Source organism: Temnothorax americanus, unplaced genomic scaffold (assembly GCF_048541705.1).
Source record: "Temnothorax americanus isolate GAGA-0224 unplaced genomic scaffold, ASM4854170v1 Scaffold86, whole genome shotgun sequence".
Lineage (NCBI taxonomy): Eukaryota > Metazoa > Arthropoda > Insecta > Hymenoptera > Formicidae > Temnothorax > Temnothorax americanus.
The window spans coordinates 225,396-346,724 of NW_027509809.1; the positions used below are offsets into that span (position 1 = coordinate 225,396).

General features: G+C 36.7%; 8 protein-coding genes, 5 long non-coding RNA genes and 1 pseudogene across 31 annotated transcripts; 8 read left to right on the plus strand and 6 right to left on the minus strand.

Annotated features, from left to right (window-relative positions):
* Positions 1-8,253: 8,253 nt before the first annotated feature.
* On the plus strand, positions 8,254-9,759 carry LOC143907679 (KRAB-A domain-containing protein 2-like). Of its 2 annotated transcripts, XM_077424564.1 has the most exons (3): positions 8,254-8,603; positions 8,767-8,949; positions 9,020-9,759. In XM_077424564.1, exons 1-3 carry the CDS (start codon positions 8,279-8,281, stop codon positions 9,061-9,063), a joined length of 552 nt encoding a protein of 183 aa, XP_077280690.1. In that variant the 5' UTR covers positions 8,254-8,278; the 3' UTR covers positions 9,064-9,759. The 2 variants fall into 2 exon arrangements, with proteins under 2 accessions (XP_077280690.1, XP_077280689.1); XM_077424563.1 differs by having other exon boundaries at positions 8,767-9,759.
* On the plus strand, positions 9,645-13,584 carry LOC143907680 (uncharacterized; annotated as a pseudogene).
* A 4,123-nt stretch (positions 13,585-17,707) lies between these two features.
* Positions 17,708-18,746, minus strand: LOC143907670 (uncharacterized). Its single transcript, XR_013259933.1, has 4 exons — positions 18,601-18,746; positions 18,329-18,397; positions 18,028-18,174; positions 17,708-17,878 (listed from the first exon to the last, which is right to left on the minus strand). It is a non-coding gene; the product is annotated as an uncharacterized LOC143907670 (long non-coding RNA).
* A 1,366-nt stretch (positions 18,747-20,112) lies between these two features.
* Rempa (intraflagellar transport protein rempA) lies at positions 20,113-55,752 on the plus strand. Of its 3 annotated transcripts, XM_077424536.1 has the most exons (13): positions 27,794-28,227; positions 34,576-34,823; positions 35,044-35,362; positions 35,829-36,048; positions 36,231-36,812; positions 36,891-37,179; positions 37,402-37,522; positions 39,300-39,791; positions 39,883-40,169; positions 40,253-40,529; positions 40,639-41,543; positions 48,194-48,249; positions 54,647-54,865. In XM_077424536.1, exons 1-13 carry the CDS (start codon positions 27,964-27,966, stop codon positions 54,721-54,723), a joined length of 4,137 nt encoding a protein of 1,378 aa, XP_077280662.1. In that variant the 5' UTR covers positions 27,794-27,963; the 3' UTR covers positions 54,724-54,865. The 3 variants fall into 3 exon arrangements, with proteins under 3 accessions (XP_077280663.1, XP_077280662.1, XP_077280661.1); XM_077424537.1 differs by lacking the exons at positions 27,794-28,227; positions 48,194-48,249 and adding an exon at positions 20,113-20,450 and having other exon boundaries at positions 54,647-55,752; XM_077424535.1 differs by lacking the exon at positions 48,194-48,249 and having other exon boundaries at positions 27,801-28,227; positions 54,647-54,988.
* LOC143907676 (uncharacterized) lies at positions 25,417-114,510 on the minus strand. The gene is made up of 2 exons (XR_013259947.1): positions 114,404-114,510; positions 25,417-27,697 (listed from the first exon to the last, which is right to left on the minus strand). It is a non-coding gene; the product is annotated as an uncharacterized LOC143907676 (long non-coding RNA).
* On the minus strand, positions 55,767-57,977 carry LOC143907658 (uncharacterized). Its single transcript, XM_077424544.1, has 2 exons — positions 57,210-57,977; positions 55,767-57,053 (listed from the first exon to the last, which is right to left on the minus strand). The coding sequence occupies exons 1-2, from the start codon at positions 57,247-57,249 to the stop codon at positions 56,077-56,079; spliced, it is 1,017 nt and encodes a 338-aa protein (XP_077280670.1). The 5' UTR covers positions 57,250-57,977; the 3' UTR covers positions 55,767-56,076.
* On the plus strand, positions 61,160-80,442 carry LOC143907666 (uncharacterized). 2 transcript variants are annotated; one of them, XM_077424554.1, is made up of 6 exons: positions 61,160-61,300; positions 71,441-71,769; positions 72,127-72,444; positions 79,400-79,483; positions 79,573-79,731; positions 79,821-80,442. In XM_077424554.1, exons 4-6 carry the CDS (start codon positions 79,424-79,426, stop codon positions 79,980-79,982), a joined length of 381 nt encoding a protein of 126 aa, XP_077280680.1. In that variant the 5' UTR covers positions 61,160-61,300; positions 71,441-71,769; positions 72,127-72,444; positions 79,400-79,423; the 3' UTR covers positions 79,983-80,442. The 2 variants fall into 2 exon arrangements, with proteins under 2 accessions (XP_077280680.1, XP_077280681.1); XM_077424555.1 differs by lacking the exons at positions 61,160-61,300; positions 71,441-71,769; positions 72,127-72,444 and adding an exon at positions 78,986-79,316.
* Positions 72,671-76,816, minus strand: LOC143907668 (uncharacterized). The gene is made up of 3 exons (XR_013259932.1): positions 76,678-76,816; positions 76,399-76,613; positions 72,671-72,806 (listed from the first exon to the last, which is right to left on the minus strand). It is a non-coding gene; the product is annotated as an uncharacterized LOC143907668 (long non-coding RNA).
* Positions 77,714-78,594, minus strand: LOC143907664 (uncharacterized). The gene is made up of 2 exons (XM_077424552.1): positions 78,460-78,594; positions 77,714-78,387 (listed from the first exon to the last, which is right to left on the minus strand). The coding sequence occupies exon 2, from the start codon at positions 78,172-78,174 to the stop codon at positions 77,716-77,718; it is 459 nt and encodes a 152-aa protein (XP_077280678.1). The 5' UTR covers positions 78,175-78,387; positions 78,460-78,594; the 3' UTR covers positions 77,714-77,715.
* Positions 81,273-113,994, minus strand: LOC143907662 (THAP domain-containing protein 5-like). 3 transcript variants are annotated; one of them, XR_013259930.1, is made up of 7 exons: positions 98,465-98,720; positions 97,868-98,031; positions 97,630-97,783; positions 96,101-97,289; positions 82,883-83,023; positions 82,641-82,709; positions 81,273-82,552 (listed from the first exon to the last, which is right to left on the minus strand). XR_013259930.1 is itself a non-coding variant. In XM_077424549.1 (5 exons), exons 1-5 carry the CDS (start codon positions 112,729-112,731, stop codon positions 82,529-82,531), a joined length of 534 nt encoding a protein of 177 aa, XP_077280675.1. In that variant the 5' UTR covers positions 112,732-113,994; the 3' UTR covers positions 81,273-82,528. The 3 variants fall into 3 exon arrangements, 1 of the variants encoding a protein (XP_077280675.1); XM_077424549.1 differs by lacking the exons at positions 96,101-97,289; positions 97,630-97,783; positions 97,868-98,031; positions 98,465-98,720 and adding exons at positions 83,104-83,221; positions 112,550-113,994; XR_013259931.1 differs by lacking the exons at positions 81,273-82,552; positions 82,641-82,709; positions 82,883-83,023 and adding an exon at positions 94,151-95,288.
* LOC143907656 (uncharacterized) lies at positions 83,853-87,951 on the plus strand. Of its 2 annotated transcripts, none has more exons than XM_077424539.1 (4): positions 83,853-84,282; positions 84,961-85,365; positions 85,611-85,898; positions 86,345-87,951. In XM_077424539.1, exons 1-4 carry the CDS (start codon positions 84,251-84,253, stop codon positions 86,409-86,411), a joined length of 792 nt encoding a protein of 263 aa, XP_077280665.1. In that variant the 5' UTR covers positions 83,853-84,250; the 3' UTR covers positions 86,412-87,951. The 2 variants fall into 2 exon arrangements, with proteins under 2 accessions (XP_077280665.1, XP_077280664.1); XM_077424538.1 differs by having other exon boundaries at positions 83,872-84,282; positions 84,957-85,365.
* On the plus strand, positions 88,594-90,857 carry LOC143907675 (uncharacterized). Its single transcript, XR_013259946.1, has 2 exons — positions 88,594-89,380; positions 89,873-90,857. It is a non-coding gene; the product is annotated as an uncharacterized LOC143907675 (long non-coding RNA).
* LOC143907671 (uncharacterized) lies at positions 101,075-104,804 on the plus strand. 9 transcript variants are annotated; one of them, XR_013259934.1, is made up of 5 exons: positions 101,075-101,518; positions 101,757-101,913; positions 102,135-102,197; positions 102,434-102,589; positions 102,926-103,444. It is a non-coding gene; the product is annotated as an uncharacterized LOC143907671 (long non-coding RNA). The 9 variants fall into 9 exon arrangements; XR_013259937.1 differs by having other exon boundaries at positions 103,373-103,444; XR_013259935.1 differs by having other exon boundaries at positions 102,143-102,197.
* Mocs2b (Molybdenum cofactor synthesis 2B) lies at positions 104,923-115,752 on the plus strand. Of its 4 annotated transcripts, XR_013259926.1 has the most exons (9): positions 104,923-105,064; positions 105,292-105,441; positions 106,146-106,449; positions 107,791-107,980; positions 108,141-108,223; positions 108,934-109,181; positions 109,608-109,661; positions 114,369-114,513; positions 114,849-115,752. XR_013259926.1 is itself a non-coding variant. In XM_077424540.1 (8 exons), the coding sequence occupies exons 2-8, from the start codon at positions 105,298-105,300 to the stop codon at positions 110,983-110,985; spliced, it is 1,101 nt and encodes a 366-aa protein (XP_077280666.1). In that variant the 5' UTR covers positions 104,923-105,064; positions 105,292-105,297; the 3' UTR covers positions 110,986-111,083. The 4 variants fall into 4 exon arrangements, 3 of the variants coding, with proteins under 3 accessions (XP_077280666.1, XP_077280667.1, XP_077280669.1); XM_077424540.1 differs by lacking the exons at positions 114,369-114,513; positions 114,849-115,752 and adding an exon at positions 110,908-111,083; XM_077424541.1 differs by lacking the exons at positions 114,369-114,513; positions 114,849-115,752 and adding an exon at positions 110,908-111,083 and having other exon boundaries at positions 106,146-106,434.
* The last annotated feature ends 5,577 nt before the right edge of the window (positions 115,753-121,329 follow it).

Genomic DNA, 121,329 nt, shown 5'->3' on the forward strand with positions numbered 1-121,329 from the left:
CCCCCGTTCCTCGGGGACGGATCCCAGTCCCTCGGGGACGGATCCTCGTTCCTCACGAACGGTTCGCTGATTTTCACGATCGGTTTCCTGATTTCAGGATTGAACGTTGGCTTACAAAGTTCCGCGTACTCGTCGCTCATACCGCATTAAAAAAAAAACAACTTATTCCCGTTCCGATCGGTTCGCACCGCTCTGTCACGATACATTTGTCAATCCGCGTCACCGTATGCCGCGCCGTCGCGAGCAAAACTCTTTTTATACGCGTTCGTTATCTCAACGTTTTGGTTTTCCATACCCAGAGATAAACTCTTTCCCGGAAAAAAAAAAACGACAATTGCTCGCCGCGTCGCTCGAGATGAGAAAAACAAAAGGAGGATGTGACGTCGACAGCGACCTTGAACGAGTTCGGACGCGCGATAAAAAATATTATTAGCGAAACGTAACGGTTCGGGGTGAACGAGGAGAGCGGTATCGTCTCTCTCTCTCGATCTCTCTCGATACGTCGGAAAACCGCGTCTGGCCCGTCGGAGCGAAGAAGCGCGCGATCGACGCTCCCCCTCGCGGGAGGACGCGACGTCGAAAGTGACCTTGAACAAGTTCGGACGCGCAATAAAAAAAAATATTATTAGCGAAACGTAACGGTTCGGGGTGAACGAAGAGAGCGGTATCGTCTCTCTCTCTCGATCTCTCTCGATACGTCGGAAAACCGCGTCCGGCCCGTCGGAGCGAAGAAGCGCGCGATCGACGCTCCCCCTCGCGGGAGGACGCGACGTCGAAAGTGACCTTGAACAAGTTCGGACGCGCAATAAAAAAAATATTATTAGCGAAACGTAACGGTTCGGGGTGAACGAAGAGAGCGGTATCGTCTCTCTCTCTCGATCTCTCTCAATACGTCGGAAAACCGCGTCCGGCCCGTCGGAGCGAAGAAGCGCGCGATCGACGCTCCCTCTCGCGGGAAGACGACTCGCGATTTTCGCCGTTTAAAAAAACGGGTGGCCGGAAACCGCGTCCGACCCGGGCGACAGTACGCGCCTCGCCGCGATCGACGACGCTCCCTCCTCGCGCACCGTCGGCTTCGCGGTACCCCCCTTCCCCGCTCCCCTCCAGAGTACCTGAGGCCAGAAGTAGAATTCTTCCCCCACTCCTCGTCCGTCCCCACTCCTTTTTTCCCCCACTCTTACCCCCACCACCTGCTCCTCCCGGACCCCCCTCGCCCATCTCTTATGGCGTTCCCCCCGCGGGGAACGTCCCCCCCCCCGACCCCCGCAATTCGCTCTGAGTGTAGAAGTATATATTACCTAGCTACTTATTATCAAGAAAACATTTTTTGTAAAAATCATCGTTACTTAAAAGAAGAGAAAACTGAGTAATTGGTTTTCTTAGCACTAGAATGATATTTTTTTACGTGTGCGTATACGGCACGCCATTTTACTATTTAATATCATCATAAAAATTCTATCAAATTGAATCGATACTTAAAGAAAAAAAATCATTATTATGTCTAGACATACTTATAATTGGATAACTTGTTAGATCCGCCAGTGCGTAGTTAAAAATAAGTGCGAAATTAAGCGACCCAACTGGCCAGTATCAATTTATTTATTGACTCACTACGTTTCGACCTTAATTAGGTCCTTTTCAAGTGAGAAATACATAGATTACGCAACAATATCATGCGTCGCCAAATGCTGCGTTCAAGCCACATTGTGCGAACGCCACGCTAGAACGAATATGTACATATAAATATGTCGATATAAAGATGGAAGCCATATCAGTGGTAAATCGTAAAAACTTACATGTAATGTGCGTCAAAAAAATAAAATAAAAGCATCCGAGAGTCGCAATGTAAGTTTTAGGAAAATAAGGCGGCTCATTTTCTCCACTAGCTCCGTACCGTGCCATATTCAAAGTCACAATGACATATAATACACAATAACTAAATACATAAGATGTGTTCCGAAAATAACCAAATCATAAACTAATTAACGTGTTCCAAAATACTACATACACAGACCGAACTCAATTACATGTTATACAGCCTCAATAATTCGATCATATATCGCAGGCAAATTCTCCGTATCCTTCTGAAGGTTGACAGTGTGCTTACTCTTTTTTATGAAAAACATCTCAGAAATCTCTTTTTTTCTGAAATGCTTCTCCTTATATAGAATTTTCGGGTTCTGCCAATCAAAATCGTGGTTTTGAGAGAGACGATGTTTAGTAACGACCGAATGATTATCAAAATGTTTCTTGACATCGCTCCGATGTTCCTTTATGCGTGTCTCTAAATGTCGCTTCGTTTGTCCGATGTAGCACGAATCACAATTCACACAATCTATCTCGTAAACAAGTTCGGTCTGTTTGTAAGGTTGTAATCTGTCTTTCTTTTTCCTAATTATCCAGCTTTTTCGGAATCGTCAAGAGAGTCTTATACTTATAATTTATCTTATACTTATAATTTATCGAATTATTATTAAGCTATAATTAAAAATGCAGAATTACAATTATGTCTAGACAAAATATTAATTCTAAATTTATTTTACGTTATGATATAAAAAATTTTTGGGAATTAAAATTATGTACATAATTGTAATTCCCGAATTTTACTTATGTACGCAATTTTAATCCTTGAATTTCTATTATGTACACACAATCGTAATTCTGGAATTACTTTTTTTCTTTTGGTAAGTAACGGGGTTCTTTAAGAAAGAATATTTTCTTGATAATAATCTTAAAATGTATTCATCACAAATTTTAGAAATAGTGTTTATCATGTACTGGAAAAAAGAATTTATACTCCTTCAAAAAACATTATACTATTTTATCAAAGAAAAGTCAAAGTAATAAGCAAATCAAATTTTTGTTTTAATTTTATATTTTTAATTGAATAGTTAAAACAATTAGAATTTAGAATATTGTAACGGCCTGCCTTTTGGCTGTTTTTATCGAACGCGGACTAGCTCGCCGGACCAGGAGTTCGATGGTAGGCCCAGAGACAGAAGGCAGTTTTTGATACGAAACGTGGTTTATTACAGTGGTTCAATTACAGAGTACGGAAACGCATTCGGTTTATGCGGCGGACGCGGGCGGATTATAGGCTATAAGACAGCCGCGATAAGTACAACGCATTCGGTGTATGCGGCGGACGCGGGCGGATTATATGCTATAAGACAGCCGCGATAAGTACAACGCATTCGGTGTATGCGGCGGACGCGAGCGGATTATATTCTATAAGACGGTCGCGATAATTACAAATTTCGGGAGCGCATCTGATTTATGCGGCGGACGCGGGCGGATTGTATTCTATAAGACGGTCGCGATAGTTACAAATGTCGGGAGCGCATTCGGTTTATGCGGCGGACGCGGGCGGATTATATTCTATAAGACGGTCGCGATAATTACAAATGTCGGGAACGCATTCGGTTTATGCGGCAAACGCGAATCAGGTGGTCCGCACCGGCGCGATGCGGTACGCGTGCGAACGGGCCTTGAGGCCGGCCAATGGCTGGTCGGCCCGCGGCGCGAGAATCGCGGCGCGGGCGCGTGTGTGTTATCCGGCGCGGTTTCTTTTCTCGCGATATGATCCGGTATTAATTATGCGGCGCGGAGGTAATGGAAACGAACGGCCAGGGGCTAGGCTGGTCGATCGGTTGACGAGGAGGTCCGACTGTTCCGGCGGCAAGAACTCTTGTCGAGAGGCCGAGCACGCTCGACCCCTGGTTACCGTGGCAGACGGGGTGTCCCGGGTAGGAAGGCGGTCAGCGCTCGAGAACTCTCGAGCGAGGCACAGAACGCTGTACCCCGTTTCGTGAGCTGGCCTAGGAAGCGGAAAGGTACTCGTCTCCGAGGGTAGCGGAGCACAGGTAGCTAAGCTCGGATTGCGAGTGTCGATCTGTCGCGGCGCCGGTATTTTATACTCGCCCGGGTGGTACGCTAGGGAGGGGAGGCCGATTCCCGCGTGAGCCGCGCCGCCGGCGGAGCGGAGCGGGATCGGCGCGGCGGCAAGCGCGCTCGCGCTCGGCGGCGCTCGGCTCCCCTCGGTGTCTGTCGGAGACCCGGGACGATGTCGGTGCGGCGGAGCGCCGCGCACACGATCGCGGCTCCTTCGTTCAAAAAATAAGGTGGGCGCACCGCGCCCTTTCCTCGCCCGACGGAGATCGTCAGGCGGCATCCGGCAGCTCCTCGCCGGGAACGATGCATGTGTGGGGGTGCATCGTTACAATATTATTTGTTTTAAGTAAAGAGAGTGATGAGTGTATTTTAAGATTATTATAAAAATGAAATATTCTTCGCAAAGATGACCGTTAAAAGTTCTCCCTACCGTATGTTGAGTTTCCTAAGGGATCTTTTTAATATCTCAACATTAATTGAACAAATTTACAGATATGGATCAATTGGTCTATGTTTCTGATACTTTGAATCAGTAAACTCACCATACGGTACGGAGAACGTGTAACTTAATTTCTGTAACTACCGTTGAAGATGGCTCAAAACTGAGCCGAAACGTACGGATCGATGTAATGTATCAAAACGACGAATAAATCACTTATTTCTGATATTACGCACTGTGATCTGCGTCTGACCCTCATAGCCTTCTCCTATTTTAATCTCGAGGGTCCTCATATTATTTTATTTATTATTTTGACTTTTCTTTGATAAAATTTCATTATGTTCTTTGAAGAAATATAAATTCTTCTTTCGAGTACATAATAAAGACTCTTTCTAAAATTTGTACATTTTAAGACTATTATCATGAAAATATTCTTGCTTAAAGACAACCGTTACTTACTAAAAAAAAAATGGTAAATTGAGTAATCGCTTTTTTAAGCAGTAGAATTGATATTTTCTTGTGTATGCATGTGCACACATATGTGTACATACGTACGCACAAAAAAATTTTCTATGTTGTTAAAAAATTTTATTTCTATTTAAAAAAGGCGAGAAACTATATCATCGCTTAGGACAGGGGCCCGGCGTTACGCGCCGCTCGTGCGTAATCATCGCCGCTTGTAGTAAACAACTGCCCGCGCGCCGACCGCGGGGCGGCCGCATCTCGCCGCGCGCTTGGATTTGGCGGAGGGCGGGCTAATACGTCGATTTTTAATTATTAACAACTCGTCAACTATTGCGAAAATTGCAAAATGGTACATGACTTTTCGACTCAGTTTGGCTCGCTCTATCTAAATATGAAAAAAGTACCAAGAATTCTGGGGCACCCTGTATATGTATAGTACAATAACGATTGTCGCTGAGCAAATACTAAATAATGAAATTGTGTAATATAATGACGATGTAAGTAATATACATAACACGGACACGGTGTGTGCTGAAGAAACGCAGTAGGTCAATTTTAAAGTAGACTAATACTTAACACATATGGCAAATATGCATACATATTCTTTGCAAGACAAGTATAAATTGTACAAAAAGCAATAAAATAAATAATTGTTGATACATACGAGTCTGACCTTTAATTATATTTGTAAAATAAATAACATGTTATGTAAAAGAGATATTACACAATCATTAAAATTGCACCAAATACATAAAAAAAAGCTTTAATTAATTTTTTACTTAAAATAAAAAAATTATTTTGTAAAATGTGCTCAACATAAATATACATTGTAAAAATTGAAAAAAAAATCCCTTAGTGGCTCTATGGTAAAGTCGCTGTCGATGTCCCTGTCGCTGCCGCCGTTCCCTTTCTGGGGAATATACATCGCCATTTTTGGCGTGTATTTTTCAGGGGTAATTGGGGGGGGGGGTGTGGTACAGTCGTTGCCGGCACATTATCCTTGCGGTGCAGTCATTGCCAGCACATATCCCTTGCGATACAGGCGGTGTGAACACATATATATATATATACAACTTATTGAGTTATTAAAAATCATTTTGTAAATATGATTGATTTATTTATTATCGTTTTTTTGTGAAAAAAAATAATGCTTGATATTTCATAATTTTTTTTTCAAAACATGTAACGTTATATGATATGTTCCGCATATTTAATGTGTAATAATATATATTACTAGTCGAACTCGGTATCAGTGAAAACCATATGCTGCGAAACAGTAATGCTGATTACATTTATTATGTTCTCTTCTCTATGTCTATTTTAAATATTAATAATTACTTAGAATTTCAATGATAAACATTATAACATTATTACATATTACTGTTACGTAATATATAATAACGAACCATGTATGAAACAACAATAACTTTTATGACATGTATTTCACAGTAATTTTTAAAGGGAAAAGAAGGTAAATAAATCGATCCTATTTTTAAAATGTTTTTAATAATTCAATGTTCAAATAATTCTAAGAAATATAAAAAAATACTGTCACACAAATACAAGTCGTGCTCGCTGTCATCGCATCTGTGTTAGCGTCGTGTGTGTGGGTGTGTGTTGTTCTCGCATTTACTAACAAAGCGCGCAATTTCTCTCTCTCTCTCTCTCTCTCTCTCTCTCTCTCTCTCTCTTTCTCTCTCTCTCTCTCTCTCTCTCTCTATTCTTCTTCTCTTTTCTGTCACTTCTACGCTCGCTTTATTTCTTTCTGATTGTTCATTCGTTTATGTCCCGGTGAAAATAATATCTTGTAAAATTTGTGGTATTAAATATGTATAAATATGTCCATGACTGACGTCTTTGTCTTGGTGAAATAAAAATAACAATAAATGAAAAATAACTTTTGCCATGTTTTTCAATGAAAAATAAAATTGATATTGCATTGTACAATATATTCTATGTATAACATTTACACATGTATGATCATGGCTGCGGTCCACTTGACGTTACAAATGCTGTTCGAAAGCGAGTTTTCGCAAACGACCGCGTGAATAATCGCGAAGAAAATTATAATTACTTATTTCGGGAATAACCGACGTTATTCTCGGAAACTTCGAGAGGCCGAAAAAACGGTCTCCCTTTATTCTGTGTTTGCTAGCTCTATTCCTTTGTCTCGGATACGCGACGTAAACATTCGGGACGGAGCGAAAGACCACGGCGTAAACAGCTGATCGGTTGCCGACTCCGAAATCCGCTGTTCAACTCAAACGAAAATTCGGTGGGTCGGCGGCCGATTGGCTCAACTAATTTTTTGGATCGTTACTGGGGATGTGTGACGCGCTGGTATAAAAGGCCCTGCCCTCCGCGCACTGAGTCGTTATCACTGAGTCATTATTATTTGCCATTTTTTAACCGTGGTTATTCTACATATAAACAGCCAGTCATTTGCCGGTGGATAGCCCAGCACTGTCTGACAGAATGTAGGGCGACGTAAGGCTGCCAACCATTGGCCAAGCGTTGGTCTTCGTTGTAATGCCGGATTATTCTATCAAGAGACACGGTAGTGTCTCGCGCCAAGTACACGCGGAGCGAGACCGACCGTGACTCTTTTACGCGACGCGACGGGTTGCGAGTACCCGAGATGTTGAGATCTCGATAACGAGTGAACGGATCAAGTTCTAAGTAGGCTTGATCGATAGCTTGGGGTCCAATTAGGGGGGGGTTTCTCTCATAATATTCCGCTACGTGCCTTACGAGCGGAGATATTGCGACGCAAAGTCCAAATGTGAAAATTTATTTTTAAGATATTCCTAACGCCGACGTCTGATATGATGACGTCATAATCAGAAACGTTACTTTCACTTTTTCGACGCTGGCGGCGCAGGTATCGCCAGTTTCGATATCGCGCGCGTATTTCGAAATTAGGTCGATAGACTTATCGGTCAGGAGGAAGATTTCTATTTAGGTAAATTAGGTATCTATGTTACGCCCAAACACCGAAATCGCTCAGTGAGCGAAAAAAACACCCATAACGCGTTGTGGACGGTGCTGATCATCCAAATACCGAAATGAGATATTTTTCCGGTGTGTGGACGTTTTTATTATCCACAACGCGATATGTGCATTTGAAAAACGTCCACGACGCGTTCTGGATAACTTGAAATGCTCACAAAGCGATTAGTCATCTAACCTTGTCAGTCATTTAAAATTGTCAGCAGTGCTGCAAACAATCGGCCTTTGGTCGCATGGTCGCATAGGGAGGGGATGACGCACACAAGCGAGCGATCGTGCCGAGCGCACACGGACACGGTCGCTCGCTTGTGTGCGTCATCCCCTCCCTATGCGACCGTGCGACCAAAGGCCGATTGTTTGCAGCACTGCTTGTCAGTTTGTTATCACTCTGCTTGAGGGAAATTAACTGTGTCTTTTTTAAATGTTATTAAACAAATTCAATTGTTTGAACAGTTTTATTGAAGAAAATAAAATATGAAGAAGTTATTCAATGAAAAGTTAAAAGAAATTGTAGACAACAGCAATGATCGTAGTGATTATTTCACGAGTGAGCAATATAATCAGATAATTTTTGAGGTTAGAGAAGCAAAACTTTTGAAAGACACTAAGAACCCTTTGTCATCCAAACAATATAGAAGATTGAAAAGGTTTGATATCATTACCGTTGGAGAAAATGATAAATTAATAGAAAAAACTGGAAAAACACCGACCGAAACTTTTCGATACTACTGCAAAACAGAAGATTTGTTTGATATACTTGAAACTGCTCACATAGCCACTGGACATAAAAGAATAAGAGGTAAATATCTAAAAATAGTTAGTTCAGTATTATTGTTAATTTTGTTTGTTTTAGATCTATAAATTGAGGACTCCCACTAATTATTCTTCATTTATTTTTTGGTTTTGGAAACTTATGCAACTTTACTATGTTTAAGATAAAATTTTGTTTCTTCTGTATTTAGTTATGGAAGCTGAAATTAACAAAAAGTACTGCAATGTCACTAGAACCGCTATTCAAATCTATCTGTCACTATGTGAACAATGTCAAGGAAAGAAAAAAATTAAAACAAAAGGATTAGTCGTGGCGCCAATTCTTTCCAACCATATGAATTCAAGATGTCAAGTGGACCTAATCGACATGCAGAGTGAGCCAGATAGAGACTATCGTTTCATTTTTAACTATCAAGACCATCTAACTAAATTCACGATTCTCAGGCCACTTAAAACTAAAACAGCAAATGAAGTCGCATATAATTTAATGGACATTTTTTGTATTTTTGGAGCTCCTTTTATCCTCCAAAGCGACAACGGACGAGAATTTGTTAACCACGTAATTCAAAACTTAGTAGATATGTGGCCAGGCTTGAAACTTGTGCACGGAAAGCCTCGTCATTCCCAAAGTCAAGGATCTGTGGAAAGATCTAATCAAGATGTGCGAGACATGTTGGTAGCATGGATGTTAGATAATAATACGAAACAATGGTCAGAGGGTCTAAGGTTTATTCAAAGCAAAAAAAATCGCTCACTACATGAAGGAATAAAGAAAAGTCCTTACGAAGCCATGTTTGGCATGAAACAAAGAATCGGATTAGCAGATTCTTCACTGGAAAGGAAACATATGAATTATTGGAAACAGAAGAAGATTTGGAAAGAATATTGGATGGGATAACAACTGGACCAGATAATGAAACAGAAGACAATTTGTACAATACAGATTTATGTGCTATTTGTGAAGAATGTGGGATTCTCGTAACATGCCAAAAATGTAGTCTTAAGGTACATGTAAAATGTGGAATTGAAACTGAAGATCAAGTCGTATGTAGCCGTTGCAACAGAACTGATGCAATCAGAGATCAACGTGAAGATGCTAAATCCGGATTGGAGAAACAAGCTGCAAAAATGTTATCTTTGTCTTGCCAAAAACTTCCTCCTGCTGAGGTAGGTCAAAACGTCGTAGTTAAAGTTCCAGATGTTGACAGGGAAGACTTGCTCCCAGAAATGTACTGGCTGCGGTTTTAAGCGTTAATGAATGTGGTTTGTATAAGTTGGGAACAAAAAATGGAGAGCTAGAAAGACTTTATAGTAGAAATGAATTCACGTTTGCCGATTCCAATTTTATCAAACTATCAGAAGTCCCTAGCACGTTATTAAATTTGAGACAAGCTTCAGTTCTCGCGTCGGGGTCAAAACAAGGATTTGTTATGTGCAATTGCAAGCGTTATTGTATTTCTAAAAAGTGCAATTGTCGGTCCAAAGAAGTTCTCTGCAATTCAAAATGTCATAACAACAGCGAGTGCAAGAACAAATAATTCTATTCAATGATTTCTTTTAATTTTTGTACTATTTTCAAAATTTTTTTGTTTGATTTTATATCATTTTGTTATATTTTATATTCATAGACAACAATGTTCCTAAACAGTAATGTTATCAGATTGCTGTAATAACTATGTTCCTGGAGTCTAATAATTAATATAGTTTGTATTTTATTTTATATTCATAGACAACAATGTTCCTAAACAGTAATGTTATCAGATTGCTGTAATAATTATGTTCCTGGAGTCTAATAATTAATATAGTTTGTATTTTATTTTATATTCATAGACAACAATGTTCCTAAACAGTAATGTTATCAGATTGCTGTAATAATTATGTTCCTGGAGTCTAATAATTAATATAGTTTGTATTTTATTTTATATTCATAGACAACAATGTTCCTAAACAGTAATGTTATCAGATTGTTGTAATAATTATGTTCCTGGAGTCTAATAATAATTAATATAGTTTGATTTATTACTAATAAATACGTTTTATTTGAGTAATTCATCTCTGTGTTTTCTAATTTTATATTATTCCTATAAATTCTCAAGTAAATTTGCTTTGTGAGCATATCAAGTTATGCAGAACGCGTCGTGGACGTTTCTCAAATGCACATATCGCGTTGTGGATAATAAAGACGTCCACACACCGGAAAAATATCTTATTTCGGTATTTGGATGATCAGCACCGTCCACAACGCGTTATGGATGTTTTTTTCGCTCACTGAGCGATTTCGGTATTTGGGCGTAACATATATATAATAAATATTGAGTCAACGGAAAAGAAGGTTCTCTACGCTTGGCAGAAAGTGCCGCTAAGGAATTTTTAGGTCGATTCTTATGAATCAAGCTTGAATTTGATGTCTATGTATCCCAGGTTGCCGATGACGAGGTCCAGATAGTGCGCTTTATAGTTTTCGGTGTCCAGGTGTAATAATACGTTGAATTCGATGTCTACGTGTCCCAGGTTGCCGATGACGAGGTCCACATAGTGCGCTCCGTAGTTTTTGGTGTCTACGTGTATTAATATCTTGAATTCGATGTCCACGTGTCCCAGGTTGCCGATGACGGGATCCAGATAATGCGCTTCATAGTTTTCGGTGTCCAGGTGTAATAATACGTTGAATTCGATGTCTACGTGTCCCAGGTTGCCGATGACGAGGTCCACATAGTGCGCTCCGTAGTTTTTGGTGTCTACGTGTATTAATATCTTGAATTCGATGTCCACGTGTTCCAGGTTGCCGATGACGGGATCCAGATAATGCGCTTCATAGTTTTCGGTGTCCAGGTGTAATCGTACGTTGAATGCGATGTCTAGGTGTCCCAGGTTGCCGATGACAAGGTCCACATAGTGCGCTCCGTAGTTTTCGGTGTCTACGTGTATTAATACCTTGAATTCGATGTTCACGTGTCCCAGGTTGCCGATGACGGGATCCAGATAGTGCGCTTCATAGTTTTCGGTGTCCAGGTGTAATCGTACGTTGAATTCGATGTCTAGGTGTCCCAGGTTGCCGATGACAAAGTCCACATAGTGCGCTCCGTAGTTTTCGGTGTTCACGTGTATTAATACCTTGAAATTGATGTCTAGGTGTCCCAGGTTGCTGATGACGAGGTCCACATAGTGCGCTTCATAGTTTTTGGTGTCTAGGTGTATTAATAACTTTAAATCTGAATGCGTGCGTTTAGCCAATACTCCACTAGCCTAGCCATCGTGAGCAGTTGCTCGTTTTTGCTCGTTTTCTCTTTTTTAATCCAGTAAGTCAAAAAAGAGGAAACGAGCGAAAACGAGCGACTGCTCACGATTGCTAGGCTAGCAAAGTATCGGATAAACGCACCCAATGTAGGACACGTAGATATCGAATTCGAAGTATTAATACATGTAGACACCGAAAACTACGAAGCGCACTATGTGGACCTCGTCATCGGCAATTTGGAACACGTGGCCATCGAATTCAAGGTATTAATACACCTGGACACTGAAAACTATAGAGCGCGCTATGTGGACCTCGTCATCGGCAACCTGGGACACCTAAACATTGAATTCAAGTTTGATTCATAAAAATCGACTTAAAATTTCCCTAGCGGCAGAATCAAGAGACACGGTAGTGTCTCGCGCCAAGTACACGCGGAGCGAGACCGACCGTGACTCTTTTACGCGACGCGACGAGTTGCGAGTACCCGAGATGTTGAGATCTCGATAACGAGTGAACGGATCAAGTTCTAAGTAGGCTTGATCGATAGCTTGGGGTCCAATTAGGGGGGGGTTTCTCTCATAATATTCCGCTACGTGCCCTACGAGCGGAGATATTGCGACGCAAAGTCCAAATGTGAAAATTTTTTATTAAGATACTCCTCCTAACGCCGATATATTCTTATGATGACGTCATAATCAGAAACGTTACTTTCACTTTTTCGACACTGGCGGCTAGCGGCGTTAGTATCGCAGTGCAGTGCAGTGCAGACAGTGCGTTCGTTTAGCGCGATGTCAGTCAGTTCATCATCACTTAACCTATCTCGATCGATCGAGATATCGCAGTGCAGTGCAGTGCAGACAGTGCGTTCGTTTAGCGCGCTGTCAGTCAGTTCATCATCATTTAACCTATCTCGATCGATCGAGAGACACGGTAATACGCGCGGAGCAAGACCGACCGTGTGACTCTTTATTACGCGACGCGACGATTAATTCAACAAGGTAATATTATAGGTAATAATTACATTTATCTGTTGTACTTCGAAATCACTTATCTCTCTTATCTTCCTTCTTTTTACGTCTCCCTTTCCTTTGATGTTACTTAAAATTTGTAACTTTTCCATTTTTACTGTTAGTAGAAAAAACATTGAACATTTAATTAAATTTTATAACTTATTTTTTAAGAGAGTTAACTAATTATTATCTGTATTACTTAGGCGGAGTTGTTGGATGCAATGAGCTCTCAATCGCAGTCGGATACTGAAGAGACTGAAAATACAGGATCTAATTCTACCTACCGGATTGTGGAGGCAATAGAGATTGTGAAGCAGGAATTTGACAGGAAGGAAGGCGAAGACTGCAGAGGATATATTCAGTAATGATATTATGATACCTCGCCAACCCAGTCAGTACGAAAGAAAGGCGGGAGAGTAAGGAGAAGAGCAGAAGAGAGATAGAAGAGGAGGAGAAAGAAAAGATGCAGTACGTATTTGACGTCTTACAAGTTTATGTGCACGTATAACAAGTTTATTGCTTGACTATTGAGAATATATTTTTGAAAACTTTTCTTTTACAGAGTACTAGTATCCAACTTCACTGAAGATCACGTGGACAGATACGAGATGTACAGACGATCTGCATTTCCAAAAGCAGCTATAAAGAGGGTACGCACCTTATTTTTAGTCGTTATTTACAAAAGAAATAGCCATTCCATTAAAGAAGTATTATACTAAATATGTTTCACAGATTATATATATATGCAAACCATAACAGGCTGTTCAGTGTTTCAGAACGTTGTCGGGTAGCTATGTCGGGAATTGCTGAGGTATTTGTTGGCGAGATTGTTGAAAAAGGTACGAGCTCTTTTTTATAAGTACGGTTAGAATATTGGAATTTAATTCTAGATTATATTGTGCTTGTTGTATAGCTTTAGATGTTATGGAGGCCCAGAATGAAACCGGTCCATTACCACCAAAGCACTTGAGAGAAGCTGTCCGCAGATTAAGACTGCAGGGTCAAATACCGAATGGTCGAGGGCACAAAGCTTTTTTCAGGTATACACACACACACACACAGTTACATAAGATAATATATAAATAAAGGAGTATACAGTTACATAAGATAATATACAAAGGAGTACTCTAATGGGCAGTACATTAGGTAGTGCAATAAACAATACAATAAAAGTATTTCTTACTGATTTTATTTTATTAATTACAGCTAATCTCTCACTCTCTTTCTCACGTTCTCGCACGCACCGTTACGTACAATACGTACGTACAATATATATTTATGTTGTGTTTGTATATGTCTATATATTAAATTTTACGAACCTTTATTGGAGATTAAAATAAAAGGAACCTATCTTCTGAATATTATTTCAATAAATCATCTTTTTTTTACAGACACTGTAAATGTTCGACTGGCTATTATGACAGACCATCAACGTCTGTAGCTATACAATAATATCCCAGATTCACACTGTAATATTTTATCCTCCATCACTAAAATAGAGTCTAAAACCTGAAAAGGAGACAATCCATTAGCAGACATTTTTTGGAAGGTCTCATTATAAATGACAAATTTTCGTGGCTAAACAGGAAAGGTTATTAAAATATAATGCTATTATTTATGCTAAATTATGTTAGTGTCATGTACCACATGTTTAAGAGAACAAATAGATGATATAATTAATGTTCAATAAATATATTCCTTTACAGAAAACTAGATTTTAGCGGGCTGTTGACAGACATCGACAATTAAAGTCTGTATCGAGGCAAGTTAACGCATTCACTGTAAAATATTTCCTTCAAGGTAAATTCAAAATGTAATTCATATTGTTCCTTATCACTTGGATGTATCAAAAACCACAATAAATTATTTACATTCTATTACATGTCTATTGAAATTGTTGCTGAACATAAGGATCATACAAGGATGGATATATTTCTTTTATGGAATGTTTTTTTTAATAACGATGAGGACAATGAAGCTAATTGGCAAATGCACCACGTTAGAGAACCGCATTTAAAAATTAGTAATTATTTTGAGAACATTGTTCTTTTTTATTCTGTCACAGGTGATGACAAGTTTGTATTATTTATCGTTTGAATTTCATACAGAATGCTATTTATGCCGGACCAGACGGAATAGTCATTACACACACACACACACGCACACGCGCACACACACACACACACACACACACACACACACACACACACACACACACACTCACACACACACACACACACACACTTTAAGAATAAATTCAATTTAAAAATCTTTAAAAAATTATATATAAGATAAACATATGTTTTATTTGATCAATGTCTATATGTAGCTGTGATAAAGTTGCGCTATTGTGTGTGTGTGTGTTGTGTGGTGTGTGTGTGTGTGTGGTGTGCGTGTGCGTGTGGCTGTGCGATGTTGCGTGTGGTGTTGAGTGTGTGTGCGGTGGTGCGTGTGCGTGTGCGTGTGCGTGTGCGTGGGCGTGTGCGTGTGCGTGTGCGATGGAGTGTGCGTGTGCGTGTGCGTTGCGTGTGCGGGTGCGTGTGCGTGTGCGTGTGGGTGAGCTTGTGCGTGTGCGTGTGCGTGGTGCGGTGCGTGTGAGTGCGTGTGCGTGTGCGTGTGCGTGTGCGTGTGCGTGTGTCGGGGTTGCGTGTGCGTCTCCTTGTGCGTGTGCGTGTGCGTGTGCGTGTGCGTTGTGCGTGTGCGTCGTGCGGTGTGCGTGTGCGTGTGCGTGGTGCGTGTGCGTGTTGCGTGTTGCGTGTGCGTGTGCGGTGTGAGTGTGCGTGTGCGTGTGCGTGTGACGATGTGCGGGTGCGTGTGCGATGTGGCGGTGCGTGTGCGTGTGGTGTGCGTGTGCGTGTGCGTGTGCGTGTGCGTGTGCGTGTGCGTGTGCGTGTGCGTTTGCGTGTGCGTGTGCGTGTGCGTGTGCGTGTGTGTGTGCGTGTGAGTGTGCGAGTACGTGTGCGCGTGCGTGTGCGGTGTGCGTGTGCGTGGGCCGTGTCGTGTGCGTGTGCGGTGTGCGTGTGCGTGTGCGTGTGCGTGTGCGTGTGCGTGTGCTGTGCGTGTGCGTGTGTGTGTGTGTGTGTGTGTGTGTGTGTGTGTGTGTGTGTGTGTGAGGACTATTGCGTGTGTTTGTGCATATATAGCTTTCTGTATGAAATTCAAACGATAAATAATACAAATTTGTCATCACCTGTGACAGAATAGAAAAGAACAATGTTCTCAAAATAATTACTAATTTTCAAATGCGGTTCTCTAACGTGGTGCATTTGCCAATTAGCTTCATTGTCCTCATCGTTATTAAAAAAAACATTCCATAAAAGAAATATATCCATCCTTGTATGATCCTTATTAGTCCAGTCACTATGTACATTTAAAAAAGACATAATTCTGACCCAGGATTTTTCTTTTGGGGGGTGTTGGGGGATCAAAAAAAGCTTAATCTCAAGTTTTCGACCTTTGTTTCCCGCTTGCTTTTTTTACGGGAGTAAAAAATGTGAAAAATGGTTTTTCCGCGATAATTCGGTTTCTAATAAAGTTACAAGGTCGAATCGGAGCTCATTTTAAAGTTTTTTTTACGCTCTACAAATTATGTCGTATGACATTTTTACGTATAATCGATTGTTTTCGAGACATGGAACGAGAAAGGGAAATAAAAAAGTATGAGAGATATTTAGTTTTTTCTCTTTACTCATTATTGTCGTCCGAAATTGCAAAAATGCTTCAAATGAAACTTGTAGAGCGTAAAAAACCTACAATTTTTATTTGTTATTCATTTCATTTCGTTGAAAATTACGCCTTGTAGAGCACCTCAAAGTGGAGAGTCGTCGCCATCGCGTCAGCGATAAAGTATTTCTTTCTTATAAACTTACTTCACAAATATTGTCACTTAGATATAAAACTGCACGCTTTCATGTATTCTTCAATGAAACGGTAAGTGTAATTAAGAAAACTTGACGGTTTCAAAATAGCTACAATAATTTCAGGCTTTGCAAGATTTATTTGCAACTTTGAGGCGTAGTGCGATATGGAATTTTCAACGAAATTAAAGTAATAAATAAAAACATTTTACGAATTTTATTGCTGTGCAAGTTTTATTTGAAGCGTTTATACAGATTCGTGTGCGAAAAACGATAAAATAGAAAAAAACGAACAAAAATGCTCAATTTTTCCTTTTCTCTTTCGATATCTCGAAAACTATCGATCGTACGCCAAAATATCACTGAACGTAACTTGTAGAGCGGGAAAAATCCTATAAAAACACCTATTATGTTACTTATTTGCGTCAATGAAGTCGGAAATCTTAGCGAAAGCGTTCGGTGCCGCGTATCGACGTAACCAACGCGCCGCTAACGCGATGACGACGACTCTCCACTTTGAGGCGTTCTACAAGGCGTAATTTTCAACGAAATAAAATAAATAACAAATAAAAATTGTAGGTTTTTTTACGCTCTACAAGTTTTATTTGAAGCATTTTTGCAAGTACGGACGACAATAATGAGTAAAAAGAAAAAACTAAATATATCTCTCTCATACTTTTTTATTTCCCTTTCTCGTTCGATGTCTCGAAAACAATCGATCATACGTAAAAATGTCATACGACATAATTTGTAGAGCGTAAAAAAAGCTTTAAAATGAGCTCAGATTCGACCTTGTAACTTTATTAAAAACCGAGTTATCGCGGAAAAACCATTTTTTCACATTTTTTACTCCCGTAAAAAAAGCAAGCGGGAAACAGAGGTCGAAAACTTGAGATTAAGCTTTTCTTGAGCCCCCCAACACCCCCCAAAAGAAAAATCCTGGGTCAGAATTATGTCTTTTATAATCCGTTTTTTTGTACATAGTGACTGGACTATATGTTCAGCAACAATTTCAATAGACATGTAATAGAATGTAAATAATTTATTGCGGTTTTTGATACATCCAAGTGATAAGGAACAATATGAATTACATTTTGAATTTACCTTGAAGGAGATATTTTACAGTGAATGCGTTAACTTGCCTCGATACAGACTTTAATTGTCGATGTCTGTCAACAGCCCGCTAAAATCTAGTTTTCTGTAAAGGAATATATTTATTGAAATAATATAATAATATATATTCTTCATTCTAAACATGTGTACATACAATAACATAATAGCAAAAAAATATATATATTTAATTAACCTTCCTAGCACGAAAATTTTTCAATTTTATAATATACCTACCAAAAATGTCCTGCTCAATGGATCTGTCCTCACTTGCAGGTTTTTGATACATCCAAGTGATGATGAACAATATTTACAGTGAATGCGTTAACTTGTCTCGATACAGACGTTGATGTCTGTCAACAGCCAGCTAACATTTACAGTTTTCTGTAAAAAAAATATATTTATTGAAATAATATAATAAGATATGTTCCTTTAATTCTAAACATGTGTACAATATAATATATAACAGCAAAAAATATATATTTAATAAACCTTCCCAGACACACACAAAAATTTTTCAATTTTATAATATACCTACCAAAAAGTACTGCTCACAATGGATCTGTCCTCACTCGCATCCATTTCAAAAGACTTGTAAGTCTTCAAGCTGCTTAAAAAAAATATTGCTTTAATTAAATTACACATTAACAATCAATGTAATGAGGTTAAGTGAAGTTAGAGGTTAGTGAGGTTAACAATTCGTTTTTCGGGATTTCTGTCAGTGAAACGTGTATGTACATATACACTTCTATTATTTAATGTATATTTCAAAGAAAATAAAGTGTTAATCATTAGAACAATAATACGTACCTATTTCTCTGCTTTGATTAAAACTCAACGAACTCAACTTTCAGAGAGAACAATTGCGACTTGCTCCTCACTACGCAACGCAGTAATCCGTAATCCGAGTACTGAGACAGCAAAGATTAGTCTAGGGGATTTTTCGAAATGAACTGATTGAGTACCACTGCTCGAGCCGATTAGAAATCCGACTAGTCGGAAACACCCCGTGCTCTAAACAGTGGCATAAATCATAAAATACATAAAGTTCCTAGAGAACAAGCTCCTTCTGGGCTGCGTTCCAAAATTCACCTCTATGAAGTTGGCCAGACAACGTCAACGTATCGAACTTTCATTAATTGGAATCGATTGGTGGTCGTTTGGTGGTCTTTGGTAGTCTAGTCCGATCGTTTGGTGGTTAGTCGTTTTCCTGTAAAAAAAAATTGAAATTTCCGGTGTGAAGTTAGCCGGACAATTTTTATTTTTCAACCAATTTAACTTTTTTATAGCTCATTCGACGCGGAATCGTTTGGTGGTCACGAATATCATTATAAAAACGTTTGGTAGTCAACCGTTTTCCCAGAAAATTTATTCATCAGATAATATTTATTCATCAAATTACCGAGCCAACGCCACGGAGTCATGCGACCAATGGCGTGAGAGTACGGTTTTTTCTATTTCTTAGGAAAACCATTGACCACCAAACGTTTTAATTACGATAATCGTGACCACCGCGTCGATTGAGCCCTATCAAAGTCAATTTGGGTGATAAATACAATTGTTCCGACTAGTGGCACAGAGGTGATATGTCCGGCATCATGCGCATACGGTTTTTTCTATTTTCTGGGAAAACGGTTGACCACCAAACGTTTTTATGATGATATTCGTGACTACCAAACGATTCCGCGTCGAATGAGCTATAAAAAAATTAAATTGGTTGAAAAATAAAAATTGTCCGGTTAACTTTACACCGGAAATTTCATTTTTTTTTTTTTTACAGGAAAACGACTAACCACCAAACGATCGGACTAGACTACTAAAGACCACCAAACGACCACCAATCGATTCCAATTAATGAAAGTTCGATACGTTGAAGTTGTCCGGCCAACTTCATAGATGTCCAAAATTCACTCTAGTTAACTAAAATGCTACAGTGTACGTGACGTAAACTATAGATTTTAGTTACCCAGAGTGAATTTTTGGGTTGCGTTCCAAAATTTACTCTGGGTAACTAAAATCCTAGAGTGAATTTTGGAACGCAGCCTGGAAGGAGACATGAAGGCTTTATTATGAAACAAGGAGGTCTTGATAATAAGGAATCCTCCAATAAGGCTTTCTCAGTCCTTAAGATAAGAACCATCTATGAATATGCTTAAGGGGATGCTAAAGCCGTCCAAATTACCGACAATTCATTTCAAAGCTCTCATTTTGAAACGGCTTTACAGATCGCAAAATCCTTTTACAGGAGTAAAGTAGAGGTACTAATGAAGGGTGGGATTGTCAAATAATTAGTAATAATTGAAAAAAATTTTTAAATGCTGTCACCTCAAAACCTTATTTTCTGATATAAACAGTTGTATACGTAATATGTACGAAATTAAACTTTCCCACCCTTCAGAAGACGTGCACAAACAATAACGTACCTTTGAAATTGAGATTGAAAGCCTGGAATAAAAATGAGAGCTTTGAAACGATCGTGTATATTTTTCACAAAAATATTCACGCAGAGCAGCAATTATGTCACAGCAGTAGTTCACGGATCTTGCGAGAGATAGCGAGATGGCGCACGCAGCTGTGGGTAGTTTCGGGGTTGGCTACATTGTCTGGTTTCTACACAGCAATCGAACCAGGACAGATATATGATACAGATATCTCGATAGGTATTTTTACATTTTTTTCAATTATTACTAATTATTTTACAATCCCACCCTTCATTAGTACCTAAACTTTACTCCTGTAAAAGGATTTTGCGATCTATGAAGCCGTTTCAAAGAACGAGCTTTGAAAGATATGTGGTACAGATATCGCGTCAGACATTTTTACATTTTTTTCAATTATTACTAATTATTTTACAATCCCACCCTTCATTAGTACCTAAACTTCACTCCTGTAAAAGGATTTTGCGATCTATGAAGCCGTTTCAGAGAACGAGCTTTGAAAGATATGTGGTACAGATATCGCGTTAGGCATTTTTACATTTTTTTCAATTATTACTAATTATTTTACAATCCCACCCTTCATTAGTACCTAAACTTTACTCCTGTAAAAGGATTTTGCGATCTATGAAGCCGTTTCAAAGAATCGAGCTTTGAAAGATATGGGGCCCGATTTTCTATCTACAAACGTATGCGTAAACTCTGCTCTAACAGAAAAGCTGCAAGCTTATTGGCTAAAAACTGTGCGACAGAGCAAATCAGTTTGCAGCCTTTCTGTTAGAGCAGTGTTTGCGCATATGTTTCTCGTTAGAGAATCGGGCCCATGTGGTACAGATATCTCGTTAGGCAATTTTACATTTTTTTCAATTATTACAAATTATTTTACAATCCCACCCTTCATTAGTACCTAAACTTTACTCCTGTAAAAGGATTTTGCGATCTATGGAGCCGTTTCAGAGAACGAGCTTTGAAAGATATGTGGTACAGATATCGGGTTAGGCATTTTTACATTTTTTTCAATTATTATTAATTATTTTACAATCCCACCCTTCATTAGTACCTAAACTTTACTCCTGTAAAAGGATTTTGCGATCTATGAAGCCGTTTCAAAGAACGAGCTTTGAAAGATATGTGGTACAGATATCGCGTTAGACATTTTTACATTTTTTTCAATTATTACTAATTATTTTACAATCCCACCCTTCATTAGTACCTAAACTTTACTCCTGTAAAAAGATTTTGCGATCTATGAAGCCGTTTCAAAGAACGAGCTTTGACAGATATGGGGCCCGATTTTCTATCTACAAACGTATGCGTAAACTCTGCTCTAACAGAAAAGCTGCAAGCTTATTGGCTAAAAACTGTGCGACAGAGCAAATCAGTTTGCAGCCTTTCTGTTAGAGCAGTGTTTGCGCATATGTTTCTCGTTAGAGAATCGGGCCCATGTGGTACAGATATCTCGTTAGGCAATTTTACATTTTTTTCAATTATTACAAATTATTTTACAATCCCACCCTTCATTAGTACCTAAACTTTACTCCTGTAAAAGGATTTTGCGATCTATGAAGCCGTTTCAAAGAACGAGCTTTGACAGTTATGTCGTACAGATGCTTCGTTAGACAAGGACAGATATCTCTCGTATTATTATTCCTTTCTCTATGTATGTAATTTGCATGCACCCATTTATTCCTCTCTCTCTCTGTCTCTGTCTCTCTCTCTCTCTCTCTCTCTCTCTCTCTCTCTCTCTCTCTCTCTCGCTCTCCCTCTTTCCCTCTCTCATTGCTGTCCCTCTCTCTCTTAATACACTGGGTAGCGTACACTTAGTATGGTAAAATCAGGATTTTTTGAATTCTAGGGTATATTTGAAGAAAAAAAAACGGTAATGTTATTTAGGACAAAAAACTCTGTTTAATATTTCGTTGATAAAATGTTGAGAAATGTAAACGAAAATACATATATAAATGAAATATATGTTATTTTTTTTATTGTTACTGTCGAAAGTAAATAATATTACATATAAAACCGTAATGCAATTGAACATACATATTCATACACACGCACACGCAATCGCACGAGCACGAGATACGCATACGCACATAAATATATTATTTTTATTTTTTTTGTGGGCCCCAGGCCCCGTCCACGATGACGATGTCACGGACATGGGACTTCTCCAGGATCATGCTCCTATTACTTTGTACTAACAATAAGAATAATTCTGCATAAATTTTTATTTTGTGCCTTTATATCATATGTATTTTTCAAGCAAAGTGCATTTGCAGAATTTATGCGATGGAAGATGTATACACACACACACACACACTACGTTAACGCGAGCGTTACTTCTGTAGTAACTTACGATATATCACTCGTTTACGCGGAGTAAATTATCGTAAGTTACTACAAAATCCCGTTTACGCGAAGGAATTATCGTAAATTACTACAGTAGAAGTAACGCTCGCGTAAACGTAGTAACAGACTCACACACTACACCATGTGTTTATATGGGGCGTTCCACGCCAAATCGGACACCATTTGGGTTTTGCATCTTCGATTTTTTTGAAAATTTTTTATGTTATAGTATTGGTTGAAAGAGGCCTCCATGATTTTTTTCAAATTTTTTTGTCGAACCGTTTTCAAAATATCGATATTTGAAAAATTACGTTATTTTTTTTAAACGTTCATAAATTTACGAAACATGGGCCAAATGGAACGTTTTTTTTTTTTTTCAAAAAAATTTTTTTTAATTTTTTTTAACTGTATTTCTATAAGATTTTGAAATTTTTGACACAAATTTTTGATTTACAAAAAACACGTACTGATCGATTTTCTCCAAAAATTTTTGTAAAAAACTATCATCGATTTCACAACTTTTAAGCCTAAATTTATAATGAGATAATAAATTCTTCTCTAACAAAGATTATATTCAGAGCAAAGAATCATTAGACAAGCGATATATTAGAGCTAAGACAATAACAGGAACGCAGAAATATCATTGTGTAATTCCAGACGGAGAAGGCACTTTGAGATTTAAACAATTTTCATCATCTGTTGAATCTCGAACTTTTAAAATATTTAAACGTGTAGAAAAATAAACGCTACTTAATAAAAAAAAATTTATCAAGCATAAATAATAAACGCTTTAATTTCACTGTATTTTTTTCTGAAATCAATTTGTAAACTATTTAGTAAGTAATCACTATGTCTTAGATAATTATTAATAGTAGTTCCTGTGTAAATTATTTTTTCTTTTCAGATATTTTTCAGCACAAATAAATAAAAGATGGAAATTAAAAAATCGAAAAAAGAAATAGATCCCGTTATTATCTCATTATAAATTTAGGCTTAAAAGTTGTGAAATCAATCGATGAGTTTTTTACAAAAAATTTTGGAGAAAATCGATCAATACGTGTTTTTTGTAAATCAAAAATTTTTGTCAAAAAGAACCCCGCACAAAAACCTATGGAAATGGGTTCTCGGCGAATTTGTCTGAAACTTTGGGAAAATGTTGTTCATGTCATCTTGATCAAAAGTTCTCATGGCAACAACTTTCTTTAAAACAGAATTTTTGCTCCAGGAGACCTCAAAGATGGATATTTTATCACGCGATCACAGATGATTTTACCCATTCAGCTTTTAGAATAATGATTGTGTGTGTGTATTGCATAACCCATGAAACCTGAGAACAAAATCGGTCCTTTTCAGGGCCATAATAATGTGCAAAATCCGATCGCGCAACCTTCTTGCGGTGCACATTGGATAACGCTAATCCCGACGGTTCATACTGTTATTACTGTTATTCATCAATACATTAGGTTATTAGGTTTTATGGGTTATGCAATATACACCCAAACACACACAATCATTATTCTGAAAGCTGAATGGGTGAAATCATCTGTGATCGCGTGATAAAATATCCATCTTTGAGGTCTTTTGGAGCAAAAATTCTGCTTTAAAGAGAGTTGTTGCCTTGAGAACTTTTGATCAAGATGACATGAACAACATTTTCCCAAAGTTTCAGACAAATTCGCCGAGAACCTATTTCCATAGGTTTTTGTGCGGGGTCCTTTGAAAATCTTATAGAAACACAGTTTGAAAATATTTTTTGATATTTTTTATTAAGTGTGTTTAAAAAAAAATTTGAAAAAAAACGTCCCATTTTTTTGGCCCATTTTTCGTAAAATTATGGGCGTTTAAAAAAATGTAACGTAATTTTTCAGAAATCGATATTTTGAAAACAATTCGACAAAAAATTTGAAAAAAATCATGGAGGTATTTTTCAACTAATACTATAACATAAAAAATTTTTTTAAAAATTGGAGATGCAAAACCCAAATGGTGTCCGATTTGGCGCGGTACGTCTTATATATATCTTCCATCGCGTAAATTCTATAAATGAACTTTGCTGGAAAAATACATGTGATATAAAAAGCACAAAAAAAATTTATGCAAAATTATTCTTAGTACAAAGTAATCGGAGCACAATCCTGGAGACATCCCGTGTCCGCGATATCGTCATCGTGGACGAGGCTCCGGGCCCAGAGAAAAAATAATCGTAATACAAACGATAGACCCTCGATATTGTCGTACAAAATGTATGTGTATCTATCCCTATAGCTTCTTCTCCTCTCTATATTATAATGAAAGAAACGTATCCTACTGAAAAAGGCCCGTTTAGCGAAATAGGAAGCCGATGCCAGCTAGTCTCACGCGAAAAGCGAACGTCGAATTTATAACACAATGGCTGTGTTCGGGAAGCGCGCTATTAGCGCTATTGCATCATTCTATCTTTATCGCTTCATCAGGTGTAAAACAAGGATAAAATAAGCAAATAGCACTAATAGCGTCTTCCCGAACGCACCTAATAAATTAATATTTAGCATCTCTATCGAATTTCTATCAAAAAACGAGACAGGTCATTTTTTTGTTTTCTAAGAGAATTCAATCACTCTCTCTAGCCGAATTTCACTAATATTTAAACGTCAGAAACGCACGTGGTCCGAGTTAGCACAGGTCCGACAGATTTCTTTCTATAGACGGCATAGTTGCCAAAATATATTTCATGAAAAGAAAATTAATCTACAAAAATCAAATAATATTATGAGCATTGCACAAAAAAATATACACGAAGAATGTATTTTGAGAATCAGAAAGATTAAAAAAATGCGACAAAGTTTTTTCCCTCCGGATGAAATTCCAACGTGCACTTCTAAGGTCAACGCGCATCCTTTGCTAAACGAATGAATTCATACACGTTTTGCAGCCAGATTTTTATTGACGTGATACAGACGGGTGTACATCTGAGCCTCAATAAAGCGCAAGTTTAATCGTAAATCAGTTATGCGAAAGATCTTAGATCTTATACTTGTCAATAAAGTTATAAAATCCGCAAATAATGCGAAAATTTGCGCAGTCCCTCGTGATCGAATATAAATGGATCGCGTCGCTTCGCTAATGATCGGATGAACATTTTCTAAAAAACGCAACAAAATATTTGCTCCACTAAATAAGCTCGCACAAATCGCATCTGACAAAACTGAAATTTAACAATTATATGTAAAATCATAAAGCTATAAATTAGTTTTTGTTTTTAACAAGAGAAGTTGAGACACGTAGCGATAAAATTGAATGAATTTCCAACACGATAAAAATAAGTTTAATAATTTTCTTCTACGGTTTTCGTTTCTTTTTTAAAAAATAAAGATGTTAAAAGTTTCTCTTGGTGTAAATTTTTAAAAGGAGAAAGCAAGTTTGAAAGAATAATATGATGAATCAACATTCTCTGAATACATATAGAAACCATTCAATTTTTTCCCGACGCGTTGTGTAAAATATGACGGCTCCGTATAATCGTTAATTACCGCTAACGAACCGTCGTAAGCAAATTCCTCGAAACGTTCGCTACAAAAGAAAACGAAAACAATTTTGGGACAAGAACGGAAGCGTTCGTTTGATCGTCATCGTCTTCGTTTCTAAGCCGAAAAGATGTACGTACTCCACTAAGATAAATTATAATTATTCTTGATATCAGCATTCGCGGCACCCTAAAGTCCCAATGGATAAAAACTAAATACTTAGTAGCATCCGAGTTTGATTTAGTCGGGCAACGTGAACACAGTTACACGTTTGCCCGTCTCTGTGAAAAAAAACGCGACGATCACCTTTTTTCTTTCTTTTCGAGTACTCTGTATACTTGTAAACTATAAATGTATAAAAACGATTAGAAGGTACTCGCCGCGATGGAAAGAAAGTAACACAATACAATTTCTTTATGATTCTCGAAATCAAATCTGTTTGGATTTCTAAGCACAAGGAAAAACATCTCTTTTGCTTATGTATTATTCGACAAAGCAATGATACTCTTCATGGAGTGCAGTAACGGCTGTCGCATACTAACAATGGAAACGAAGACGAGGGCGAAAACGGATACAAGATTGAAAAGCGCACTCGGAAGGGAAATGAAAGCACTGCGAGTTTCCTCTTCTCGACGGTCCTTCGACTTTATTCGCGAGGCAACGATACTTTACGCAAATATCCAGTATTCTGTATACAATCATAATTAGCTAATTATCCGTCGACGAAACATATCGCTCGCGTTAAAACAGCCGCTTCGGCGTAAACTGCACACGTTATGCAGTTATAGATAATTAACAAACTGAATAAAAATCTTAATTCTTAATATCATTATGTTATAATAATTAAGATTTTTATTCAGTTTGTTATCTATACTGTTCATCAGCTGCGTTACCCTCTACTCTGATGCTAAGAGACTGAGTGTAATAAATCAATACTATATAAATTTAATATTTATTGCATTTGTGTTATAGAAGTTATTGTTTTACCCCATCAAGAATGGATCGATAGATCCTTTGAAATAGTTTTACATCATTCATTTACATTACAAGAAAAAAATTATTTGAGGTGCAAGAGATGCAGTAAATTGCCAAGTCTAATAAGTACCCGCGTCAATATATACTATGTATACTTAATTCACATTCTCAATTGTGCTACTGTTATTATTTGTCATCAGACAATTATAAACATACACATAATAATTAGATAGATATTATATATATATATATACGCATGTGTGCATAAGAATATATGTAATTTATAAAAAGCGGGTGCTTATCAGCCTTGATACGTTACTGCCTTCTGCTACGCGGACGGCCAGAAAGCATTTTCAGGTTCAGGCCGTATTGCTAAAGAATCCAAGACGCGGCAACGCCGCGCGGCGTTGCCGCGTCTATAGCATATGTCTCTCCACCGTGCGTCCGTGTGAGCAATTCAGTGGTGTGTGTACGTGTACGGACATACACCACTTCATAGAATCTGAAATAAATTGGTAACACTGAAACCGGAGTTTCGCGTTGTCACCACGCGAGGTCTCCAATATCAGTTCGGCCTTTGCTTTAGTTGACAGAGTTGACATTACCGACGTCGAGGAAGTTCGGCCTTAGCTTTAGCATCCCCTTAACGCCTTAACTTCCTGAATTGAAAATGGCCGACATGGCCGTGTCTCTGGCTCTGGCAATGGCGTTGGTCTCTATGGCAACCGATGACAACTGTCAACATAGTATTTAGATCACGCTCTATCAATATGAGAGAAAATCATTTATTTGTTCATCAAACACTTCTATTTAATAATGCAAAGTGTATTTTGAAAAGACTATAATAGAGAGTGTTAAATTGTAACTAAATTTACTATGTGTATTACGTGTATTGTAATGTGATAAACATGGCTTTGTATTTTGACATACGGGTGCAAAATCCTGAAAGTGCCTCAATAAGCACTCTCGCCACTTGGCACAATAATTATCCTTTGTTAGCCGTTGCCGCATATTCTCAAGACAAGGGTGGCTTTGTGATCATCTATGATGATCAAGGCAAACCCGTGCAGGACGTTGAGTCACCGGGACACGCAGTAGCACAAGTCACTGTTCTTGGATGGCATCCTGAGAAAACTTGGCTGGCGGCAGGTTGGGAGAATGGAGAATTACGAGTTAGTATTATAACTAGATATATGTTTGGTATCACACATACAATATATATATATATATATATATATATATATATATATATATATATTGTAATTATATATATATATATATATATATATATATATATATATATATATAAAGAAAGATGTCCTGACTGACACACTGATTCACTGACTCACTGACTCATCAACGCCCAGCCCAAACCTTTAAACCGAATTTTTACCAAAAGTATATGAAATAGGGGTAGAATTTTCCGTGGAGTGCTATAAAGTGCATAATTTTTTGTTACCGATCTTTTTGGAAGCCGGTACGGAAATTTTTTTTAATTTTTTGGGAATTTATTGACCGAATTTTAAAGAATTACATATGAAGTAGGGGTAGAATTTTACGGGGAGCGCTATGATGTGTATAGTTTTTGTTAACGATCTTTTTGGAAACCGGTTTTTTTAATTTTTCTAATTTTTCGGGAAATAATTGATTGAATCTCAAAGAATTATACATGAAGTAGGGGTAGAATTTCCCGGGGAGTGTTATAAAATGTATTATTTTTTGTTACCGATTTTTTTGGAAACCGGTTCCGAATGATAGAATCTCAAAGAATTGTACATAAAAAGTAGGGGTAGAATTTCCTGGGAAGTGCTATAAAGTACATAATTTTTTGTACCGATCTATTTGGGAATCGGTATCAAAAGATTTTCGAATTTTTCAAGAAATAATTGATCGAATTTTAAAGAATTGTATATAAAACAGTGGTAGAATTTCCCGGGAAGTGCTATAAACTGGATAGTTTTTCGTTACCGATTTTTTTGAGAACCGGTATCTTTTTGGAAAATGGTTACGAAATTTTTCCAATTTTTTAGGAAATAATTGAGTGAATCTCAAATTGTATACGACAGAATTGAACTTCAGTCGATAAAAAAGTAATATTTTTCAATTTATAGCATTTTAGAGATTGATTGATTGATTGAGCTTTATTAGCCTTCTCGGCTATTTCTTACATAAAATATCTTTAAATTAATTCCTCTACATGAGGTACAATATATTCTCTTAACCTACGTTTGAAAGGTTCAATTCTTTCACATTGCTTAATTTTTATCGGCAGGGCGTTATACATGTTCAAACCTTCATAAAATATACTTTTCTGTGCGCTTCTCGTCCTGCGATATTGAATTCTAATATTTTCAGTCTGCCTCGTTTGCCGTCCACTCACATCTCCTACTATTTCTATCCTATTACTTAAATGTTTTGGCATTATGCCTCTTATTATCTTAAAAATAAAAATACATACATTGTACATTAGCCTCTGTCTTACATTCATAAACTTAAGGGTTTGCAGCATCAATTTTACCTTTGTATATCGCGAGCATTGCAGTATGACTCTCATGGCACGGTTTTGTGCCACTTGCAGTCGATTCAGTTGCGTCTCACCCATGCCTATTAACATCGTTGCGCAATATTCAAAGTGAGGCGCTATGATAGACTTATACACAGTACATCGAGTGTACGCCGATATATCATTTCCTATTCTATTCAGAAAACTTACTTTTTTCCCTATTTTCTTTAACATATAATTACAGTGATTCACCCAACGGAGTTTACTATTGATCATTACACCGAGATGTTTCGCTATCTCGACACGCTCAATTATAGTTCCATCCAAACTTTTTACTATTATGTCTGTTTTTATTTCTTTTCTTATACTTCTAACTATCATATATTTGGTCTTATCTGCATTCATTTTTAACATATTCACATTCATCCATTCTTCAAGTATACCGAGCACCATATTTAGTTTTATTTCTAATTCCTCACAACTTTCTCCTGTTACACTTGCGGTCGTGTCATCTGCAAATAATCTAAATATACTTCCCTCCGGACAGACTTTAACTATATCATTTATATATAAAATAAACAATAGAGGTCCTAATACTGATCCCTGTGGCACGCCATATACTGTCTTAATTATTTTAGAACATATATCATTGAATCTAACTTGTTGCTTTCTATTACTTAAATACGATATTATCCATTCCAGTACCACTCCTCTTATTCCATACTGATATAATTTTTCCACTAATCTTACCCTATCTATTGTCTCAAACGCTCTCCTAAGATCCAGGAATAACACCCCCACCATTTTTTTCTCCTCAATTATCAACTTCCATTCCTCGATAAAACTTTGAATTGCTGTCTCACACGACTGCTGTTTCCTAAATCCCGATTGGTATTCGGTTATTATTTCATTGTCTTCTAGAAATTTTTCCAACTGTTTTTTTACAACTAACTCTAATACTTTTTCATATATCGGTAACATATTGATCGGTCTATACTCGCTCGCTTTTTTTGGTTTGTTTACCTTTGGTATCGGTATTATCGTGGATGTTTTCCATCCTTCTGGAAATTTACCTGTCCTAAGCGAATCATTTATTACTCCTACAAACTCATCTTTTATCACAGGTAGCACCATTTTCAGTATATCACTATTTATCCTTTCCTCTGTTCCGTTCTTTCGTGGTAGTTCCCTAACAATTTGTTCCAGATCACTTGCACTAATTGGCTCAAAATTTTCCATAATTCCCTTATTCTCGATTACATAAATAGGTCTTCTACCTGTGCCTTCTATCCCCTTATTACTAATAGATTGCACAATGTTGCTGATACTTTTTACATAATATATATTAAATTTATCAGCTATATTGCATTCTTCTATGTTTTCTAATATTTCAAAATCTACATTATCGATGTTCTCTGAACCCTTTTGCTCACCTTCAATTAATTCTTTCAAAGTTTTTCACATTTTTGTAGGATCACTCCTATTATTATCTATCATATTCTCATAATATTCTTTCTTTTTTGCCCTAATAAGTTTAACTACTGCATTTCTTTCATTCTTGAAAAATCCCCAGTCCTCTCTGAGAGAGAGAGAGAGAGAGAGAGAGAGAGAGAGAGAGAGAGAGAGAGAGAGAGAGAGAGAGAGAGAGAGAGAGAGAGAGAGAGAGAGAGAGAGAGAGAGAGAGAGAGAGAGAGAGAGAGAGAGAGAGAGAGAGAGAGAGAGAGAGAGAGAGAGACTATTCGCGTGTCTTATTTACATATGTCCTCCGGGGCGAAGCCCGGGTAGCCAGCTAGTATATATGTATACCAACACTTTTGTGTTTTTTGTACTTAATTCTATAATATGATATATATGATAAAAAGATTTTTAAAAGAAAGGAAACTATAGAATTTTAAGTACACAAAAAAACAAAAGTGTTGGTATTTAATAGTAAAAGTAAAAAAAACAGGATGGCATGGAAATGGGACAATAAATTAATTGAAGAAATAGAAAATTTTTAAAATATTTGGGATTCACGTTTAATAGGAAAGGTAATTATGTCGAACATATGAAAGAACTAAATAGGAAAGGATGGATCGCTGCAAATAGGGTTTGGGGTTTAGGAGAGAGATATTATGCAAAGATGATTTTAGTAGGAGATGGACGCTTTTTAAGTACCTAGTGAAAACTGTAATGGAATATAGTGCAGAGATATGGGGGTGGAGTGAAAAAAGGAGTTGGAAAAAGTCATGATGGATTATGTAAGATAGGTGTTTAGACTAGATTTTTGTACACCGAGGTATGTAATATCAAGGGAACTAGGATTAGAGAAATTAAAAATTAGTTGGGGTATGAGAGCCATGGGGTACGAGGAAACAAGCAGAGAGAAAAAAGACGGAAGTTTAGTAAAGGCATGTTGGGAGGAAAAAGACATAATGGCTAAAAAGAAAAAGGATTTTTATAATTTGGAACGAGAAAAGATTTTATAATAACAATGGTTGGAGCTTAGAAGTAATAATAAAAGAATTAGATGATGAAGGTAAAAATACTGAAGGCTTAGTAAGAATAAGGGAACAGGACATTCAAGGGCAAATAATAAACAGTAAAATATTAGAGGCAAGGTATAATACAAGGTATAAAGAGATAGAGGTGAGAAACAAAACACCCAGTTATTTATTAAAAGAAAATTTGGATAAAGTAAAAACAGGAGATGAGATTAAAGCGATGGTAAAATTAAGGTGCGGCAATTTAGAGGATACAAATAAATATTGGCTAGACGAAGAAGATACTAAGTGTAGATTCTGTAAGATAGGTAGGAACAACTTAGATCATTATATAAGCGAGTGCAATATCACAAGTTTGTGGCTTGAGAATTTAGGTAGGATCCGAATAACAGAGAAAGATTAGAGAATATATGCGATGACAAATTTAGAATGGAAAAAAGAAAGGTGTTAAACAGATTATGGAAAAGAAGAGATAAATGCTATAAAAAAGATAGGATAAAGGAAAAGAAAAATGAGGAAGGGAAGAGGGAAATTGGAAAGGAGCGTGAGTAGGAGTATATAGTAATGGAAACAGCTTTAAATATAACGGTTGTAAATAACAATGCATTGCGGCTTGTAGGTAAAGAAGAAAGATGGATGATGTGTGGATGGATGTGTGGATGGATGTGTGGATGTGTTTAAGTAAGAAATGTAAAACAAGTCCTTTCTTGGCGTATAGTTGAAATAAAGACGTGTATATATATATATATATATATATATATATATATATATATATGGTAAATATGAAGGAGAGGGGCTTCCTTACCGATTTAGCTGAAACTTATTCACAATTTTGTGTATTTTGGTGCGTAAAACATGAATCTGCGAGTTAAAACTGTCGCTCTCAATTTTAGGAAAATTGTTATTAAGTACTAAAATTGACAGTTGCGTGGTTAGGATGTCTGTTATACTGACATGATGTAGACGCACATGATCCCTGATAGCACAGTGTCAGTTGGTGCCGTCATGATGTCGTCGTGTTGCTGTTAATATACACGAATTTCGTGCATATTAACAGCAACACGACGGCATCATGACGGCACCAACTAACACTGTGCTATCAGGGATCGTGCATAGTGACGTAAAAGTGCATGGAATTTACAGTAATAGTACAGTATAACAGCAACCTCTCATAATAGTCTGAAGCTTTACTTTAATTATATATATACACTCTAGGTTCCAGAAGGCAATGAATAGTCTCTGTTGTCATGAGAATTAAAAAAGTGTTAAATTGATATTTATATAGATGCTACTTCCAATTTTCTTTTACTTGAAAGTACAGTGATTATTCTTAACATAAAATAATTCCACATGGGTTTTCAACTTTCCATAAAACTGTAAAATAGACAACAAACTGTAAACGATAGACCTCGTTTTGCACTGCATGCACTGGATGGTGTGGGATGGATCTCGTTTCATGTGGAAAGTTAGAAACTCCATGTGGAACCATGTGGATTAATGTAATGAATTGTATATGAAATGAAACTAAAACCATGATCTCAACAACATATGTCAAGGTCAAGACCATCTCTACTATTATATAAAGGGGAAAAGTTTGTACTGTTGTTCGGGGTAATCTTAGAAAATATTGGACCAATTTTGAAAGTATTGTATATGAAGTAGGGGTAGAATTTCCCGGGGAGTGCTATAGGGTGTATAGTTTTTCGTTACCGATCTTCTGGAAACCGGTTTTTCTAATTTCTTTAATTTTTCAAAAAATAATTGACCGAATTTTAAAGAATTGTATATAAAACAGGGGTAGAATTTCCTAATAAAAAGGTTAACGATTTCAGTCTTAAAAAATCTACGTAATTGTTCTGATTTTTATTATTATTATATTGAATTTGGTGAGAATCGATGATTACCAATTTTATTCCTTGGTTTTTTAATTGAAAAATCGAGGTTCTGTGTACATCGCGAGCGAGCAATCTCAAAAATCCCGAAAAAATGCCTGGGTAAACCAAGGGTTGTTGTCGCTGATCGGTAAGTGAAATATTGGAAAAGCGGAAATGACTCAATAGTGTGAAACTCGAGTAGAAAAAGACCGGTTACGACATGTTTAATCTACGAAAACATTTATGCGGTCCGATTTGAAATTAGAGGCATTTATTAGTTATGATTCAAATTACGAATATCAATTTTATCCGAGTGTAATTGGAGCTAACTCCAATTGACACCTATATGTATAATGAATAAGTACCATTGGGGCGGCAGTGTGGTCTAGTGGTAGAGCGCCAGACTCGTAATCTGAGGAACCAGGTTTGAGTCCACTAGAGCCATGAAACATGGAATGTTTTTCCGATAGCTGCGCCCCTCCGTGCAAGATAGGCTCTTGTGCGGAGAAAACTGGACTCCGTCTTTCGGAAAGAGACGTTAAGCCGTTGGTCCAAAGGGTTAAAGTGAGAGGAGAAGGGTAGCAGATTGCGAACCCTGCGGGGATATGCAATAAATTACGAATTTTACAGGAATAAGTACCATTGAATTATTATTATCAGGTATGGCCAGGGGACACTGGTATTCAGGAATTCAACATAGTAGTAACCCCTCATCGAGAGTCTATCACGATTCTGCAGTGGAGTCAGTACGGTGGCCGCTTAATATCTGCAGATACTGGCGGATCTATAGTTGGTTGGAAGATGGATTCCAGGGGGCAGCTCTTTATGGTGTTTCATCACGAGCTAAAGGAATCTTTTACGCAAATTGCATTTAGGAAAGTTCCGCCAAAACCAGCTGTTGATATTAGGTACAATAATATATTACATACTTAAGCGAATAAGTCAAAAGCAGATTAAATTGCAACAAAGCAGCTTGTATTTTCATAATAGTTTCACAATTATTACAAGCTAGTATGGTGAAAAATATCGAATCTCAAAGAGGCTATTCCAAGTAAAACTTGCAAAGGAACATTTGATGGTATTCCTGATTGTTTTTGAATATCTGATTGCGCAATTTGTCATTTGCAGTGGTTTGGCGAAGGCGGCAGTGGCTGGTGATGAGAGAGCTTTGGACTTGTTCAGTTCCTGGCGTCCGAGAACTGCTGCACCAACGACAGTTTCGTCACAGCGGGATAACCATACGTTCTACATCGGTACTGTAAACGGCATCATATATTTTGTTGATGCTCAAGGACAGTGCAAGGAAGTTCTTAGTACCAATGGTGCAGCATTGCACTGCCTATTGTATCATCAGACCAGAGATTCTATCATTGTTATGACAGAGGGATTGAACATCGGGCACTTTCAAGCAGATTTGATTAGCGGAGAACTCACAGAGCTGACAAAGGTTTATGCCGTTGTGTTTTATCACTGTCATATCTACATATTATTTCTACTTAAAATTAAAGAACGTACTATATTCAAATTTTACAACAATGATCAATATCGTTGATTATTTATTGTATTTCTTATCGTCGGTTCTTGACAGGTTCAATGTTCAGAGAAAAAAAGAGATTTTTATTCATAAAGTATATAATAATTCGAATGGTAGGTAGTTATCCGTTATCCGTTATCAAGAAAAAAATGTAAAAAATAACGTTGATTGTTGTAGAATTTAAATATGTGACAAAAGTCTTTAATTCTGTGTAGAAATAATATCATAATAACCAATGTAATAGTAATAACAATAAGTATCATAGACAAATATAGACCTTCTATTTAATTGAGACAGATTAAATCTAATTGTCATGATTATATAACAACAATATATATATACGTACTATGTTATATTGCTATCCAATGTATCGTTTCAGGTAAAATTAAGTGGCAGAACCGATGCATCGCGAATCACCGGTACCACCTTGTGCTGGATTAGCGGAAACACGTTGGCTGTACTCACGGGAGAGCTTGCCGTACGATGCTGGGATCTTCACACCGGCGATACGTACGTTCTGTCGCCTCCAGATTCATCCAATGGAAATGTCGCAACTCCTCAGGAAATGTGCACTAGCTTGGCATTTTGCAAAGGCAATGGTAAAACACCAATATTTTTAAAATTCTAAGCAAAATTTATCTCATATCAAGTGTGTGGACTAGCGTCTCTTTATTAAAATTTATTAATATTTTAATTTTACGACGTTTTAATTGTTGCCGTTACTTTTACTGAGGTAAATTTGAGGACAGCGAACTAAATAATAATGTTCCGCGGTTCTTAGACACCTTGGCCGCTGGCTCCAACTTGGGTACAATCTATTTGTGGAAGCAAAAATGTGTGCCCGACTGCGATGAGAATGCCTGGCCGAGTGTTCCGGAGTCCTGCGCGATTCACGGCACGGTGAAGCAGCTGGCGTGGGGTGTCGGTTTATCACGAAATTCCCTTCTGGCTGTTAACTGTATCACTAACGTGTTCATCCTGCATCAGCAACCGATGTGCGCCGTGTACAACGACGGTGTTTGCGCAAGCCAACTCACCCCGACGCAGATTCTGCTCGAGATGGATAACCAGACATATACACTAAAGACGGAGATTCAGGTGCAGGTCGTCGCTGTGTCACGGGAATACATCGCCGTCTCCTCCAGTAGACAAATCGTCGTCAACAGTATCAACAAAGGTGCCAATCTTAGCACGAGTGTGTTGGCAACCATCAACTGTGACACAGAAAAGATGTTGATCTACGAGCACACGTTGATCGTGTTGACTCCAACGATTATTCAGCTGCGATCTATAGAAGGCTCTGTTATTCAGACACTTCCCACTTTACCAGAGGAGGGCGAACCGATCACGATGGAATTGACAGGTAAAAGACTCTAACGATAAGGTATCTCTATTGCTTGCCTATCCCTATTATAAATGTTACATTCGAAATTCTTTGTAGGACATTATTTAACTGTAGCGTCATTGAATGGCATTTTGAAGATTTGGAATCTAGGCAAACACGAAGCTAAGTTACATACTCGCGCCATGGCAACGTACGAAGCGATTAGCGATTTCGCCGAGATCATTGAGGCCAAATGTAATTCGGATTGCCATTGCGTCTCGATCACTGTTGCTATGGCAAATCTCATGCCTAGTTCGGTTCTATATATCTGGGACATCGAGAGCGATCAGATCCACGAATTCGACTTCGGAGAGTCAGACGACATCGTTGACGATGACTCCATGTTGTGAGTAAAGAAGCTGAGAAAATTCGACGTAACTGCGAATCGAATCTCAGATCAGAATTAATTGTACTTTCCATTAATCCATTTGGATCCCACAATTGTGTATGTATCCCTAATACACATACGTTTACCTATATAAAGGCAATTGCATATTCCATTAATGCAGCATTAGTGCACAATGTAATATGCAAGAGTAATAACATTTCGGTACTACGTTACTTTTAGAGCTGCCCAATGCAAAGGAAGGTTGGTCACAGCGCACTGCTGGGATGTGGAGGATCCCAGGCTACTGATATGTCGAGCTCAACAATTGGATTCTAAGAGCTTCGATAAAGACAATAATCGAGTAATGTCTGCTAATTTGTCTACAGTTGAATCTCGGATTAAATATCTATATACCTGTTAGAGCTAAATTCCCTATTATTTTTTAATAGCAGAAGCTTCCGCAACTTAACGCTTTGATTTGTATTGAACTATAACAATATCTGATTGAAACAAACTACAGTTATGATATGACTTAAACCGCAAACGAGAATGTCAGTATAAAGTCAGTATTAAAGTAAAAATTTCTTGTTTTTTAGTGTAGGGTTTTTACACCTTTTTCTTATCAATAAACACCATAAATTTTAACTTTTACATTTTGTTTTTATTCTCTCAGATAATTAAAAATAGCGGCTTATTTCTAACTGAAAATATCCTAAACACAAGTATGTTTAATCTTTGAAACGATAACTATCACTTCTTAAGATTCTTCTAAAATAAAATAGATTATAAACTACATTTCAAGTGTTATATTTAAATGTATTTTTTTTTATATAATACATTTTAAAATATTTTCCACATAATCTCTCATTATATTGATAGTAATCAATGCCGCTTAATTATGCTGTTTACATTGTGCCGCTCAATTATGTTTACAATTGTTTTTACATTGCCAAATAACGTTTTACTTATATTTTTATCTATAACAACTACATGCAATAGCTAATAGTATGTCGATAAGATTAATATTCTTACATCTCAACAGCTGTGTGTCATCGGTAGTCTACAAAGTGTAAATTTCTCCTTTTGCACTGTAACGGGATTTTGTAACTCCTTAAGGAGGTTTTACGTATAGTTATATGTAATAGGTACAATTTTGTTTTCTTGATTAGCTAGTTTCAGAAATGATTCATAAACAACATGTTATCATTGACAGAAAAAGTGTAAAAATCGCAATTTTGTCTCATTTTTGTACTTGATATTGTTTAAATAAATCATTTTAAAAAATTGAAAAAAAATATATATATAAACAGAAAAAGTTAAAAAACCGTAATTGCAATTCTCGATGTCATAGAAGTGTACCATCAAAATTTAATTCATTTTTACTGTACAGGAGCAGAGATACATAATATAATATTTACATAGGGAGTATGTTTATATATACAATTTCTGTAACTTTAAAAGCGAACTTCTCAGAAATGGGTCAGACAATCATTCACAAATTTAACATGGCGGGTTTTTGGGAGATATAAGTGCACAATCTCTGTCAATTTTAGCTTCATCCTTTTATTTTGACATAAGCGATATACATCCTTAACGACAGTTTTGGTATTGTTGCGCAGGTATTATGTATGGCAAAAAAGCTGCGCAACGATACCGAAACTATCGTTAAGAAGTTACAGAATCCCACCTCTGATCTCTCAATACTTTACACACACGTAAAATAAAAGTAACTAATAAAGTTATGGATGTGATTGTATGATACTTTTATTCTATCCATTAAAATGCTATTAAAATATGAATGGATACAAAGAAAAAATTGAAGATACATATAGAGTGTTTGATTCTGATATGAATAAAGATTAATTAAAGGAGATTTGATTATATATACATATCTAATGCGGAATATTAAACTATTTTTAAAACAATATTAATAATTTTTTGTTGATAAGGATACATTGATTTTTCTTTAATAGTAAATTTACTTTTTACTCTTATGTATTTGTATACGACTGATTATGAATTACAAGATTTTAGGACTAAGAAGATAGGGATAAAATATAAAATTAATACATTGATTATACACTGATTGATTCTACGGCGATTATATTTAATAAATCATGGTATCCTTTTTTTTGCAGACTGCTCAGGACTCCGTAGTGTTGGTATCGTTATTCGCGACATCGGATCATGGTATCGTCATACAGGACGTGAAGCCGATTGTTGATGAGAATTGTCGATTGCTAGGTGTACACTCACCGCACATCGTTATTCTAAATTCTGAAAAGAGTCTGGATAGAAGCAGCAAGATTATGCGATTATTAATGAGAGACTTTGAGGAACTAGGAGAGTGTGATTCCGTTACCAGGAAAGCGGTGATGGACTTTAGTTATCATATTAGCGTGGCGAATATGGAAGAGGCCTTTAAAGCCATTAAATCTATAAAGAATGAGGCCGTCTGGAAGAGTCTGGCCAAAATGTGCGTGAAAACGAAGCAGTTGAACATGGCTCTCCTTTGTCTGGGTCATATGAAGCAGGCCAATGCCGCGCGGGCCTTACGTGAAGCGATGCAAGACGATACTTTAAGCTTGGAAGCGCAAGTAGGAATTTTAGCCGTCGAGCTTGGTCTGTATGTAAGTTTTTAAATACATAAGCGTGTATGTAACGAGTGCTGCTGAACATATCCGAAATATCATATTGATTGTATGACGCTCTAAACTGCAGACCGATGCTGAACGTCTGTTTCGAGAAGCAAAACGTTTGGATCTACTAGGACGGCTGTACGAGGCGCGGAATAAGTTCAAAGAGGCGATCGAATTGGCTAGTAACGAAAATAGGATTCGCGAAAAAACGAGCTACTATAATTACGCTCACGCGTTGGAACAACAAGGTAAAGTGGCGGAGGCTATTGATATGTACACGAAAGCCGATTGCCATCGATTTGAAGTGCCCAGAATGCTCTTGACGAGGCCTCGAGAGTTACTCACGTACCTGAATAATTCCGAAGAACCGTAAGTGATTTAGCGGTATTAATCGCATGTGTCGATTAGAGAGTAATTATAGTTGCAATGCAATCAGATTGATATTGTCACAGGGAGATTAAAAATTGGCATGCCCAGTACACCGAGTCGACTGGCGACATGGAGACCGCTCTACATCTTTACGAACAAGCAAAAGATACTTTATCGATGACGAGGCTGCTCTGTTACTTCGATAGAGAGGATGAAGTGTGCGAGCTGGTGACTAGAACAAATCACGCCGCGGCGGCGTACCATCTTGCTGCGCATTACGAATCGAAGAATAATGTGGTACAAGCAATTCATTTCTACACTGTTGCTAAAGCCTATACCAATGCGATACGGCTATGCAAGGTGAGGCATTTGATTGTATTAAAAATTGTTCGCTTGTAACGCCTTATTTATCCCATTTTGATTTGCTTGACAAGAGTTAGCGAGTCTTTTCGATATTTATTATTTGTAGGAGCATGACATGCTGGAAGAACTGTGGCCACTAGCTATCCTGGCGTCACGGCACTCGCAGATAGACGTCGCCAAGTTTTACGAGGACAATGATCAACCGGATCGCGCGGTACTACTGTACCATAAAGCTGGTCTTTTGCATAAAGCTTTGGACGTTGCGTTTAGAACCCGACAATACAGCGCGTTGCAACTGATTATCATGGATGTGAACGCGGATTCTGATCCGGCATTGATCCACAAGTGCGCGGACTATTTTATGCAGAATGACCAGATCGACAAGGCGGTAGATCTGCTCGCGACCGGCAGAGATTATATGGCGGCTTTGGATCTGATCCAGCAGCATAACGTCGTGTTGAGCGAAGAGCTCGCGGAGAAATTGACTATTGAAAAAGAGAGCAATAACACCACGGAGCGCGAGCATACGAGGATTTCCACGCTTGAGAAAATCGCAGAGATCGCTTTCGATCAGGGGAACTACCATCTAGCGACTAAAAAATTCACGCAGGCTGGCAACAAGCTACGCGCCATGAAGGCGTTGCTCAAGTCCAGCGACACCGAAAAGATCTGCTTTTTCGCGCAAGTCTCGAGGAACCGCGAGATCTATATCATGGCAGGCAACTATTTGCAGTCTCTGGATTGGCAAAATCAACCGGAAATTCTGAAGAACATAATCAATTTCTACTCCAAGGGCAAGGCCATGGATCTGTTGGCGAATTTTTATGTGGCATGCGCGCAGGTGGAGATCGACGAGTTTCAGAATTATGAGAAAGCGTTGGACGCTCTGAATCAAGCGAACAGGTGTCTGTCCAAGGTGGTAACTCCGCGAGATCCGAATGTTCACAATCGGGCGGTGGAGCTGGTGAATAATAGAATGTCGGCGATTAAACGCTACTTGGATATTAAAAGGTAAATCCAAGATGCTGGTTCTTTTGCAATAAGTAACATTGACAGCGTGAAAGTATTTGCGAGGAATTAAATAGTAGATAAATAAAAGAAAGTTTGATATAGCCATGAATAAAGATAAAAAAAGTCTTGATTTGGTCCAAAGTATTAAACTGCTTGATCGTGTTTACCTTTTTATCCTCGGAAGATTATTATACTGACAAGGGGTCGCCAAATGCTAAATTCTGAATGTAACAAAACTTTATATAGATAAAATAAATAGATAAATTTAGAAATTATTAGTTAGAGCCGAAAAAGTTGTAAAGCGTGAAATCAACATAATGGTGTGACCGGAGCTTTTGCGGACGGACCTTATTTCTCTCGGGAAAAAAGGAGAAGCTTGAAATCATTCCTTATAGGTAGAGAAATTTTTGTTTTTTTTTAATTACATCTCAAAAACTTTGAGATATCAAAAAATGCTTTATAATAAAAATACTTCTATTTAACACCACGTTAGAAACATTTTAAAAAGATAATTATTTGCACACCTTATACGAAATCACTATAATAAATATACAATAAAATGATATTTTTAATCTAAATGTATTGATAATTTTTTATGAGAAATTATAACAATTATAATTTTTACGGTTAAAGAAATCACTACTTGCAGCAGACGGTGTACACATGAATAATATAATATATATATATATAATATAATTATATTTCGACATTTCTATAATGTCTACATATATGAGTTATCATGCCATATATTTTTATAGCATTTTTTGTAATGTATAAGCACAATTATTACAAACATGAGCAATGAATATGCTTATTATAATATATTTAAAATGAAATCTTACTATATTAACATTAAGGCCCGGTAGTCGTCTCGTCAGGGCATGTATTAGATAAAGTTTTCGATTTCGGATTTTATATCAAATTATATGATCAGCTTTGCAGTCGATTTTATCTGTGGCTCCTTACCGACTATTTACTCTAGAAAATCGATCTCGAAAATCACAAATTTTGCATTACTTCATACAGACGGCCAGAAAAAGAGAAGGCTCTATCACGGTTTCAATCACATATTTTCGCATTTTTCGATCAGATGAAGTGAGAAAAAAAACATTGCTTTTTGTACATTAAATTTCGAAGAATCCGATGCAACCATAAAATATATAGTTTACCGGAGATTTCGCTGCTAATTTTTTAGTTTATTTTAGTGAAAATGCGGTAATCGAGCAGACATTTTTTGGTCGAGGTGAGGTTGGGAAGACTTATGGCAACGCCGCTGGCTAATCACTGTAGTTGCAGGTTATGAGGCTCGTTTTTCTTAGCCGAATCTGCCTAGTTTACACCGTGCGTTTAGGCCGCGACCTATACCTTATATTCAACCTAAACACGATAGGTCGCGACGATGTAAACGGTTGCGACCTCGCTTGGGTCAGGTCTCTTTTTCGCGTGCCCTGACCTAAATTAAGTCACACGACGTAACGCGTGTAAACGCAGGTCGCAGGTGACCTAAAGACCGCCTAAAGTGCAGAGAGTGTATCAATAGATACTGGATACTGGATTTTTATCTATATTTGACCAAAAGTATCATAGGTCTACATGGTGTAAACGTTTTGTTTAGCAGCCTATTTTAGGTCAAGGCATGGGTCAGGTCGCGATCAGGTCGCACGGTGTAAACTAAGCCGATTGACACCCCTGTCATGCGTTTTGAAACCCTTTCTCAGTAATTGTCAAAATTCAATCGAAAAGGAGATGTAATCTCACTTGTAACTTTTCTCGACGACTCGCATGATCAGCTGATCAAAACGGAGTCAAATGAAAAAAATCACATAATTTGGAAAAAGTAACATACTTTGTCACGTATGAAATTTTACACCATAATTCATAAAATTATTTTTTACTTAGCAAAAATTGCCTGAAATATATTTCTGAACGTAAAAACCTACAAACAGTCACATGACTAGCACGTAGCGAGACGCCTACCTTAACATAATTATATCTTATAGTATTCACAATTGAAATATTCCTCAAAGAGATACAATATTTCTTGCATTCCCCATTTGATAATTTCTAAATTTATCTATTTATCTCACCTATATAAGGTGTCCCAAAAGTCTCGGAACAGTTAAAAATATCTCGAAAAATATGGAAGATATGGAAAAACGTTTTAAATAAAAGGTATAAGGTTTAAAAAAAATCTATTTACTGACCTATTTCTGATCTATTTCATTTTGATCAGTTTGATCTTACGTGTCGTCATTAAGATCAAGTCAGGGTCACTTTGAATTTTATAAATTAGTCCTCCTATTTTTTATTGCATATTCTTGTAGCCCTTGTAGATATGTTTTTAAAACACTATAATAAAGTTTTTTTTCGTTAAAAATTTCCTGAGATTTTTTAAATTTTATCACATTTTTAATATAAAATATGAAACATCTCATATAAAGTATTCACTTTTCGATGACTTTACCAAAATACTTTTATACGTAGAATAATGAAAGGAGTTGAATAATAATTATTTTTACATTTGCAATTTTACATTTTAGCCGTCAAATTAAGATTTTTGGATGAAAAAATTGCCGGCAAGCTGGAAATTGTTATACAGGTTCATTTTAGTGTTCTTTTAAACATACTAAAAGTCCCCATACATAGAGCGTGAGCCGGCTGCGCCATCTTGAAAAAAAGAGTACAAAAATGGGTTTTTTTGTGAATAACTCGGAAATTATTAGTTTCACGGGAAAGAACATTCAGAGCGAAAATGTAGCTGATAAAATTCCTCGCAATTTGGTTTTTTGTGAAACTTCGTACGACCATTAGTTCCCGAGATATATTTTTTTGAAGCATCTGGCAAATGAGGAAAGAGCTGTTTCTTCGAGCGTTTTTTCAAAATATCTCAGTTCTGGCTGTCCAAAAGTAAAAAATGCATACAATGAAAGTGAAAGAGAATTAAATTACCTACAAAATGCATTATTTATGTTATACCGCGCGACTAATATTTCTGGAAATATTACGGGTTAAATAAAATGTTGACTTTCGGAAATTATGAGAATAAATAGTTCCTCACAATATAAGTCGGAAATGGGTAGTTCTACGTAAAAAATTGTTAAAATCAAATAGAAAGGTTATTAAATTTTTATTTTTTTGGTTTTTGACCGATTTGCATAAGACTAATAGTATTTTTGATATCCGTAAAAGAAACGGTTTTTAGGTACACTTCTTAAAATGGCGGACTTCCGAGTTATCTTTTTTAAAAAAAATACACATGTTTCTTGAAGTTTATTAAATTATCTTTAAAATGATTTTTTATTTGACCTTCTGTGATGAATACTTCCAGAGATATAGCCTTTTAAATATTTTTTTATGTTAAAAATTTCTTAATAATTTATAGTTTTTTTTTACAAAACATGACATAAAATTACTTTAGAAAAAATAATATCGACATTTTTTCAAAAATTTATATGCATATGTATGTGATCCTGCAGTAGAACCGGTTTTGAAATAAAAGTTTTTAAAAAATTGTCATTTCAATTATGCCTTTCTTAAGAGTTTTTGTAAAAAAATAGGGTTTGCCACACTTTTTTGTAATTTTCTCAGTTTCTATGAGAGATACGTACAAAATGCTTTAGACCAAATTTGAAGTTTATATAAAATTTCCTAAAAAACAGTATATTCGACATTAATATGTGACCAACAATTATACCAACAACAGAAGCTAGAATAATGTTGCTCTTTTTTCCTCAGTTTACCGTAATTTTTAATAATTTAAATACTGTCGAAAAAATTTATTTGGAAATTTTTGCGGTCGGCGTAATTTTCAAATTTTATTATACATGATGTAAGCTTCCCGTTGGTCTTTGGGTTAAATTTTTAAGACGGGTAGTATTCGAGATATAGGACGTCGAAAGTGGCCGCAACAAATATAATTTCTGTTTCATATGCAGAGGCAAGCACACAGTGCAAGTAAAGGATGCATATTTATTTTTGATATACTAATAATTAAACCAATAAAAACATAAAAAACTGCGTACATGTAACCTAAAATAACTCTGAAATCCGCCATTTTGAGAAGTGTACCTAAAAACCGTGTATCTAAAAGGCATAATTGAAATGACAATTTTTTAAAAACTTTTATTTCAAAACCGGTTCTACTGCAGGATCACATACATATGCATATAAACTTTTGAAAAAATGTCGATATTATTTTTTCTAAAGTAATTTTATGTCATGTTTTGTAAAAAAACTATAAATTATTAAGAAGTTTTTAACATAAACAAATATTTAAAAGGCTATATCTCTGGAAGTATTCATCACACAGAAGGTCAAATAAAAAATCATTTGAAGATAATTTAATAAACTTCAAGAAACATGTGTATTTTTTTAAAAAAGATAACTTGGAAGTCCGCCATTTTAAAAAGTGTACCTAAAAACCGTTTCTTTTACGGATATTAAAAATAAGGGAGACCGGGGCTAAGCCGACAACGAGGCAAACTTGACACTAGGCTTTTTGCCAATTTAAATCTATCGTAGAAACTTGCCTTTCCTACTGTAAATGCGTCTTTATGTACCAGTATTATCAACGGAATTTGGTAACATTCTGAGTTATAGTGTAATTTTTAACGCGACATAAGTGTTTTTGATAGTAAAAAGTAATTTTTCTGATCTCTCGAAAATGTCTACTCTTTCATCGAGCTTTACTCTTGCGAATCTACCGATAAGTGATTTTGATGGAAAATTTGATGCTTTATACGAATCCGATAATAATTTTTGCATATTGTCAAAATTTTTATATTTTTGGAGTAACAAAAGTAAAAAACGACGTTCGGGGCTAAGTCGACAGGGGCTAAGTCGACACGCTGTTTTATTGGTTCCCAATAATAAACGATGCTTGTAATGCAGCATATGGCCCATGACAAATGTGTGCGCACGCATAATCGCAAATTTATTTGCATAAATTGTTTTTCAGACATGAGTTTAGATGAAAATAATTGAATATTTAACAATTTTTGTTCTCATTATTTCCAATGATTGTTTTACTTAATTCCAAATTTTTGTACTTTCTAAATACACGATATTTCCAGAAATATTAGTTGCGCGGTATAACATAAATAATGCATTTTGTAGGTAATTTAATTCTCTTTCACTTTTATTGTATGCATTTTTTACTTTTGGACAGCCAGAACTGAGATATTTTGAAAAAACGCTCAAAGAAACAGCTCTTTCCTCATTTGCCCTATGCTTCAAAAAAATCTATCTCGGGAACTAATAGTCGTATAAAGTTCTACAAAAAACCAAATTGCGAGGAATTTTATCAGCTACATTTTCGCTCTGAATGTTCTTTTCCGTGAAACTAATAATTTCCGAGTTATTCGCAAAAAACCCATTTTTGTACTCTTTTTTTCAAGATGGCGCAGCCGGCTCACGCTCTATGTATAGGGACTTTTAGTATGTTTTAAAGAACACTAAAATGAACCTGTATACCAATTTCCAGCTTGCCGGCAATTTTTTCATTCAAACGCCCAAAAATAATCTAATTTGACTGGGCTATTTGTAAAATTGAATATACATCTACAAAATGCAAATCTAATTTTTATAAAATAATTTGTATTTTTCTGCAACAATCGATTTCTTTCATTATTCTACGTATAAAAGGATGAAGGTAAAGTCATCAAAAAGTGAATACTTTACGAGATCCTTTATATTTTAAATTAAAAAAATTATGATAAAATTTGAAATATTTTAGAAAATTCTTAACAAAAGAAAGCTTTATGACAGTGTTTTGGAAACGTCTTGACAAGGATGACAAGATTATGCAATAAAAAATAGGAGTCCAATTTATAAAAAATTCAACGTGACGCTGACTTGACCTTAACGACGCATAGAACTGATAAGAAACCTATTCGTTTTTGCTGCACTTCTGAACTAGCGCAATAAGTTAAAATGAAAGAAAATATACTTATTTTATTCTAACTTATTGCACTAGTTCAGAAGTGCAGCGAAAACGAACAGGCCTAAGGCCAATAAATAGGTGTATTTAAATTTTTGTCTAAAACGTTTTTTTATATCTTCCATATTTTTCGAGATATCTCTCTGATTGCTCTGGGACTTTTGGGACACCCAATATGTATATTTATGTTTTGTTACAATCAAAATTTGACACTTTGTGAGGTTTCCTTGATATAGATCAAATAATTTGAATTTTTTTATAGTCATGCTAATCTCCAAACTCTGTAAATATTTATTTGTTTAATAAGTAAATAGCGACTGATATGTGTGACATAAATTAAAGAAATATGGATATTTTTGATTATTGAGCGGGATCGAAAGTATCTGCAAGAAATTTACTGTAAAAAAAAATTATTTGTCTGGTTTTGTTCAAATGTTAGAGATCACTTTTTGGTTGGCGCTCGTTTGCACATAATTGTAAGATAGTAGTAAGTCGCACATGTATAATATTGATATGGTTGATTTGCGTTTGATACTCGTTGTATATTAGTCAGTAAGCTCATAATCGTAAAATTACCGTCGGTTTGAGACTCGCGCGAAACGTTGGCGGACCGCGACAGGTGTTCGCGCGACTCACCCGACTCGTGCTGCCCACCCACGGGTGGCAGGCCCAATTATTGGGACAATAGTACTCGTTCGCGCCGTACTTCCAGGAGCGCGAGCCGAGAGAGTGCCGGACCAGCCGGACGCCGGAGCACTCGACACTCTCGTAAGAATCGCCGACAAGATAAGACGGAGTATCAGCGACAGTCGAGCGCTCGAAGAATCCATTAGAAACGGCGTTTGCCTGCTTGCCCGTTTTGTGTTGCTTGCTGCTCACTTGCTTGCTTGCCCGCTACCTTGTCTGCCTGCACGCCTCTTGCTCGCTGTCAAGGAGGATTCGCCACCAGAGAGGACAGACGAGATCGGCCGAGAGACCATCCCAGGAGGGCGCCGGGCCGCGATACGGTGAGTCGCTTCGCTTGATTTATCCCGCTTTTCTTGCACGTAATTTCGCTTGCATTCGTGAGGGGATTGTCCCTCTGGTCCTTCGAACCACTCTAATACAGGCCAATCGCGAATCCGGGGACCGATTGATACCCCCCCCCCCCCGAGCATTGGTCCTTCGAGCCGGATTTTACTTTCTCGCGTCTAGAAACTTCCGCCGACCTTTCGCGCGATTCGATTGGAACATCGCCTAATCATTCTTAGTCGCATCGATTAATCGGCGCGTACAATATTGTATTTTTCGCTTGTGCGCGTGCCATTATTCGAGCACTTTGCTCTCGTATCGAGTGATCGGTGCGTGCAATATTGTATTTTTCGCTTGTGCGCGTGCCATTATTCGAGCACTTTCGCTCTCGTATCGAGTGATCGGTGCGTGCACGCTCATCCCGCGTGATCCCTCTCGCCCTTCGTCGCACTCGGCACGTCGGGACAGAGGTATCCGCGTAATTGTCGTTTTGCTTGCGCGCGCGCCATCATCTCGAGCCCCCCTTGCTAATCACTGCATAATCATTGCAGTATTATTAATTCGGAATAAGCGTCGCATGCGCGTTTTCGCCCCGCGTGATCTCTCTCGTCCGTTCGTTGCATCGGCACGTCGAGACAGAGACATCCACGGATAATCGTAGATTCGTTGGCGCGCGCGCCATTATTCTAACTTTCTGCATAATCGTTGCAGACTCCGCATCGCACATTCGACAGCGTCGAATTTCGATTATCTTTGCACCGTGTGCTCGGCGCGTGCACTTTCGCCCTGCGAGATATCTCTCGTCCTTTGTCGCACTCGGCACGTTGCGACGAAGATATCCGCGAAATTGTAATTTCGCTTGTGCGTGCGCTATTACTCGTTGCATCAATTGATTGTCGATCTCACTTGTCCATCGGAACATCAATTCGGATAATCGGCGTGCGCTCTTCGTGTGATATCTCTCGTCCGCTCATCGCATTCGGCACGTTGCGGCGAAGATATCCGTAATCGTCGTCTCGTTCGCGCGCACGCCATTACCTCGATCCCTCGCGCGAATCGCTGCATAAGCATTGCAGCCCTTAGCGATTTGGAATACTCGGTGCGTGCACGTTCGCCCTGCGAGATCTCTCTCGTCCGTTCGTCGCTTAGGCGCATCGCGACGTCGAAATCCGCGTAATTGTACCTTACGGCGCGCGTACCATTATTCCACATTTGATCTCTGCGGCGAAACTCTGCATAATTGTTGCAGATTTCGCAGAGAAAATTTAATGTGCAAAGGGCGATCGAATATTCGAGAATATATTCTAATATTCCATCGTAGTCGATCTTTTGTTTTCGAACTCGAGTCGTCCGCCTCCCTCGACCTTGGAGAGCGGCGCGGTGTGTTCGCTCATTGTTTCGGTTGTTTTGGTCTCCGCATTCCAGAGCGAGATATTTCTTGCGTTTGTTGTGCTGGCTGCCATCCCCTGAACTCTGTCGACTTTCAAATTCGTTGCTTCGTTCGCACGTTGTGTGTCGCATTTCGCTAACGGCTGACGAGAGCAATAATATTTGTACCGTGTATTTCGCAATCGGCTCTCAACTCAAGATATCGAGTATCGCACTTCGATCTCAAAATGACTCGGGGCTGCAAATCGCGGCGCGAGCTGTGCGTGCGGCGCATGCAGGAAATACATAAATATTTGATGCTCGCGGTAGACAACGTAGCTATGAGACCGACCTTTATCGTTCGATATCCGACGGTACCCCAATTAGTTCAGGATTTTGAGGAGGCTCACCTCCAGGTGATACAGGACGCCACGGACGAGGAATTCGCCATCGAAGACGCGATACGGGAGGAATTTGATAAAATGCGTTTCGCGGTTATAGGAAGGTACGAAAGCTTCGTGCCCGCGCGGGGGAGCGGGGAGCCCTTGCGGGGTGCTCCGCCCGTACCTCACTCCGCGATCAAACTGCCGAAGATCGATCTCCCTAAATTCACGGGTGATCTCGCTCTGTGGCCGTCTTTCATCGCGTTGTTTAACACGGCGATTCACGAAAGGGATGGCGTCTCCGCCATTGAGAAGTTTCAATATTTGTTGGCTTCACTATCGGGGGAGGCTCTCGGGGTCGTAAAAAATTTGCCGTTGACCGCGGACAACTACGCGATCGCATACGACGCCTTGATCTCGCGCTATCAAAACAAGCGGAAGCTGGTCGATCGCTACGTAGACTCGATGCTCAACTGTAAACCTTTAAAGGCCGAAGCGGCCGCACCACTGTGTGCATTATTAGACACGTTCCTGGAGAATACGCGCGCGCTGACAGTGCTCGGATTTCCCACGGACGCGTGGGATTACTTACTCTTCAAATTTTTATCGGACAAGCTTCCTCGCTCGTTGCGGGAGAAGTTCAAATCGGAGCATCGGTCGGAGGAGATTCCTCACTATACCGACTTAACTAAATTTATCGAGGAGCACTGCCGCGTTCTCGCGTCGATTTCTGGCCTTTCAATTGCATCGCCCGTCTCGTCTCCGCCAAACTCGTCAAGGGCCGCATCGACCACTTCGCTCGTCGCCCAAAGCGCCGCGTGTCCAAAATGCACGAAACAGCATTCGTTGGCTAAGTGCCCCAGTTTCATACAGCTCTCGGCCAAGGAACGGCACCACCTTGTTCGCGAAGAGGGGTTGTGTCTAAATTGCCTCCGCGCGGGCCATAATTGGAAGACTTGCCCTAGCCTTTGGACCTGCCGGTCATGTCAGGCGAAGCACCATTCTCTCCTGCATTTCGAGCAGGCTAGCGTCCCGTCTCTCGCGCCCGCTCCAGCGGTCACGCCGGTCGTCGACATAGCGGCACCGGCGAATACAGGCGAAAACTAATCGCATTACATCGAGACATAATCGCGCGCCCTTCGTCACGCGTGATGTCTCTCGTCCGCTCGTCACATGGGCAAGTTCACGACGACAATATTCGTGTACCTATAATTTGTTGGACGAGGTCGAGCCTTACACCCTCACCCCGTCATCGTGCACCGTCGAGTCATCGCACTCACGGTGCTTTTGGACACCGCCGTCTTGGCGCGTCACCACTCGGGTGACGCCGAACGGTAGGACTTCATCTTCGCCGTCTTGGCGTAGCACCATCGTTCTCCCACTATTACGGAGGGCCTCGGGTGTCGCCAAACGGTCGGACCTCATTCGGAGGTCTTCGACTCCCGCCGTCTTGGCGTCTCACTATTGTTCCTCCCGCTATCACGGAGGGCTTAGGGTGTCGCCGAACGGCTGGACCTCATTCGGAGGTCACACATCGTCACGCGCGAGGTCTCTCGTCCGCACGTCGCATGGGCACGTTCGTGGCGAAGATATTCGCGTACTCATAGTTTTGCTTGGACGAGTCGGTTTACCACTCACTCACCCTGTTTGAAATATGTACTTTGCTCAACTGAGCGATTATTGTTCGCTAAAAGGTTTGGAATACCGACGCTCGTTCAGGAAGACTGCTTTGCAAATGCTAACGAAAAGATGGGTTAATTCTTATAATAAGACAAGGAAGGACAGATCAAATATACGCTGATATTTATGTTATGTATCAATTTTACTCGAAACCAAATCACAATCTTATATTTCTAAATGAGAAACGGTAGTAAATAATATTATATGGTTCGACTTCTCAGAACCGACGCTTTGTGTAATCCGATATCCAAGGTCGGATTTGTTTTGCTCAAATAACGTTCGTATATTCTTGCGAAATCTTGATATCGTTGGCTGACGAATATCTCATATGATATTAATTGCGGGAATCAAAAGTAAATATCTAAATAGTTATTACAGTAAGAATGTCTATTTAATTATAATATAGTAATTTGGAATCGTCGTAATAATATATATTGAATTAATACGTGGTACGCTTTTATATCAAATCTAGTGAAGTTAATACCGATAATATTATACTTAGTATAATTCATCTGAATAAGGCAAAACGAGAGTATCTCGATTAACAGATATGGTGGTTACGTATCTGTCGTAAATCTAATTATCCAATAAATACCGGAAGGGCAGCTTCCGTCGCCGCGGTCGCCGCGTCGCTGTCGCTGTATTGCGCGCTTATTTCGAACACACCCCGTTATCGTGCGCCGTCGAGCCGCCTCACACTCACGGTGTCTCGGACCATACTACGCCATCTTGGCGTCTCGCCATTGTTCCTCCCGCTATCACGGAGGGCTTCGGGTGTCGCCAAACGGCCAGACCCCATTCGGAGGTCGTAAACGAGTGTTGCTCACACGCGCGCCAGTAGTTCGATTCGCTTGACAAACCCATTAGCGCGATCATTCGGGTCGTTTCGTTGTCTCGCATCCCTTTGTGTCCGACCTTTCGCTTTTCGCGGATCTTACAAATCCACTCGTTTAAATCTCGTTCCAAATAAGCAGATTCGTCGTTGGATAAAATTCGTAGGGTAATCGCGTATCTCGTAAGGTTATGACTCGATCCGGGACCAAGCCGGTACCCGCGACCTTGGCCGTAGATCAACTCGAAGCGCATTCGGCGCTACTGGCGGTGGTAAAATTGGTTCAGCTGGAATCCTTCGGCGAGGAAATCGATCGACTAAGGAACGGAAAGAGACTCCCCAAGTCGTTCAGCAAATTTGCTCCGTTTCTAGACCCAACGGGACTTCTCAGGGTGGGCGGCGAGCCGGATGGCGTTTCGCCATTGTTCCTCCCGCTATCACGGAGGGCTTCGGGCGTCGCCAAACGGCCGAACCTCATTCGGAGGTCATAAACTACCGCCGTCGTGGCGTATCGTCATTCGGGTGTCGCCAAACGGCCGGACCTCACTCGGGGGTCAAACGAGCATCGCTTGCGCGCGTACCATTATCTCGATCTCGTGGACAGGCCACTTATTGCGATCACTCAGGTTGTTTTGCTGGGTTGATCCAGCGGGCGTTCCCAGGGTGGGCGGCCAGCTCGCGGAATCGGGGTGGCCATTCGAGACCAACCACCCTGCTCTATTGCCTAAATGTCGGTCAACCGAACTCGTTATTGAACAAGTCCACCGCGCAGTCCAAGTCGCCTTGGTGCGGAGCGAACGGCTCGATTCAACGGACCCTGGGGAGGCCGTGCCCCTTGCCCATGGGCCCGCCATCACGGGCGACCGATTCCGATTAAAGAAAATCCAACACGTTGGATTTTGGTGGGCGGCATGGTTGGCGCTTGTTTGCACATAATTGTAAAATAGTAGTTAGTCGCACATGTATAATATTGATATGGTTGATTTGCGTTTGATACTCGTTGTATATTAGTCAGTAAGCTCATAATCGTAAAATTACCGTCGGTTTGAGACTCGCGCGAAACGTTGGCGGACCGCGACAGGTGTCAATACTCGCGCGACTCACCCGACTCGTGCTGCCCGCCCACGGGTGGCAGGCCCAATTATTGGGACAATAGTACTCGTTCGCGCCGTACTTCCAGGAGCGCGAGCCGAGAGAGTGCCGGAGCACTCGACACTCTCGTAAGAATCGCCGACAAGATAAGACGGAGTATCAGCGACAGTCGAGCGCTCGAAGAATCCATTAGAAACGGCGTTTGCCTGCTTGCCCGTTTTGTGTTGCTTGCTGCTCACTTGCTTGCTTGCCCGCTACCTTGTCTGCCTGCACGCCTCTTGCTCGCTGTCAAGGAGGATTCGCCACCAGAGAGGACAGACGAGATTGGCCGAGAGACCATCCCAGGAGGGCGCCGGGCCGCGATACGGTGAGTCGCTTCGCTTGATTTATCCCGCTTTTCTTGCACGTAATTTCGCTTGCATTCGTGAGGGGATTGCCCCTCTGGTCCTTCGAACCACCCTAATATAGGCCAATCGCGAATCCGGGGACCGATTGATACCCCCCCCCCCCGAGCACTTTTTAATATTTATATTATATTTATACTTGAGATTATCTAGATAGTTCCATATTTTTATACAGTCAATTTTTATATATTCGTTAAAAAAATAAAGATTGAAATGTTTTATTTTATCATGGATATATCGTATCTTTAGCGCACGTCTTACGTTTACGGATCTTGACTATCTTTATTTATACAATGGAAGTTTCTATAAATTTTATTCTTACGTTAATCGCATTTTTATTGTATATATGAACGTATTCTGTATATTTTCGAACGTTTTTTTTTCTCGTTAAACAGATTGTTCGACAGAGGTGAGACGGAGACGGCAATGCAGCAAGTTCGTCATCTGCTGGATTCTCAAGGATCCAATCTAGAACAATCGGTTCGTCGTGGCGATCTGTTCGCAACGATCACACAGCATTATGCTAATATAGGAGACACTGAGAAAGCTTGGGCGACCATCGAAGAACTGAAACGTCTAGTGCCAGGAATCAATTTGACTTACTACTTTAACATAAATCTTCTAGAAGCATTGGGCTATAAGATGAAGGTACAGCGACAGGATAGTTCCGATAAGGATAATGGAATCGAAGAGCTTTTGGGAGAATAAAAATCTTCATTAATCCGGAAATAGGTGTCTAATTTTTTCTTACGTAAACGATCATCTGGGGTGTTCTTACTCTCCAATTAAAAGTCACTATATTATCCAATAAGCAAACTCCCCATCTTTCGACAACATTGGCAATAGATTTGCTAAAATATTGCAACAGATCTCATATCATCTGTGACTACGTTTACATGGCGGCTTGTAATCCGATTTAATAATTACCGTATGCTATCCGATCCAAAATGTCTTCATAGTGATCATTTAGATATGAGCTTTTTCGATATTTAAACAACAACTTTTAGAGCCATTCTACAATACATTCGCAAACGATGGCAACTGTTAGTTGAAAAACGTTATTTTTGATTGCCGATTGCCAGTTGCTGTCGTTAAAAAAGTTAAAAGTTTGCCAACTCTCTTTTAATAACCGCAACTGACAAGCGCAACCAGAAATAACACTTTATGATTTTAAGTTAAAGCTAACTTAATTATATATGTTATGTTTTTATTATTTGAAGTTTACAGTCAAAATTATTATTTTTAATCAGACTTTTTTTTACTTAGATTATTATTTATTGTAGCAATTAGTCAGTTTAATAAGACTTATAATACAAATAACTATTTATATAGTAAAAAACAAAATGATTTATTGTAAACATTTTTAATTTTTTACGATAATCTCCAAAAATACGGTAAAATAATGCACAGAAGAAAGTTACTTAATTACAGAATTGTAAAGCCAAATATACATGTTTGGCGCTCACTTGTATATAGCTGATAAGTTTGTTTAGTTCGTTTCGTTTAGTTAGTTAGTTAGTTAAGGATACTTTATTTGCCCCAAAGGGGCCTTAAAGGGCGTTTTTGTGGAACGTTCCCAAACCATTCCATCCGGCGTTTTTAAAGGGACGTACCCAACCCTGTACAAACTCTACCACCTCCTCTGATTCTATACAATACAATGCCATACAAACCAAAATCAAAAAACCAAAATCAAAATCAAAATCAAAATCAAAATCAAACTCAAAATCATAATTTTCAATCAATCAACCTTTTAAATCTTTTGAATCAGAAAACTAATCCACCGTCCCAAACCCTAATTGTCTTTGTCGTGAATATTGTCCGGTCATACTCTCCTCCAACCGCCTCTTTCCTCCTCCCACTTCACCTCCCTTCCGTTTATCCACATTCTTCTATTCGTTAACACCACTGCGTTGCCCCTCGTTCTTTCCTCTCTTGCTCTCTCCACCATCTTATGTCTATATGCTCTCTCTTCAAGTGTTAGTTCCTCGTCGACGCCAATCTCCCACCTTCTCCATATCTCATCACATCTTTCTATCACCTCTTCCTTGTCCTCTTCTTCTTCTAGTTCCGTGAAAATTACAATCTTACCATCCACACCAGTCACCTCCCATGCTTTTCTTATCGGTATCTCTCTTCCTGTTACCTTTTCCATTATCGCTTCCAGCATCTCCCTTCTTTCTTTTGGTCCTTCTCCTGCCACTCTCCTCCAGATCAGATTCTTTTTCCTCTTCTCAATTTTTTCTTTTCTCTCTCTCTCTTTTTTTCCTTCCTCCTCCCTCTCTCTTTTCTCTCTTCTTCTTCTTATCTCCTCTTCTCTCTCCTCTATCATTCGCCTCGTCCTGTTCCTCTCCTCTTCCTGTTCCTTCCTTCTGTCGCTTTCCGGCGGTCTTCTCCATTCCTTCTCGCTCTTCTCTCTTCCTCCGTCTCCTTTTTTCTCTGTCGCCCTCTTCCTTCCTTGGCTATCTTGTTTAGCTTCCCGATTCTTCTTGCCTTCACGACCATTATCCGTCCCTTCCGTGATCCTTCCCCCTGAGTCTGTCGAACCCTCGCTCCAATCCCTTCCCCACTCCTCTCTCCACCCTTCTTCCCCTCGTTCTTCCTTTTCTTCCACCATCCTCTTCTCCTCCACTTCCAGTTGGGTTTTTAGCTTTCTCAGTTCCTCTTTGACTTCCATTCCCGTTCGTATTATTTCCTCTTTAATTTCATGCCCGATTTCCCTTAGCTCCCTCGTAATTTCCTTGATCCATCCTGTCTCTTCCCTCTTTCGCGCCGCTGTCTGTACCTCTTCTTTGTCTGCCACTGTGTGCATAATGAATTATGTTACTTATTGCGCTGTCCTCCTTCTTTCCTCTCTTTGTAAGCCCTAACCTATCCGCCTTCTTGCCCCATGATTCATCTCTTCTTACTTCTATTCTTACCCCCTCTCCCCCGCTTCTTCTATTTTTTCTTACTTACGATTTTCCTCCATTCTATTCGATTCCTTTCTCCTTCGCATTTCGAACCTACTCTCTTATTCTTTCCGCGATATGCTCTTCACCTGCTCTGCGTTGTGCTTACAGTCCACTTTCTCGTATTCTTTCTCTTGCCAGGCATGCACCGCCGCTCTGTCGACTTTCAGTCGTGCCACCCTATCTCGATCGGCCCTCTCACTCACCGCGTTTCCACCGCAGCGACCTGCGCCACTTCGCTCACTCTCGTGCCGATGTCACTTGCTTTCCTGTCACGCCTTGTCGCCCCGCAGTAGTGCCAACCCGCTCTTTTAGGAGGGGCCGGCACTCCGCGCCGCCTCGGCGATCCGCAGTAGTGCCAACCCACTCTTTTGGAGGGGCCGGCACCCCGCGCCGCCTCAGCACCGAACAGCCTCTGTTCCACGCACGTGTCTCCGCTTCCGTGGCTCGCGCATGCCCGTGCTCCCCGCTTCCTCTTCCCTTCTCCGGTCGCCTACCTCAATTGCGTTCCTCCCTCTTCTCTCTTCTTCTCTCCTTCCCTTGTCTTGCTCCGTCCTAACCTCTTTTCTTCCTCGCCGTATTTTCTTGATTTACTTCCGATTTTTCTTGCCCTCCGGCCTTTCTTCAGTTGTACGCCTTCCTCTTTCCTTCCTTCGGGGTTCCCTTTATTCTCTCTTCGTTCCTTGACTCCTACTCCGCCCGTCCTTTCCCTTATTCCTTCTTTCCTTTACGGAGCACCCGTCTTCCTTCCTTACCCAACCGGAAGTCCTCGTTTCGTTTAGTATAGGTAGTCATTAGTTTAGCCACGTTTGTATTTAATCATACGGGTACCTATCCGTATTCGATGTATTGCCGACAAACCAATATTTACGGTGACTCGCGCGAAACGTCGGCGGATCGCGATCAATAGCGTATCGATATTCGCGCGACTCACCCGACTCGTGCTGCTCGCCCGCGGGTGACATCCCCAATCATTTCGAGGGATATGATACTCGCTCGCGCTGTACTTACAGGAGCGCGAACGGCAGGTGCCGCCGAGCACCTCCACTCTTCACACAGACGTAATCGTCGGACTTTTCCATTGAAGTAGTCCGTTATATATCTTTATGGAGGATTCACACTGCGTCCGATGTTCGACGTACGACGATCCGACATCCAATAGGAAATTTTTGTCTCAATAATAAATTCTGTTATTGGATGTCGGATCGTCGTACGTCGAACATCGGACGTGATCGGACGCAATGTGAATCCTCCATTATCGTCAGCGACGAACGTACCAGACGTGCCGTGCTTCGCTTGCTTGTCTGCTTGCCGCTCTGATCTGCCTATTGCACGCCTTGCCTTGCACCACTTTGCATGTGCATGTCTGCCTGCTCCTCCCGCAACCACTGAGGGCCGCCACGAGGAAAAGGACGAGATCAGCGGAGCGACCACCACCCCAGGAGGGCGCCGGGGCACCGACACGGTGAGTCGCTTTTATCGCTTTAAAGCGGGGAGCACACACTTCTGCACAACGCATAATGCGTAAGCATAAGAAAATTGATTGGTCTGGACATACACATGTGCATAAGGAAATAAAGAAGTGTAGCTCCCCGCTTAAAGCGGGGAACATTGACTTTTGCATAACGCATAATGCGTAAGCATAAGAAAATTGATTGGTCTATTTTTTTATGTACATGTGTATGGACCAATCAATTTATTTCTTATGCTTACGCATTATGCGTTGTGCAGAAGTGTGTGCTCCCCGCTTAACGCTCTTCGTTTGCTCGTTGCGTGCATATTGCATAATCGTCATGAGGGGCCGATACCTCTCTGGTCCTTCGAACCAGTATCTTACAGACCAATTCGCGAATCCGGGGAACGCCATACCGCCCTCCGAGCAATACACACAAAATTATAGAATAATGAAAAAAATGATAGATATAACAACATGAAAAATTAAGAGACACGATAGTGTCTCGCGCCAAGTATACGCGAAGCGAGGCCGCATCGTGACTATTTTATGCGACGCGACGAGTTGCGAGCACTCGATATTATATCTCAATAACCGTTCAACCGATCAAGTTCTAAATATAGATCCAATCGATATATAGTTTGGGTTTGAATTGTGTAATAAAAGTGTTATTATTTTTCCGCTACGTGCCCTACAAGCGAAGATATTGCGACGTAAAGTCCAAATCTGAAAAATTTACATTAAGACACGGACTTTTTTTTTTAGACACATTTGCAAGGCAGCAAAGCTGCTTTGAAACGGTTTTTCCCAAATTTTAGCCAAATTAATTAACGAATCTCATTAAAATTATGCTCGTTTTAATCAGTAAGATTAGCCGCAACCCGGTACATAGTCGGATTTTTTATTTTGGCTCTTAAAAAATTTATAAATAAAATACGGACTCGTAGCTAAGCCAACCCGACAGAGGTCTCCACTCTTACTCCTGTCGACCCAGGATTCCTAGCTATCGCTATCGTAAGGCTCTATCACGAAGTAAGAGTAAGGAGATCGAACTTCATAGCGCCCGAGTAGAAAAAGTGGTCCCAATTCGTGGCACCTAATTGCGAGGGAGTCCGCTGAAGGGAATGGATTCTTATCGATGGGCGCCATTTTCAACCTATAGTGCATGTAACATATAACTGTAGGATTTTCAGCACTCGTGAACGCACTCTTAACCTTACCTTACCCGGCCAGCCCGGTCTCTTTGTGCTCCAGTTTGTTTACCTGTGCATTTGTATCTTGTATCGTAAAAACACGTGTTACGTGCGTGAAATAGAGAGTCCGTTAGTGACCATGAACGTATTCAGACGTATTCTGTCGTGTCCTTTATTATTTTGTGAAATTTGCTGATACTCAGCGTTGAGTTTGGATTAATTATTTTGAGTAAGGAAAGAAGAAGATATCGTGAAATGGCGCGTTGGGTAAAAGGATGCACCACGAAAGGAGGAAAAAAAGAGACTTTCACAAAGAAATCTTTTTACAGTTCGCACGGAAAAAATGTTGCAATATTGGCGTGACAATGGAATTGCTGCAAGAGGCATCAATGAATTGAGCAAAGTCGCATCTATGAGTTGCATTTTGAGAAAGATGATATTCTCAGAGAAGATATTTTTCATATGGCAGATGGTGCAACTATTACGGTACAACGTAAAATACCGAAGTTGAAAGAAGATGCTGTTCCATTTATTTTTCCATCGGAGATCAGTTACTGTCGTTTGTATCCCATTAACGAGGAGAAACTGAAAGAACAGCAGAATGGAGAAACGAGCATTACGGCTCAGTTGAAGAGTACGGTTAATTGTTCCATTTCCGTGCCAGCTGAATGTGAATCAGACAATCCTATCTTACATCACGAACAAGGTTTTTCAGTAAATGGAGATAACGAGTTGCAAACGTGGACTGAAATAAAGAAAAATCTGACTAGTCTTACTCTTACATCAGAATACTGGACGTCCGTAATCACAGAAGAGATGGTAATGTGGGCCTACTGGAAACAAGATTTATCTTCCTATACATGGCGTGCTATACTTGACAAAAATATGACACTTCATGTAAGTACCTATCATTGGGTATATTGTAAGATTATGAATACAAAGTCTTTCATGTCACTTCCTGTCACATTTGAAATGTATCTAATGATTTCAGATTTGTGTTGGAGAAAGAGAAATTAATTCTCTAGGTGCGAAAATAAAAAGTATAGAAGACATTCAGAATGTTCTTCAAAAATTATCCAATATCAATCCATAATCCATGTAAGGAAGTCGGCAGTAAAACCTGGTACTTGTTAATATTTATTTATTATCATGTATTTAAATTTTAAAAAATGATATTATAATGAAATGCTTTTTATTTATATATTTTTTTTTATAAGTAAAAGTACAAAGTTTAAAAAATTGTTTCTACATTTGCATTCGAATTACGTTATCGTTCATTTTGTAGTGCAAAATTGTGCGTTGGATATGTGACAAGAGGTTGCTTAGTACGTGGTGTGCAGCGCCAAAGATGTATTCCATGTGCGAAAGAGTACAAAAATATACTTAAAAAGTGGAAGAGGCCAACACCACTACAAACATTGTCAAAGAGCGGTCAATCCCTCCGTACGAGATGTAAAAACAAAAGTTTGTGAACCCTGCCAAAAATGACCGATTAAATCCGATTAAAAATTTTGAATCCGCATGAATCTGGATTCTTGATCTGGAAATCACGGATTTATAACGATTACACCGATCAAAACCGATTGAAACGGATTGGTATTTAACAATGTAATTTCAATCGGTTCCTATCGGTTTGAATCGTTACACGCAGAAAATTTTTCTGGAAAATACCAGTATACACGAACAAAGTAAATACCATACTAATCTTGCACGGCTAAAATATAGTCATAATATGCAAAAAATTTCAAGAAAATATAGGAAATTTAGAAAGCAAAGAATAAAAATATGGCTGATGGACAGAAAACGAGATGTCTGTTGCAGTCATGGCAAAAACACAAGTTGCTGTTATAGGCTGTGGCGGTCAGCTGTCTGCCACGAGCGAACTTGAGAACAGAGATCCCAGGATCCCAGGTTTAGGTCTCTGCTACATAGCCTGTGGAGGGGATAGGCTGTGGAGGGGATAGTCACGTGACGCTGACGTCACGTGACGCTGACGCACACAAGCCAAGCGCCCCGTGTACATGTGCGCTCAGCGCTCGGCCGGCCTCGGCCAGCTAGAGAGAGCAAACATGCTATGCTCTTTCTCTTTCTCTCTTGAACCGGCGCGTCATCAGCCTCGCAGACGAAATACGTATATTAGCGGGCTTGACTGTCGCGTGCCTCTTTCTACACTAGATGCTATCAGATGCGATACACTATCATATCGCTTAATGATTTTACAATTTAGAAGTTAAAATCATTAATTAATTAAATTACCCAAATAGCACTGTTGATCTTTATGAATTCATAAAGATCAGCTGTGCTATCTGGGTTATAATTTCTTGTGTATATAAAAAGTATTAACTTAAAATTAAGGAAGTAAAGGATAGAAAAAGAAGATGAAATCCACTCTTGGCCAACGTGTACGTTTTTTTCTTACAAAATCATCTGTTAGTGATTTAAAAAAATGATTTATAATTAGCACAAAAAAATGTAAACAAAGAATTCATATTAAGGTTTTATTACATGCTAGTGGATAAATTATTCTAATAATATATTTGTTATTTTACTAATAGAAAATATATGTAATAAAATAAAAGAGAGAAATTATTTTTACAACAAAATAAATAATTTTTTAAATAAAGCTGAAGGTTTATTTGAGCCAACGCATGATATTTCCATACAATGTACTTATTTAAGATTTTATATTTGAACATGGTTCGTCTTTTCATTTGGAATTAATGATTAAAATAACAAAATTTTCGATTTTTGGTAAAATCAAGAAAAATATCGAGTAAAAATAATTAAGCAAGGAACAAATATTTCTGTTATGTAAATTTTTTTTTAATAGTCGACGTACACATTGTTGCTCAACGGAAACCGCGAGAAGGTGGTGGTCTCTTCCGTCAGTAGGAAATGTAAAAGTTATTTTCTTTAATATATTAAAGAAAATAACTTCTACATTTCCAATGAATGAATGAATGAATGAATGAATTAATAAATGAATGAATGAATGAATAAATGAATATTTAATGTAAATAGGATAGAAGATAGGTAGAAATAGATAGAATAGATAGAATAAAGGATAGTTTAAAGGATAGACACAAGAGATAGATATAAAAGAATAAATAAAATTAAAAAAGAATATAAAGGACAGAGAATAGAAAAGCAAAAGTAATATATAGAGAATATTATGATAATTTTTAGATCACTTTACACAATTTATAATTAACAGAATGTGGGATAAAATCGTATATATGTATATAGAAAAAATTAAAACAATTAAATTTATAAATGTATGCATACATTCATAAATGAATTGTTTCCTATGTTATACGATGCAAAAAATTATTAACATAATTGTATTCTTTATCTGTTGTGAATTATAAATTGTGTAAAGTGACCTTTATACAAGAAGTATTAAATAATTTAAACCGTTTCAATTTTTTTAATAAATATATTTTTGATCTTATATATATATTAAAGATTGAAATAAAATAAATTGAAAGTTCTAATTCTTACTTTAATAAAATTTTTTATTAGAATAAAAAGAACAATCAATAAAATTTCATAATATTTCAAAATTTAACATTTTCGATCAAGTAAGATTGCAACAGAATAAAAAATTGAGTCGGTCGAAATTATTTAGTACTTCTAGTATTTAACTGATAAAAGCGCACATGCTTACATTACTTAATGTAATATAATGTTTTATATAATATAGTATACGTTAATAAAAAAATATTTTCAAAATATAGTTAAATATTTACAATTGTAAATAATGATTAAAATTAACAAAACAAATAATTTAATAAAACTAATATAAACATTAATAGAATCTAATTTATATATCACAGAATATATATATATATATATATATATATATATATATATCACAGATGGTGTGTATATCACAAAAAAAATATATATATATCACAGATCAGATGGAGGAAATAATCTTTTTATGTATCTTAATATATTTTATCTATATATTTTTTAGACACTGCATTCAAAACAAAATACGGAATGTTTTTTGATTCTGTCATGGAAATGTCATGGGAAAAAATGTTCTTTTTAAGAAATGTCATACTTAAAACTAAAATTTTGAAGTAAAAATTGTAGTTTATGTAAAACAGTTTTTTGTCTACAAAAACAGTATTTTTAAAGATAAAATTTAAATGTAAAAGCATTTTTTAATATTTTGAAATATTTTCCATTTAAATATGTACATTATGTTTTTTCGTTCATTCTATTCAATATCAAATAAAGAATTATTTTGCTTTTAAATGATTATTTTTAATACAGGGTGTTTCTTAAAGACCGCCCACTAAATACATAGTGATACAAAACTGAGTCAAAAAGTCCTGAACCATTTATTTCTATAATGCTTAATAAAGCAGTATAGACAAAAATGGTTCAGGACTTTTCGACTCAGTTTTTAATGAGGTTTAACACTGTGTACTTAGTGGACGATTTTTAAGAAACACCCTGTAATGAATTAAATTTTTTACACAAACGCATTATAATTGTAAAATAATATATTTTTGTCCCTTGAAATATATATATATTGGGTACACTTTTATATTTTTTAAATAATTTTTTTCTATATATACACCAATTTTATTAATGTTCACTTTGCATTTTATTATTCATTTATTTTATTATTTTATTATTTATAGAAAATAGAGTACCACCGGGTTTAATGTTATATAATATGCACCACGGAGAAATTATTCCATCTGATTTTGCTTGTTATATATGTATATATTTGCATACATATTTTTTGACTCTCCACAGCTATTCAGTCCATTGAAATTGAGATTATTCTTGTGCAATAATGTGATGAAGTCCAATGATTAAGAGTCCATACTTTTCCAAATAAGAGCGCAGGTTGTAACTTCTGCAGACTAGATTAAAGGCTCTTATGTTGTTTAGAGCCAAAATCAGAAGATTGTAGATGGAGAATTTCCAGATCTTCTTTTTCTTGTTCTTCTTATTCTTCTTATTTTTCTTCTCTTTTCTTCTTTTTCTTCTTTAATTCTGTTACTCCAAAGTGGGACATCGGACCGTAACAGTGTTCCTCCGTATTATAGGTGGACGTGCCAATCGACAATTATTTCACTGGTCTCAAAGAAGGTGTTTATGTTACTTTTGTAGACCGAGTTTTAGACTCTATATGTAATTCAGAGTCGAACCCAGATGACGAACTATTCTCAAGCAATTGTCTTGTTGTTATTGTATCCTTCGTTTTTATTGAGCGTGATTAATATATTGATGTTCCTTGTTTTCTTCAATATTAATCCATTTTTTTATGTTGTTTTTGATGGAGAATATTGTTTGTAGGTCGAATGGCATTTATTCCTCATTGTCAAATTCTTAGTGTCAAAAATTCCAAATTGGAGAGTCACAAATGTGAAGGACTTTTTCAAAATGTGATGGCTTACATTATAATTCATATAATGATATAATCCATATCATACAATGCTAAAATCGGTGGTACTCATTGTTTTTATTAAAATGTAACGTTAAGTGTACAATCATAAAATTGGCATAATAATTTATTGTAAAATATATATAATCTTTTTAGATTCCACAATTAGATTTACGATTCTAAATATGTCTATAATTGCAACAAAATTTGTAAGAAAATTCAATTTGATGGACTATCAAATATTTATACTTTTTAATTAATAGCACAAAGAAAGAGTATATGAAAAATAATCGTGGATAAAAAGCAGAACAATTCTTTATAAGGAGGTACTCAATGTAAACAAGAATTCAATGAAATATTTTTCAAAATATTAAAAATTATTTTGAAATTGGAGGTTACCCTTTAAATGCAGTTTTTTAATATTTCTTTTTTATTATTTTGACTAGAAAAGTATGGTCTCTAAAAGAACATTTCTAAGTAAAATTAAAGGAATTCTGTATTTTGTCTTATGTTGCATACTTTCAATTCAAGATTTTAAATGAGTATTACATTAAGTCTAAGCTCTCTAAATTTCTGGGAACAAAATTTCACCCGAAATTATTGCAATTTTACTTGAAGCAATAGTGATAATATTAACACTCAAAAGGATATTTCATCTTTTATAACAATTAACATTTAGCTACACCCAAGGAGGGAATTCTCAATCCATGTAGGATCATATTTCAGAAAATTAAGTAAATTTTTTTTTTCGATGAAATCCTATATCTCATTGCTTCAAGTAAACACATTTGTTCTTAAAATTAATAAATTTGTTTAATAAAAAAAATATATATAATATTAAATAGATTCCACATTCTTTCTACTTGAAATGGAACGAGTAGTTGATAATATTCAGAATACTAAATTCTCCATTTTTGTTGACGAAACATCAGATGTAACAAATAATAAATGGATGACGTTTTTTGTAAGATATGTAGATTCTCTGAAACCTTAGATGTTCGATCACAATTAGAAAAATTGATTGAAATTGATGCAAGAGATTGTAGTGCAGAGAAATTATTAAATGCATTTCAATCTGAAATGCATAAACTTCAGATTCCATTTCTAAATATTCTTGCCCTGTCATGCGACAATGCTAAACAACATAAGAGCCTTTAATCTAGTCTGCAGAAGTTACAACCTGCGCTCTTATTTGGAAAAATATGGACTCTTAATCATTGGACTTCATCACATTATTGCACAAGAATAATCTCAATTTCAATGGACTGAATAGCTGTGGAGAGTCAAAAAATATGTATGCAAATATATACATATATAACAAGCAAAATCAGATGGAATAATTTCTCCGTGGTGCATATTATATAACATTAAACCCGGTGGTACTCTATTTTATATAAATAATAAAATAATAAAATAAATGAATAATAAAATGCAAAGTGAACATTAATAAAATTGGTGTATATATAGAAAAAAATTATTTAAAAAATATAAAAGTGTACCCAATATATATATATTTCAAGGGACAAAAATATATTATTTTACAATTATAATGCGTTTGTGTAAAAAATTTAATTCATTACAGGGTGTTTCTTAAAAATCGTCCACTAAGTACACAGTGTTAAACCTCATTAAAAACTGAGTCGAAAAGTCCTGAACCATTTTTGTCTATACTGCTTTATTAAGCATTATAGAAATAAATGGTTCAGGACTTTTTGACTCAGTTTTGTATCACTATGTATTTAGTGGGCGGTCTTTAAGAAACACCCTGTATTAAAAATAATCATTTAAAAGCAAAATAATTCTTTATTTGATATTGAATAGAATGAACGAAAAAACATAATGTACATATTTAAATGGAAAATATTTCAAAATATTAAAAAATGCTTTTACATTTAAATTTTATCTTTAAAAATACTGTTTTTGTAGACAAAAAACTGTTTTACATAAACTACAATTTTTACTTCAAAATTTTAGTTTTAAGTATGACATTTCTTAAAAAGAACATTTTTTCCCATGACATTTCCATGACAGAATCAAAAAACATTCCGTATTTTGTTTTGAATGCAGTGTCTAAAAAATATATAGATAAAATATATTAAGATACATAAAAAGATTATTTCCTCCATCTGATCTGTGATATATATATATTTTTTTTGTGATATACACACCATCTGTGATATATATATATATATATATATATATATATATATTCTGTGATATATAAATTAGATTCTATTAATGTTTATATTAGTTTTATTAAATTATTTGTTTTGTTAATTTTAATCATTATTTACAATTGTAAATATTTAACTATATTTTGAAAATATTTTTTTATTAACGTATACTATATTATATAAAACATTATATTACATTAAGTAATGTAAGCATGTGCGCTTTTATCAGTTAAATACTAGAAGTACTAAATAATTTCGACCGACTCAATTTTTTATTCTGTTGCAATCTTACTTGATCGAAAATGTTAAATTTTGAAATATTATGAAATTTTATTGATTGTTCTTTTTATTCTAATAAAAAATTTTATTAAAGTAAGAATTAGAACTTTCAATTTATTTTATTTCAATCTTTAATATATATATAAGATCAAAAATATATTTATTAAAAAAATTGAAACGGTTTAAATTATTTAATACTTCTTGTATAAAGGTCACTTTACACAATTTATAATTCACAACAGATAAAGAATACAATTATGTTAATAATTTTTTGCATCGTATAACATAGGAAACAATTCATTTATGAATGTATGCATACATTTATAAATTTAATTGTTTTAATTTTTTCTATATACATATATACGATTTTATCCCACATTCTGTTAATTATAAATTGTGTAAAGTGATCTAAAAATTATCATAATATTCTCTATATATTACTTTTGCTTTTCTATTCTCTGTCCTTTATATTCTTTTTTAATTTTATTTATTCTTTTATATCTATCTCTTGTGTCTATCCTTTAAACTATCCTTTATTCTATCTATTCTATCTATTTCTACCTATCTTCTATCCTATTTACATTAAATATTCATTTATTCATTCATTCATTCATTTATTAATTCATTCATTCATTCATTCATTCATTGGAAATGTAGAAGTTATTTTCTTTAATATATTAAAGAAAATAACTTTTACATTTCCTACTGACGGAAGAGACCACCACCTTCTCGCGGTTTCCGTTGAGCAACAATGTGTACGTCGACTATTAAAAAAAAATTTACATAACAGAAATATTTGTTCCTTGCTTAATTATTTTTACTCGATATTTTTCTTGATTTTACCAAAAATCGAAAATTTTGTTATTTTAATCATTAATTCCAAATGAAAAGACGAACCATGTTCAAATATAAAATCTTAAATAAGTACATTGTATGGAAATATCATGCGTTGGCTCAAATAAACCTTCAGCTTTATTTAAAAAATTATTTATTTTGTTGTAAAAATAATTTCTCTCTTTTATTTTATTACATATATTTTCTATTAGTAAAATAACAAATATATTATTAGAATAATTTATCCACTAGCATGTAATAAAACCTTAATATGAATTCTTTGTTTACATTTTTTTGTGCTAATTATAAATCATTTTTTTAAATCACTAACAGATGATTTTGTAAGAAAAAAACGTACACGTTGGCCAAGAGTGGATTTCATCTTCTTTTTCTATCCTTTACTTCCTTAATTTTAAGTTAATACTTTTTATATACACAAGAAATTATAACCCAGATAGCACAGCTGATCTTTATGAATTCATAAAGATCAACAGTGCTATTTGGGTAATTTAATTAATTAATGATTTTAACTTCTAAATTGTAAAATCATTAAGCGATATGATAGTGTATCGCATCTGATAGCATCTAGTGTAGAAAGAGGCACGCGACAGTCAAGCCCGCTAATATACGTATTTCGTCTGCGAGGCTGATGACGCGCCGGTTCAAGAGAGAAAGAGAAAGAGCATAGCATGTTTGCTCTCTCTAGCTGGCCGAGGCCGGCCGAGCGCTGAGCGCACATGTACACGGGGCGCTTGGCTTGTGTGCGTCAGCGTCACGTGACGTCAGCGTCACGTGACTATCCCCTCCACAGCCTATCCCCTCCACAGGCTATGTAGCAGAGACCTAAACCTGGGATCCTGGGATCTCTGTTCTCAAGTTCGCTCGTGGCAGACAGCTGACCGCCACAGACTTGAGAACGCTGTAGAAACCCTGCCGAGCTACCCTAGATATAGGGGTCGATGTTGAATCTTAATCACGCAAGAATATACCGGCGATGCGCCGCGTAGCGGGCGCAAGCCGAACCCTTTCGCCGCGCGAGCCCGCGTTGCCGCTCGCGCCGCGCGCCTTCCGTCGTCTATAAACATATCAGTATAGAACTTTTTTTACTTTTCTCATATTTCCTTGTTAGTATGGCAAACTTATTTACCTTTAGGTTACAATTAAGATGTATCTGATCAAACTATTACTTTTCTTTGTCATATATTAATTTCCGGTTGAATACGCGTATATTCTACCGGTGTGATGTAAATCTAGTACATTTTATTATGAGTATTCTACATTATTCGAGAAAAATTTTCTGCGTGTATGATATTTCATAACGATTATACCGATTGGAAACGATTGAAACGGATTCGTACTCAAAGATGTAATTTCACTCGTTTTCTATCGGTTTGAATCAGTCTAAATTGTTATGATTTCGTGAACTCCAAAATCACGAAATTATAATGATTTAAACGGATTGACTGAGACCGATTCAAACTGATAAAATCCGTGAATTCCAGATATATAAACAGGATTATTTACTACTTTATTATAATTCCATTCTTTGTACTACAAATTTATTACAATGTGCAGTATTTATTTAACCTTTCGAAAACACACCTTTTTTTTCATTTACGGAGAATCTGACTCTACACATACTTTGATTGTCCACCATTTTAAATTGACGAGTGCAATCAGCTTTAAAAAATTCCCAGATGTACTTGAAAAATTGTTAAATCAATTAATATAAATAAAAAGTGCCATTGAAATTATTTACATATTTTAAAAAATTAAAAAAAATTTGTTTTTCTTTTAAATTTTTTAAAATATGTAAATAATTCTAAGGGCACTTTTTATTTATATCAATTAATTTAACAATTTTTCAAGTACATCTGGGAATTTTTTAAAGCTGATCGCACTTGTCAATTTAAAATGGTGGACGATCAAAATGTGTGTAGAGTCAGATTAACAGTGTTCTTTAAAAAAAAAAAAAGTTTTTTACAAAAAAAATTTAATTTTTTTGTTTAATATTTTTGGTTAAAAATTTTTTTGGCAAAAAAAAAGCAAAAAAGAGTCAAATTAACCCTGTGTGTTCTCGAAGGGTTAAATAAAAACATTTTACAGTTTTGCAAATATGGAATTCATGACTTTACCAAAAGGAAATCCTGTAGTAAGAACTCTATTACGTAAAAATGATGTGTTATATACAATTTTAATGATTAAAGCGGATTTAATCCAATTCACATAGCTACTTTCACTACCCAATTTAAATGAATTAAGCGCAGATACGATTGAAACCGATTGAGTATTAGAATTTAGATGAATCCGGAAATATCGCATTAAATCCGATTTCGGTGTTGTATTAAAATTTCACGATTGATGCGGATTCAATACGATTCATATGGTCATTTTATTTACCCGATTAAAATGAATTAAGATTAATACAATTGAAACCGATTCAGTCGGATTCAGATGAATCCGGAAATATCGCATTAAATCCGATTTTGGTGTTGTATTAAAATTTTACGATTGATGCGGATTCAACACGATTCATGTGCTTACTTTATTCACCCAATTAAAATGGATGTGCATTAATACGATTGAAACTGATAACGACGGATTCAGATTAATCCGGAAATGCCGAATTAAAAACGATTCCGATTGATTTGTTATTAGAACCAATTCACTTCCAATCGGGCATCCGATTAACCGGATTGAAAACGCATTCATTCCGATTTAATTTCACCAAATTTAATACGGAACCAATCGGATTTAATCGGTCATTTTTAGCAGGGAAGTATACGTCAGTTGCATTATACATTTTGATTAATTCTGCAGCCGTTATTTATCATACGCTTAAAAGTACTTATTGTTATCTTATGATATATACATATAACACTGTGTTTCATGCAGATCGTCAAACTTGAGGAGAAGAAAGTTGCTCTAGAGACGCAAGTGGAGATACTATCGTACGAAAATGAGAATCTGAAATCATCGATAAGTAAACAGATGAATGAAATGCAAATGTATCAAAAGGGATCTTTAACTCAGGATCAAACAGCCTCTTTGTTGCAGGAGGTAAAAATTCTCGAGGAAAAATTAGACAATGCTCAGAAGGGGAAGGAATTTTTTAGAGAGCAATGGGGCAAAGCGGTTCGCGAATTACACAGAATGAAAGTGGATTATTAACAAGCTATGCAAGTTTAAATCAAGAATAGTAGGGAGGAACTAATGAGCGCGGAGTATGTTATAACACTATTTTAACTAATTTTCTTTGTACAAGGAATCTCACTTCAGTCTAAGTCTTACAGTGGTAAAATTTGAGATAAACTGGTAATTAAATTAAAACAAAAATAATAGAGTATCTTTGTTCTTCGCGATATGCATATGTTAAATATAAAATTTCTTGAAATGTTGGTGATATTGAGTCATTTTACACGCTCGTACCTTACATTTTTACAGAATCTAATCGTATAACTCCGTCACTATTGAAATACTCAATACAATTTGAATATGATTTGATAGTAGTGGAACATCTTGTACTTTGATATTAACAACAATTCTATTATGACTTAAATTTTCACTTTTCTCGCATGTAGCCTCGCAGAAATTTTGTCTGCAAGCTTTGAACAATGATCAAATTTTGCTGAACGAGCTGCAGAAGGAGATCGATGTGATCAAGCCGAAACAATCCTTTGCTCCGGAAGAATAACCTACAATCAAATATTTACGACAGCCGACGACATCTGTTACGACATTCCCTGTAATAGTAATAAAACCGTTTATGATAAATCAGAGGAATATAATGAGCGGTTGCGGGCGCTGAGAGAGGAACGCGAGTCCCTTTTAAAGACCGGAAATTACACAGCCGATGACGTGTAATAAAAAAACTTAACACAGAGATTCGATCTTTACTGGTAAGCAGATAGCGAATTTATTTCCTGCTTGGCTTTCTCTGATTAACATTCAATCTTTACATATGAAGAAGAAACATACACATCTCGAAACAAAAAACCATGACATGTTGCAAAATAAATTTATATACATTTGTATAAATAAATATTTTATTAAAATCTTTTTAATCCTTTTGTGTTTATTATACTCTTTTAAAGTATGGAAGTACGTTTAGGGGGCAAAATAGTTCGTCAGCCATCTCGGTCCTTCGTAAGTCAAGGCTCGATTCACATCGTACCATTTTCCTTTAGGTAGATAGAATTGCGTCTTTTGGCAGCCTCTACGGTCACTGGAGCAACTAGTATATTCTCTCCAAGAAGATATTCTGTAATTCAATTAAGCAGCAACATTCGATTATGTATTGTTTACAGATCACCTTGTGTGTGCTTTCAAGATTTATAAAGACTATATATTTATGAATAAGTAATAGTTCTAATTTTTGGCAAATCTGGAATACAATCTTCACATTGTTACGAACTTACCATCATTAATCTTGTGAGCTTCCGAGTTAAGCGGATCAATTAATCCACCAAATAGGTGGATTTACGGGAGTGCCCTTTTCGATAGCTTGCTTCATAGCGTTTATAATTTCGCCGGTATAAATGGCGTGCAGTTCGGTATAGGTTAGGTTAGGTGAAAGGGTGTGGTCATCTAATGACCATTCACGCGGAGACCTGAGGTCCATTGTGATACCCTATTTTTAACCCTTGACCCGTCTTTACCACCTCGCGTTGAAACACTTCCAGTTCCGTGCGAAGCTCATTATATTGTCAATGCCCATCTCCGCTGCGTCTTCCAGTCCATCCAGAAATTCTTGTCCCATTGTCTGGAGGCGTCGGTTTTCTAGGGCTGGACACCAGCACATCAGATGCTCAATTGTTTCTTCTTCCTCGTTGCATTCTCTGCAGCTGCTGTCATCTGTGATTTTCCATTTCTGGAGGTTCACTCCGACCGCACAGTTTCCTGTGACAACTCCTGCTGCTATGCGAACCAGGTTCTTCTTGTGTTTCAATAGTTGCCTAGTCCTATTGTTATCTATCTTAGGCCAGAGATTTCGGGCTATCCCGCAATCATTCCGGTTTTGCCAAATCTCTCTGTGTTTCTCCAGTATAATTTCCTCTATGGCATCTTTTAGTAAACTGATCGGTGGTAGTGGGGAGTCCATTACCTCCGCGCCGTTCCCTCCCGCCCCCAGCTTTGCCAGTCTGTCCGCACCTATGTTTCCTACCACATTTTTGTGACCGGGAACCCAGCGCAGACCGACCCCGTCGCCGCGGAGCCAGGACAACGCTTCTTGGCAACTCATCACTACCTTTGATCTCACTGTTTTTGATGCAATACTTCTGAGCGCAGCCTGACTGTCAGAATAGATTGTGACATCCCTTAATGGTTTGCCACTCACCCAGATTAGCCTGGCTGCCTCCCTTATTGTACAGATTTCTGCCTGTATGGCGTGGCAACCGTTCTTTAGTCTGTATGACTTCTGGATGTTGAGCGCCTCAGAGTAGATTCCAATGCCTGCACCCGTTTTGGTTATGGAGGCATCGGTGTAGACTGATGTCTCGTGTTCGTTTATCACCGAGTTATCCTCCCATTCCTCCTTAGAGGGGATGCGTATGTTAACACACCCCTCGAAGTTATGCCTGGCAATTAAGTAGTCCGTTGGACTATTCAGGTTTAGTCCTTTGTTACTGTTCAGTTTTCCGATCTCCTCCAGTATTCTTGAATGTCCGTAGTTGATCGGCTTCCAGAGATTTGACTCCCTGAGCCTTACGGCTCCTTTTGCTGCTTGGCCTATAACGTACAGCTCAAGTGGTTGTAGGTTCAAGATTGCCTCCAATGCAGCTTGTGCTGTATTATTCCTCACTCCTGTGATACCCAGGGCTGCAAGCCTTTGTACCTTGGTGAGGCTCTTTTTGTTTACCTCCTTGTTCATGGCTTCCCACCAGACTAATGCTCCGTATGTAATGATCGGTCTTATTACCGCAGTGTACATCCAATGTATGATTTGCGGCATCAGGCCCCATTTCCTTCCAAACATTTTCCTACACGCATAGTAGGCAATTATTCCTTTTCTCATCCTTTCCTCCACGTTCCTTTTCCATGAGAGTTTGGAGTCTAGGATAATTCCGAGGTATTTAATTTCCTTTGAAAGTGTAAGTGCCTTCCCCTCCAGCTTTGGTGGTGTAAAATTGGGTATTTTATACTTTCTTGTGAATAGGATGAGCTCGGTCTTGCTCGGGTTTACCCCTAGACCATTCTCTCCTGCCCACTTTGATAGTTCTTTTAGCGCAGATTCCATAATCTCACTGATTGTAAACAAGTATTTGCCTGTGATCAGTATGACTACGTCATCTACATATGCTATAATTTTGATCCCTTTCTCTTTAAAGATTGTTAGGATCTTGTTTATCACGATCAACCACAATAGCGGTGATATCACTCCTCCTTGCGGTGTGCCTCTTGTTGCCTTCTTGCTAGTGGAGCTGTTGCCTATTTCCGAGGTAATAACTCTGCTTTCCAGCATCCTTATCACCCACTCCGTGACCATGTGCTCTACACCTAATGTTTCTAAAGCCTCTTTTATAGATTCAGTTTTGACGTTGTTGAAAGCCCCCTCTATGTCAAGGAATGCAGCCAAAGTGTATTCCTTGTCTTTGACGGATTTTTCAATTGTTCCGACAACCACGTGTAGTGCGCTTTCGACCGATTTGCCTCTTAGATAGGCATGTTGCATTTTGCACAGATTTTCTATGTTTGTGGTCTTTTTTATATGCATGTCTATCAGTCTCTCTAGTGTCTTCAGTAGAAACGATGATAGACTAATAGGCTTAAAATCTTTTGGCGTAGTGTGACTCGGTTTACCAGCCTTGGTTATAAACGCCACCCTTACCTCTCTCCATCTTCTCGGTATGTAGCCTAATGCAAGACATTCCACGAAGATTCTCTTTAACATATCCCAATAATGCTGTTCAGAGATTTTTGTAGCATAATGGGTAGTATCCCATCCGGGCCCGCAGATTTGTATGGGTCAAAGAAATGCACCGCCCATAATACTCTCTCCTCTGTGACGATCATTTTCGCCCTCGTTTCTCTCTCCGCAGGGGTCATCAAATCCCCCCGTCTGTGGAAATCATCCCTTCTTACATCATTGTAATCAATGTTCCCGCACCCAGGAAAGTGGGTGTTCATAAGAAGTTCCAGGGTCTCGTTGTTGGACTCAGTCCACGAGCCATCCGGTTTCATGATGTTACTTGGGATCGCTGGATCCTTTGATAACACCTTTCTGAACCTTGCGGCCTCGCTAGTATCCATAAGAGATTCGCTGAACTCCTTAAACGATTCCCACTTTGCTTCTCTTATCTTATACTTAAACTCATTAAAGCTGGTCTTATATATATCCCAGCTCTCTTTTGTCTTATCCCTTTTTGCATTGTTGTAGAGCTTCCTTGTTTCCGTCCTTAGTTGCCTAAGCTCGCCATTCCACCAGGGTTTGGTGGCTTTGCGTGAGCGGCTAACAGGGCAGGATTTTTTGAAAGCCCTTATTAGTGCAACTTCTAGTTCATTAACTAGAGCTTCTATTCCCTCGATAGATGGGTACTTTGACATTTGGAACTCTGGTCCCCCATTCCCGTACCCCTCCACGAGTTCGCTAAACATTTCCCAGTTAGTTCTTTTGGGGTTCCTAAAGGGCTTGCTAGTTGGGGCCGCGCGGTTTATTCTAAATAAAATTCTCCTATGATCCGAGAAGGATCGTTTTAAGGAGACCCTCCAGTCCTCAACTATCAACCCCTCCTCGCCTGTGGTCAAGGTCAGATCTATCACCTCTTCCCTAACCTTGTTCACAAACGTCGGCATATTGCCTCTATTGCAAACAGTCAGGTTATTTGTAAGAATAAAATCCATTATTGACTCACCTCTCTCATTTATATCCTTGCTTCCCCATTGGATGTGGTGTCCATTGGCATCGCGTCCTATCACCAGTTGTCTGCCCTGCTTCCTGGCTACCAATACCAGGTTTTGGACGGCCTCTGGTGGTGGTTCAGCCTCATCATATGGCATGTATACAGAAGCCAGAAGAAGCTTCATGTTCCCCTGGCTCTCGCAGGTTGCCACGGTCAGGTCATTTGTGCTATATTGTGTTAGTAGTGTGAGTTTTAGGGATCTCTTTGCCACTATACACGCTCTTTTCTTACCTGCAGTCTGAGAATGTAGCAGGGTGTACTCCTTGGTCCTTAGTCCTCGGACCCTGTCCTTTGCAAGCCAGGGCTCTTGGACCAGGGCCACATCCACATTCTTTTCAGTCATGAACAGCATCAAGTCCTCCGTGGCCGCCTCGCAGTGATTCAGATTAATCTGAACCACCTGAAGCCCTGGCCGTTGCGCTGCTCTTGTCATTTGGAAGCCTCGCTTTCAGCGTACCCAAGCCGAATTTGATGCTTCCTTTTGACTTCCTAAGAGTGTCCATAGACTCGTCATCAATCGTGAAGACGAAGTCCTTTCCTTTGCCATTTTGACTCTTGGCCGATGAGATAATCCTCCAGCTTTGAGTCTTCAGGCCTTTATTCTGTTTGCCCAAAATCTTCACCACGGTATCGTCTTCTTCCGGAACCGGAGGTGGGATCCATAGTGAGATTTTCTTCCTCAGCGGTAGTTGTGACATCTGGATGACCTCGAGTTGGGCCCCCTGCCAGAGCTCGCCGCAGCTGCCGATGACTTGCGTTAGAAAGTCGCGTGACTTTCTGTTGCTGCATCCAACAACTTTGACGCCCTTCTGCCAGCCGGCCCCGTCGAAGTCAACCTCCCCGCAACTATCTCCATCCAGCTCGGCTATGGCCAGCAGAACCCTCGTTTCCACCTCCATCCACCTTTCGGCCGTCATCCTGCCATCCGGATCAGAACGATCTATGATGGCAATCCGACAGTCCTCGGGCGAATCGAAGCTTATCGAGGGCTTGACCCTTTTTGCTTCGCTTTCCTCTTCGTCGCCCGATCGCACCCTCTTTACCGTTTTCCTTTCGGAAGGTGGCAAATTGGGTTTGTCCGGCTTTGGAGATTCCACCGTAGCGTTGGCTCTCTGTAGCTTTTTTGCCGGCTTAGTCCTTGCTACCTCTCTTTCTTCGGTGATTGTCTCCAGTTTTTGTTGCTGTTGTTCGGCTTCAAATTTGGAGACCTTTTTCTTGTTTAGTTTGATGAGGTCCCTGTCCCTGGTGGTCAGTTCCTCATCCTTCTTGTTATCCATTTTTTTTTAGAAATGACAGGGCATTTCTGTAGGCTTTCCTAGCCTTTTGAGCTGCCGTCATCTCTTTCTTTTTGGATCTTGCTTCCTCCTGGCAAGCTATGTCGGCCTCTGAGTCAAGAAGATCCCTCTCGACGTCGGAGTCCATACAGTCAACACTGCCACCCTTAAGCGATTGCTCGTCATCGGTCGCCCTGTCGATCTGTACTTTCTCCAGCCGGGAAGAGATGCTCCTCGGACTCGCCCCGCCCGCAGGAGTAGCAATCTCCATTTTTCCACTTGATGCTTGTAGAGTGGTTCCGACAGCCAAGTGTTCCACCGTCGGCTCCGAATCGAGTAATATTGAGCCCCCCCCAGAATCCGATCGGAGCTCAGCCACTTCCAAGAAAGTGGAAGGATTCCCCATTTCTGGGTTACCTCCTGGGGTATATCTATTTATATCACTCTCTTCCATTGTGGTTTCGGGTTTTTTGATTCCCTTGTCCGCGATCGCTTATTCCGCTCAGAGACAAGTCTCTGATTGTTATTCACGACTGTCCAGAGAGACCTCCCTGGACGTTCACCATCCGCAACCTGTGGACGCGCCCGGTAGCATGGGAAAACTGCCCTTCACTTTTTAAAAGTGTCCCGGGTGCAGTTCGGTATACTCTCGGCAGATCTCAATGGTCTGATAAAATGCAGATAAATATTATTTTTTCGCTATGGCGTAATCTCGGATAGAATTTTCCAGATTACTCACTTCATCGTCATATTCCCATGGCACGAAAGAATATTGCAACGACGGCATGAAAACGTTGACCTGCAACCATCTAATGAATATCTCTTTGGATGGGTATTCCGTTCCGTTGAGCGAACCGTCCAAGTAGCCATTTCCGCGCGCGCCGATCATGTCCGGCAACACGTGGACGTATCAGTTGAGATTTATCTGCAGCAGCGTCGTGATCAGCGTGGGGAGACCGTTATTCCACGTCCACCTGGTGTCCTTGTCGATCATGCGAACGACTGTTCCATTTCACGATATCTTCTTCTTCTTCTTTCCTTACTCGAAATAATTAATCCAAACTCAACGCTGAGTATCAGCAAATTTTACAAAATAATAAAGGACACGACAGAATACGTCTGAATACGTTCATGGTCACTAACGGACTCTCTATTTCACGAACGAAACACGTGTTTTCACGATGCAAATGCACAGGTAAACAAACTGGAGCACGAAGAGACCGGGCTGGCCGGGTTATGCTGCGTTCCCACTACACGCGACGCGCAACGCGTATAGTGGGAACGCAGCATTACTTCGTGGGCTCTATAAATATGAGTAATCTCGTTCGCCATTTTTCTTCCAATTATCTGTGAAAACATAACCTTTTTGTAAACGTCAATACGCTTTTCGGTCTCGCGATTAATGTAAAAATTTAGCTGAAATGTCAATTCTGTAAAATAGAAAATAAGTATTAATTGATTCTTAATTGATTAGACGTGTGTTCTTAAACGCGCGACAGTATAATTTGTTTTATAAGTGTCGTATTTATCGTAAATCGACACATCGTGACTCTGTTTCATTGTACGTATTTGGAGCAGTAATTTCAAGGGCAGAAGGTATATTATTTAAATAATACTCATCGCGAAAAATTGTTTTCATGTTGCAGTTTTGTCACATTTTGACATATTTGTGTTTTTAGATTAAGTATTTGGTTGTTTGTAAAATGTCAACTGAGGACAATGAAAAAAATCCAAGTACGTCGCATCCTGGGCCAAATGTTGAGGTAATTGCCGCCTAAATTTTTAATTTTTTCTTTCATTTACTAATTTAATGCTCCATTTATCATATTTAATATACTTCCACTCATTTCAGGACCCTAAGCTTCAAGAGTATTACACAGATGAAGAAATTGAAAGTTTGTTGATCGAAAATCTCTACCTGAAGAGTCAGCTGAAACGGTTACATCCTAAAATGTTAACTGACGACAATCAAAAAAATCCAAGTACGTCGCATTCTGGACCAAATGTTGAGGTAATTGCCGCATAAATTCCTAATTTTTTTTTTCGTTTACTAATGTAATGCTCTATTTATCTTATTTAATATACTTCCACTCATTTTAGGACCCTAAGCTTCAAGAGTATTACGCAGATGAAAAAACTGAAAGCTTGTTGGTCGAAAATCTCTACCTGAAGAGTAAGCTGAAACGGTTACATCTTATTTTGAAAATGTTCTCTCATAATCCGAAAGTTGCTGAATATTTACAACAGCACAATGTCAAATAATTTATTCGCCTTTTTTGATTACTTTGTATCAAATAAAACTAGTGTACAAATAAAAAATTATACTTTGTATCAAATAAAATGATTTTGAACTGTATAAAATAAATTTCATTTTCCAAAAGATTGTTACTCCATAAATAACACTGTAACTGCATAATAATAATAATAATAATAATAATGTACATTGACTAATAAAAACTCATGCTCACAATATCTCCAGAGGAATTAATTTTTGAAAACAATACTTTATTTCATAAAATACATATTTATAGACCATATATAATATTTATTACAAAGTAACAAGCAGTTTCAAAGGGTTTACTTATATGTTTAAGCACTTTTTGGTTAAGCTTTTTTCAAACTTGCAGACCCAAAAACATTCTTCCGTTGTTTGCTGTTCTCAGAAAAATTTTTGGTACAAAACGAACAGTGAAAAAATGCTTAATAATTTTTTTCTTTAAATCACAGCACGTGGGAAAAATTGTTTCTACATTTTTATGAATGCATTCGATGAGCCTGGAGTTTCCATTTCTCAAAATGAAATCCTTGTAGATTTTCTAGTAATGGTCAGAATGTAAAACTAAGTTGAACGTTTCAAAACAAGGCTCTTTCAAGCCATCCAAATTCAATGCTGTCGTGTATAGTTTCGCCTTTTTTATAAAATCATTCTGTGGTAAATTTTTCCTCAACGAAAATGCAACACATTCTTCACAAATATGCTTTACAACTGCATTCGTCGTACTTCCAGCCAAATAGAATGCATTCTTTGCATCGTATTCGTTAACAATATCGCAAAAAAAAAAAAACTAAACGTAATAGTATGCACATCAAGCTCGACATGATTTTTTGTCGAATCGACATTTTCAGCCGCAATGTCAACGGAAGCTTTTTTTAAGGTAAACTGCTTTTTTTGTTTGACAAAAATCTAACAAAAACATGTCAAAATTGTTGAAATAACTAGAATTTTTCACATTGGATACAAATTGAGAGACTGAAATCATCTTAATGGCTCGCAGGCACTGCAACGCAGTAGGCATTTGGCCTTCTTTTCTGCGAATCTGAGAAAAAATGTTCACGGTCGCATCTTGAGTAAAACGATGACCCAAAATAAATTCGAACTTGTTTTTAAACAGAAACTCAGCCATATCGGCGAAAGACAAAGTTGCCAGAATTACGGCATAATTCAGCGGCTTCCAATTTTTTTGAAAAACAATATCTTTAAACAAATCAATAATTTGATGAAGAAAAATATATTTTTGATCGCAGTTTCTCAAAGTTATCGATGCCTTTCGGATTTTGGACGATACAAGAGAAACCACTCTCTAATTAATCCAATAAAGGCAGCTGTTGTTAAGGCCTCTTCCGGAAATTCTTTTTCGTCAACCGCACTTTTCAACGCGACTTCAGTTTGTAAAGAGAAAAAACGAACTGCCGCTCCTACATTCATTTTGTCGATTGTGGACGGATGGACATCTTCTTTGCGCAAATTTCTCTCCCCTCGCGAATCTCTTTTTCCCACAACATTTCGACATACGATCCCCTTACAACATTTGATGGAAGCTTTTCTTGCTCCACATATGCCTCTGATGGTAAAAACACCTCCTGCCTTAAGAGTGCAGATTTTAAATTCTTCAAAATATGACAAACGTCAGGCGTTGCGTAAATGTCGTGTCCGTTAAAGTGGAATGAATTTACGTAGGGTACATATTTCATAATGGTTATGCCCATAGAAGACCACAAACTCCTATTTCTGGCATCCAAATCTGAAGATAACACTAAGACGTACAGACCGCACTTTTCGACACATACATACATACAATACATTTCTCAATAAATTCTTTGACATCTTCAGAATCGATGCTTTTTTTTGGAGTCACATGGTAAGCAAGTACTTGCTTCCAATGATTTTTTACTCCTCGAACTAAAACTAAAAAAATTTTCTGACCGAGAACATCCTTATTCTGCCCTAAAGTTACATAACCCGAAAATGTACCACTGCTTTTATCATAATCCTGTTGAGCTGATATAACCATTTCGTCATAAGATAATATGCAATATCTGTCCGTGGGGTCCATCGTTTCGACCTTGAATTTCAGAAGCTCCAAAACATCGTCAAAAATTCCGAAGTTCAATTTGAAATTCTGAATTCGTCGGGCAAGCGTGCTATAAGCGGGCAACGGGTAGCCAGTACTTCGGAAGAAATCGTATCCGTGAACAGACAAAGCAAGCCAAAATTTCAGACTTTTGATTATACTTTCATGAGACCAATGCGGACGTCGCCCCTCTTGTAACATTTCGATCTGCTCACTGTTTAAAAATGACTCCATTGCAGTTTTCATCTTGTCTATTTGGCTGCGTAGTATCTGATTCTCCTCCTCCAAAGACAAATGGGCTACCACCCGTGCAGATTGAAGCATCGGTAGCAAGTGTCCATTCTCCTCCTTCAAAGACGAACCGGCTTCCACCTGTGCAGTCTGCTCACTGTCAGATGACAGTAAACTTTTTGGGATATTACTGGATATTTCCACTTCATTGGAAACATCATGGTTTTATGGGGCAGCATAATCCATGTTCTACAACATTTTGGACAATGTTACAGTTTTTTGAATAAAAATCAACAATTTTTATTAAAAGAACCACAAATGTGTCGAATTATATTACCATTTCTGAAGTAATTGAAACTTCTGCTACTTTTTGCGCACACATGCCAGCAACTTCACTTCGTAGCTTCTGAAAACCATTAATATGCTATGAATTATGTTGCATATATTCAAGAATTTATAATTATAAGAGAAAAGAAGAAAGTTTGATGAAAAGCACAAGCTCGATTCCAAAGTCGGTATAGCTCGAGATCTACGACTACCACATTCTGAACATTTGACAAAATTCGAAAATTTATTTACTTTGTATGGAGATTTCCTTGGAGGTGAATCAATCCTGCGAGGTGAATTAGGAACATGAAATAAAGTAGGAACCGCATTTGGCTTCAACTTCCTAACACCGTTGACACGTCTACTTTCGAACTGTGAATCCTCAAAGTGTACCTGTAATAAGAAAAACAATTAATTTTCAATTTAATGACGTACAAATAATGCTCCGCTTTTACAGCATTGTATGTACATACTTCACAGACACAAGCTGACTTGGTTGGTATCCACTCTTCACGGCCAAGATTTTGAAGCCACTTTTTTCTTCGCTCCACAATTGTTGGGATTGAAAAAAATCGAAACCCTTTTTCATGTCTATTAGTGCAGTTAATTGCAACGCAGCCAGGCATTTTGGAAGCAGAAAATACGAGACCGAAATGTGTATTGACATTTGGGTTGGAAGAAAAATGGCGGACGAGAATACCTACTTTCTTAGAGCTCTAGCTATCGCCTATTGTGCAAGGGGCTTTAAGCTGGATGCATAATACAAAGGTTAGATTAGGTAACAAGAACAGGGAATCACAGGCAATAGATTTTTAACCTATCGGAAGCCGTGTATCAATAGTATTGTGCCTTTAGAGGCAGAAAAGACCAAGGGCTATATTTATTTTTTATTTTGACTACAACGCGACGGTCGCTGGGTTGAGGATGCAGCAGCGTAGCTGTGAATAAAATAATTATCAAGCGGTTTATGCCCGTTTTAGACCTGAAAATTTTTGGGTAAATCTGAAGGAGAGCTCCCTCCTCACCGATTTCGCTGAATTTAGGCTTAATCGACGCGTTTTTGCACAAAACGAACGAATCTGGCAGAAAAAAGCCCCGCTCTGTCCCGCGAAGGGAGATATTAACAGTTAAAGTTGACGACTATCAGGTTATGAGACCTGTCATACCGACGCGATGTAGCGACTACGGACCACTACGGACATGCCCTGCGGCCATATGCGCATGCTCAGTGGCCGCACGCGCATGCAGCCGATCACGTGACAACTGTTTGGTTGGTAACATGGTAGAAATACAAGGGTATGCTCATACCGTGTCAGACCACTGCGCATTCCCACCACTTTTGTTTAAGCTTACGTCATATTCGTGTAGCATCGGAATGAATCGGATGTACTCGGTGATTCGCAATGGCTGCGTTCGCTCGGTTCGCTGTTTATGTCGAGTAATTCGTGATTATTACAGTGATTGTGACATACAGTTTGTGATTATTACAGTGTACGCAATGACGTGTAATGTGAAAGGGTGTGGGAACTATCTGGCAAAGACCAGAAAGATCGAAGGAAATAAAATAAAATATTTTTCCTTCCCAAAGGATCCAGCACTGTGCAATAAGTGGCGTCAAGCATGCGGAAAAGAAAATATTTCACCAAAAAATGGTATGTACTTTTGTATAGTAATAGTTGCTTTCCATTTACACTCAAGTGATCTGAGTCACTCAGATATGTGAGTATTTTTATACTCAGGTAAGATATGTCATTTTGTATTTACCTGCTTATTTTGGTGACAAAGCTATCGCATAATAATAATACCGGTCCATAGCCTCACTTTTAATGTGAGTTTATTAGATTCATTAAAGCACATGGTCTCTGTTGAGGACGATTAGTTTTCGCGCTTCTCGAACTTTCGCGATCGGAATGCTGACACGAGGTCGGCACGAGGCGGGCCGGGATAGACCAAACCACCCCTCTCTTATCACCTGTGCTCCTGCTCCGAATTCTGTCGCAGATATCAGCTACCGGCGTGCAAGTGTGTATCGTCTTCAGAATAAATGCGACTTTCATACATAACGGTCTGATTTCTCTGTGCTACCCTATCTCTCGCAACCGTGCGTTCCCAGATTATCGCAACAGTCTCGATTGTGGATAAAAACTCAGCTGAATCTCACTTGCCATCATGCAAAAGGAACGTGCATTTAACTGAGTTATGACGTCACAAGTGAGAATTATCTGAGTTTTGATGTAAATGGAAAGCAACTAATATTGTACCACAGATTTCTCTTGTTTATTATTATAAGCATATATTTAAGAATCTTAAACCTTGTTTGCTTCAGCTAGGATATGTTCGAAGCATTTTGCTGATGAAGCTTTTACGAAGCCCTTACAAGAACATCTACTAGGTTATTCACCTACACGAACTAGGAAGATACATCCTGATGCTATCCCGACGTTGCATCTCCATGCAGTACCTCCACTAACATCAAACGAAAATGTGTTAGCTGAAACAATGCCTTTGCCTGTATCAAATGAAGTTTCGATGGATGTTGAACAGACACCAGCATCGTCCAGTATAGAAGAACAGACACCAGCATCGTCCAGTACAGAAGAACAGACAGCAGCATCGTCCAGTACAGAAGAACAGACACCAGCATCGTCCAGTACAGAAGAACAGACAGCAGCATCGTCCAGTACAGAAGAACAGACACCAGCATCGTCCAGTACAGAAGTTATCATGTTACAAATGTAAGTTATAAATTACTGTTCCCATCAAGCACAAAGTATACCCAGCAAATAAGAACCGTATATGTGTCAGTAATATAACATCGATATGTAATGTCAGCTCAACCATATTTACACAGTTACATAACAAACCACATAAATGTGCTGACATTACATATCGTTATTATATTACTAATACATAAATATATATAGTTCTGGTTTGCTGGGTGTAGTTTTAAAAGTAGCACTATATAGTTTTATGCTTTCAGACGTCGTCTAGAAGCCCAGGTAGCCGCACTGAAAAAAACAATAGACAAAACACAAACAAAACCAAAAGACGATAAAGAACTCATGGAACAAAAAATGACGGAGTTATTGGGAAAAATGTTTAGTCCAGGACAAATACGGATGATATTGAATCCTTCATTGCGGAAAATAAAGTGGTCTTCTGAAGATATCGCACGTGCTATATCCTTGCGATGTGTCAGCCCAAAGGCATATCGTTATATGAAGAATGTTTTGCAAATGCCACTTCCAGGCCTTTCAACACTAAGAAGGTGGGCAAGTACAGTCAATGTCGAGCCTGGTATATTATCCTCCGTACTTTATTGCATGATTGCAAAACGAAAATGCATGCCAGATATTGAAAGATTGGTTGTGTTAACGTTTGACGAGATTTATATAAACAACAAAGTTGCGATAGATCGTAAAGTAGAAAAAGTTATCGGTCCACATAAAACTTGTCAGTGTGTGATGGTAAGAAGCCTTTTTGCCTCTTGGAAACAACCTGTTTATTACCAGTACGATGAAGCAATGGATGTAAGAACTCTCAATAATATTATATCACAATTGCATGATGCAGGTTATACAGTCGTTGCAATTACTAGTGATATGGGCCCGGGCAATCTTAAACTATGGTCACAATTAGAAATAGGCATGCACCCCAAAAAGTCTTATTTTCAACATCCTGTATGCAATAATTTAAAAGTGTTTGTTTTTGCAGATGCACCGCATCTTCTCAAGCTGATAAGGAATCATTTTCTGGATCAAGGGTTTATTTGGAAGGGTAAAATTATTGTTAAGGAAATATTGCTTAAATTGCTTTCTATTAATGCAGGAGATTTAAAAACGAGCTATAAAATCACTGAGTATCATGTACAAGTACAAGGTTCCGAGAGACAGAAAGCCCAGCAAACGCAAAAGGATTAAAAGATATTAAAATTTTTTAATACTTTTGAATCCCTTTTTTGGCGGAATTAGATGAAATTAGATGGGATTCGAAATGAGATGGTCCAATCCCATGGAATCCAAAAAAGAAATTTTAAATTTCATCCACTCCTATGGAATCCGTAAAGGTTATGGAATTGCATGGCATTAGATGGTTTAGGAAACGTCTCGCGCCTCCGTTGGGCGACCAAGCGCCGTTGTTCGTCGGTAAGCTTTTGTGTATGCCTAAGAACTAGTTCTTCCTGCTGCGCAAGTGTTATCAAACACAACAGCATCTGCGATAGAATGGTGCGGTCATAAAGGTTACCTTTCGAACTTATCATGGCAAGAAACTGCGTATGTTATCAGACTATGTAATGACTGGTTCGATGTGTTTAACTCGAAATGTATGTACGGTAAATATACAGAAAAAAATGCGTATGGTATAAATATTGAAGAACAGAATATAATTTTGAATAACATGACGACTTTTATCAAAGAAACTAGGATAGGAAAGCATATAACTTTGCTGCCCTTTCAAAAAGGTATTATACTCAGTAACACCTCTTTACAACAACTGCTACCGTACTTACAAGAGCAATATGGTACTTCTGATTTTCCTATTACGTATTTGATAACTTACCGTCTTAATCAAGATCTGTTAGAAAATTTTTTTTTGTTTATACGTTCAATGGGGTGTGCGTACGATCATCCAACACCATTAGATTTCAAGTACCGATTAAAGCGTTATATATTAGGCAAACATTCTAGTAATGTGTTGTCAGATAAATGTAATGTTCAAGAAAGCAAATCGAACGAATCGATCTTTGTATCTCCTCTTAGCTGTGATGTCGAAGAGTCCGTGTTAACGGATATGCTTGCGTCCTATGTTGACGAAAAAGTTACTACTATAACTAGTTATGAAGAAGAAGAGATATGTTTTGATGAAGCATATGAACCTTCTGCGTTGGATTCGTGCGCAATTATTCCAAGTTATGAGGAAGAACAGTTGTTACAGAAATTAGAAGATTTTAATATTAGCGAGGCTATCGAAGAAGAGGGTTTAAAATATATAGCCGGATACGTAGCATTTAGATTTAAAAGCACAGATAAAACATTAGGTATTGAAACGCGCCAATTGGAAACAACGGGTGACCAAGATTGGCTGCAAGTTATTTCGCGAGGAAAATGTATGTATCCGAGTGACAAATTATTACAATGTGCTCGTATAATGAATATTGAGTTTGCTAAATATCACGGATCCAGTTTGAATAAAGAAAATCTTATATTTCAAAACTTAGCAAAAATAATAGAACCACAATTGAAAATTAAAATACCGAGAGAGGCATTACTATGCCTCATTAGGACTAGGACATATATTAGGCTGCGCGAAATGAACCGAGCGATTGCAATCGCAAATCACAGGCAAAAAAAAGAAAGATGTCAAAATTTACTAATAAAAAACCTGTATATTAAATATTTGCATTTATTGTTATTTGATCTTTTATCTGCATCTTTCCTCTGCATATATAGTTCTTTATGTCGTACGCCACAATATATTTTTGTTTTGCGTCTCAGCTGACAATTCTTTTCCAATCGTTTTCCGACCAGTTTTGATTAAAACTAATAATTCGCAGAATTTTAATAATAAATGACTGGAAATTAAAATCTCGTTTTATGTGAAATTTTTCCGTACGTTGCAATGATTTTTATTCAATGCACACAATTCTTTTTTTCTTAATAATAATAATATTTTCTGTAATATCATATATTTAGACAAACCCACATAAAATAATTATAAAATTCGTCAAATAACAATAACGTTTCTAACATCTACAACGAGAGACAAATTCGGGAAACGATGAGCGTTTATCCGTATGTCACGTGCGTTTTTTATATTTATATATTTTCGTTTATATATATTTATTTATTTATAAAACAGAATTTTCTCTCACATAAATGATCAACATTATTTTGTATTCACATATTGTCCGCTCAAAATGCTTTTATAAATGACTATTATAGATTCGCTGCTTAAATGTGCCGCTCAGTGTGACGTAAGCTTGAACAAGTCGCTGATTGGCTGGGTTCGGAAATATGCGCAAGAGCATACCCTTGTATTTCTACCATGGTTGGTAAGTCAGAAGTGTAACAATTCGAAATGATATATATTCTTTCGGCGTATAGATTAGTGACGCTTTAAAAGTATTTAAGTGTTTAAAGCGCGTCAACTAACCTATGTAGGTTAGTAACGCGCTTTAAAAGTATTTAACTGTTTAATGATTTTTGTTAAAGCAGGGCATACACAGGACATGTGTATGCCCTGCTTTATAGAAGTTGTGATTTTCGTTAAAGCAGGGCACTACACACGTGTGTATGCCCTGCTTTATAGAAGTTGTGATTTTCGTTAAAGCAGGGCACTACACACGTGTGTATGCCCTGCTTTATAGAAGTTATGATTTTCGTAAATTAGAGTTGGGTTTCATACGCATTCCAGAAGTTTCGTACGTATAATACGTATAATACGTATTATACGTATTATATCCTACGTATCCTACGTATTATACGTATAATACGTATTATACGTATTATACGTAGGATACGTAGGATACGTATTATACGTAGGATACGTATCAAACTATGTATGATACCTCTGACACTATTATAACATAACCTATTTATAACCTTAACCCTTAACCTCATGTATCAATTCAACCGAGGACACTTTGAAAAAAAACCTCCTCTCATATATCAAAACAGAGTAACAGACCTATTAAATATGCAGTCTGTAAATAAAAAACAAAAAAAGAGTAATATTGAAAATAATGAAAATGTAAGTATAGTATATGTTTTTAGTATACACTATACAGTAATTTCTGTCACTCGCTGTTCGCTGTAATATATTTTAATATTTTTGCTTTTATCGCGAGGATTTAATTTTAAAGCATGTATGGGCCAATTTGCGGTTATGCCGTAATTTTCTAATCAATTTTCAACATAGTCACATACTGTCACCTTTCAAATTAAATTTTAATTAATCATGAAAGAAAAGTGTATCTATAATATATAATTAAAACGTTTTAAATAAAGGATACATATTATTTAATATCTTAAACCAATTAATAAAATCCACAATTTCTGTTATATATGAGTCAAATTCAAATTTTAAATTTAAAGTTTAAATAAAAGTTATGTCATAGTTTTCAATTTTTCGTATTTCTCTATTTTACCAATATATTAAATATATTATATGTTTATATGTATATATCTTATGATGTAATTGTAAAAATTAATATCTCTTTTATTGAGATATGTGTTTATATAGGTTGCTTTTGAAACACATGGACAACGTGGACCTGCACAAAATTTACCAGCTCAGTCGAAGAACGACATTGATATAGCGCTTGCAAAATTCTTTTTTAGTTGCAATATACCATTTAAAGTTGTTGAATCGATACATTTTAAAAATTTAATAGCTGCACTTAATCCTGACTATCACTTACCAGGAAGAAAATTCCTATCTAATAATTTATTGGATAAAGTTCATAAAGAAATTGTTAATGAACGCAAAAAACATTTGAAAAATAGTGAATGTGTGCTGCTTATTGACGGGTGGAAAAATTCTGCGACAAATAGCAAGCATGTCGTATGCACTGTTCATAATGCAGATTATAACAGGCAATTTTTTATTGAGTCATATGATATAACAGGACGCTCAGAAAACGCAGAACTATTATTAGAAGTTGTTAATCATTCAATTACTTTATCGAAAGACTTATATAACATGAATATTTTTGCAATAGTATCCGATAATGCGTCACCCATGATTAGCATGGGTAATAAGAGTAATTTGTGGTACTCAACTTGCAACAGCCATAGTGGCAATTTATTAGCCAAGTCATTAGTAGATGGAGAATTTGCAAATGAAGTTAATGCGCTTTTAAAGGAATTCAAAAATCCTGGTCTGCAGCGTGATATTATAAATAAAGGTGGTAGTAGAATGAATTTAGCCTGCGAAACTAGATGGAGTAGTTATAAGAGATTCCTTCAATTGTGCCTTACAAAATTTAAACATAATGAGAAATGTAGCATCAACAGCTTCATACCCTATAAAAGAGAAGGTTCTGGAACTTCTCCAAGATCAAGAGTTTGAATCAAAATTGAAGCAATATATAGAAATATTTAATCCAGTTTGTACGTTAATAAATAGGTGCCAGACGTCAACATGTAATGTTGCCGATGCAACTCAATTATGGTTGACATTAGAAATACCATCAACCGATGAATTCCATGAACATCTGTTAAAAGAACGTTTGAAAAAAGCTGTACGACCAATAGGAATGGCAGCTAATCTCGTACACTCATCTTATCAAGGTGAAAAATTATCTGCAGAACAATTAAAACAGGCACTACAATTTCTTTCTAAAGAATTAAATCAAGAAGGAATAAATGAACTAGACATATATTTAAATAAAACAGGCATTTTTTCAAAATTATTTGCAAAGAAAATTGCAGATCCATATGTATTTTGGGCAATGTGTGAAAGAAGGGTTCCTAATATTTCAGCACTTGCTAAAAAATTATTAAAAATTCCTGCCTCTTCTGCTGAATTAGAAAGGTTGTTTTCCAATTGGTCATACGTTCATACATTTTTGAGAAATCGACTATTGAATGAAAAATCTAAAAAACTTGTGGATATATACTATACATTAAAGACTATGGAGAAACATTCGGAGTTATGTCGAAACAATGTATTTTTAGATTCGTTTGATTAATGTTTTTATGTAATAATGAACAATATCTCCTATTTAAATTATTTTTAAAAATACAATTAATTAAAAAAATTAGTACAAAATATTTTAATTAAAAGTGACTACTTTATTATATAGTATCACAACTTCAGAGTATTATTAAAGCATCTTACAAAATATATATATGTAACTTACATATTTAAACAGCGCACACTTATGTTCTTACTTTACATCACAGAACAATGTTTACACATACGTGTTATTTGTATTATATTTTTAGCTTAGCTTTATATTATAAATCACAGGATTCACAGGACAATTTCACTTATAATTTATGTTTTTTATATTGTATCTTAAAATACTCACTAATATTACAAAAACATTAGTTATATATTTATTATAAAATAAATATGCAATAAAAAACAAAAAATAATATATATATTTATCGCATTATAACATATATATTACTCCTAAAACGTAAAAGTATTTCTTTTTCTGATTAACGATAATATTTTGTAATCTCTTTGGAGTAACATCTTTTATTTGGTACAAAACTAAAAGTATTTTTTTAAATATCGTTATATTTCTTTCAATCAATCCTAGTGAGTTTCAGGAATACAAAATAAAATAAAAAATAAAATAAGAATATAATATTATATCATGCTAAAGCTAAATAATATTAAAAATTTATACTTTTAGTTTGCTGATTCATTTAACTTTAAAGTGTAAAAAAGACATTTAATTTTCTCTTGCTGATCTTGTGTTAAATTATTCTGAGTCATCTTGTTCATATTTACACAAGGAACGCATGCAGGAATTTGAAGTAGCTTTTGCGCAAGTTTGGCCAATTCTCCATATTTACGTTCTGCCACTGTCCAAAACACCATAACGTCATCAACATTTTTTTCAAATAATTTCGAAAATATTTCCACTTGTGACTCGTATTTCGTGTACTGTATCATACCTTCTCCTGACAAATTATCAACAAAAAATTCCTCAACCATATAACCATACGAAGCATACTTATTATTTTCGATAAAAACACGACCTTTGTACTTAGGATTTAAGTAATTACTTGCTAAATTGACAGGACTGACAACAGATTTCAGTACATTATTGAGAATATCAGTATATCGAACATTTTTATTAGATTCATTAAGTTGTAACCAATATTGAAGAGCATCTGCGATGTTGCATTGTATATCTAATAATTTACTTTTTAAATTTTCGATTTCTAGGGAAAATTCAATAAGTTCTTTAATTTCTTATTCAAAGGAGTCGTCAAATATTAATTGCAATATATCTGTGGCAACTTTAAAGCTTTGCCCTACAATCTCTCTCATACTTTTTAAGTTTTTTGAGCATGATTCAAGAGCAGCACGGTAATTGTCCCATGAATCAGAATTATACAATACGATATTTTTCCCTCCTAAATTTATAATCCTTGATTCAATGCCCTTAAATGCTCCTCCCAGCCGGAACGCCGACGTCTATAGACGTCCAATTGACATCTTATAGATGCCGATTCGACATCTATCGACATCTATAGACGTCGAAAAGACGCTAGCATTCCGGCTGGGCTAATAATTTATTTACTTTTGTTATTAACTCAGGACGAATAAGAAGTTTTTGTATTGATCTTATATATTGCGTGTGACACTGAAAAATTAAAATTTCTGTTTCAGTGTTTTCTAAATCTAAATTAACGCTAATTTTATCCGACATTGTCACTTCCAAATTGTGAACAATAGTGTGAATTTTCATATTCATATTTTCATATGTATATTTTATACATTCACGAATAAACATATCTAAATTAAGCCTCAATTCACATTCATTACTTTCGGTATACTTATTTACATCAACAAATACATATTTGTTTTCAACGTTGCGGAGTAGACCCTGGTAACCATCTCCGATAAAAAACGATAAAAAAATTTCTTATCTTTTTTAATACGGTTAGTGAATCGTTTATTTACGGTACTCTATCAGAAACTCACGTTACAAAATACTTGGGATCCTATCGTAAATGTCTTATCAGCTATACATCAGTTTCTATCGTTTTTAATATGGTTAGTGAATCGTTTATTTATGGTATTCTATCAGAAAATCACGTTACAAAATACTTGGAATCTTATCGTAAATGTCTTCTCAGCTGCACATCAGTTTCTATCGTTTTTAATATGGTTAGTGAATCGTTTATTTACGGTACTCTATCAGAAACTCACGTTACAAAATACTTGGAATCCTATCGTAAATATCTTATCAGCTATATATCAGTTTCTATTGTTTTTAATATAATTAGTGAATCATTTATTTACGGTATTTTATCAGAAACTCACGTTGCAAAATACTTGGGATTCTATCGGAAATTTCTTATTACCTTTATATCGGTCTCAATCAGTTTTTGACATAATTGAAGTTTCGTTTATCCACGATACTCTATAAAAAATTCTCGATACAATACACATGGGCTTGCATCCTAAATTTCTTATTAGTGGTGCATCGGTTTCTATAATTTTTAATGGTATTAAAGTAGCTATAATTGTCTTTTTAATATGGTTAATAGTGAACCGTTTATTTACGATGCCCTGTCAGAAAAAAATTGGAAAAATTTGAAATTTCTCAGCTATATATCAGTCAGAACATCTTTAGATGTTTGCTACTCTGCATGCCACCGGATTATAACCGTGTAAAAGAAAAATAAACCGTATCAGAGATCTTTCTATGATAAAGAAAGGACTGCATTTTTTTTTTTTTTTTTGAAATAATTAAGCTTCCACCTTTGCGACAACAGCACCAGGAAGCCAAGGGCCAAAATTTTCACGGTTATTAGAGAAATAAAAACAACATTTACATTAGAAACGTCTTATTTAAAATTGCACTAAAATACAAATAAAATATTTTCTTATTTTAATCTTAATAACAAATCACACACACACACACACACATAAAAATACTTCGACGAACTTTGTTTTCGAAGATGATAAGTTGTATGTCGGAAAATCCTGATAAGAAACGATAGATGTGTCGGTTCGGTTAAGTCGTATAAATATCGACGAGATGTCTATCGTTTTAACCTTATAAAAACATATGCAAAGTAGAAGGTTTTCAAACGATTCAATTTATATCATTAATATACGATAGAAAACGAACCGATTTGCTGCCGTACAGAAAATGATAAGTTGTATGTCGGAAAATCCTGATAAGAAACGATAGATGTATCGGTTCGGTTAAATCGTATAAATATCGACGAGATGTCTATCGTTTTAACTTTATACAAACATATACAAAGTAGAAGGTTTTCAAACGATTCAATTTATATCATTAATATACGATAGAAAACGAACCGATTTGTTGCCATAAAGAAGATGATAAGTTGTATGTCAGAAAATCCTGATAAGAAACGATAGATGTATCGGTTCGGTTAAGTCATATAAATATCGATAAGATGTCTATCATTTTATTCTTATATATCCGTATTAATGCATACGGTAAAATTATTACCATAAATAACGATACATATTATATCGTGTATATACGATTGATTCAGATGGGCAATAATTGTACATATAGAAAACGATTCATAACTATAAAATTTGTATAGTTATTTTCTTATTCGGACCTAAAACGATAGAAACCAATTCGATTCGATTAATGTTTTATCTGTCTTCTAAATATGCAACGATAGAACCGATAAGATACGATTAAAAACGATACAGATTACGACGACGACGACGATGTCCTCTCGGTCTCGCCGGCCGTGGAGGAGCGCGCCGTCGCTTTCTTCACTATAATCTCTATCAATATTCGCGATACTGCTCTCCGAAACCCCGATGGAAGCTCGACTGAGTATTTTAGAGATGTTATGTTGGGCGCCAGGTGCGATTCCTCGCACCACGATTCACGAGATCGCAGTATTTCTCAGGCGTGGGCTTCTTTGATCAACCGCGGATGGAATAGGAGAGGGAGCGTAGCGCAATCATCACACTCAAATACATAAAACATTAAATTATATTTCGGTTAAGGCAGATAACAAGTGGACGATAGCGAGTTCCACGGCGAACAAGCAGAATTCGAGTACACGCCACGCGTCACCCCACGAGCGCGATACTCATTCCGTCGCTGAGCTGCACGGCAATCCCGATTGAATTCGCACAAAAGTATTCCCCGACATAAGTTGCAGCGAATTCCACCCGGACGGTCAAACGCGAGATGCTAACAAATAACCAACGCAATCTCCTTAAACAATTACGCAATTTCCCTACGGTCTACCGCGACAACGCTGGGGATCTTCTCTCCCCTCGAAACGCACGAATGGCCCCACCCGTTAACTCGACACAACCGTGGGCCATTAATCCCGATGAAACGCACGTATAGCTACTTACAAATGGCATGAACTTAACCGGCAACGATAACTACGAGGCTCTCTCACGCGCGAGAGCCACTTCTCAAAACTACGGCACGGTTTAAGCCAACGGCGTTCATGAAATTCCACGCGACGAAATCACCCGCAACGAAATTACGCGAACGAAATTACTCACAACGAAATCATACGCAACGAAGTACACGAAACGATATCACAACGAAATTACATGTACGCTGACTGTCGGCGGCCGTACGTTTTCATCCCCGAGGCGGGCACTCGCGATCACTTCGTCGCCCGGGCCCTCCCGCGGTATGGCGCTCGATATTCTTTAATTACAGCCGATTTCATACTTTACCGCGGCACAACGCGACTCCCGGGAGGGCCTAGGTATTCTCGCGATCTTACTTCGAGGAAGGCTGAGCAGTGGCCTTACAAATTCGTCTCGTTCCGGCGGCTCGTCACTCGCTCTTAGGGCTGGATGTTGCCGGGATGGCGGCTCGCTCGACAGTGGCGTTTCCTTGATCCGGCGGGACCACGCAGGGCCCGCGCGCGCCCGCGCGCGCCGGTTTCCCTAGCCTGATCGGTGCTGCGCCCTGGCCTGCCAGCGATCCCTCTAGGCGATCGTCGCGCCCTTCGCGAGCGCCCCTCGTCACTGCGCCCATCCGCCGGCGGTAGTTTTGAAGTCCGCCTATTTGAGACCGGCTGTCCAGGCCGCGTCTCATCGTCCGGTTCCTCGACGGCCAGGCTGGACGGGCCATGGCTCGTCGACCGGGAGCGGTACTCAGCGGTGGTGGCCCCGTTCCTTAACGGGGACCTTCGTCGGGGCGTCCCCCGTATCCGGGCTGCAGTGCTCTCGTGCCATCCGTGACGCCTTGACAGGTCATCTGATCTGCCGGTTGTGGGCCCCAGCGTGACCCGCCCGCCGATCGTACGCCCTCGGAAGCTCCTGGTTGTCCAGCCGTAAGTCCCTCGACGCGGCATAAGCCGTTACACTCGTCGTGACCCTGGCCATCTGCTCCGCACTCCCTCGACCTGTAACGCTCGCAAAAGGTCTTAATCCTAACCTAAAAGCTCGCTCTCCGCCCGCCTCGGGCGGAGGCACCATCCCTGACGCCTCCCTCGGCCGAGCTCCCATCTGGGGTAAGGGACGCGACTTTTGTCACGTCACAAGATATAGCCGTTTTTAATCGTTTTCTATCGGATATGGTTACCAGGGGACCTATTGTTGTAGACTCGTCCATTTTTAACAGTAATAATACCGGAACTAATTTACTTTTGAACGAGTCAGTTGTGAAAACTTTTTCATGAGCTTAATTTAAAACGTCATTTAACATATGATTAATACTGGGCACAGTGGGCACTGCATAAGCAGGTCTAATAACGTTTAAAAAATCCTTAAAATATACTGAATCCATTTCCTTAAAATCTAATTTAGAGGCAACAAAAAAATACAACAAAGCCTTATCTATTTTTCGACGTTCGCTACTCGTAACATTGTCAACAAATGACTTTACTTTGGTTTGTCGCTTTTTAATCTCACTTGTTCCAGCAGCACCTTTCTTGCATGTTTGCAAAAATTGAGGATTTACTGATAACTGTTGATCTTCATGTATTGCATATGCCTAAATTAAAATAATAAAGTTGAGATTGTAATATCAAATGTTAGATAAAATATATTGACTTAGAGTATAACATAAAAAATCAAGTATGAGACTGAAGTTAGCAGTAACTTATATATATGTAATAACTGATTTGGAAAAGCAAAGGGTTTTCGATCGCTAAAAGGAACATTAACTTGTAACTTGTTTTACTTAATTATTTATCAAACGCAATTGTTAAATTGTGTTATTTATAATTGTTTTCTTAGAGATTGAGAATCCTCGTTTTTCTAACTACTGCAGTGTCATAAATTAAATAGCACTCTGACTGTGTCCATATGTGATGATAAAATAATTTACTTACATGATCCTGATTGTCTTCTTTACGTGCAATTTTATTACAAATGCCGTCACCGTCAGCATGATCTTGATCAGGACCAGGACCATCAGGAGATTCAGGTTCAGGACTATCAGGATCAGGAGTATCGGGACTAGATTCGTCGTAACGGCATTCTTTTCTATTAATATAGAATACAACTATTTAAAATCTGAATAATAATCTATATGTATTATTGATAATTGAATAATTGAATAATACTTGCCTGTGGTCTTTTAGACGATTGATTGCAGTACTCTGCAAATTTTTATTGCAAACTTTGCACTGTGCAATTAATTTTCCTTTACAATTTCTTTTTTGACTAAAACCCCCTTCCGTCCAATACGAATGTTTAGGTTTTCCGCCTTTGTTCATTTTTGTACATAACAACTTTGCATATTAAATAATAAATATTAAGGCTGCGGTCCATTTGATGTTATAAGTGCTTCGAAGCATTCTTTTTCTTCTTTTTTCTTCATTGAAAGAAAGGAGAAGAAGAATGCTTCGAAGCATTTGTAGCATCAAATGGACCGCAGCCTAAGTAATTGACAATGAGTGCATTTCGTTTCACGCATGAATCGCATGATGATATTGATGAATTGATGATGCGCATTGCATAAATGCATCATTTATCTTTGTTCATCGAATGTTACACAAGAATAAATTATACATTATGCGTGAAACGGAATGCATCCAAATCCAATATCACGATACAATAAAACACATTACGTTTCGCCGATATAAAGAGTCGAAATCTATAAATCGTTTAAGAATATATGTGTGATAAGACTGATAAGTATTTCTATATATCACTTATAATTACCTTGATAAAATTGTTGATTGTGAAAACTATTTGTTGTTTGACACAGTCAACCACCATTAGCAATAAACAAATCAGAAAGTCAGTAATGGGTGTGAGGAACCTGAGCTGTCTGTAACCCTAGCTAAGAATCCAAGTTATAAATTTCTCTCCTCTCTATAGTAATAATACAGTAGAATGGAAGACTCCTGATCTCAGCATATCGTTCACACTTTCACAGTGAACAGTGACCACTCTGACCAGTGTGACCAGGACTGACTGGACTAAAATGAGGTTATGTGACGTATGATACGTACATATATGTATGAAACTAAAGCGCGTATCATACTTGGTATTATACGTAAGATACCTATGTATGATACATAGGGTATGATACGATCCCAACCCGTTAGGGTGCCATTACATGGAGCGCGGAAACGCGGAAACGCGGAAACGCGGAAACGCGGAAACGCGGAAACGCGGAAGCGCGGAAGACAAAATTTACTAGATTTCCGTCGATCCGTTCCGTCTGTTTTGAATGCCTTATATTACATGGAGCATATTTTGAGCGGAAAAGCGGAACGGAGAATTATAAAATATTAATTTTTAACGGTATTTATTGATTAAAATGCTTGTATTCAATAGATAAGCTGAAAAGATAAGCATATTAATAAAAATTGCAATGAATTACGTGAACACAATTTTAAGAAATGAATACAAATGTCTATTTGTCACTATACTGTTCCGCTTTTCCGCGCAAATTGTGCTCCATGTAATATAAGGAGAAACAAACTCGCGGAACGAACGCGTCAAAATCCGTTGTCAACGCGGATACAGTATACTCCATCAAATTTCGGAGCTGTTTAATCACATTGAAAAAAAAGCTTTTACACATACTCTTCGATTACTTTATTATTTAATAAAAGTGGCAGTATAATATTATAGATCCAAACATCATGTTGATGGTTATTATGAAGTATATCTTATATGCAAGCCAGGGTACATACATAGGCTGCGTTAAGTACTGTGGCAGTGAATATCGAAACGCAGCCATACATACATACACGATAATAGCGGATTCCGCTTTTCCGTTCAAACGTGCGGGACTCAACTCGCGGAAACGCGGAATCTAGTTACTATTCTGTTCCGCGCTTCCGCGTTTCCGCGTTTCCGCGCTCCATGTAATGGCACCCTTACAGATATTGGAGCGTTGACATGTTCGTGGTCGCTACCAGTCGCTACATCGCGTCGGTATGACAGATCTCATAACCTGATAGTCGTCAACTTTAACAGTTAATATCTCGCTTCGCGGGGAAGAGCGGGGCTTTTTTCTGCCAGATTCGTTCGTTTTGTGCAAAAACGCGTCGATTGAGCATAAATTCAGCGAAATCGGTGAGGAGGGAGCTCTCCTTCAGATTTGCCCATTTTTGTTTATTTTTTAATGAAAGAACTTTTATTACTTGCTATAAATTATTGTTAGCATAAAGCTGGTATCATACAAATATGATTTCTTGAATAATTGCACGTTGTTTGCACTGAAGTGACTGAAGTTACAAATCTCGCAATGTGGGAATGGCTAAACTGCGATACGCTATCTGGTGGCGAAAACAGAACTAAAAAGAGTAGGTCGCCGGCTGCCACATAAATAAATCGACTTAAAAACTATTGGACCGAACTTGTATTAAAACCATATAAAATAGGGGTAGAATTTTCCGGGGAGTGCCACTATGTGTATAGTTTTTTGTTACCGATTTTCTAGAAACCGATTTTTTTAATTTTTCCAATTTTTCAATTAAAAGAATTAGAAAAACCGGTTTTCAGAAAATCAGTAACAAAAAACTATACACGTAGTGGCACTCCCGGAAAATGTTACCCCTATTTCATATACTTTTGGTAAAAATTCGGTTCAGGGAATAAGCACATACGTCGTATTTGTAGAGTGACAAGTGACCTACTCTCTCCGGCCATTTTGCCTTGGTGACGTCACGACCGCCAATCCCAATAAGTGTTTTAAACCCTAAGCCTTAAGAAATTGACCAATTACAGTCAATTATTATTCTTCTCAAATTCAACTGTGATTGAACAATTTCTTAAGGCTTAGGGCAATTTTCGACCAATATTGGCATTATTATTACAATTTTGATTTAATTCGCTAGAGTAAATATTTTCTAAATATTTTTATTTTGTTTAAATAATTATAATTGTAATGTTTTAATTTAATACTTTATAATTTAAAAAAAAAAAATTTATTATTTAAGTATATTATATTTAATAATAATAATTTAAATTTTCCTCGTACCCAGCAAACACAGAATACACCCAGCAATTTGCTATCAAAAACACAGAATACACCCAGCAATGTGCTATCAAATTGCTTACTGGGTGTATTCTGTGTTTGCTGGGTATAAGTTGTCCTGAACAATATGGCGGATCAAAGTACCAATCAAAAGTTGTCTAAACGGTGTCCAATCTCTTACTTGAGGATCTCTAAGTGCCCCTACTAGTTATACGTTATACTATGGGTGACTGTGGTAATACTGTGCTTATACCTTTCTTTTTATATCATGGTTTATGATTGGAATTGGCAAGGAAGAAAGAGAGAATTGGACAAAACATTACGAAAAAAACGTAAGTTTACGTCACAGCAAAAGAAAAAATTGCTACTTGTGATATCAGAGTAAAATGGAAAGTTCAAATATTTAGTCACACCAAGAAAGATCATCGAAAACAAACAATTACAAAGTGCCCGTTAAAAATTTTTGCAAAAGAACTTTTTAGATGATATGATGTGTGTAAAATCATCGGCAGGATATTGGCGGAAATATAGCAGTTTGACAACAAAATGGCAAATAATCAAGCGGATTTGCAAGTCATGCAGATTGGCAGCAGAAATCGAGCAGAATCTATGAAATGCAAATGTTTGATTTCAATAAATTTATTTTAATACATTAGGTTTGTTTGTTTTAGCTGAACTTCTTGCACATTTTATCTTTTTTTTTCTCTCCAACATGAAAAGAGAAAGAGGAAAGAACTGTACAAGAAGCAACTAAAACGAACAGGTCTATCGTCACATAACAGGTCTGTGTTTTTATAGCTGAACTATATCACTCATTTGCTACAACAATGACTCAGAAATAACTCAGAAAACAATATTTTCAAAAAAATGAGTTTGAATGTTTTGGACCATTAAAATTTAGGAACATTATTTTTAAATGCGATTTTGGTGCAATAACTGATTGTAGAGAAACAAAAATATCTAGCTATATATTAGCTCTTCATTCAGTGTATTGAATTCTCACCCTTCTTTTGCAAACAGTTAAAAAATGACAATTTTTGAGTTATGTCGTAACAAATGATCGATATGTACGCTCTGTGTACTTTTTTTGTGTGGTTGTATCCCTCCGATGAAAGAGAGTAGATGTCTTCAGCTTCTTCTTTGATCTATACGACTCTCTGTACTTAAAGTGAAATAGGTATATGTTCAAAATTTAGTGAAAGATAGTGGCCTGGTTTACACCGATCTCTTGATACGCGTATCGAATAGTATATTTGAGCTGGTCAGCTAATAATCAAACTAATTTATTAGTTATTTACTATTTAATACGCGTATATCAAGTGATCGGTGTAAACTAGGCCATTAAATTCTAATTTAATCCAGTGCAGCGATAAAAAAAACAAACCTAATGTTTGTAAGATTTTCAGTAAAACAGTAAGCTTATTGCTGATGCAGTCGATGCCAATCTGCTGAAATTTTAGGGTAAAGTGCTTATTTCCGATTTTGGCTATAATTTTGTTAATATAATGATTTAATGAGTCAATTAAGCATGAAAATTTAGGTTGGAATCTTAGCTTGAGATTTCTGAAGAAACGGTTTATTCATTTTGCTTGAGATCTCAATATTTTAATATTTGACAGAAGTCTGAATTTGATTCGAATTAAGATTAGTGCACCTATTTCGGATCAGTCTTACAATTAGATTGACTTGTAATTCAGGTATGTGGTGTACAGATAGATGTAAACGATAGTGGATATATAAAACACAAACGTGAAATATTATCCGAACATTGAAATATCATTTTTGATATAAATTAAGTGCACGAACCTAATGTGGATCAAAATATCAAAGTTTTTACATAGTGGAATTTCAAGGTAAAAATACAAAATTTAGTATGTTTAACCTTTTTTTTTACTATCTGAATACAAAAATGGTACTTAACCAAATCTCTTGTACCATAAATACACAAGCTCCAGTTTTTTTTTAGAAAAGAATCAAGTAAACTAATATTACACATATTTAAAGTTATATATATAACTCAACTGAAGGTTTATAGAGCTAATAACAATAATAAATCAACCGATAAAATAACATATATATATATATATATATATATATATATATATAATTTATGAATAACTTAATCTTACTGCACTAACACCTTGCTCTAGGTTCGACATAATTACTGAAAAGATGACATGTGCTTTCAGAGAAAAAAAATTTTCTATTTAATACTCGAAATTGACTATAGACATTTACATATAATAATGAAGCTTACATTGTCAAAAGAAACACGATTAAATAATTAGAATTGAGTACTTAAAAGTTAAACGCAAGGTCCAGAATATTCTACATTTAATCAAATATACTATTACAACGTCGTCAACGTCTATATCACACAATAGAACAGATAAATTTAATGAGTAAACAGTACTCAAGGGCGATCTCGCTAGAATAAGACCACCGCTTACGCTACAAATTGGCAGTTTCACTATCCTTCGCATATTTTCTACACGCAAAATTTGGTCAAATTATCATGAAAATTAGATTGTGCATACCTTCAAAGGTATGCATGCCAAATTTCAGTTAAAAATAACAAGTAGTTACGTCAAAACAAGCATAAATATGTACCTATGTCTAATTCCCTTCTTTTTTAGTCGTGTCGCAAACGTCTGTTTCGCAGGCCACTGTTAATCAAGTCGACCGAAGGTTACCAATAGCAATCAGCGGTATTTTTAAATTGTATTATAATGCTATAAGGATAACTATAGACGATAGTGAAGGAAAAATCCACATATGATAAATACAGACGGCTAGAGAGGCATTTGAAATTTTTTGATCCGAATTAGGATCTGATCCGAAATAGGCACTTTACCCTACTTAAAACTTCTATTAAGTCTACTGGCAAACCATTGATAGTTTGCTTAAGTATAAAGTGTACTTATATATTTTGCTGATTTGCCATAAGATGATTGAAAGCTAGCTATTAATGTCTCGATACAGTAATTATAAACAGCATGCTTTTTTATTTAAAAAAATTAAAGTAAAATTGCTAATTATTGTCTTACCTACTATTGTTACAGTTGTCAGTAAATAAGTAATCTTGCTACATAATACGGAATAGGATAATTCTTTTCAATTAAAGATAAAAGTGTACTTATTATACATATTTTGGATATGTGTAAACAATCTGAAGTGTTATAATTGTAGACACTTGACTATGTAAAGTTATACCTGTTTGTTATATATTCAGTTAAATTATATATATACACACATATATATTTATTACAAAATGCTTTCAGAATTATTTCTGAAAATCAATATTATATCAATCTTGTATTATATATAGGAGGTTGGTTTACGTTCTGCTGCGGGGCAGGCGGCGCGGCAGAGCGAAAGCCTATAGGTGTATTTTTGTCACGTGAAATAAACGAGTTTTAGCAAATAAATATGTGGAATGCATTCAATTAACTGTTTTTTAAGGTTTTAAATCGTTGTTTGTACAATTGAAACTCAAATACGCTATTATTCATGTTAAAATGTGGCAATAATAAATGTGGTTCTGTTTTATTTTTACAATTTCTTGATAACTATATGTAGACAAATTATTTCAGTTTTCGAAAAAGTCTTTTCTAAATATGTAAATAATTATTTGCACCTATTTTCATTAAATTCTTATCATTTTTAATATCCTTTCGAGAGTTACATTCTTGGTTACATTACAGGTCGTACCTTTTTGCTATGTCGCCATGTAAGAGAAACAAGAGTATAACTTCAATAATTATAATTACTCGACAACCATGCAGACAATTGTCTTCAACTGTGGCATGGACGACAGATTCCCATAGACAAATATCCTCCATAAATTTGAACTAATTTTTATCATTCATATTGATTTGAGCAATCAACCTCCTTAATCTATGCTTAATACTTGAATTTTTAATTACATTTGTACACTGCCAAGTTAATAATTTGTGAGGATAATATGTATATTGTAAATAAAATGTAATAAATATACATAATAATAATTGTATAATATATCTCTAAATCATTTCAGGAGGTATGCTGTTATTCGTGCTTTGTAATGGATAAGACCGATACGCAAGTACAAACAACAATCTTATTTTTTGCGAAGGCCCGCGAAATAACCGGATGTAAGGAGCGTGAGTTTTGTGTACCAAGAAAATTATCCTCTGCCGATCTCTTCGACAAGATTATCCATACTTTTGAATTAGAAAGTATACGTAATCAAATAATATTAGCTGTAAACGAAGAATTTGTTGTTCCAAATAGTATTCTTATATTATCGGAGAAGGATAAGATTGCAGTTATTCCACCACTTAGCGGAGGTTTGTCCAATGAGAAATTAATTAAATTAATATAAAAAGATATCTGTATTATTGTTACATGTTTATATTGCTGTAATATTGCTTAAGTAAACGCTTGTTCTTTTTGCCCATAAGTAAAACTCATTGCCTCTAAAATATTTTTTTATGCATTTGATATAAATCAATAATCAAAATATATGTTAAGAAATAAATAAAATTAATATCTTGTTATATTATTTGTACTTTAGGATAACATGGAGAAGAAACCAAAGAATTTTGTCAAGCTGCAGCAAGAGGAATTAAATGTTGCAGAAATCATGGAGTTAGTAACATTTCCTAACTGTGGAGCAATATCAAATTTTATAGGGATTACTCGAGATAATTTTGAAAATAAAAAGGTAAACAATATTGTAGAAATTAATTTGAAGTTTCAAATATTTGTATGACAGGTTATTTATAAATTTTAACATGCAGTGTGTGTAAATGCTGGATTTGCTTAGAATAAATATATATTTCATCCTCATTACACACATTATACTTAATTTTATATTGATTTAATGGAAATTTTACTCAACAATGTTTAAGAACAGATTTTAATAGTTTTACTGAAAAAAGAGCGATACAAAGAAATGCTAAACATTTTTCTTGTTCTACTTGAGAGGTTTTTTCACAAGATTTTTTACTAACTTCCTCTTTTTTTTATTCATAAAAAATGATTTTTAATGTTTGTTTGGGATCTGCTACTCCTAGAAAAATGATCATAAAACAGATTTTTCGAAATAAACAAGAATATAATGAGAGTAAGTGTAACATACAAAAAAAAATTATATCTTTTATAATACAAAGTAAATGAATAAAATCCATATTTTGTTTTGAGCAATTGTGATTTATATTATTTATTTATATTAAAAGAAAGATATATACAAGAGATAAAGTTGTCTATTAGGGAAAAAAATATGTGATAAATTGAGATTCTATCTGGGAATTAATAAAAAATTGTTAATAAAAATTTTTTTTCTAAAATAGTTAAAGAAAAATATTTCTGAATAATATTCTCTTCCTTAGTATTTAAATCTAAAATTAATTATTGAAATTTGTTTAGGTAATTAAGCTAGAATATGAAGCCTATGAATCAATGGCTTTAAAAGAGATGACCAATATCTGCAACAAAATTCGTTTACAATGGCATGTAGAAGGCGTTGCTATATATCATCGTATTGGAGAAGTGCCGATATCCAAAGCAAGCGTTGTAATAGCAGTTTCCTCTCCCCATAGAGAAGAATCGCTGAGGGCAGTAGAATATGCTATTAACACGTTAAAAGCATCGGTGCCTATTTGGAAAAAAGAAGTGTATGAAACGGGAGAACCACAATGGAAGCAAAATAAAGAATGTAAATGGACGAACAGTAAATAATATTTTTAATTATCAATTCTGAACTTTTTTAATGCATGTAATCTTCCCAAAAGCGTGTGATAGCCATATTTCTTTCATAACATTTATATTTTTGTTAAAGAAGATCTCAAAATAATAGATATAATTGAAACGTTTTGTTATTTACAATAAATTATTAGTACCTTTGATTCAATATTGGTATATTAAACCTTAATGGGTAAATATCGTTGCACGGATATCTGCGTTTGGCTTATTGTTTACTCAAATTTTTCTTAAAATATTTTATCTATTAACCTTCTTTACTTGAATGTGTGTAGATTTCCATAAGTTCTCGACATCTTTTTATTGAATACTTATTTTTTATATAAATCTTGCAGTATTTTTTACTTTTAGCGTCTTATTTTTAATAAGACTTAAGGGGATGCTAAAGTGACTCAATTTCCGACAATTACAGTCAAAGGTCTAATTTTGAAACGGCTTTATAGATCGCAAAATCCTTTTACAGGAGTAAAGTATAGGTACTAATGAAGGGTGGGAATGTAAAATAATTAGTAATAATTGAAAAAAATTAAAAATGCTGTTACCTTATTTTCTAATATAAACAGTTGTATAAGTAATATGTACAAAATGAAATGTTCCCACCCTTCAGAAGACGTGCACAAACAATAACGTACCTTTGAAATTGAGATTGAAAGCCTGGAATAAAAATGAGAGCTTCGAAGAAATTATAACCTATAATCATGTCTTTCATCATTGTCTATACAAGGACAGATATATAATTCGGTCGGTAATACAAACATCTTTAGGATCCCCTTAACTGCGTTTGGGGAGCGCGCTATTAGCGATATTGCATCATTCTATCTTTGTCGCTCATCAGGTGTAAAACAAGGATAGAGTAAGCAAATAGCGCTAGTAGCGCGCTCCTCGAATCCAGCCTAAGGCTCCTGGGTACTTGTCGCGGCCATGTTGGAATGTGACGTCAGAAGCGAGAAATGACAGACCGTGGTCGGGAAAGAGCCCAGGAGCCTTAATATAAGACAATTTGAAATGTTACATTTTTAATATGTATATATATATATATATATATATATATATATGTCTATATGGATATTTATAATTTTTAAAAATATCTTGTTCTACAATTTAATATCTTCATTAAATGAATATAAACTTCAACTGGAAGTGTAATAACTCCTGTTTATTACATTATGTATACTTACAAAATATACAATATAGCGCTAGGAATGATACAAAACTAGATACAACACGTTTACTTTATTCAGTTAATATAACTATCATAGCATATAAATTAACAATAACAAATTAGAAATGCAAAATGCTACTAAATTTACAGTTTTGAAGAGAGAAGATGCTCAAACAGTTGCAGATATAAATAAAAATATACCAAATAAAGACGTAATCGATCAAAATCTTGTACAAATTCGAGCAAGTTCGGAAGAACTAAACCATAGAATAAAGTCGTTTATTGAAAGAAAACGTCAGCAAGTAAATACTGTGAATGTACAAGAATTTTGCCGCTATAGGTCAGTTCATCATTAACACTGAAATAAAAGATTTGTTTGTGTGACTGCATTAAACAATCGCTTTTATTATATAATTATAGTACTTACACATAATTAATATAATTACAAACTGCAATTATTGTAATAAATTAATTAATTGTTATAATTGATATATCCACAGTGAAAAAAGTGGCAATGAGAATTCTTGTGCAAGAGTAGATGCCATTCTTATTCGACGCAAAGATTCCAAAAGTCATGTAAAAGGTAACAACGTAAAATAATATGCAATTTAATCTTTTATCGCTTGCACGATTTCATATTTGTTCGTATGTTTTATTCATTTCGTCAATAATTTACATTCTTTTAATAAATTTTTACGGATATATTTTGATTTGTTGTATACACAGAACCGTTTGTATAAAATTTATTTGTCTCTGACGCTGTGATCCATGATAATTGGTACCTAATGCTAACTTTCAATATTTCTTCATAAATCTAAATTATAGTCGAACTAAATAATCGAAAGTATAACATTATTTTATTGATATATGATGTATAATTTTATGATATATGAAGCAGACCTGGTCAACTTTGAGCTCTAGAGCCATGATATTTCTCCTGTTCCATCCATGGAGAGTGGAAGAAAGAGATTCTTCCGCTGGTTAAAGTTATCATGCATACTCAAATTCATTCAGCGGAGGAACCCCTTTTTCCTATTTTCGGCTCTCTCCAGAGCTCGAAGTTGATCAGGCCTGCATTCTATAACATCAAGATTTGTAATTTTATGTCTAACAATTAACTTGCTTAACTGAGTTTTTAATCATCATGCATGATATTTCAAATATATAAGGGTACTTAATTTTGTCTGATTTTTTCTTTTTTATGCATTAAAGAAATACGTAAGATCGCTTAAATGCCTTAAATAATTAATTTTAATATAATTAATTCTAATATATATTTATAATTATTTTTAGTTCACAGAGTATTAAACGTATGGGGACCTCAAACTATCGATCAATCAATTTTACGCAAGTCAGTAACGAATAATACGAGCTCTAATATTTCGGACTGTTTCCCTATATTGGATGACAGAATTTCCACGACAGAACATATGATTGGAATTAACAAACCAGTGCCTAAAGATATTTACGAAAGATTGAAAAATATTGAAGACAGAATATTGTATTTAGAAAGCATATCACCGGAGTATAAGGAGTTTTGGGTATAACAATTTTATTGCCTACTTTGGTTCATAGTCTGCTATATGATTCATAGTTCAATGCTGCTATTTATAATATTTATATATTTGACAATTTGTGACGCATGTGTTTAAGGCTCCTGGGTACTTTTTATTTGCACATAAGAATTCTCAACGTTTCTCGCTTCTGACGTCATCAAACAAGGATAGAAGCGGCGAGTACCCAGGAGCCAAGACAATCATACAAATAAAATATATTTAATTGCATGTATTTATATAATTATAAATGTTATAAATAATATATTGATATAATTTAATATATAATTATAATAATTATTTAAATAATTATAAATTAATTTATATCATTATAGATATTTAACTTAATTGAATTCGATTTTGTAACAATTTCATACATAATTTAAAATGTACAATTTTATATTTATTATATAGATAACAGAGGATATCAATAATTTAAAGAGCATTTCGCAACCTATCCGGAAAAGAGTAAGTGTTATTAAATATATATATTTAATCCATTATATAGGATGACCAATGACTTGAGGTTCATAATTAAGGGTGTGTTATTGAAGTCAATTAGAGTTAAAAATTGTTTAATAAACATATATATGTCCATAAATGCTTCCTAACAGAATTACAACCATTGAAAGTTGATGTAAATATTTGAAACATTTTCTGTCTGTCTGGTAGTATTTACATTTTCTTTGAATCTGGTATTGTTTACATTTGTGCAAAACAATCTCGCTATAGGGATGAACAGAATTATGGATGCAGCAACGCAAATAAGAAATTCTCATGGCATGGTGGAGCGAGCTGTTAGATCACTTTTACGCAGGGCTAGACTTTGTATTGAATCTACAGGAGATAATTTTGAACAGAATTTTTAATACATTTGTAAATAAACAAGCGAAATTAAATGTCTTTTTCTTTCCTTTTTCAAATATTTACATCAACTTTCAATGGTTGTACTTCTGTTAGAAAGCATTTACGGACATATGTTTATTAAACAATTTCAACTCTAAATGACTTCAATAACACACCCTTAACATATAGACATTGAGATATGGGACACCCTGTATGTGAATTATAATTATAGTTATATATCAAGTTACCATCTTTTTTTATTTTAATTGTATTACTTACAAAACTTGATCTTTATAATTTTGTCTTGTATTTCTCATTTTTTTGCTTTCGCCAATGTTTAATTATATGTTTGTCTCATTTTGAGTGCATAAAGTGCAATATAGTACAATTACAGAAAACAGCTTATATATTTATATGATAAGTCGCTATTTACACTCAAGTGAACTGAGTCACTCAGTCATGTGAGTATTTTAAACTCAAGTAAGATATGTCATTTTGTATTTACCTGCTTATTTTGGTGACAAAGCTATCGCATAACAATACAGGTTCATAGCCTCACTTTTGATGTGAGTCTATTAGATTTATTAAAGCACATGGTCTTGATTGTGACTAAAAACTCAGTTGAATCTCACTTGTCAGCATGCAAAAAGAACGTGCATTCAACTTCACAAGTGAAAATTATCTGAGTTTTGATGTAAATGGAAAGTAACTAATATAGGCTGGATTTGGGGAGCGCGCTATTAGCGCTATTTGCTTATTCTATCCTTGTTTTACATTCGATGAGCGATTAAGATAGAATGATGCAATAGTGCTAATAGCGCGCTCCCCGAACGCAGCCATAATAATAATAAAAAATATCATATTTTAGACATATTCCATGACAGAACATGATTTGAAGTTATACGAATTTGAAGACAAATACTTATATCAAGACATAATAAAATAGGAATTGTTGTAAATATATACTTATTATTATAATTATTTTGTATAACTTCTTTTAATAATCTTGATTATAGATGAATAAAGTTTTTTTAATTTCTTGAATTATAAACAATTATAATATGAATTATACTCCGTCCAACGAGAGATTGAGAGTGGTTCTGGTTCTGCGCATAGGCGGGGTTCTTCTTCTTATATTTCTTGGCTCCTGCCTCTTTTCATTCTTCTTCTTCTTCTTCTTCTGGTTTATAGCACAAAAGTTCCTTCACGGATAGTATCGGCCATTATTCAATTCGACGTAATATGTGCTCAGCAGGTGGCCCAAGCCATGATTACGCTTTGAGGAGGGGGGGTGAGCAAGGCGGAAAATTTAAATGTAGAGTTCACAGGAGTTAAAATAAGAGAGAAGCAAACGACATAACTTAGGAGTCGGGTTCTTGATAAGGGGGAATATGTCCATAGGACGGGTTGGGAACTTTTCCCGGAGATACTTGAAAAAGGGGGGGGTTGGCCTGGGTTAACTCACATCTAAAGATTACATGATTTGCATCTTGGTAGGGGTCCCCACAAGAACACCCTGGTGAATCGACAATATTTTTGCGAAATAGACTAAGGTTCAGATTATAGTGATCGCTGCGAAGGCGATTAATAGTAACTATTTGTGCTCTGCTGAGCATTAGCCGGTAGTACCAAGGCTTGACATTATCAGTATGATAATGGGTGTAGTGAAAGCTTCCTTTAATGTAGGCCGCGTCTTCTAAATAAGCTTTGTACTTATTATCTAGAATGGTTTTAGACCTGTGATAGAGATCCGTGTATGGTACCTTGAAGTTAGATTTTATGTCCTAGAGCCCGCAGTGACTGCTCTGCTGTACATATTGCGAATGAGTGTAATAATGTAATTATTGTGTGTGATGTTATGCGAAGTGATAGTCTTTAGAATGCTTTTACAATCGGAAATAATGATAGCTGAAGGAATTTGGAGTTGATGAATGACAAAGAGAGCTTCATAAATTTCCCAGGCCTCCGCCGAGAAGGTGGAAGCATCGAGAGGGAGCCTGCAACGAATTTCAATGGGTAAGTCCGGTGAGTAAACACTGGCACCCACCGCTCTTGAAGAATCAATCTTAGAACCGTCAGTGTAGAAAGTGATTGTTCCAAGCGTGTATTCCGCAAATAATTCCCTAAAATGCAAGTTTGCTTCATGCGCGGAGATAGAGTCAATGCTCGGGTGAGAGAACAGTAATAATTCAGGTTGATTAATGAGTGAAAAGAAAGGATAAGCAAAACAGGGAAGTGCAACTGAGCGATGCATATCTCCTCGTATGTTTTTGACTGCAAGGAAAGACCGAAAAAGTGGGATCATGCGGCATGCTTTGGCTCTCTTAACAGCGCCGATCGTGCTGAACTGTACGCTTTCCAGGCTTTCTATAACTGGGTTAAAGCTGCAAGAGAAGCTTTTGACCAAATAATTATGGATAAAGTATGCAAAACGATAACACAGTGGAGGCTCTTTAGTCTCATCTAGAATTACATTTATAGGCGTAGACATACGGTAGCCCATAGCACACCTTAACAGCTTCCATTGTAGGTGTTGGATGGCAAGGAAGAGCTGCTTACTGCCTTTATATTGCGACGTTTTTTCCCCCAGTCTCACAATCCGGTGGAGGGCTATCGTGGATCGGCAGCACGCGCAACTAATTCCGACACCAAAGATTGGGCGCCTGATGCGACGGATCGCACCACCGTACATTATTATATCTAATAACGCGATATTCCCGGCAATACCTCAGGGCGTAGGGCTCGTTCAGGGAATTCGGAGAGAGGCGTCACGCAATCAATCACACACAAAAGAATAAATAATAATAACATATAATATATTTAGTCAGGTAATGTCAATAGGTGTAGGTACAATCGCGGTCTGAGCCTCTCGTATTACCGCAAAAATGTCGGATAGGCTGACGCACGAATGCCGCATAAATACCGCAATAAGTGCACGCGGTAATGTCGAATTAAACACTGTAGATTAACGCACGCGAAGTTAGATCAACGCAACAGATAAACGCCGACGAACACACGAAAGCTTAACATAAGAAACAATTACGATTCAGGTACCGCGGTACCTGGCTTTGAACTCACAACGAACTTACGCTACGAGGGCGACGAACCGACTCACCGCACCTTCGGTTACTCCTTCAACGCGGACCCGAGCCACCTCGATTCCGCACGACGCAAAAATTATGGGCGATCTCGCCGTGTCGACCACGCTGGCCGGCGGTTGCCCCTGAACACGAAATAAGGACTCGTATCGCGGACGATCCCGCGGCTGGCCACGCGAATCCCGAATTCTCTCGCAAGCACGGAGATTCCGCGGCCCCGCGCCGATCCCGTCGATCCCTCCGTCCCGCCAAACACAATATTCGCCGTCCTCGAGAGCCCGGATACGTTACTCAGATACGAGGGCGAGTGCCCTTTAAACTACATGACCACTCGCGGCTCGCCGTTACCCGCACAACTCGCTCCCGTTATCGCCACGCAAGGCATCACTCTCATATGGCCAAGACGCGACACGATTACGAACATAGACTCTAACACAATGAAACGCGACACGATTACGAATATGAACACCATGAAACGCGACACGATTACTTACATTAACGCAACGAGACGCTACACAATTCGACCCGATTAATCCGACTCACATATTCCACGCCACGCGACTGTCGGCCGTGGCGGTACTCGCGGGGAGGGCACGATTGGTCTCTACGCACTAGAGACCTCACTCTCGGCAAGGCCCTGGCACGATTTCCACCCGACTCTATCTTAATGCGAGCGCAAGGTACCGCACGCGCTCACCTCGCAGTTCACAGGTAATCCTGCGGCGCTCAGGTAACCGATGCGTGCCATGGGCCAGTGCCTCGAGCGAACCCTCTTTTCCTTAACGCGGGGACGCCAGAGTGGTGACCTTACAATGCGTCGTAGTCCCTTCGGTAGTCCGGGCACAGTATATACAGTAGCGCAACTCTCTGTCGGAGCTCCGGTAACTTAGCCGGTCAACTTCGACTTTATTAATTTTTATATTTTTTTATCGTTTGTTGGTCGTTTGTTGGTGATTGTTGGCCTAATTACAACGTTTGTTGGTTCTTAATTTTTTTTTAAATTTAAAAAGAAAAATTAGCATTAAGTTAGCCGGAAAAATTTTATTTTTAATTTAAAAAAAGCCTAATCGATGCGTAATCGTTTGCTGATGATTGTTGGTCTAATTTTAGCGTTTGTTGGTTTATTATTAGTCTTAAAAACGAAAAAAAACGAAAAACTATCTCACATATTAAAGTAATCGAAGATTGGTTTATTTGCCTACGACTTAAGCTTTATTTCTATCAATTTAAGACTAACATCTATAAAACTGCCATATGAATACGGGCCTTAACATCGGCAGAAAATCGCGAAAAGATCAACAAACATGGTGGTTCGTGATTCCTGTCTTTTTGCGCCGTCATCATTTCAACGAGAGACCGAGTGAGATTAGATTAAGGTAATTAATGTAGAATTCTATATGCTAATGTTTTGAGCAGAACGTTCTTTGATTTTTAATAGCGTTTTTCACTGGCAGAGCTGGTGCGCATTTAGTGCAAGCCGTCGTACACAAATCAACGTAATGTGTATGCTTAGTATAAACAGGTTAAATCATGATTGCATTATTTGATAAAAAAATGTACTGCGTATTTTATCAGTCGAAATATTTGCATTTTACTTTGAATATTAGAGATTAAATCAGTGTACAACAGCTTTAATGTGCACTGAGTGCGTACCAGCTCTGTTAGTGAAAAACGCTATAAGAGGATTTATATTTTATTTTTTCTTGCATAGATAAACAGAATGTTATCGGAAAGTCATCTAAGCATTTTTAGAAGAATCTTCGGAAAGATGAACGTAGAAACCAATTGTTGCAATTAAGAAGAAAGAAGCGCGAGCAAGTATTTGCGCAGAAGACAAATCTTGGTGGTTTTTCTTCGTCACCTGTTCTTATCTGCGTCATACCGTTGCAAAGTGACGTGGACATTATTAATTAGTTACAGCAGATACAATTTAAAGAACATTGTATCTGCTGTAACTAACATGGACGAAACTGCTTATGTTGCTACTAGTCCAAATGGCATTATACATATTGGGTATGTTATAAAACAGGAAAAGAACTTGTTTATTCTATTATTAGTGAGGTAAATTAAAAATTTGTTAATATTATATATATATATATATATATATATGTTTTTGGTACTATTTAGGGACATTTTTCAACACACATAGTATATTTTGAGGACATATGGTACTTTCGAGGATTGTTCTCATTATTTTTTTTCAATTTGGTATATTTTGAGGACTGTCCTTAAAATTGCAAGTTTTTTAGTTGGTAAAAATCAAGAACATAAAATTTGCCAAGAAAAAAGTCCTTATAATAGACCAAATACATTTTAATATTAAGATGTATTTGGTATATTTTAAGAACGCAAAATGTGCCAAATACTTTTGCTACTTTAATAGTGTTTACTTTATTTTCACCAAGTCAAAGCAAAGAAAATGAATTCTATCAACAGTAAACCTGCAAGAAAACTAAATTATATAATAATTCAATCTTTATATTAATTTGCTAATATATGTCCTCGAAATATATATGTGCATATGTCTGTATTTCCTACTTTTATATTTCTAAATCACCTCTATAAGAATACGAAAAATTGTATTGAAAATATTTAATAAACAGATATAAAATGAACAGGAAAATCAAGAGATTATTGTATTAGTGTATTACATAACTTGGTTTAAATTATTAGTATATGTCCTCAATATATACCAACCGTGTATTTTTTTATTTTACACTCATTTTTATTGTTCTAATCAGTATTAAGTTATAAAAGTTTACTAAAAATTACAAAAATTTATTAAAAATTATCAAAAAGGAGTGATTGTATAAAAATAAAGCTTATCGTATTACAAACTACGTTTTAATTTATTAATCTATCTTTAAGATGTACAAGCCGTATATTCTTTAACTATATATATATGTTTCTTTAATTATCATTGATATACAAACAAATAAACTAAAAATAATTAATGAAAAAAAACTGCATAAAAAACGTAAGAAATATCATATTATAATATAAATTAAATAAAAATAGGCTCTCCTAAATAATCAAGTAAGGAAGTATAGGCAATAGGAGCTAAGCGCCGTAAATAATGCGCAATCAAATTATCGTAACAATATATATTATAATAAAACGGACGTTTCGACACTTTTTTGTGTCTTCTTCAGCGTTAATATACATAAATTCGACGACGTTGATCTGTGAGAGACAGTCAAGCGCAATCAAAATTTACAACGGTAAAACATAAAAGCTGAATAAAACCGGAGCAGTAAACGCGTGAACCATAAGGTGTAAATTGAAAATAAAAGCTATGAGCCACACAGGTGCAGTCAACAAGTAAAAACAAAAGATGTAACTCAAAATAAAATTCATAATAAACTGTAAGTCAGGCGCAGTCAACGGATAGAACTAGAAATGTAAGATGAAAACCATACAAACGTTCGGCAGACTATATAGTTATGCCTGACTTACAGTTTATTATAAATTTTATTTTGAGTTACATCTTTTGTTTTTACTTGTTGACTGCACCTGTATGGCTCATAGCTTTTAGCCTTAAGAAATTGTTCAATCACTTGAGGAGAATAATTGACTGTTACTACGTTTACGTGAGCGTTATTTCTGTAGTAACTTACGATAATTCCTTCGCGTAAACAGGATTTTGTAGTAACTTACGATAATTTACTCCGCGTAAACGGGAAAATTATCGTAAGTTACTACAGAAGTAACGCTCGCGTAAACGTAGTATGTGATTGGTCAATTTCTTAGGGTTTAGGGCTTAAAACACCTATTGTAGACGGGCACTAAAAGGCCGGTATTCATAATCAGATCTTATTTCAAGACCGTCTTAAGTAATATCTTAAGATGCTAATACGGCTCTGTGATTGGTTAATGACATCTTAAGATTGTACTTATAATGGTCTTAAATATAAGAACCGACTATGAATACCGGCCTAAGGGTCAAAGCACATAATGCCCGTATCACACTAGCGATTGGCGATTGCGTCTGCGTTTGCGTCTACGTCTTTTGACCAATCAGAACGGAAATCGCGAATCGCAATTGCTAGCAGCTTTCTGATTGGTCAAGAGACGTAAACGCAAACGTAGATGCAGGCTGCGGTCCACTTGACGCTACAAATGCTTCGAAGCATTCCTCTTCCCTTTTCTTTCAACGAAGAAAGAAGGAGAAGAAGAACGCTCCAAAGCATTTGTAGCGTCAAGTGGACCGCAGCCTCAATCGCCAATCGCTAGTGTGATACGGGCATAACATGACGTAGCGATATATGACGGTCATAGACCTCGACCTGACAAATCAGGATACGCCAAAGCTTGTGCGTTACTTACGTCCACGACCACGACTATCATATGTGCTTTGGCTCTAACTCATTATGCTGTCATTATGTGCTCATAACGACAGTTGCGCAGGTATACTATATAAAAAAGCTACGCAGCTGTCGTTATGAGCACATAACGACGCATAACGAGTTATAGAATTGCACTACTGGTCTGTCGAGGCCATAAGACATAACAGTAAGGATTCGACCAATCGCGTTGCTCAAATCTTACGGCTACGGTTACAGACGGCCGTAACCTTACTGTTTTACGGAAAGTGTGTGTGGCCAGCATAAACATGTAAACTCTGCTGAATAGATTGAATTTGATGCCAGATTGTACATACATACATAAGCGAGGAGCACAGACTTTTGCATAAAGGCCAGTTTCCACGCAATGATTAGTGGCGCCAATCGACTAACATCAATAAAAATGCAAGTGTAAACACTTGATATAAACTGGCGCTAGTAATGTGGCGTTTACATGCGGTTATTGGCCAAAGCATATAACTTCAAAATTTGAGGTTATATGCTTGCTGTCATAAGGCCTTGGCACATAGAAAAACTTAAGCAGTAAAACTCAACCAGTAAGCAAATCAGCCAATCACAGTCAAGAACTTAAGGCACGGCCCTAAGCGGTAGCGAATCCATACTGTTGATTTCTTACTGCTTAAAGTTTTACTGCTTAAGTTTTTCTATGTGCCAAGGCCCTTACTGTGTGTTTAACAAATGTTAAATATTTTCCATATTATACGCCAATCACTGTGAAAATACTTGTGAGTTTGCTAGTCGGTTTCTGGTGCCAATATGAATGCCAGTCAGTTGGCGCCACTAATCATTGCGTGTGTAAACTGGCCTTTACACATAATGCGTAAGCATAAGAAAATTGATTGGTCCATATACATGTGCATAAGGAAATAAACTAATCAAAGTCATCTCACACAAACTTGCATAAGCTACATAAGCATAGCATAAGACCGCTGGACCAATGAGCATCTTACGCAAATCAATATGGCGACTTTATGTTGGATGCTCATTGGTTTAGTGGTCTTATGTTACGCTTATGCTAAGCTACGCAATTTTGTGTGCGATGGCCTTCAATTTTCTTATGGTTATGCATTATGTGTTATGCAAAAGTCTGTGTTTTCCGCTATAAACCACACATCATGATGTAAATTATACAAGATGTGTTTATGCGTATGCAACATTTCTAACGGCCAATGAGAAATGATGTAAGATACCGCCATTGCGACAATTTGAATTAATTTTTTTGGGAAACGTTTTTATAAGTCTCTATTGAGTGTGATGTTATATGTTCAAATGATCTGTCGAATTTCTGTTTTTTTTTTTAAGGACTCAGAGATCAAAAGACAAATATGTTAGTCACTTACAATTAGTATAACTTTTGATCTAAACACTTAAATATTGCCATATCTGGCATTTGTGCAGAACTGTAAGAAATTTCTTTCGAGTATAAACGCATTATATATTTTTACATCATGCTGCAGACGCAACAGCATGTGTTTTCTTTATACTAATTGATTTATCTCATTTTAATTTTTATTTTTCTCAATATATATTTTAATATTTTGATAAACTGCGCATATGTTGATTATTAAAGATCCAGCAGCCAATAAGTCAGGTTACTATGGCCGCTATGGCCTCGTTTACACCAATCACTTGATACATGTTTTAAATAGTAAATAACTAGTAAATTAGTTTGATTGGTCATTATTGGCTAATCAAATATACTATTTGATATGCATATCAAGAGATCGGTGTAAACTAGGCTTATGACCCATCAAATTAATGCACTACTGTATGTATTACCGACGTGTCCTTTTTTATTTAATATATCGAATTATAATGATTACGGAATTAAGATCGAGGAGTTATTCTCGTGCGGTGAAAGAGAAAAGAAGCTGAGATCAATGTGCACTGCGCGAATTAGTTGTGCGAATCTTGTCAAATTCGAGACTCATTTATTATATTATAATTATGCTTTATTAATAAATATTTTGACACTACAATACAAAAAAAGATAACCGCTTTTAGGTTTGTATTAGTGCGCGTTGCGCGGCGCACCGTTTGAGAATTACTGATATAGTCATTTTCTTTATCAGTTGAAACAAAAAGATATATATTTTTATTTTAATTATCCTGTTTATAAGGAAAAAACTAATCGTGAAATTAAATCAAGAAACGACGTAAAATGTGAAAAATAGGTGAAATATGTTAATAATAATATTAATAATTAATAATATTATAATTAATAATAATAATATTAATTAATAATAATATTAACATATTTCACCTATTTTTGCATAAGTACATATGGGTAAAATATGAAAAATATGCACTCCTGGATGAAATAAGCAAAAATATGCTGTAACATATAAAGCTTAAAATATAGCACAGTTTTTTCTGAAACATATCTAGTTAATTTCTTTATTAGTCAAATAAAAAAAATATATGCTCTAGTATATTTTGATTGCCCTAATAATATTATAGTATTTTATATTGATAATTTGGAATAAAAAAAAAGTGCAACAAGGTTGTTATTATATGTACATATATATATATTGCTTAAATTACGACAGAATAAAAAAAGGTTCACGGCAAAAAATTTTTTATAGATATAAAAATATATATAATTATATACAAAATGTATCTTTTTTCTTTCTTTTGTATAATCTCAGTCCGTATAATTAGGAAGAATAATATAAATTATTAAAAGAATAATTTTTGCATTGTTTTTATATAAGAAATAAAAAGTTTGAGGAAATGAGAAAAAACACTAATCACATACATATAAATATAATAATCATACATAAAATATGATTATATAGTATAGAATATTGTATAATTTAATCGAAAGTTTACTTTTCGTAAAAAAACGATGTAAAAGTGATTTTTAAAATTATTTTTTAAATTATTTTTATTATTTTTTCTATAATTATATGGACAAAGATTATACGAGAGAAAAAAGTTTTAGTTCATATATAATATTATATTATATACATATATTTTTATATTAAAAAAATAGCGAATTAAATCGTAAATATTATTCAATAAAATGAAGAAAAATATACAAAGTAGAGAGCACTAATGTTTCGGTTATTTAATTATTTTTGGATACATCGTTTGTTGCAATATATACAGTTAGACAAAATTTCTTAGTTCATTCCCTCGTTATCGTGCGTAACGCGCTATAAGACTTGTTAATAACAGTTAAGGAAATGGATCCTTTGTAAAGAGCATTTGTTCATCTACGTATATATCTACGTTGATCGTATCAAGCACTCGGCTATTTTTACACAACCAACATACGCCGTAAAAGAGATTTGAAAGAATTGAAGAGATGGCTTCCCACAATTGTTCTCGCAGTATGTGCACTGTTCCACTTTTATGCGAGAATATGTACGCGCTCCGTACGCACGCACGTATGTTAGTAGGACTGCTCTTTCATAGGCTCGAACCGCCACCATTCAGGAAATGAAATTATAAAACTGGGTACATAGATCGCATCTACGTTTAGACTCGACCGAGGGGCTCGCACAATGTACTCATTAGCTAGATTCGGTGACTGAGATCTTGGACAAAGTTCTCGTGCTAAGGAAAAGTGTCTCTTATTAACGCTGGTAACGCACGCGACCTTATTTACAATGTAATGAAATGAATCTCCCAGTGAGAAAAAGGAGGCGTGACTCATTCGGTAAAAGCGTATGAAACATTCCATTGGCAAACAGCATCGCGATGCATCCAGAAGTATTTATTTGATATGACCACGACAGAGAATAAAACAAGGTCGGCGTGTTATGAAATAAATACTTTATTTGGAATTTTCCTTGTATTGATTTTTTATTAATAATAATAATT

Coding starts and splice junctions, on each gene's coding strand:
- LOC143907679 (XM_077424563.1), top strand. CDS start 8,279: ATGAAGAAGTTATTCAATGAAAAGTTAAAAGAAATTGTAGACAACAGC. Junction 8,604..8,766: donor TGGACATAAAAGAATAAGAG/GTAAATATCTAA, acceptor TTCTGTATTTAG/TTATGGAAGCTGAAATTAAC.
- Rempa (XM_077424535.1), top strand. CDS start 27,964: ATGGCTTTGTATTTTGACATACGGGTGCAAAATCCTGAAAGTGCCTCA. Junction 28,228..34,575: donor GGGAGAATGGAGAATTACGA/GTTAGTATTATA, acceptor TATTATTATCAG/GTATGGCCAGGGGACACTGG. Junction 41,544..54,646: donor CGCTACTTGGATATTAAAAG/GTAAATCCAAGA, acceptor CTCGTTAAACAG/ATTGTTCGACAGAGGTGAGA.
- LOC143907658 (XM_077424544.1), bottom strand. CDS start 57,249: ATGCGAAGGAGAAAGGAATCGAATAGAATGGAGGAAAATC. Junction 57,054..57,209: donor GAATAGAATGGAGGAAAATC/GTAAGTAAGAAA, acceptor TTATGCACACAG/TGGCAGACAAAGAAGAGGTA.
- LOC143907664 (XM_077424552.1), bottom strand. CDS start 78,174: ATGGAAGAGAGTGATATAAATAGATATACCCCAGGAGGTAACCCAGAA.
- LOC143907666 (XM_077424554.1), top strand. CDS start 79,424: ATGTCAACTGAGGACAATGAAAAAAATCCAAGTACGTCGCATCCTGGG. Junction 79,484..79,572: donor ATCCTGGGCCAAATGTTGAG/GTAATTGCCGCC, acceptor CACTCATTTCAG/GACCCTAAGCTTCAAGAGTA. Junction 79,732..79,820: donor ATTCTGGACCAAATGTTGAG/GTAATTGCCGCA, acceptor CACTCATTTTAG/GACCCTAAGCTTCAAGAGTA.
- LOC143907656 (XM_077424538.1), top strand. CDS start 83,910: ATGGTAGAAATACAAGGGTATGCTCATACCGTGTCAGACCACTGCGCA. Junction 84,283..84,956: donor AAATATTTCACCAAAAAATG/GTATGTACTTTT, acceptor TGTTTGCTTCAG/CTAGGATATGTTCGAAGCAT. Junction 85,366..85,610: donor GAAGTTATCATGTTACAAAT/GTAAGTTATAAA, acceptor TTATGCTTTCAG/ACGTCGTCTAGAAGCCCAGG.
- Mocs2b (XM_077424540.1), top strand. CDS start 105,298: ATGGAGAAGAAACCAAAGAATTTTGTCAAGCTGCAGCAAGAGGAATTA. Junction 107,981..108,140: donor CAAGAATTTTGCCGCTATAG/GTCAGTTCATCA, acceptor ATATATCCACAG/TGAAAAAAGTGGCAATGAGA. Junction 109,182..109,607: donor CGGAGTATAAGGAGTTTTGG/GTATAACAATTT, acceptor TTTATTATATAG/ATAACAGAGGATATCAATAA.
- LOC143907662 (XM_077424549.1), bottom strand. CDS start 112,731: ATGTACGGTGGTGCGATCCGTCGCATCAGGCGCCCAATCTTTGGTGTC. Junction 83,222..112,549: donor CTACAATGGAAGCTGTTAAG/GTGTGCTATGGG, acceptor CTGCACTAATAG/ACATGAAAAAGGGTTTCGAT. Junction 82,553..82,640: donor TTTCAATTACTTCAGAAATG/GTAATATAATTC, acceptor AAAATGTTGTAG/AACATGGATTATGCTGCCCC.